Genomic DNA, 127,164 nt, shown 5'->3' with positions numbered 1-127,164 from the left:
TTCACTTAGTCCCTTCAAATTCAATGGCTCGAGTGCAAATAATATGAATAAATAGGTTCTGATGTAGTATTTTTTTAAATTGCAATAAAAGAGTAAATAAATATTGGGTTGAGAATATGAAAAAAAAAAAGTTGTACATGTGAAAGTATTCACAACTATTAAATATAAAATTATTTATATATTTTCATTCAATAGTTTGAATTCTTGAAATAGTTGATTTATTTTCTTGTATGAAAATCTCTATAATTATTGATTATGAATCCTTGCATGGTAATGACCATTCCCAATCATTTTCGTCCCCTTACGATAGAAGCACATCCTTTTTCCAAAGCGAGAGAAAATGAAAATTTTAATTCAGTTCACGTGATTATATTTTCTACTTTATTTGGCTATTTTTTCAACTATACAATATAAATAACCAATCAATTATAACTGAAAATTTTTCATATCTCAAATTTAACACTTTAAATAAAATAAATTACCTAGTACTTTTTTTTTTTGGATTACCTAATATTTTTTTTAGCATATTTAAGGGAGTCAGCCTCTACCAATTATAGCAGATTTTGTTAGTATCTTTCATTTTTTTTATTAGAACGGACAGACCCAGATCATATATAAGATAATGATATAATTAAAATGGAAATTTTCTTATTTTTCTAATAGTTTTTTAACAGGGTTGTTAAGCAGTTTTGTCAGTTATTGTGATTTATGATGTCATAATTGTGTATAAAAACACATGTAAATTAAATTCAGTGCATAGGTATTCAAGAAATAAGAAAAGTTTCTCTTTCTCCTTCGACCGTGTTATCTTTCTCTCGATAGGGTTCGCGTTCCTATCATTTGGTGCTTTCGTCAAATGTGCAAGATAGCAGATGAATTCTCTTCTTTTCAACATGTTGAACAAAACATGTAAATTCAGTGTATGAGTATTCAAGAAATAAGAAAAATTTCTCTTTCTCCTTTGATCTTGTTCTCTTTCTCTCCATAGGATTCGTGTTCCTACCAATAATACAAGCACAGTCAACATAGTATAACTCCAAGTCCATAATGTCAGTCATGTTTTGTTTTGCAATTTCTCTTACGCTCAAGTAATTAAAACATTTTCTACAGCGACGGAGTCAGGATTTAATTTTTAGCCGGGGCCAAAAAATTTGACATATCAAATTATCAAAACATTTATCGTAATTACACAAATCTATTAAAAAAAATTTGACATATCTCCAAGCTAACCTTTTAATTTTTTTAAAAATATAATACATTTATGATATATATTATTCATTTAAAGACATATTCTAACATCATGACTTATAACACTAATTTTCAAAGTAATTGGATTGATGTTATTTTAACAAATAATAAATATTTATTTAAATTTTAAAATATAAAATTAAATTAGTAAAGAAAGTGCAAATTATATGTATATATACATATATGAAATTTTAATGTGATTTTTGTGAATATTTTCATGTGATTTTTATGAACATTGTTTCATGTGATGTTAATAAAAATTTATTTCATGTGATCTTTGTGAATAAGAAATTTATCTTTTATATTTCACTTTGGTTTGGGCCTATAAACTTTAGTTTGCAACTTGGTAAGCCTTACAGACCGTATTAAATTTTTTAATTTTTTATAATAGGTCGTGTCAGACACATAAATCAAGCCTTTAATAAGCTAATAAGCCAGTATAGGCTCTAAATATTTTACATAGACTTAGGCTATCAAAGCCAAAGCCTAGCCTAACTAGCCCCCCTCATTTACATCCCTAGTCGTGACTTATGAAGAACATCAACGTAGAGGGATAAAGCAAACTTCATAATTAAAAAGAAACACGGAACAATCAACAACAAATGTCTAAACTCATTTAAAAGACATTAAATCCACATAAATCATTTAATCAGTGTTTAGATATTTTAAGAATACAAAAAAAAAATAAAGAAGTTGTTAATGGGCATGTACAAGAAATTTTCATACTCCATATATATATACATATATATATATATATATATATATATACATATAACTTCATTGATTTTTTTTCTTTAACAATTTCCACTGATTAATCGCCAAAATTTTCATTCATGTTGTGAAATCAAATACAAATAACACAAGAAACAATTCAATTCCATTACCAATAGCAACTGTAGCTCTATATTAAAATAATTTAAAAAAAAAAGGTAAACGTAAAACAACACTTCATTTTTCAAAAGAAATAAAATCAATAAATACAACCACACAAAAAAAAGTTGTAAATAAAAGAAAGGGGCATGAATTTCACTCATGTTTGAAACACCCAGTAAACAATTATGGTCAGCAAAGATCAAGGATTTTTCTTTTACAAAGTTCAAAAATGTAAATCGATATTTTCCCCAGCGTACAATACAATTACCAATGCATATTCCAAGAACATGTATCCGTTAAATTTTAAGAAAGGAACTAAACATTGTATCTTGTCGCAGAATGACTGGCTTCCGAGTGGTGAGTATGAATAAGAAAAAAAAAAAGTTAAAAGAAAACCCTAATTGGAAAAAGATGAAAGAAGAAGAAGAAGAAATTAAGAATAAAATAATCCGTTATCACACACAAAGCAGCTCCAAATCTTCATCTAATACTACTGTTACAATTTTAGCTAGGGCCCAATTATAATTACTTATATAAATCATATATAATAAATAAAATTTACTGAAATATAGCTGGGGCTCGGGCCCTACCTAAATAAAACAAGGCTATGCCATTGCTTTTCTCTTTCCTTCTTCTTTTTTCTTTTTCCGGGGTCTTTATATGCACATTCACCTATGATGCACCGACACTTCAAAAAAATTGTTATGTCGTGTCCGATACTTCCTGGCACTCTAAAACTCTCTAACATTCTAACACATATTGCAAAGGCTTAAAAAAAGGTTCAAAGGTTACGTTGTGTTTTTAGTTCCAACTATTAGATTCGTTGGATTACGATTACCATTTTATCGAGTTTAATATAAATATTTATGATATCTTATGTTTCTTTGTAAAATTGATAAGTTTAGTTTAATTTTTTGTTAAATTATTGAATATTAGATATAATACAGACTGAATAAATTAAAAATATTATTTAATATCCACACATATTCTAACGTGTCGAAATCTAACATTTTTTTTAGAAATAATGTGTCGGAGTATCGTGTCCGGGGTCGGTGTCCGGGCAACATTGGCATTCACTATCGTGTCTTGTGGATATGAGAAGTAAGAGGATTTAGATCCTCTTATGTGAAAAATAGTCATGTGAAACAACCATTCATTTAAAAATTATACATTTTTCTGTCTCTTATCTTATCATCAATGATTAAATAAAATGATCATGTTACCATTTTTCACATTGATCCAAATCCGAAGTGAGAACTTTTCCCTCCATGACGATGATGTTGGGAAACTTGATTTCAATACCCTTTTGCTTCAAGAGTTCAACAGATGCTTCAAAATCATATTTTTCAATCATTGATGGTAACCTATTTGCATAATGCTTCTCTTTCTCTCCTTGGCGTGGTGTGTTTCAGAGCACAGCTACTGCAAATAGGCGCAATGATACGAACCCAAGCATGGAGGGTTATGATCATTCAATGAATATAACTCAAGAACCAGAGGCAACACTTATAAGAAGACAAGGAGCAAGGATGAGGATGAGACCTGGGTGGCTGAGTGACTACGTGACTCGTGCAAGGAGAAACAAAAGTCTAAACATGTGGAACCTGAAGACCCACGTGGATTGCATACCCACTTACACCACTTGTTGGGCTTATTAGGAGGGCCAAATACCTTTATTATAGGACTGAACAAAATGAATGATAAATGAGAGGGAAGTGGCATTTTCTTTTTTTATCAAAATACTGGATAATTGATTTCAATTTTCTTTCTTTGTATTCTGGAGTTTACGGCATCCTTGAATTGCCGCCATTATAGTAATATTAAGTGTTTCTATATTCCAATTGCTATCATTTTGGTGCTTTCGCAACCCAAGCATGGAGGGTTATGATCATTCAGTGAATATAACTCAGGAACTAGAGGCAACATTTATAAGAAGACAGGTAGTAAGGATGAGGATAAGACCTGGGTGGTTGAGTGACTATGTGACTCATGCAAGGAGAAACTAAAGGCTAGACATGTGGTAAATGCTAATGGGGTTAGGCCTTATATGGGAGGATCAAGGCTATTCTTGAGTGGCAAAGGCCTACCACAGCTAAATAGTTATGCGGGTTTCTGGGGTAAGCAGGGTACTATCGCAAATTTGTGAGGGGTTTTTCTCAAATAGTTGTTCCTCTGACGACATTACTATAGAAAATGCCTTTAAATGGGGAGATGCAACAGAGCAAGCTATGTGCAAATTAAAGGTAGCTATTTCCAACCATTCAGTACTAGCTCTGCCCAACTTTGGGGAACCATTCGTGTTAACCACTGACGCATTAGGAGTGGGGATAGGAGTTGTGCTAAGCCGGGAGAATCATCCCATAGCCTTCTTTAGCCGTAAATTGTCCATCAAAATGCAACAAGCTTCGACCTATGTCCGAGAATTATTTGCGATCACTGAAAGAATGGCAAAGTTTAGACAATATTTACTGGGAAACAAATTCAACATCAGAATAGATCAAAAAGGTATTAAGGAGTTAATGGCACAGATCATACAAACCCCAGAACAACAACAATTCTTGGTAAAGTTGCTAGGCTATGATTATAATATTGAGTACCATCCAGGAGCAATAAATAAAGGTGGCTGATGCTCTTTCTAGAGTGCATGAAATAGGAGGCAATAAGGAGACTAATTCGGGTATGATAATGACTAAGTTGTCACTGGATGCTATAAAAGAAGAAGTTAAGAGTAGCCATGAGTTAACTGCATTGGTTAAAAAAATTGAAGATCGTTATTTCATTCGAGAAAGGCTAATATTTTTTCAAAATCGCATAGTCTTACCTCAAAATTCTAAAGTAAAAACAACCCTTATGCATGAGTTTCACTCCACAGTGGTAGGAGGCCATGGGGTACGCAAAACACTGCAGAGAATTGCTACACACTATTATTGGCCAACCATGAAATATGACATCCAAGAATTTGTTCATTTTTGTCCTATATGCCAGGCTACCAAATATCAGCCTCCATCACTAGCAGAATTATTGCAACCCTTAATCATTCTTAAGGTTGTTTGGGATGACTTAACCATGGATTTCATCATCGGGTTACCAAACTCAGAAGGCAAAACTGCTATCATGGTTATGGTGGATCGGTTTTCCAAATATGCTCATTTCTCTGCTTTACCAGGTAATTTCACAGCGACCAAAGTTGCTTCAGTCTTTGTATCTGATATCTACAAGCATCATGGAATACCCAAATCTATCGTGTCTGATCGTGATCGCATCTTCGTCAGCAAATTTTGAACTGAGTTATCTCGTTTGAGTGGCACCAAACTCCACTTCAGTACTGCATACCACCCTGAAAGCGATGGCCAAACAGAAGTAACTAATAGAGGATTAGAACAATATCTCTATTGTTATACGATGGAAAATCTACATACACTAGTTCAGTTCTTACCTTGGGCTGAGTTTTCATACAATTCTTTATTCCATTCATCTATTGGCACATCCCTTTTCAGATTTTGTACTCCCGGTGTTCACCCTTATGAGGGGACTTCTTCACCCATAGAAGTAGTGGATGTTTTGTTGATGCAAAGGGATTCGGTTCTTCGTCATCTTCGTGATACCCTGCATCGCACCAAACAACGTATGAAAAGTTAAGTTGATAAATATCGCAGAGACATTTAATTTGCTGTGGGAGATAAGGTGTTGGTAAAGTTGTAACCTTACCGGCAAACCTCTGTGCGAAATCAGCATTTTTCCAAACTCCGTCACCGATACTATAGACCCTTTACGGTGACTGACCAGATCAGAGTTATGGCTTACCGCTTGGATCTTCCTCCCGATTCTCGAATCCATTCGGTCTTCCATGTCTCTCTGCTCAAACCATTTCGTCATAACTTGACTTTTCACCCCACTCTGTTACCAGATGTGCTTTGGGATGGTCACCTTGTTGTGTCCCCACTAGCTATTTTGCGTTCACAATCCATTTTCGGTGGTAAAAATTATGACTTGCAGGTTTTGGTACAAGGGGAGGGGTTACCTATGGAGGATGCCTCGTGGATTTCAGCAGACAAACTTGTGCATGCGTATCCAAGCTTCGATCTTGAAGGCAAGATCGTTTATTTAAGGACGAAGGGAAATGATACGATCCCAAGCATGGAGGGTTGTGATCATTCAGAGAATATAACTTAAGAATCAGATGCAACACTTATAAGAAGACAAGAAGCAATGATGAGACCTGGGTGGCTGAGTGACTATGTGACTCATGCAAGGAAAAACTAAAGTCTAGATATGTGGAATCTGAAGTCTCACGTGAAACTTGAAGACCCACGTGGATTGCATACCATATTACAGCACTTGTTCGGCTTATTATGAGGGATCAATACCTTTATTATAGGACTTAACAGAATGAATGAATGATAAAAATGAAGGAAATGGCATTTTTTATATCAAAATAATGGACAATTGATTTTAATTCTCTCTTTGATTTCTGGAGTTTACGGCATCCTCGAATTGTCGACATTATAGTAGTATTCAGTGTTTTTATATTCCAATAGCTATCATGCGAGTGCTTGGGGTTTAACAAGTCAGCAAATTTCAGAAAAAAAAACATTGTTGTGAGCTAAAGGGTTCAAGCTGAATTGCTTAGATGATAAAGAGATGGATCTGGGCACATCATCGTTGGAGGATGATACTGCAGGTTGTTCAAGTGACATGTGCTATGTTTCCTGGGCTGACACCAGATATATAAAGTTTATTTTCTGTGTGTAAATACTAATTCTTTCTCTTTGTAGAAGAGGAGGTAAATGAGCCTAGTTTTTCAACAATGATGATGAACTTTGAGGATAACTTTGAATTTATTCCTTTGAATATAACTCTGGAACCAGAGGCAATACATATAAGAAGACAAGGAGCAAGGATGGGGATGCGACCTGGGTGGCTGAGTGACTATGTGAATCATGCAAGGAGAAACTAAAGTCTAGAAATGTGGAACCTGAAGACCCACGTGGATTGCATACCCACTTAAAGTTACAGCACTTGTTGGGGTTATTATGAGAGCCTAATACCTTTATTATAGGACTGAATAGAATGAATGATAAAAAGGATGGAAGTGGCATTTTTTTTATCAAAATATTGGATAATTCATTTTAATTCTCTCTCATTGTTTTCTGGAATTTACGGCATCCTCGAATTGTCGCCATTATAGTAAGTGTTTCTATATTCCAATTGCTATCATGGGAGTGCTTGGGGTTTAACAAGTCAGCAAATTTCAGAAAAAAAACACTGTTGTGTGCTAAAGGGTTCCAGCTGAATTGCTTAGATGATAAAGAGATGGATCTGGGAACATCATCGTTGAAGGATGATACTGCAGGTTGTTCACGTGGCATGTGCTATATTTCCTGGGCTGACACCAGATCTATAAGGTTTATTTTCTGTGTGTAAATACTAATTCTTTCTCTTTGTAGAAAAGGAGGTAAAAGAGCCTAGTTTTTCAATAATGGTGATGAATTTTGAGGATAACTTTGAATTTATTCCTTTGATATAACTCAGGAACCAGAGGCAACACTTATAAGAAGACAATGAGAAGGATGAGTATGAGACCTGGGTGGCTGAGTGACTATGTGACTCATGCAAGGAGAAACTAAATTCTAGACATGTGGAACCTGAAGACCCACATGGATTGCATACCCACTTACAACACTTGTTGGACTTATTATGAGGGCCCAAAACCTTTATTATAGGACTGAATAGAATGAATGATAAAAAGGAGGGAAGTGGCATTTTTTTATATCAAAACACTGGATAATTGATTTTAATTCTCTCTCTTTGTATTCTGGAGTTTACGGCATCCTCGAATTGTCCTCACTACTGTAATATTCAGTGTTTCTATATTCCAATTGCTATCATGCGAGTGCTTGGGGTTTAACAAGTCAGCAAATCTCAAGAAAAAACATTGTTGCGTGCTAAAGGGTTCAAGCTGAATTGCTTAGATGATAAAGAGATGGATCTGGGCACATCATCGTTGGAGGATGATACTGCAGGTTGTTCAAGTGGCATGTGTTATGTTTCCTGGGCTGACACCAGATATATAAGGTTTATTTTCTGTGTGTAAATACTAATTCTTTCTCTTTGTAGAAGAGCAGGTAAAAGAGCCTAGTTTTTCAACCATGGTGATGAATTTTGAGGGTAACTTTGAATTTATTCCTTTGAATATAACTCAGGAACCAGAGGCAACACTTATAAGAAGACAAGGAGCAAGGATGAGGATGAGACCTGGGTGGCGGAGTGACTATGTGACTCATGCAAGGAGAAACTAAAGTCTAGACACGTGGAACCTCAAGACCCACGTGGATTGCATACCCACTTATAGCACTTGTTGGGCTTATTATGAGGGCCCAATACCTTTATTATAGGACTGAACAGAATGAATTATAAGAGGGAAGGAAATGGCATTTTTTTTATCAAAATACTGGATAATTCATTTTAATTCTCTCTCTTTGTATTCTGGAGTTTACGGCATCCTCGAATTGTCGCCATTATAGTAATATTAAGTGTTTCTATATTCCGATTGCTATCATGCGAGTGCTTGGGGTTTAACAAGTCAGCAAATTTCAAGAAAAAAACATTGTTGTGTGCTAAAGGGTTCAAGCTGAATTGATTAGATGATAAAGAGATGGATCTGAGCCCATCATCATTGGAGGATGATACTGCAGGTTGTTCACGTGGCATGTGCTATGTTTCCTGGGCTGACACCAGATCTATAAGGTTTATTTTCTATGTGTAAATACTAATTCTTTCTCTTAGTATAAGAGGAGGTAAAAGAACCTAGTTTTTCAACAATTGTGATAAATTTTGAGGATAACTTTGAATTTATTCCTTTAAATATAACTTAGGAACCAGAGGCAACAAGGAACAAGGATGAGGATGAGACCTGGGTGGCTGAGTGACTATGTGACTCATGCAAGGAGAAACTAAAGTCTAGAAATGTGGAACATGCAGACCCACGTGGATTGCATACCCACTAACAGCACTTGTTGGGCTTATTATGAGGCCCAATACCTTTATTGTAGTACTGAACAAAATGAATGATAAAAAGAAGGGAAGTGGCATTTTCTTTTTCTTTTTTTTTTATCAAAATACTGGATAATTGATTTTAATTCTCTCTCTTTGTATTCTGGAGTTTACAGCATCCTCGAATTGTCGCCATTATAGTAATATTCTGTGTTTCTACATTCCAATTGCTATCATGTGAGTGCTTGGGGTTTAACAAGTCAGCAAATTTCAGGAAAAAACAATGTTGTGTGCTAAAGGGTTCAAGCTGAATTGCTTAGATGATAAAGAGATGGATCTGGGCACATCATCGTTGGAGGATGATACTGCAGGTTGTTCAAGTGGCATGTACTATGTTTCCTGGGCTGACACCAGATATATAAGGTTTATTTTCTGTGCGTAAATACTAATTCTTTCTCTTTGTAGAAGAGGAGGTAAAATAGCCTAGTTTTTCAACCATGGTGATCAATTTAGAGGATAACTTTGAATTTATTCTTTTGAATATAGCTCAGGAACCAGATGCAATACTTATAAGAAGGCAAGGAGCAAGGATGAGGATGCGACCTGGGTGGCTGAGTGACTATGTGAATCATGCAAGGAGAAATTAAAGTCTAGAAATGTGGAACCTGAAGACCCACGTGGATTGCATACCCACTTACAGCACTTGTTGGGTTATTACGAGAGCCCAATACCTTTTATTATAGGACTGAACATAATGAATGATAAAAAAGATGGAAGTGGCATTTTTTTAATCAAAATATTGGATAATTCATTTTAATTCTCTCTCTTTGTATTCTGGAGTTTACGGCATCCTCGAATTGTCGCCATTATAGTAATATTAAGTGTTTCTATATTCCGATTGCTATCATGCGAGTGCTTGGGGTTTAACAAGTCAGCAAATTTCAAGAAAAAAACATTGTTGTGTGCTAAAGGGTTCAAGCTGAATTGATTAGATGATAAAGAGATGGATCTGAGCCCATCATCGTTGGAGGATGATACTGCAGGTTGTTCAGGTGAAATGTGCTATGTTTCCTAGGCTGACACCAGATATATAAGGTTTATTTTCTGTGTGTAAATACTAATTCTTTCTCTTTGTAGAAGAGGAGGTAAAAGAGCCTAGTTTTTCAACCAAGGTGATTAATTTTAAGGATAACTTTGAATTTATTCCTTTGAATATAACTCAGGAACCAGAGGCAATACTTATAAGAAGACAAGGAGCAAGGATGTGGATGCGACCTGGGTGGCTGAGTGACTATGTGAATCATGCAAGGAGAAAATAAAGTCTAGAAATGTGGAACCTGATTGCATACCCACTTACAGCACTTGTTGGGTTATTATGAGAGCCCAATACCTTTATTATAGGACTGAACAGAATGAATGTTAAAAAAAGATGGAAGTGGCATTTTTTTAATCAAAATATTGGATAATTCATTTTAATTCCCTCTCTTTGTTTTCTGGAGTTTACGGCATCCTTGAATTGTCGCCATTACAGTAATATTCAGTGTTTCTATATTCCAATAGCTATCATGCGAGTGCTTAGGGTTTAACAAGTCAGCAAATTTCATGAAAAAAAACACTGTTGTGTGCTAAAGGGTTCAAGCTGAATTGCTTAGATGATAAAGAGATGGATCTGGGCAAATCATCGTGTGAGGATGATACTGCAGCAGGTTGTTCAAGTGACATGTGCTATGTTTCCTGGGCTGACACCAGATATATAAGGTTTATTTTCTGTGTGTAAATACTAATTCTTTCTCTTTGTAGAAGAGGAGGTAAAGGAGCCTAGTTTTTCAACAATGGTGATGGATCTTGAGGATAATTTTGAATTTATTCCTTTGAATATAACTCAGGAACCAGAGACACTTATAAGAAGACAAGGAACAAGATGAGGATGAGACATGGGTGGCTGAGTGACTATGTTACTCATGCAAAGAGAAACTAAAGTCTAGAAATGTGGAACCTGAAGACCCACGTGGATTGCATACCCTCTTACAGCCCTTGTTGGGCTTGTTATGAGGGCCCAATACCTTTATTATAGGACTGAATAGAATGAATGATAAAAAGGAGGGAAGTGGCATTTTCTTTTTTTATCAAAATATTGATAATTGATTTTAATTCTCTCTCTTTGTATTCTGGAGTTTACGGCATCTTCAAATTGTCGCCATTATAATAATATTCAGTGTTTCTATATTCCAATTGCTATCATGCGAGTTCTTGGGGTTTAACAAGTCAGCAAATTTCAGGAAAAAAACACTATTGTGTGCTAAAGGGTTCAAGCTGAATTACTTTGATGATATAGAGATGTATATGGGCACATGATCGTTGGAGGATGATACTGCAGGTTGTTCAAGTGGCATGTGCTATGTTTCCTGGGCTGACACCAGATATATAAGGTTTATTTTCTGTGTGTAAATACTAATTCTTTCTCTTTGTAGAAGAGGAGGTAAAGGAGCCTAGTTTTTCAACAATGGTGATGAATCTTGAGGATAACTTTGAATTTATTCCTTTGAATATAAGTCAGGAACCAGAGACACTTATAAGAAGACAAGGAGCAAGATGAGGATGAGACCTGGGTGGCTGTGTGACTATGTGACTCATGCAAAGAGAAACTAAAGTCTAGAAATGTGGAACCTAAAGACCCATGTGGATTGCATACCCACTTACAGCCATTGTTGGGCTTATTATGAGGGCTCAATACCTTTATTATAGGACTGAATAGAATGAATGATAAAAAGGAGGGAAGTGGCTTTTTCTTTTTTTGTCAAAATATTGATTATTGATTTTAATTCTCTCTCTTTGTATTCTGGAGTTTACGACATCCTTGAATTGTCGCCATTATAGTAATATTCAGTGTTTCTATATTCCAATTGCTATCATGCGAGTGCTTGGGGTTTAACAAGTCAGCAAATTTCAGGAAAAAAACATTATTGCGTGCTAAAGGGTTCAAGCTGAATTGCTTAGATGATATAGAGATGGATCTGGGCACATGATCGTTGGAGGATGATACTGCAGGTTGTTCAAGTGGCACGTGCTATGTTTCATGGGCTGACACCAGATATATAAGGTTTATTTTCTGTGTGTAAATACTAATTCTTTCTCTTTGTAGAAGAGGAGGTAAAGGAGCCTAGTTTTTCAACAATGATGATGAATTTTGAGGATAACTTTGAATTTATTCCTTTGAATTACTGTGGATCTGTACTACCTACTCATTTCTTATCCCCTCCTGAATGTTTACGTCCTTTCATCATCCTGTTAAGGTTGGGAAAAGAATTGTATTTCTTACAAAATGCAGAGCAAGGTGGGCTATACTATCTGGTATCTGTACTAACTACTCATTTTTAGGCTTCATGGCTTGTTTGTCTATTCATGGCTTGGTTGTTATTTATTCACTGTGTTTTTCAGGAACTTGCCACGGGGAAGACGATTGGGGGTGCTAAAGAGCAAGGTGGGTTGTACTATCTGGTGCCACAATCTTCTACAAATAATGTTAAGGATCACATCTTGTTGTCTCATGGCCAGTCAACTGTTGATTCTCTTATTTGACTTCATCATAAACGCTTGGGACATCCTCCATTTAGTTTACTCAAGTCTTTATTTCCATCATTGTTTTTGTCTAAGTCTGTTGAATCTTTTCATTGTGATGTTTGTGAGTTTGCTAAACATCATCATGTATCTTTTTCTTCTAGTATTACTAAAAGTGTTGAACCTTTAGATCTTGTTCATTATGATGTTTGGGGTCCTTCTAAGGTCCCTCATTCTTCTGGTAATAAATTGATTGTTTCTTTTATTGATGATTGCACTCGTGTAACTTGGATTTACTTAATGCATGAAAAGTCCGAGGTACCATAACTATTCTTTCAATTTTATAAAATGATTGAGACCCAATTTGGTAAAAGAATCAAAAGACTAAGGACTAATAATAGTACTGAATATGTTAATCACTATTTTTCCCAATTTATATGAAGTCAATGTATGATTCATGAACTTACTTGTGTAGACACCCCTCAACAAAATGGGGTTGCTAAAAGAAAGAATCGTCACCTTCTTGAAGTTGCTTGTGCCTTACTGTTTCAGACACATGTACCCAAATGCTATTGGAGAGATTCCATTCTTACTGCAACGTTCTTGATCAACCGCTTATCCACTCGGGTTCTTAACAATGTAAGTCTCATTCACTCAATAACATTATTTTTCCCTTCTATTCCCACTATGCAGAGTCTTCCTCCACGAGTGTTTGGGTGTATTGTCTTTGTTCATGTTCATAAACGCCATCGTAGTAAGTTAGATTCTATGGCTCTTAAATGTGTTTTCCTTGATTATGCTCCTGATAAAAAAGGCTACAAGTGTTATCACACTGGCAGTCGAAAGTTTTTTGTTTCTATGGATGTTACATTTCAGGAATCTGAGTCCTTCTCCTCATCTTTAAGGGAAGAACAATTCTTTAGAAAACTCATCACCTTCCTTCTTTGAGTTTGAATCTTCAATGTCTACTCTTTCACCTCTTCCACTTGTTTCAGAACCTCCTGTGTCTGATCCTCTTAAGTCTAATCCATCAAATACACCAGAGATACGGAAGATTGTGATACAAGAGTTGGTATATCATAGAAGGAAACAACCCACACTGCTTCACCAGTAACCTTAATCGTCTGAGCCACTGGTAAGTCCTGAATCTCTGGTTTCTGATCATGATATTAATATTTCTGATGACTTACCCGTTGCTTCTAATGATTTACCGATTGCCCTAAGAAAAGGAAAAAGATCTTATTCTAAGAAATCTTGTTCCTCTTGTCCCTCTTGTACTCGATACCCTATCTCCCATTTTTTTCTTCTACTAATCTTTTTGTGCAGCACAAAAGCTTTGTTTCAGCACTAGAGTTTATTTCAATCCCAAAATCAGTACATGAAGCATTAAAAGATGAGAATTGGGCTCAAGCCATGCAAAAGGAGATGAATGCGTTAGAGAAAAATAAAATATGAGAGATTATTGATAAACCCAATGGAAAGAAAGCAGTAGGGTGTAAATGAGTTTATGCCCTGAAGTATAATTCTGATTGCACTCTTGAGAGATATAAGGCTCGGTTAGTTTCCAAGGGTTACACTCAGACCTATGGCGTTGATTATGAAGAAACCTTTGCTCCAGTTGCAAAGATGAATACAGTGAGAGTCTTGTTATCTCTTGGTGCCCATTACAATTGGGATATAAATCAATTTGATGTGAAGAATGATTTCCTTAATGGTGAGTTAGAAGAAGATGTCTACATGAAAATTTTGCCTGGTTTTGATTCTGTGGACGGAGAAAATAAGTTTGTAGATTAAGAAAAGCCTTGTATGGATCTAAGCAGTCACCTCGTGCCTGGTTTGAGAGGTTTACTAAGGTTATGATGACCTTAGGATATAAACAGAGTCAAGGAGATCACACTCTTTTTTTTAAACACTCCCAAGATGGGAAGCTCACTGCGCTCCTTGTGTATGTTGATGATATTATTATAACAGATGATGATATTGTGGAAAGACATATTTTGCAAACACGATTAGCCTCTGAGTTGGAAGTTAAAGACCTTGGAAAACTTAGATATTTTCTAGGGATAGAGGTAGCTCATTCAAAGGACGAAATTTTTATCAGCCAGAGTAAATATGTTCTTGATCTTCTAAAAAAAGAAGAAAAGCTTGGGTATAAACCCTCTAATACTCCTACTGAGCAGAATCACAATATGAGTTATGAAGAGGAGAGCCCTCCAGTTGATAAAGGACAATATCGACGGCTAGTTGAGAAACTGATATATCTGGCTCATACTAAACCAGACCTAGCTTATGCTGTTAGTATTGTCAGTCAGTTTATGCCCAATCCAAAAGAGAAACACATGCAGGCAGTAGAGAAAATTCTTTAGTGTCTTAAAGCCACTCCTGGTAGAGGACTGTTATTTCGGCGTGATGGCAATCTCTCTTTAGAAGTTTACACTGGTGCTGATTATGCTGGATCTATGACTGACCGTCATTCTACCACTGATTATTGTATGTTTCTTTGTGGTAACTTGGTGACGTGGAGAAGTAAGAAACAAGATGTAGTTTCCAGATCAAGTGCAAAGACTGAATTTCGAGCTATGACTCAAGGCATTTGTGAGTTATCGTGGTTGAAAATTATACTTGATGATCTCAAAATAAAATGTGAGGGGCCTATGAAGCTGCTATGTGATAATAAGTCCGCTATTTGTATAGCTCATAATCGGACTATACATATTAAGGTCAACTGTCATTTCATCAAAGAAAAACTTTATAGCGGGTTGATTGCCACTCCATACATTACCATTGGGCGTCAATTAGCCGATGTATTGACAAAGGAACTTATTTCAGAAAGATTTCAAAAATTTACTAGCAAGCTGAGAATGATAAATATCTATTCCTCAGTTTGAGGGAGAGTGTTGTAAATAAATAATTATTATTTATTTGTTGTATTTTAGAATCTTTCTTGGGCTTAGCCTATTAGGTCATGTAGTCTCTTTAAATAGAGAACCCTTTGTACAGTTTACATACAATTCAATAATATATTTCATTACTTTTTTTAAGTTTTAGAAGTTGCATAACTCTTTCGACAATCTTTCATATTGAAAGTCAAGCCTTATATATCCTTGCAGCATAATTATATGCTTGCATGGTGTTGTGATGGGACATGCATGAACTAATTGTCATTTTGATTGACTGTCCAATGTCTTACGTCCTCTTTGATCCCATATACTTTTTATTGATCTATTAAAATATCATAGCTTCTCTAATTCTGCCTAGTTTAAAATTGGATTTCTAAGCTGCCTTTATATTATAGATCTAAAGACGCACATTGTTAATCTTGTCTAGAAAGTTAAGTTGTTCTGGATACTGGATGTCAAATTACAATGGTCTCAAAATCTGATTTGTGAGAATTTGCGAATCGTCATGTCATTATCTTTTATATATGGTGATCATCTTTTTTAATTGTTAACTTTTGAATTAAAATCTTATCCAGGATAATGCGCAGAAGATTGTTGAGTTCCTTGCCTCGCATCCATGAGTGAAGAAAGTGAATTATGCTGGTTTGGCAGGTCATCCTGGACGTGATTTACACTATTCTCAGGTATGGTAGATAAATTCAAATTTAAGATTGTTGCTGCTATGCCCCATTATATTATTTGGGTTCATCGACCACTCACTCCAACTAATTTGGAATAAAAGTAATGTTAATGTTGCTGGTTGCAGGGTCTGTGCTTAGCTTTCTAATAGGTTCTTTGGCACTCTCAAAGCACATAATTGAAACTACAAGTACTTCAGCATAACCGTCAGTTTTAGTAATAATTCTTCTATCCAGTGATTAAATAAAATAATTTTTCACTGGTAATACTATGATTATATTTAATAGGTTCTAGATATCTGTTTGTTAATGACAATACAAATTGCATGAGATTCAACAATTCTCTAAATAAACCTTTTCCTTCAATTTAAACCACTTTAATATTTGAACAATTCGTTTTCTCTCCTCTCTCTTATAATTGCAAAATACCATGTCCTATGCATTTGTTGGTTATAATTAAAGTGTTGCACCAATTAATGGCAAAGCCAGGACTGTAAAAATGGAATGATAGAATTAAAATAGCAATTATATGAATTAAAACAAATATTGTTGTAACATAATATTAAGTTTACTTTATCCCTTGAAAAGCTTAATTATGTAACAATATATACTTTTGTGTATTGATTGATTGAAATCATATGAATTTGGTTAGAGAAATAGCCGAAAGATATTAAATATGAGAATGATATTCTTACTTGGTGATTTTCAATTTCCTGATATTGAAATTAATGAAAGAGGTAAATAATTTATTTTCTTTTAAAAATAAAATAAAGGAGAGGGGTAAAGGAGGTTGAAATACGGATCTGAATCCTCTTATATGAAAAAAAAACATAAAAAAAATATTGAAATAGATAATTACAAATCATAACCGTTGATTTATCTTTTTATAATTGTGATCTTTTCACATAACTATATCATGTTTTTTTTCACTTGAAATATATATGCCATGCCCACACGAGGTCCAAACATAATGTTAGATCAAAGGTACACCCACCTTCTCTATTCTAGGTTCTTGAATAATAAGCGCCAATATTTCTCGTGCAAGTGTGTAATATTTTGCTTCTTACACTCTTTCTTTGCAGAGGTTCAGGCTTCTTTTAAAACTAGTTTTCTAGAACATTTCCTTTACACACTTTTTGATATATTTTTCAATAACTTGTATAGAGAGGTTAACAATGCTGACCTTGTCCTTATTTTTGTTGTTTGCAGGGAGTGTGAATCCCCTAATCAGCTTGCCCTGCTTTATGTCCCATGCAAGCATACCCTCCCCAGTTCGTGAGGCTAGAGGTTTAACTAAAGATCTTGTGCATATATCTATGGGTATTGAGGATGTCAAGATCTCATTGCTGATCTAGACCATGCGCTTAGAATTTGACCTCTGTAATTTCTTCTAAATATCCAATCTTATGAAGCTGGATTACTTATGATTATACTTCTTTCTCGAATTGTATTGATTACTTTAATGACATAAGGGTATGATGAAATATTAGGATTAGCCATATTATGTTAGCAGTGTCATTGCTGTACGCATTTGTACTTGATCTAGATTGTTAGAACAAATAGGAGTATTAGGTTAATGTTTTGTATCATTTCACAACATCACAGTCTTGTATGTTAAAATGTACTGTCTCTTTTTTCCTTTTCGTCTTTTTGCTATGATTCAGGTGAAAGGATGTGTCCATGTAAAGAATATAAAAGAAACGGAAAAACAAGTTAATAAGTTCCACATCATTAGTTAATAATTGTAAAGAACTTTGAGATAAACCACTCCAAAAGTTAGCTCAAAGGGTGAGAGTGCCCAATGTCTTATAAAGGCCACATTAGTTGTCCACACAATCAATGTGGGACTATATATCTCAACACGCCTCCTCACGCAAGGGCTCTTTAGGCTAGAAGCGTGGAAATTGCGCAGGCCCAATTTTTGGTTTATCTTTTTGTGCTTTTTATTTTAATTCCACTTTAAAGTGGGAGACGGTGAAGCTCTGATACCATGTAAAGAACCTTGGGATACACCACTTCAAAAGCTAGCTCGCTCTAAGGGTGAGAGTGCCTAATGCCTTATAAAGGCCACATTAGTTACCCACACAATCAATGTGAGACTATATATCTCAACAATAACCATTAGTGTTAGCTTTCATTAAAGTAGTGAATAATTTTGTTAACGGACTTAGATGAGAATTGAATTTGACTTGCACAAGTGATAAACCAAGGGGGAAATGAAAACATTGTATGGAAAAGTGTGCGGACTGTGTAGCTACATATGATCTCATTCTGCCTCAACTGAATTAGAAGCATGAAGAGATGAAATTCGTGAAATCACAAAAGTGCATAAAAAAGTCTGTCAAAGGGTTTATAAGTGCCCAGAATTCATCATCAAGTTGTAGGCATAGATAGCACAACTTTCACCACCTCCGGCTAAAGCACCATTTTAAAGTTTTTGGACAAAAGAATTGCCCGGTTAAAGCTGATTGCATAAGTTTTTCCAAAGTAATGCAGTCAAACATGTCACCTATGCTGACGAGACTAGTCTCGTCACTGATACTGACGGGACTCGTGCCACGTCAGCGCCACGTAAGCAGTCCAATTACCGTAAATCTTCGGAAGACCATAACTTGTGACTCGGGTATCCAAATCAGATGATTTTTTTTTTTGATTTCACATAACTTTTCAAGATCTACGCAAACGACGAAAATTTCGTCACAAAATTATTTTTTCGTCAGAATACTTTTTGTTTAAAAAGCGAGGAAATTTTTTCTAAAATGAAAGTTTTTACAAAAATAAATTTTCTATCAAAATTTAGTTTTCGTTACAAGTTTTGACGAAAATGATTTTCTCCATCAAATATTTTAAATGAAAAAAGAATTCCGTCAAAAATTTTGACAGAATGTTTTTCATTCAAAATTTCGATGGGAATGTGTTCTGACAAAAATTTAGACGGAAATTGTTTTGAGGGAAATGTTTCATTTGAAACTTTCGACGAAATTTAGATTCTCTAAAGAATTTTGACAGAATATTTTGTGTCAAAAAATGCGTTCTATTGAAAATTTTGATGAAAATGTGTTTCGCTAAAAATTTCGATAATTTTTTTTTTGTCAAAAAATTTAACGACAATGTTTTCGTCGAAAACTTTTGCCGAAATTTAAATTCTGTAAAAAAATTTGATGAAATTTTTTTCTGTGAAAATAATTCGATGAAAATGTGTTTCGTCGAAATTTTTGATGAATATGTTTTTTTGTGAAATATTTTGACGAAATTTAGATTCTGTAAAAAAATTTGACAAAAAATTTTTCCGTCAAATTTTTTTACAGAAATGTTTTTAGACACAAATTTTGATGAAAATATTTTCCGTAAAAAAATTTGGCATAATTGTTTCACATTAAAACTTTTCTTTTAATATAATTGTGATTTTTTTTTCACATAATGTATGTGGGTTAAGTTTTGGGTCAATAGATTATTATTAAAACAAGTCAGATCTAAAACTGACTCAAATAAAAGTGGATCAGTATTTAAACCCAGTTCAAAAAAATTCAGGTCAATATTAAATAAAGAGCAGGACAAGTGAATCAATTTTTTTGCCATATAGTTACTCCCTCTACCCAAAACCTGAAACCATCGTGTGAGAGAAGTAAAAACTTCAACCTTGTGATTTTAAAAACTCAAAGATACCTCATTTATTTGTTATTGCCAAATCTTGCAGGCATGTTTGTAAAATCCTAAGAGGGCGTTTAGTATAAGGATTTTGGCTGAATTTTCGAAAAATTAAATTTTTCTAAATTTTAAATTTTTGAATATTATCATAAACTGAATATAAAAATTATATTTTTAAAAATCGAGATTTTCGGACAAAAAAAAAAATTCTCCTCTACCAAACGCCCCCTGAGATCAATCCTGATAGATAGTGTCACTGCACCAGTTTAATTGGAAAATATCAATGTTAGATCCAAATGGTTAATGGAAAATTTATATTGAATGCATACTTTTTTTTTAATACACAAATATATAATTTCTAAAAGAAAATTTTGAAAAAAAAATTGTTAATCGAAAATTTCACTTTTTTAATCTTTTTAAGTTTATGGGCAAAGGATTTTTCCGGCTAGAGATAAATTATTTACAGTGAGTACAAAATGACGTTATTTTGAGACAAAAATCAAAATATTTTTGTAATTTTAGTTTAGAATTATATTAGTCTTTATTATTATAATTTTTTAATCTTACGACCAAAGACAACGGAGATAACTTCATATCTAGTTACCGAAAAAATACTCTGATTTCTTTTTCCAATTTCATCAACATCAGAGACGAAAATTTGCACCGTTTATAGCGCTGTCAACTAGTTTTGCACCGTGAAGCCAAAATTTGATAGCTGAATTCATCCCTTTGGAAAAATTTAATATCCTCCATCCATCCAATAAATTGGGTGGTACTTTTCACAATATTAATTTTTCTTTTTTACTTTTAATTTTTTATAGATTTATTTTTTCTGCAGTTAATATAGATAAATTATTTGCATTGAGTCCAAAACGATGTCGTTTTGAAGCAAAAATCAAGATGTTTTTGTAATTTTAATTTATTTCAGAGTTATAATAATCTATATAATTATAATTTTTTAATATTTCAACACCAAAACAACATTATTTTGAGAGTAAATACAAATAACTTATCTGCGGTAGTAACTGCATAAACATTTTTTTATTTTCTCTCTTTTCTATTTTTACTCTCTCATTCGCAGTAAGGTATCTGCAAAATTGAAAACGCTCTCCATTCCTCTTAATAACCCACGAATCACACCGTTAATTCAAAACTGATTAGAAACAAAGGCAACAGGTGGCAAATCAAATAAAAAACTACAACTAGTTTGATTGATTATCTACGTTGCACTGATACGATATGAGACATGATATGATGTTTTATTAAATTGATATAATAATTATAATATGTAATAAAATTTCAAATATTATAAGAGAATGATTATACTTACAACTTTTTTTTATAACCTCATACAACTATATCTTAACGCCATTGATTTTTCCCAATCAACGGTTATCATTTTTTGTGAATTAATAATTAATTAATGAGTTTAATTTACGAAAATCATAACCGTTGATTGACGTAAATCAACGGTATTAAAATATGGTTGTAAAAAATTGTAAAAAAAAAGTTGTAAGTATAACCTTCCTCGTATTATAAATAGGAGAAAGATATACTTACCACCAAAATAGTTTACAACCTTTACAACCAATTTCATCATAGTTAATTTTCGTTAATCTAACTATTATCATTTAATAGAAATTATTGGGTCGTATTTATTAATTAATTATTAATTCTAAGAAATGATAGCCGTTAGATTGACGAAAATCAGCGATAATTAAATTGATTATAAATGTGATAAATTTTTTTGATTGTAAATATATCCTGCGCCAAATAAATATCGTAACATATCAAAAGATTGAAGATATCGGATATAATATTTCAAATGTTTTAAAATATCAGTGCTACATAAATTACAAGTATGCAATGATAAATCCCGATTATATTTCAACTATAAAATATAAATAACCAATCAAATATAACTGAAAATTTTTCATATCTCAAATTTCACACTTTAAATAAAATAAATTGCCTAGTACTTTAGTTAATGGAAGTAGGTAACCTAAAACAAAAAAATATATATATAAATGATTGAACTACCCCCCTCGCTGCATTGCTGTTGAACAATTCAACAAAACAGCACAGCACAAGTTCAGTCAACATAGTATAACTCCAAGCCCATGATCTGAATCATGTTTTGTTCTGCAATTTCTCCTAGGCACTTCCTTCGTTCAGTAGTTCTTGATCCTTACGCTCAGGTAAAACCTTTTCTCTTTCCTTCTTTTTTTTTTTTTTTTTTTTTTTTTGTGGGGTCTTTATATGCTGCGCTTCGCAAAAGTGAAAAAAAAAAAAAAAAGTCTTGTGGATATGAGAAGTGAGAACTTTTCCCTCCATGATGTTGGGAAACTTGATTTCAATGCCCCTTTTGCTTCAAGAGTTCAGTAGATGCTTCAAAATCATATTTTTCATTCATTGATGATAACCCATTTGCATAATGCTTCTCATTCTCTCCTTTCTCCTTGGCGTGGTGTGTTTCAGAGCACAACTATTGCAGATAGGTGCGAGTGCTTGGGGTTTAACAAGTCAGCAAATTTCAGGACAAAGAGACTGTTGTGTGCTAAAGGGTTCAAGCTGAATTGTTTGGATGATAAAGGGATGGATCTGGGCACATCGTCCGAGGACGATACTGCAGGTTGTTATGTGCTATGTTTCCTGTGCTGACACAAGATATATAAGGTTTATTTTCTGTGTGTAAATACTAATTCTTTCTCTTTGTAGAAGAGGAGGTAAAGGAGCCTAGTTTTTCAACAATGGTGATGAATTTTGAGAGTAACTTTGATCCTTATGGAGCAGTTAGTCTCCCGCTTTACCAAACTGCTACTTTTAAGCAGGTGAATTTTATATATTCACTTGTCTGACTTTAGTATCTTGGATTAATTCATGATGAACTCATGAATTTTTGTGTATTTAGTATCTCTGTTGAATATTTTTCTTTCAATTTCTATATGTCTTATACAGTTAGACACTTCTTCATGCAGCCTTCTGCAGTAGAAAATGGTCCATATGACTATACCAGAAGCGGAAATCCTACCCGAGATGCTTTAGAAAGGTTTGTTGTGACCTGTTGGTTTGCGTTTTGGATTGCACCACAGATGTTTCGTATTATGATTATTTCTCCATCTTCTTTTAAATTTCATGTCTTGTGTTCTCAGTTTACTGGCAAAACTTGATAAAGCAGATAGAGCCCTATGCTTCACCAGCGGAATGGCTGCTTTGAGTGCTGTTGCTCATCTTGTTGGAACTGGTGCTTTTTCTTTCGTCATTGTGATGAAATCTGATCTTTCTTCGTTGTTATTTATGTGAATCTAGACTGAATTTGTTACTAAATACTTATGAGGTCTAAGATTATTTTTGTTAAATATTTGTGAGTTTATAATTTTACTCTCTATATATAAAACATGCTAGAGAAGCACCAAACTAAGAAATTTAGACAGTTATATTTATGCTTAGGAGTATTTGCACTGCACTGCACTCACAGATAGTGTTTGTGACCTAGTATGACATTATTTTTTGGCTATTGTGAGGCTTCTATCAGTGGGTTCTCATTACTCCGGCAATTTTCCGTTGGTTTTTCCTGTGTTGGATTCATAACAGAACTAGAAAAGAGAAAATTTACTCACTAATGCACTTGGGGCTGCAAGCAATGTATTCTGACAGGATAGCTTTCTTTTTGACAAAACATGATAGTTTCTTGCTGTTTACTCCTGATAATGTACATATAGGTGAGGAAATCGTTGCTGGAGATGATCTTTATGGTGGCACGGATAGGTTGCTTTCTCAAGTAATTCCAAATACTGGAGTTGTGGTGAAGTTAGTCTGATTCGTTAGTTGTACTTATTTATTTACTATATAATGAGTAATTAATTATACAAAGAAACCAGCCTAGTTTGTTGATTACATGAATCATAAGTCCATTAGCGATCATACTTTAATTCTTGCACGTGCAGACGGGTAAATACAAGTGATCTAAATGAGGTTGCATCTGCTATTGGACCCCGGACTAAGCTTGTGTGGCTTGAGAGTCCAACCAATCCTCGGCTACAAATTTGTGATATTCGAGTAAGATGTTGTATTTTTTAGTTATGACATATGAGGTGTTAATAATATAGATTAGGTTTTTGTGTGGTGGTTGCTGTTGTCCTTCTTCTTTTCCTCCTTCCGTGTTACTCCTGAGAAACTGAGAGGTAGTTTCTGTCATTGTTATTTGAATTTGAAATGTCAGGTGGAAGGGTATGCTTGTGTCTTTCAATAACACAGCATCCCACCACCCTGCTTCCCTCCTCCCATTTCAGAAAATAATATGAAAAGAAAATGATATATTGTTACCTTGATGTTTGAAGTGTTACAATTATGGATAATCACTAAATCACACCCTGACTTGAATTTCTATCAGGTTGTATATCTTGTCATGACACCCAGCAATAAGTATAATTCCATCATTTTTTTCCTACCTAGATAAGAGTGCACTGCAATTGTGAAACTTGCAGACTTTCCAATATTATTTTTCTTACTCTAAAGAGAGAGGCACCTGTATATTTTACTTATTAATTATAAATCAAGTTTTCTCTCTTGGTAATAACTCACAATTTCAGTTTAGATTAGACACTAGTTCTTCATGAATTTATAGGCATTTTCTTTCCTGAATTACTGTTACCTTCACTACTTTGTCATTGTATTGTCACTTATTGCCAGTTGTAAGTTTTTTGCGGATATCTAATATATAAAACAAACATATATCAAATCCTCATTTTATATTCTATGATATGAACTTTTAATATGAAATACTGTTAAATGGTTCTATTCTAATAATATAGCATTTCTTTTTCTTTCCCCCTTCTTAATTCATGTCCAGAAAATAGCAGAGATGGCTCATTCACATGGTGCTCTTGTGTTGGCAGACAATAGTATAATGTCACCTGTGTTGTCCCGGCCATTGGAAATTGGAGCAGGTATAAGCATTGTAAGCCAATGAAAATAAACAGATTTATTCACTTCTTAAAAACATGCTTGCTAACATGGACTACAAAATTTGGGAGGAAAAAAAATTGAGGGTGGAATTTGAGATGAATGAAATATTGAAAACCATTTTCAATCCCTCAGTTGCTACGAGTGATAAAAAAAAAAGTGAAGAAATATACTGCATTAGTGGTACTGATTGTGTGTATGTGTGTCTATTAGTAAAACATAAGGGTGGTGAAATCATATATCCATTTTGTTTAGTCACTTAGCACTATATTTTCACTCTACTTTTCACTCTTTTTATTTTTTGCTTTTTAATGTACAAAAGGAATTTATTAAGAAAACCCCAATATGCCAACTGATACACAAAGTTTACACAGTTGTGACTGGTACCTTTTTGCCACAGATATCGTCATGCATTCAGCTACCAAATTTATTGCTGGCCATAGTGACATTATGGCTGGTGTGCTAGCTGTGAAAGGTGAAAGGTAATTACTCTTTTTCTATACTTCATTATAGTAATGTTGTGATTTAAATTTCAATTGAACCGCTTTTTTTTTTAAATAAATATAATGGCATGCTTTTGTCTGTTGATCTATTAATTATTAAATGGTTCAGGAAATTTTGACAAGCTCTTCTACAAGATGGACTGACGCATATTTGAATTACTTTTTAGTAAATTTGTCATAAGATTTGTTGTGAAAGGTTCTATGAGCTTGTTTTAAATGAAAGGCTAGATTGTGATTTTGTTTTTTTGATAAAAAAGAAGCATTCCCTTCTTATTGCAAACCATAAGGGGAAGGAAGTGATCCCTTTTCTCTTTTAAATTCTATGTGCTTGAGCTCCTTCAAAATTGTTAAGTGGTACTCTTGTTGCTATTTCTTTCATTATCTGTTAGTCTTTTATGTGCCTCATTTAAGCTAAAATTGAGGTGTTAAGGATCTATTCTTTTATAAGCTACTTGTAATTGTACTTTTAGTAGAGTTTTCATTTTTAAATTTATTCTTTTGAATTATTGTGGATCAGTACTAACTACTCCTTTTTTATCCCCTCCTGAATGTTTACCTCCTTTCATCACCCCATTAAGGTTGGGAAAAGAATTGTATTTCTTACAAAATGCAGAGGGTTCAGGCTTAGCTCCATTTGATTCTTGGCTTTGTATGAGAGGAATCAAGACAATGGCCCTGCGAATTGAGAAGCAACAGGTGCTGGTTGAATCTTTTAGCTTGAATTGCTTCTGCTATTTATTTATGCCTTGTTTGTCTGTATTTTTTATACAATAAGGTTTTTTTAATGATGGTCTAGTGAACAACTGAATACAACTGGCTGAAAAATCTTATAACCATAAGTTCAATCTATTGTAGTTCATATAATAAGTTGGTAAGAATAGAATAGAGACTCACTTAAGAATAATAATAATAATGAAAAAAAAATGCGTTATGCAGAATGAGGATTATTTTAATTCGGCCTTCAATTTCGGAGTTAGAGTTTCAAATTTTGGATTTTTTATTTTGTCAATTAGGGATTTTATCCTTTGTTTGGGATGGGATATTCCTTTTGCACTTTATTACTTATCCTGTTATTACCATATTTTTAAGTAGGGGTGGCAATTCGGGTTGACACAATGTGACACGACACGAAATGAATTTAACACGAACACGAATACACTCAACACGAACACAACATGAATTTGAAAACGGGTCGATCAAAACATGAATTTCTCGTGTTGTGTTGAAAATTGTCACCCCTATTTTTTGGAATTATGTTTTATAGAGGGCTATGAATATCCCTCTTATCACAACTTGTGGGCCTCTTGCTTGAATATTGACTATAAACAATTTTCAGAATTACTTGTGTTCTTGGCTATTTGGCTTCTACATCAGACCATTCAAAATTTCAAACATTCCGATTCATGAATGCCTTTCCATAATCTCTTCTTTGATTGGCTTTATACTTCTTATTAGAAGCTGAATAACTCCTTCAACAATCTTTCATATTGAAAGTCAAGCCTTATATATCCTTGCAGCATAATATATGCTTGCACGGTGTTGTGATGCGACATGCATGAACTAATTGTCATTTTGATTGACTGTCCAATGTACTACGTCCTCTTTGATCCCCATATACTTCTCATTGATCTATTAAAATATAATAGTTTCTCTGATTCTGCTTAGTTTAAAATTGGATTTCTAAGCTGCCTTTATATTATAGATCTAAAGACGCACATTGTTAATCTTGTCTAGAAAGTTAAGTTGATCTGGATACTGGATGTCAAATTACAGTGGTCTCAAAATCTGATTTGTGCAGAATTTGTGAATCGTCATGTCATTATCTTTTTTAAGTGTTAACTTTTGAATTAAAATCTTGTGCAGGATAATGCGCAGAAGATTGCTGAGTTCCTTGCCTCTCATCCACGAGTTAAGAAAGTGAACTATGCTGGTCTGCCAGGTCATCCTGGACGTGATTTACACTATTCTCAGGTATAGTAGATAAATTGATGTTTAAGATTGTTGGTTGGTGCTATGCCCCATTATATTATTTGGGTTCATCGACACCAACCTCAACTAGTTTGGGATAAAAGTAGTGTTGATGTTGCTGTTATGCACATTTTTGATGATCACATATTCATATGGTCTCTTTGCAGGCAAAGGGTGCAGGATCTGTGCTTAGCTTTCTAACAGGTTCTTTGGCACTCTCAAAGCACATAGTTGAAACTACCAAGTACTTCAGCATAACCGTCAGTTTTGGTAATAATTCTTCCACCCAATGCTTAAATAAAATAATTTTCAACTGGTAATAATATGATCATATTTGATAGGTTCTAGATATCTGTTTGTTAATGACAATACTGACTGCATGAAGTTCAACAATTCTCTAAATAAACCTTTCCCTTCAATTTAAACCACTTTAATATTTGAACAATTCATTTTCTCTCCTCTCTCTTATAATTGCAAATACCATGTCCTATGCATTTGTTGGTTATAAAGTGTTGCACCAATGGCTAAGCCAGGACTGTAAAAATGGAATGATAAAATTAAAATAGCATTTATATGAATTAAAACAAATATTGTTGTAACATAATATTAAGTTTACTTTATTCAATGAAAAGCTTAATTATGTAACAGTATACTTTTGTGTGTATTGATTGATTGATTGAAATTATATGAATTTGGTTAGAGAAATAGCAAAAAGATATTAAATATGAGAATGATATTCTTACGTGGTGATTTTCAATTTCCTGATAATGAAATTAATAAAAGAGGTAAAAATTTATTTTCTTTTTTTAATAAAAAAAGAGAGTGAGGGAAAGGAGGTTGAAATATATATGCCATGCCCACATGAGGTCCAAACATAATGTTAGATCAAAGGGTACACCCACCTTCTCTATTCTAGGTTCTTGAATAATAAGCAATTAAGCACTAATATTTCTGTGCAAGTGTGTAATATTTTGCTTCTTACACTCTTTCTTTGCGGAGGTTCAGGCTTCTTTTAAAACTAGTTTTCTAGAACATTTCCTTTACACTCTTTTTGATGTATGCTCGTCAATAAATTGTATAGAGAGGTTCACAATGCTGACCTTGTCCTTATTTTTGTTGTTTGCAGGGAGTGTGAAGTCCCTAATCAGCTTGCCCTGCTTTATGTCCCATGCAAGCATACCTTCTGCAGTTCGTGAGGCCAGAGGTTTAACTGAAGATCTTGTGCGTATATCTGTGGGTATTGAGGATGTCAACGATCTCATTGCTGATCTAGACCATGCACTTAGAACCGGGCCTCTGTAATTTTTTCTAAATATCCAATCTTATGAAGTCTCATTACTAAGTGCATGGTCTAGATCAGCAATGAGATTGTTGACATTCTCAATACCCACAGATATATGCACAAGATCTTCGGTTAAACCTCTGGCTTCACGAACTGTAGAAGGTGTGCTTGCATTGTGAACCTCTCTATCCAATTTATTGACAAGCATGCATCAAAAAGTGTGTAAAGGAATTGTTCTAGAAAACTAGTTTTAAAAGAAGCCTGAATCTCTGCAAAGAAAGAGTGTAAGAAGCAAAATATTACACACTTGCAAGAGAAATATTAGTGCTTATTGTTCAAGAACCTGGAATAGAGAAGGTGGGTGTAGTCCCTAATCAGCTTTGCAGTTCGTGAGGGCAGAGGTTTAACCGAAGATCTTGTGCATATATCTGTGGGTATTGAGGATGTCAACGATCTCATTGCTGATCTAGACCATGCACTTAGAACTGGGTCTCTGTAATTTCTTTTAAATACCCAACCTTTTGAAGCTGGATTAACATTTTGTTTTAATTACGCATTTTTAGAATTTGGAAGCACTGTTATCCAATTTTGGAGCCTCAAGGCTGGAAAATTTGATGTGTTTCTTAGATCACGTAGATGTTACAAAATTCATATTTCCTTTAATTTGTTTTAGAAATTTCACTATTGAGATCAAAAGTAGACAATTTAAAAAGTAGAAGAACGAAATTGATGCAATTTAATTTAAAAGATGAAAATTTTGAAATTGTAAAAGTAGAACACAAAAGTGATATCAGGCCAGTTAAAAAATGAATAAAATTAACATTAGCTTACAAGCTGATTCGGACATCCATTCCATCAGAGTATCTTAAATATGAAGTAAAATGTTGCAACTACTCAACCCTTAAAGCCTACAAAAAAAATAAAAAAAAAAATGTGTGTGGATCCATCATAGAAGGTGGGCTTGCACAATTGGGCTGTACTTTTGGTTGAAATAAAAACAAAGGGGTGCTTGTCCAATAAGTTAATTAGACATGTCTTGCAACATAAAGGCATGTGGAAAGTTGAAAGCCCAAAATATGCCACCTGCCTGCCTATTTAACAATGTTAAATTCCGGTGTTACCCTTTGAACTTACGTGGCAACTCCCCCACCTCAAATGGACATGAACAACAGCCTTTTTGTGTTAAACTAAACTCAAGCAGAAACCGCCTCTTTCTTTGTTGTATTGCATAATAATAATAGTATGGATGTGCTTGCTTTAAAGAAGCAATTTCAGCAACTTATCATCTTTACGAGAGAGGTAAGGGACACTCACTCCCTTACTGTTTCCATTTACTACATTTCTACAAAGAAAACATGTTGACAAACTGGCTTGGCTTCCATGGGGGCGTGCAAGCAAAAGTACTTGCTACTACGTGCTAACCAAGGAGTCCTTTTGGAGGTAAAGTTATCAACACCATTCCTTTCTCAAAAATTCAACATTTTTCCTCTTTGGAGGGGGGAGGGGTCTGTTTTCTATGATGTTGAATAATGAGATAAAAAGTGCTTTTTTTTCTTTCATCTTTTTCCGGGGTCTGTTTTCTATTCTATTGAAGAATGACAAACTCATTGGAGGGGTGTCTGTTTTCTATGATATTGAAGAATGAGAAAAAAAATAAAATTGTTGGTCTTTATTATGACAAAAAAATTTGTAGTCTGTCAGACAACCGAGTGATCCACCCAACCAGATTACTCTAGCTGGGAACGATCATCTACAACCGAAGATGAATACCCCCCTAAGAGAGAGTCACCAGGCCATTAATCACGCTCAGATCACACGGTCCTGAGTCATCCACCAGACTTAGGTTCCTGTCTCCTTAGAACTCAAGGATACAGAGGTACGAGCCTATAGAACAGATCCTGTTCAAGTAAGGTCGTACCCATTCACTCAACGCTTCGTTATAAATATACTTTTGTTTTGTCCAGAACTCCCGATGTGGGCTTTCGAGATTTTCTAATGAAATTGGTGTGACTTACTTTTGAAAAGGCGGTTGACGGTCAATGGCTACATTTCCTGCCACGATGTTTTCCTACATTGCGGCATTGATCCCATATCTTTATCTTTCTTTCGAGAAAATAAGAAGTGGATATAGACACTTTGGAAGGCCCTTATTTTATGTTTGATTCCATCAAATCAACACAAGTCTATAAAATACCCTTTAGGTGGTCTGCCAGCAGGGATTATGTTTGGCGAATTAATGCGAATCATACGCAGCTTTGTGAATCATGGATCTCCTCTCGTGGCGCTACGCTACCCATTTCTACATAGATAGGTAGTAGCTAATCTTTAAATGACTCTTTTATTTCTCATATTTTCTTTTTCTTTAATTTATGGATTATTTTATTAATTTTGTGGATTCATAACTATTAATGAATATACTTCTTTCTGAAATTGTATCGATTACTTTAAGGACCTAAGGTTATGATAAAATAGTAGGATTAGCCATAGTATGTTAGCAGTGTCATTGCTGGACACATTTGTATTCGATCCAGATTGTTAGAACAAATAGGAGTATTAGATTAATGTTTTGTATCGTATCACAACATCGCAGTCCTGTAAGTTAAAATGTACTCTCTCTCTCTTTTCCTTTTAGTCTTTTACCTATGATTCAGGTGAAAGGATGTGTCTATGTAAAGAATATAAAAGAAATGGAAAAACAAGTTAATAAGTTCCACATCATTAGTTAGTAAGCATTAGTGTTAGCTTTCCTTAAAGTAGTAAATAATTTTGTTAACGGACTTGAGTTAGACGAGAACAGAATTTGACTTGCACAAGTGATAAACCAAGGGTAAATCTCCACGGTCGGACAAGATTATAACTTTAACGGTGTTGAGAGGATAGAGAAATGTAGGTTAATTAAGAGTAGGCAGAATAACTCCTCCCATAAATTATATAATAACTGAAACATTTCATGCACCAAATATTTAAATTGAAGATTTAACCAATGCCCAGTCCAAAGATAACAAGGAATGTTGGCGAGGAGGATTAGCTCAAGATTGCTCATGTCATGCACCAGATATTTATGTTGACAGGTTGAAAATATAACCACCTTGTGCTTTATTTTAGCAAATTTGGTAGTTTAGTAGAAGATCAATCTTCTATTTTAGGAAGGAATAATTATGTTACTTATGTGGTGAAATTGCACCAAAAAAGGCACATAATGTTAAGTTATAGCCCATTTGGATGAGTTTGTAAAAAAGTGTTTTTTATACTTTACTTGTTTTAAAAATATTTTTTTTAAAAAAAAAAAGTTATTTTGATTTTTTAAAAAATATTTGGTTTTTGAAACAGACATTCAAACGAACTTATGAAACACTATTTTGAAATATACAAGCAAATTATTCATCTAATATGAGCACTCTTCAAGATATTTTCTCGTTTCATTCTATGGAAATCAATATCCTGACCTGAAAGCTACTATCACCTTATGGACTTATTTGTTATGCATTTCCCCCTCACTAGAGACAATAAAGCCGAAATACACAAGAAACTTTTTTGAGAGCATATAAAGATTGTAACATTTTCCCCTTTCTTTTGAAATTTGAAAAGGGTTATGAGTAAAGCAACAAAGTAGATGAGACAGATACTTTAGCAACTCAGCAGATCCATATAGGAACAATGGATTTGTAGCCTGTGGTCATGGTGTTACCAGCCCTGAGTTGGTTGTCTTGTGGTCCACTTCTTTGAAATGTCTGTTTCAATCTATTTTTGAGGGAAGAAATGATAGCTATTTCTTTCATAATCTTCTCTTTGTTTCGATCATTTACTTATCATGCTACATTGCAATGTGTATAATTGGCCTAAAAAATATGGGGCAATTCTTCTCTTACCCTTTAGCCCTGTCTATTTTATCATTTTATTCATTTAATTTTTTTTTTGCTTATCTTTATATGCAAAACTTTGTAGTGTCATTAGGTTAAAAATTAGTTGTTATCTGCCAGATTAACTTGTTAAGATTCCCATAATATGGCATGTGATTTCCCCAGCAGTATACTGATGTTGATAGATGTTACCGGTTGAAGATTATAACATTAATTTGACTTTAAACGACATGAGAATAACATCCTTCACAATTATTAGGATGGTAAGTGTAACTAACAATTAATCTTATTTGGATACACTTAATCTCATCTTGTATACATGAAATATGAGCGATTCTCTTAAGAACACTATTGTCAGAACTCAACAAAGTAAACCATTCTAATTGTAAATAATTGTATTGTATTTTTTGTACACCTGCACTTTGATTCTACTTTAACGTGAAGTGACGTGTATCTTACAACTAACTATGTATCAAGCATTATTTTACTCTTTTCTATACTCTCCTCTTTTGCTGCTGAAAAGCAACGTGTTTATTCTATCTCCCTTTCTCATTTACATGATGAGTTCCCCAATAACCATAGAGAGAGATAAAACAAGAAAAATATAATGTAAGTAGATTTTTTTTTTTTTTGGATGAATGTAAGTAGATTTTGAAATCCATAAATTATAAGTGGAATCATGTGTCTTCCTAAATGGGCCTACCTTTTGGTGCTTGTGTTGTGTGGGCTAGTGAAAATATATTGGCTTAAAAGGTGAAGTTGATAATTGCCAACACTATTGGCTTTATTTATTATTATGTTTTTCTCTTTATTATTATGCTAATGAATATGATAAACAGCTTGGGAACTAACAGACTAATGACAATATAATTTCTTTCACTTGAAATTAAATCGGTTTTGGCTTCAAATAAAGAAAAATGTAAAACTTCACGTGGGAGATGAGGACAGCTTTACTAATATTTAATTATTGACATAAAGAGAGTGTACGCTAAGAAAAATAACATTAAAGAGACATTTGTAGTTGTAGTGACTAACAACGAGGCAAAATAAAATTAAAATAGTGACTCTAGTTAAATTAGATGTAATTTTTATATGTCAACATTTTAGGGGAATTTAAATTTAAATGCATGGCAGGTTAACGATGGATATTATAAAAATTTTGCAAGTTAACAAAAATATTATGGGATTTAACATTTAAAAAGAAGTTTGGAACTAGAGAGATCCAATTTGTCCACGTTGTCTCTCCCAACGAGGAAAGTCAAATACATGGTGTTTTTACATGTTAAAATAGGTTACAAACTTACAATACTTAAAAGGAGGCTTAAGTATGTTCATATGAAGGTGTTTATTCTAAAAGAAAACACAAAGGAATCTTCCAATGCTCAGTCAGTGTCCCTTTTTTTGCCTGTTTATTGCTCTTCAAAAAGAAATGGTCCCTTCCTCATCAATATTTAGTAATTTTATAAAAAAAAGAACGGACCTAACTGCGATTTTTGTGCTCCCACTTACATACAGCATTGAAGTTCATCAACTTCCCCCTCCTACCCAACTGAAAGCTCCCTCCCACCACCCCTCTTTCTCTCTCAACACAATTTCTTCTTTTTGTCATCCTTTCCATCTAAGCCTCCAAAAGCTCTCTCATGTCATAATATCTTTAGAATCCATCTCCTCCTTTTCTCTCTCTTTCTTCTAAAGGACAATCATTATTTCACAAAGGTCTTCCAAAGAAAACATTCACACAACAAAACCAAAAAAGTTTGGAGGGAGAAGGCAAAAAAAAAAAAAAGTGTCTTTTTTTGGAGAGAGTAAGCATTAAGCAAAGGCAAGGTACACCCATTTTTTAGTTTAGTTTCAATTTTGCAATCATGGGTTGCTCAGCCTCAAGAACCATCACCATAGTGGCCAACAAAAGTCCAAAAGAGGATCCCTCTCCTTCTGTTTCTCTTACTTCTTCTTCTTTCTCTTCTTCTTCTCCTGCTTCACACTGCTACAACTCTTCACCACCGGCTCCCAGAGCTCTATCACTCCCAATGCCTCTTGTGCATCACCCTCCAACCAGAAAGGGTGACACCCACCACCTTGTTTCCCTCACCTCCACCACCTATGGTTCTCTTCTCCTAATTGACCATTCAGACAAAAAAGGCTCCAGCTTTAGCAACAATGAGTCTCATGTTAAGTCCCAATCACCACCCCATCTCACCAAAACCTCTCAAAATCAAACAGAACCAGAGCAGTCACTGTCCCCAGACTCTGTCATCAACATGTGGGAACTCATGGATGGGTTGGATGAAGAAGATTCCCATGACACTGCCAAGCCTCAATCTTCCATTTTTGACAGCCCCGTGTGTGGTGGTATCTCAGACAAAACCAGTTCATGCAGGTACACAACGTTTGATGGGGCTGCAAGGAAGAATCTGCTTGATTCGTTTGAATCACTGAAAGCTTCAGAAAAAGTCATGGAAAATTCTTCTTCTTTTTCCTCATCATTGGCCAAGAAGCCTCTTTGGCAGCATTTATCTGAGGAAGCTTTGCTTGCTAAGTTAGACCCAAGTGTGGCTTGGAGTTACCGAAGAGCATTGTCATCAAGGCAACTAGGTAGAAACAACCTACGCAGAGGTGTGAGGTCAATGGGATCTAGCCCTTTGAAATCTTCTTCTTCTTCTTCTTCTTCTTCATTGCCTTGCACTGAAGACAGAATAGTGGTTTATTGTACGAGTTTGAGAGGGATCCGCAAGACCTATGAAGATTGCTGTTCAGTTAGGATGATATTGAGGGGCTTTAGAGTTGTGGTTGATGAGAGGGATATCTCCATGGACTCATCATATAGGAAGGAGTTGCAGAAAGCGCTTGGTGACAAAGCTGTTACCTTGCCACAGGTCTTTATCAGAGGAAAGTATGTTGGAAATGCAGAGGAAATGAAGAAGCTGAATGAATCTGGAGAATTGGCAAAACTGTTGAAAGGTTTTCCCACTCAAGAACCTGGGTTTGTGTGTGATTATTGTGGAGATGCCAGGTTTGTTCCCTGTTCAAATTGTAATGGTAGCAAGAAGGTGTTTGAGGAAGAAGAAGGAGAATTAAGAAGGTGCCCAGATTGTAATGAGAATGGCTTGATAAGATGCCCAGGCTGCTGCTCATGATTACTGCTGCTGGTGAATATTAGTCCTTGTTATCTTTATCTCTTTTTTCTTTTTCTTTTTTTGGGGGTTGAATTTGTTATGACAAATTTTGACAGCTGCTATGAATGCAGCAAATTTTAATTTCCTTCACTTTTTTCAGTCCTTTTTTATTTTTGTAGTCTTGTTTTCAGTCCTTTTAGTTGGCATTTGTTTGTGTCAGACTTTCGCTTTATTGTGGTTCATTACCTATCTGAACAGCACAAAATAAAAGGTATAATGTATGTGTTTAATTTACAGGGAAGAGTTATATTTATAAATATTTTATTTATAAATTATATTATATATTTTTGGATATTATATATTTTTGAGAATATATAGTATAATTTATAAAAATTTATTTAAAAAAATTTGTAAAGGATCCTTTCCTAATTTATAATCTAAAGTGTCTGAACTCTCATGATATCATGTTTCATTTTATGATTTTATAAGAGTTATGTTGTAGGAAAAATGATTGTGTAATATTATAGAGATTCGTTTTGTGTGCCTTAATTTTTTATTTATTTTTTGTTTTAAAAAATGTGAACTCCATAAAATATTGTGAGAGTAGAAAAATTTATTGTGTTATGTTAAAGGATAAAATAAAAACCATTCATTTTATGAAATAATGTGCAATAACAAGGTCACCATTAGAAAACAGTGAAACTCATACAAATTAGAAGCCCGCGCTTTTATATCATAATATTTAGCTGATACAAACAGGAGTTGCAATATGTGGAGTGGAGGTTAACTGGTATTGGTTTTGTGTCTCCACGTTTGTGCTTTGTCAGTTTCAGCCAAAATAGGCTATTTCGAGGGGGGCAATGTCGTAAGACTGACCCATCTTGCTGCACTTGTACAGTTTTCAGTTTTCACCTTCAACAAATTCTGTGTCATGCAGCTAGCTATGCACCAATACTTTAAAAAAAATTGATAGTTTTCAATACTTTTTAACACTTCAACATATTATGCGGAGACTTAAAAAAGTTTCAAAGATTGTGTTGTATTTTTAATTTTAACTATTAAATTTGTGATTATAATTATTATTTTATTGAGTTTAATATAAATATTTGTGATATCTTATATTTCTTTATATAATTGTTAGGTAATATAACTTTAGCTTCATTTTTTTTTGTAAAATTATTAAATATAATAATTATTGTATAAATTAAAAATATTATTTAATATCAAAACGTATCATAACGTGTCGAAATTTAACATTTTTTAAAATTAATATATCAGAGTGTCGTGTCATGTCATATTCTGTGTCCCATGTTGATGTCGATGTAGTATAATCGTTTTCAATGCATTTTCTTCTTCCCTTTATAATACTTTAAAAAAATTTGTGCTTAAGACAATCATTATTTTCAAAAATGTGATAGAATAGAAACTACTAAAGGCAAATTTTAACCATTGAATAATCGAATTATTCATAAAAAATTGTTCCACAGTCATATAAAATTCCCGGATTACTTCTAGGGACTGTTTGATTCAGGAGAAATTTTTTTTAACTAGATAAATGTAATTACTAAAAAAACGGTGGGAAAATAAATTTGGTAGGGAAGTTTAAAAAAGTTGTTTAGTTGATCAAAATATTACTGAAAAAATTAAGTTAAATTATACGAGTCTATGTTTGGTTGAAAGTAAAATATTGATGAGAAAATTGGTATTAATGGCGAGAATAACCTTAAATTTTGCTGTTGTTACAAAATGCTTTTCTGAGTGTCACATCGCACGGTAATACCACCTTTATTCAAATATTGATGGTTAGTTTTGTCACAAAATTGCACCACTTTTTGCCATTTGAGAGAAAATTATTTGAGATTTGAGAGCAAAACTTTATTCTTTGTATTTGAGAGATCTCTAGAGAGAGAGTTTGAGTGAAACATCTCTAGGGAGGTTTGATTATCACCATTGTTAGACAGGTTGAGTTAACCACTACATTGGTGATTCTGATTATTTGTAACCATTATTTTCATAGTAAATTTTTTGATCTGAACTAGGTCCCGTGGGTTTTTACTTCTTCGTTGGAGAAAGTTTTCCCACGTTAAAACTGTTTGTGTTCTCTCTTTCCTTCTCTCTCACTCTCCTGTTTTTCGTTTTTTTAATTTTTTTCGTTGTGCTGCCTGACGTGGTAAAGTTCAGGCCGATGTATTGCCGAGATCCGAGATCGATGATCTTGTTGATTGACTTCCGCAAAAAAACCCTTGAGCCGATCTGAGGGAATCGAGTTCTCAACACTAGTACCTCAACAAAGTCAATGCTCGAGCTATATAATTAAGGGAAAATGTTTCTATTTTGATGACAACAATTTTTTTTCTGCTACACTTATCTAAAACTAAGCGAGTTCCAATGTTCCACTAATCTTTTTTCATCCACTTATTTTTAAGTGAACGTGACAGATAATTTTTCAGAAACATTAATCTCATATAAATAACCTTAAATAAATCATTTTTTATATAAATAAAAATAGAATACATAATCTATCCAAATCTCTCGTCATTAGACCAAATCTAATGACTTAAAAAATAATCATTTTCCATGGATAGAAACCCGCATCACGTATTGTTCCAAGTTACGTTAAATTAGATTTATGTTGTCAACAAAAGTTTTAATGTTTGATCTCACCTCACCCAAAACCCCAACACAAAGAACCTAAATAATACAAAATCATGAGTATTTAATGGATTTGGGCCAACGAGCCCAGCGCAGAAGAAATCATGGTGTGGGGTCCCCAAAAGGCAGAGAGCAATTTAAAGCGAGCCTCTTACGAGGCTCAAAATCTCGATGCGATCCAATTTAATGTCACATGTTGTCGGTATTCGGTAACTGAGTTACTTCAAAGCTCATTTTACTATGCTCCCTCGTCTTTCTCTTAGATTTAACTCACCCACCCAATCACTTACCACCAACCAAGTAGTAAAAGCCGGTAACTCATAATAAATTTTTTTAGTGTTACTGTTATACTAAGATTTAGTGCATCTCACTCGTGAGAGAAAAAAAATTTGACAGAGAAAAGAAAACTTTTTTTTTTAGAGGTTACAAGGAATTGAACACAACACCCTACACTACACACACTCTTAACACACACCCCACACCACTAGGCTAACCCTAGTGGTAGAAAAAAAAACTTTAACTGACATATAATATTTTTATTAGTGGGATGTACTACATCTTTGGTACACAGTAACACCAAAAATTTATTGGATAACTCAAGCCCCATCTCACCCTTCTCTCCTGAAACAGTTCCCAACTTTGACTTCAGTTACTTTATCATTCAACTTGCATATGCATTAATTGAAGAATATATAATATTATTTACTACTTAACAAAATCATTATTTTGATTTTTTTAATATATTAAATACCTTATTTTTATTTAACATTTCTGTTTTTACTTTCTTTCTTTTTTTATTAATGTTTAGCACTTTTGAAATCTTACGTTAAAAATATGTCCATATCTAAAAAGTATCTGTACTAAATCATGTCTATGTTAGTACATTTTTTTTGAAAACAAAATCTAATATTTTTTAATGTTTTATGGAAATAATATATTTTTCTTTAAGGAAAAAAGTTGAAGTCACCAATTCTAATAAATGAGTCATCGATATAAAATTTGAGAGAGTTTGGAGTTAGAGAGGAATAAGTGGAGGAGGAGAGAAATGGAAGAGAATGGTGAGCACGAGAGAGAAGAGGAAGTGGGAAGGTGTTTGAGTAGTTACGTGGATGAAGGAAGCAATGAGAGTAACAGATACTATTTATCTCGCAGAACAGTGCTTGAGATGCTTAAGGACAGAGGCTACACCATACCCTCTTCTGAAATCGACCTCTCTCTCTCTGAATTCCGTGCCATTCACGGCCAAGCTCCCGAAGTTGACCGTCTCCGATTCTCCGCCACTCACCACTCTAACCCTTCCAAAAGGGTCTCTCCCTAACTCTCTCTTTTTTTCTTTCTTTATTATATTCCTCATTTATTTATTTATTTATGTTTTCCTTTGGATTGCAGATTTTAGTGATTTTCTGTGGGCCAGGTATTGTCAAAGTTAATGTTATACGCAGCATTGCAGGACAGATTGTTAACAGGGACACTTTGACTGGCCTCATCTTGATTGTTCAAAACCGAATTACTAGCCAGGGCTTGAAAGCAGTTGATCTTTTCTCTTTCAAGGCTGAAATCTTTCAGGTTTGTATGCCAAACCGAATTGGTTTTGTTTCATTTGACATGCAATTGTTGATAAAGACAACATCTATTTTTTTCACAAATTGCGAGTTGTCGGGAAATTCAAGTGTGTGATGATTAATTATGTGCCAAATAGATTAAGAATGGACTAAATAAATATGATATAAGAGGAGGGACCTATTAAGGTTCTTTATTGAGATTGGGTGTCAAGCGCCTTGGGTTTTTTGCTTAGCCTGTGATAAGAACCTTGGGATGCACCATCCCAAAAGCTAGCTCAAATGGTGGGAGTGCTCAAGGTCTTATAAACCCCACATTAGTTGTCCATACAATCAATGTGGAACTCAAGTCCCATACCTTGCAAATGGGATCGTAACATTCCACGACGCTTTGCAGCCCCGACACCCACGCGGGCTGGCTTTGCGCTAGTTTTTTACTAGCTCCAGGCGAACACTGCAATGCCGGCATCACCATCCATGCCGCTCGATTGCAGCCGGGAGACATAGTGGAAGGCTCTGATACCAATTGATAAGAACCTTGGAATGGACCACCCCAAAAGCTAGTGTCCAAGGCCTTATAAAACCCACATTAGTTGTCCATACAACTACTCTGGGACTCAAGTCTCATACCTTGCAAATGGGATCGTAACAACCTGACTCTCCCTTGTTTGGGCTCCCCTCTTTCATAACATGAGTAACTGCGGCATCTCATTTTGAATGGCTTGAATTTATATCCAATTGTGCATCAGTGATGATCCACCAAGTACTTTTTTATCCCTACAACTTAACTATTCACTTTATGAGTTGATAATCCCTACAACATGAATTATGTGTCTCTGTAATTTTTGTTTTCTCCAATATGAAACAACTTGACTGATTTTCTCATGTGTGACAAAAATTATCAGTTTCATGCCCAACAATTCATGGAAACTTTTTCTCCCTACTGTTCAGATTACAGAGTTGCTCGTTAATATTACAAAGCATGTATTGAAGCCAAAGCATCAGGTGCTGACTGATCGGCAGAAACAAAATCTCCTGAAGAAGTACAATATAGAAGAAAAACAGGTCAGTTGATACAACTTGGGAAAAAATTATATGATGCAACTTGGGAAAAAAATTATCTCACGGATGAATGAAGTCTTTTGATTTGTTTATGGTTTGGGTTGAATTTCATTACTTGAACTTTCCTTGTTTGATAATTGACACGAAAATTGTCTATTATGTACTTCTTGGCTGTGGTTACTTATATAGCATAGAAGTATAATATGCTTAATCATGGTAGTTAACTAGTTTTCGTAAGCACGCCGTTCATAATTTAATATGATTTGGAAATCTGAAATGCTATCAAGTCAATAAGTATAAGTTTTACACATGAAAATACCTTAATTATAATTATGTGTTTTAGACCATCTCGGCGACGCTTTAGTTTATCTCTGATTGATTTCTGAATTAGATCTTATTGTAGCCATATGTGTTGTTTATAGTGTTATCCCATAATGACTGCTCCATAATTGCAAGCTGTCACATGGTTTCCTCTTAAGGAATAGCTCTCAACACTTATTCTCTCTATGGAATAAGTGTTTGAATTGTTTCCTTTTTCTGCTTTAATTGATTACCATTTCTAGTCTTTGGTCTACAATTAATTCTTCATTTTTATTGTTTTCCTTAATTTTAGGGATTGATGTTTCCTTAATTTTAGGACCTGTTAATCAGAAGATTGATTCTGTGTAAAATTTTCTATCTATATATCTTTGTACAATTGACATTACCAATGAAAAAAAGAATCATTCCTCACATATTCTAATTTTTTATATGGTATCAGAGCCCTCATCCGAGGGCCTGATTTAACCATGTCCCAATCTGCATTTTGATTTGGAACCATGCGAGCCTTTCAAACCTCCACCCTAGACACCACGTCCTCCACAACCCAACCAGAGATGCAGTCACACCAAACAGTGGATGCCAGGAACCTGCAACATGGCCTATTGCCAATGACAACCCTGTGCTAATAATTACATGGCATAGATTTGATGGAGGCAATTACCTTCGATGGTCTTGCAGCATAACGATGTTCATCTGTGGACATGGAAAAGAGGGCTTTCTCACAGGGACTGGGGATGCAATGCAACCTCCTGTCACAGACCCAAGATACAAATGATGGTTGACTGAGAATAATAACCAAGTCATGGCCTGGCTCGTGAATTCCATAATCCCTGAAATAGGGGAAACTTTTATGTTGTGTTCCATGACAAAAGAAACTTTGTATGGTGTTAGAGAGTCATTCTCTAAAGAAGATAATTCCGCAGCTTTGTTCCATATTAAAGGGATCTTGCGAGATTTCAAATAAGAAGACAAAGATTTGACTCGTTACTAATACCTGGCAAGATCTTGTGGGCAAATCACACTGATGTTTTGCTTTACAAGAAGATTGTGGAGAAGGATTGAATATATCAATTTCTTTTGGCGCTCAATCCTATCTTTGACTTAACAAGGAGCAGAATCATGGCCATAAAACCCTTATCAACAATACGTGGGGTATTCTCTAAACTAAAATGGGAAGAAAGGAAACAACTTTTAACCAATAACCTCAAAAAATTGCATACTGCCCTAGAAAATAGTGCTTTTGCTGCCGGGAAACCATCGTGATTGACAAGAAGCCTCAACGAAATGGGAGGCCTTGGCATGAGCATTGCAACAAGCCATGGCATACCAAAGAGTCAGAGACGTATGTTGGAAGATTCATGACAAACCTGGCAATGGAAACCACTCCAAGGAGAGAACGTGGACTTATGGCCACTGCAGAGGAGGATCATCCTGAAAGTTCAGGAGCTGGAATGTTTACCAAGGAGCAATTATAAGTCATCCAAAAGATGATTAATGCTAAGGACATAAATCTAGGACCAACAACCCATCCAATACCTATTTAACAGCTTTGCAAACCAACACTGGAAGTTCTGAAACATGGATAGTTGACTCTGGAGCAACTAATCACATGACGAGTAATGTCTTTCTTATCTCTAGTTATATCCCTCACCACACGAAACAAGTTATAAAACATCAAATTGGAGTGAAGCTACGGAAAAAGGAATTGGAACAATTAAATTATCAAACTCCCTAATTCTGAATGGAATTCCCAAATTTTACTTATAATTTGATCTCTATAACAAAGCTTGCAATAGACCTGAAGTGTTTAGCATTATTTGACTCTGATGGTTGTGTATTTTAGGATTTGCCATCGAGAAAGAGGATTGGCAATGCTAGGACATATGTAGGCTTATATTATCTTCTACCATCCGAGAACATTCGTGAAGAAAGAATCAGTCATATGACCACCTCCACCAACCTTGACAAAGTTATTTTGTGGCACTTTAGATTAGGGCATCACAATTTTCAATAAATGAAAAGAATGAACCCTGATTTGTTTTAAGGAAATTTCTGTTTTCCCTTGTGAAATTTACCAATTGTGCAAGCATGTGAGAGCCTCTTACCCTCCTCATGGACACAAACCCTCTAAATCATTCTCTAATTCGTAGTGATGTGTGGGGACCAACTAATACACAGAATATAAATGGTGTCAAATGGTTCATCACCTTTATTGATGATCATACAATAATGAATTGGGTCCGCCTCCTAAAAATTTGAAGTTACACAATCAAAAACTTTCATATGTTCATCCAAAATCAATTTCAAGCCCGAATTCAAGCTTAAAGATCTGATAATGCTAAGTAGTATTTCAATCTTGACCTTACCATTTACCTCCAAAGCAATGGCATAGTTCACCAAAGCTCTTGTGTCAATACACCACAACAAAATAGAGTAGCCGGAAGAAAAAATCGTCATCTTTTAGAAGCTATCTGATCCCTCATATTTGGTTCTAACTCACCTAAATACTATTGGGGGGAAGCTATTCTTACAGTCACTTACCTCATCAACAGGATGCCTTCAAGAGTTTTACAATTGTTATCACCCTACCAAAAACTGCTACAAAGCCTTCCACAAATGAACATCTACCAAATCTTCACCCAATATCTTTGGCTATAAAACTCTCATTCATACTACTCAAGGAGGTAAACTTGATCCAAGATCCATTAAATGCATGTTCCTCGGGTACTATTCCACTCAAAAAGGGTACAAGTGCTACAATCCCCATACTAGGTGCACACGCATGACTATGGATGTATCTTTTTTGAGGATCAGCCTTTCCATTCCCAATCCACCATTCTGGGGGAGGCACCTTTTACCACAACAAATTCAGAATGGTTAATTGCTGAATTCCATAAAGAATTCCATGAACATAAGATCCCAAACACAAACCTACCTAAAATCCCAAACACAACCCTTAAAAATCATGAATGTGTTGGTGATGACAGTCACCAAGACACACCCCAGAATGTAATTGTCTACTCCAGGAGATACCAAAAATCGACCAGCCAACACAACTCTTATTCTTGCAAGTGTTATATGTCCTGACATTGATCAGTCTACTTCCCTTGTCCCAAATTCTGAAAATGACTTGGACCTACCGATTGCTTTGCGTAAAGGGGTAAGAAGCTGCACCAAGCATGCAATAAGAAATTTTATTCGTTATGACACTTTGTCTAGTAAGATGCAGGCTTTTGTGCACAATGTGAGCACACACAACATTTCAACCTTTTTTACCGAGGCAATTAGTCAAGGGGAGTGGTAAGCAGCCATTAAAGAAGAACTAAAGGCTCTTGAAAGGAATTGCACTTTAGAAATTGTGGACTTGGCCCCTGGAAATTCTCCTGTTGGATGCAAATGGGTATTCATTATTATATAAACCAAGGATGGCACTATCAATCCCTACAAAGTAAGGTTGGTGGTCGAAGGTTTCACACAAACATAGGAAATTGACTAACAGGAAACATTTGCCCCAGTTGTTAAGTTTAACTCAATTAAGATACTATTGTCTATTGCTGCATGTCTTGATTGGCCTCTTTGATAGATGAATGTCAAAAATGTCTTTTTGAATGATGACCCATAAAGAGGTTTATATGGAGATTTCTCAAGGAGTAGAACAAACACACAGATCCAAGAAGGTATGCAGATTTCACAAAGCATTTTATGAACTTAAACGGTCTCCAAGAGCATGTTTCGACAAATTTACATCAGATGTTAAAACCCAGAGCTATAATCAATGCCAAACCAACCACACTTCATTCGTTAAGTTTGGTACAAGTCAGAAAATTGCCATTTTAATTGTCTATGTTGACGATATTGTAATCATAGGTAATTGGTATGATGAGATTAATAGATTGAAGGAAATCTTGGCTAAAAAATTCAAAGTCAACAACCTAGGCAAATTGAGGTATTTTCTTGGAATGGAGGTGGCAAGTTCTAACAAGGACATCTCAGTATCTCAAAGGAAATACACGCTTGACTTACTTAAGGACATAGGGATGTTAGGTTGTAAACCATTTGACACACTGACACACCCATGGAAGCCAACTACAATGTGGGTCTTAAGCAAGTTAGTTCACAAATTGATACTGGGAGACATCAACATCTTGTGGGCTATCTAACACATACTCGTCCTGATATAAGCTTTTCAGTTAGTGTGATAAGTCAGTTTATGAACAATCCAAATGAAGAGAATTTGGAAGCCTTCTATAGAATTTTGAGATACTTAAAAATGACCCCAAGCAAGGTTCTGTTTTTTAAGAAATCAACTCAACAAGACTTGATCATTTACATGGATGCTGATTGGGCCAGTTCTGATATTGACAGGAGATCCCCACTGGTTATTGCACCTTTGTTTGGGGAAACTTAGGGACTTGGAGAAGCAAAAAACAACTCGTGTTGCTAGAAGCAGTGCAGAAGCAAAGTATACAGCTCAAGCCTTGGGATTTTGTGAGGGCATGTGGATTCTCAGGCTCCTAAAGGAGCTAAATCTCTGTCATGGTGCCCTATGAAATCCTTCCAATTCATTATGGCAGAATTAAACATGTTGAGATTGATAGGAATTTTCTACAGGGGAAAATTGAAACCAAGATTATTGATCTAAACTACATATCCTCAGGATCACATATTGTTGATGTACTCACCAAATCTCTCTCAAGAATCAAGTTTGATGAGTTAATTAGCAAGCTGGGAGTGCTAAACATCTAGATTCCAATTTGAGGGAGTGTTGTTATCCCTTAATGACTGCTCCATAATTGCAAGTTGTCACACGGTTTCCTCTTAAGGAATAGTTGTCAACGCTGTTTCTCTTTAAGGAATAAATGTTTGAATTGTTTCCTTTTTCTGCTTTAATTAATTACCGCTTCCGGTCTTTGGTCAACTGAATTAATTCTCTGTTTTTTTTTTATTTTCCTTAATTTTAGGGATTGATATTTTCTTAATTATAAGCATGGTGGAGGGTTAGACTCGTTGTTATTCCTATGTTCCAGATGGTCCTTTTTTAGTCTTTTTCCCCTTCATTTCCCCCTCTTCTTCTTTTCCCTTTCTTTTTTGCTTTTCTTTTTATATATATATATTATTACTATTTTATTTATTTATTTATTTTTTTTCAACCTTTTTGTATCTCTCATTTGGGTTCATCTACCACCGACCCCAATTAATTTGGGATAAAGGTGTTGTTGATGTTGATGTTGATAGGACGTGTTACTTGGAAAATTGATTGTGTAAAAAAATCCTGTCTATATATCTTTTGTACAATTGACATTATCAATGAGAAAAAGAGCCATTCCTCACATTCTAATTTTCTATAATATGAAATGCTGAGATTTTGTATTTATTCTTGTATTACGTATATACAAATTATATTGTGACTTTCTTATATTCCATTAATCTTAAATTTCAGCATTGTTGTTCTTATTCCAACACTTGTATACTTATATCAAGTTTTGTTGTTTCTCAGCTTCCCCGTATGCTACATACAGATGCAATTGCACGATACTATGGATTTGAGAGGGGGCAAGTAGTTAAAGTTACCTATAGTGGTGAAATCACAGAGATGCATGTCACATATCGATGCGTTTGGTGATACTTTGTTGTTATCTCTTTTGTATTTTGTTGGCTGAATTCGTAGAACTCAAGCTGTTGTGTCATGTTTAAGAAGTTTGTGATCCCGGGTATCCTTATGTTTTGAACTATATAGCCATGTCTGGCATCCTACTGTGCTATGTATTTTGCATTTGTTGCATGACATTGACATATCAACTCAAAAATTCACATTAAGCATTTTTTTTATTAGAAGCACATTAAGCTTCTTTACAAGATATATCAAAATATCTATCTTCATGGAAAATAAATAGATGTACAACTTTATTTCATAGTTTCAAGGTAAATCACCCAGGATTTGAACCTACTGGGGTTTGATGAATTTGCAGACTTAAAAGATGTTATAGGGTGCTTAGTGCTTACCATAAAGAACGTGAATCAATTCGTATGGAATCATATTCCATACTGATCTGGGCAGGCAATTGTATTCATGATAAAGTTTTGCTGCTGTTGTATTCATGTCCGACTTTTAATGGATTAGTCGAGTAATTAATGAATTGATAGATAAATTTAAATATCAAATGGTGAGCTTGAGGCAATGGTAAAATTATTTCTCTATAATTAAAAAGTCACGAGTTCAAATATGAAAATTGTGTACAAGGATTGTTTTTATCTCACCCTCAGTTTAATGGGAAGTAATTCTTATTTTTTTTAGATAAATTTAGTAAGTTACTAGTTGTGATAAAACAGACAATTCCATAATAAAGCAATGAACAGTAAATTATTCACCCCGTATCAACCTCTTCTGATTTCGCGTTTTCACCATTTTATAAATAAGAAATCTCGGGGACATGTGAAAGTTCACTGATTGATGGATGAAGTATCATATTTTGCTCCAATGGACTATAGCAATAGATACGCCACATGCAACCATTAGAATCAAGAATGAAGATGCCATAACATCATGACACCATACTGTATTAATTCCCTTGAAAATGAACTACTAACACTTCGAAAGCAATAATATGCTGGTATTGTCGGGTATTGGCCATACCCACATCAAGTGCTTTGCAACAAGAAGGTACAGACAGACAGAAAACGAGATTCATGAGGATTATGTCTTCACCAATTATTCAAACCTGCATCAAAACATACTAACCCCAATTTGTATTTGTCTCAAGTCTTGACCATGGGTGCTTATGCCTCAAATCCAGGCTGCCCCTGCCCCTGCCGCAACAAAAGAAAGAAGGATTTGGCTTCCAAGTGACTTGTCCAACGAATTGTGCTTATTAGTTATCTTAAGACGTAAGCCATTCATAGAGATTTTCTCAATAAACACCAAAATCTATTGAACGATTTACACATCCGGCGGCTTAAAGTTATTGCCAAGTAAGGAATGTGTGACTCAGATTCCAAACAATCAAAAATTATTTGCAATGTACAGGGAATTTTGAAATCAGCTCTTCAGTGAAAATGCTCCTTCTAACAAATTAAAAAGGTTCAAAACTGTAGTTGTCAATATAGGTTTATTTCCCATTGACTTCAACATGTTTAGAAGAAAATAAAACAAACAAGAGGCCAAATATGCAAGCAAGTGTTTAAGATTCTCAATTCTTCCGAGCCAACGCTGCAGCAATGCCACCAACTATAAGTCCTACAGCTGTTGCAGTAATGCCAATTCCTATAACACCGTCTGCATTGATACACACGAAATTTGCAATTCCTTTAGTTAATGCTAAGATTACTTGATAAAGGCCCAAAAAACAAGTCAGTTACTACCTTTAGCAATTCTATCTTCGACTATTTTCTTGAGGGACAGTGCCTGCCTCCAATCAGGTGCAATCTACAAGAATGAAAGGGCCAAACAAAAGGAAGAGAGAGACAACTTGACTGAATCATTCATGTTAGACCATGGATGTAAACATAGTGTTTCAAATAGGCCATGGTGGCCAAATTTCAATATGATTATAATAGAGTTTAAATTTGACCCATTGTTCGTGTAAAAATCTCCAAAGCTATCAGTATTCAAGAAAGTGTAACAGCATTGTACTGATAAGATTTTTCACAAATAATATGATGTCCTTAATAGTTAACCATATAAAATGATGATTTGGCAATGGAAAGCAGGAAAATAGAGTTCCTACTAACTATCTATGAGATATAAGTGAGAAAGACAGACCTCCAAACATTGGTCGACAAGCTCTCGACTCCTACCATATTCATTACTCCGGTAATATCCAACAGCCAGAAGATAAAGCTTCTCTCTTTGATGCAAAGGACTTCTATCATTGCCCAAAGAAGCTGCAAATCATAATTAAGGACGTACAATGTTAACCATGCATATAATGTAATTCAATATCGAGGATGTCTGTGAAAGGTCTATATAACAAAGCCATAGAAAGAATTGAACTCAGCAGCGTGAGCTGTTCAGGCTAACCTTTTTCTAAAATAAAACTTAAAATGCTAAAATATGCACCCATATAATAGAAGAAATCTGTTCTGCACTGCTCAAGGCAGTGAAACCATGAAACAATATTTTCAGTGGTATTTATATGGAGTGAACAGAAATAGCTGTAGGGAATTTGAGATATTTTTAAGGCCCAGTTCAATATGTGCCTTGCAAATGCTAGTTTAGTAAATTCACCATCATAAATTAAAGTTTCCTAATAATCACAATAGACCCCATGGCAACTTTACCGGCCCAATCAATAGTTGCCTTGCATATGCTATTTTGGAATATTTCCAATTCTCCATTCAGACTGGCAGAATAATGAAACAACTCACAATGAACACATACATTACATTAGTTGTGCAATAATGGGCAGAACAATCCGAGGTAGCAGTCATATGTGAGAGAATGAAAATGATTAAGATTAATACATTATACCGTCGAGATGTCATGAAATCACAAGGATAGAGAAGATGGGCCGCATTTCAGATGAATAAACTCAATTAATGAAAAGCATAAAAGAAATAAAATGTCTTCTAAACCACAGTAGCTTTACAGATTCATCAGGATAGAAACTGAACATAAAACTGATTTTGAAACATTAGAGAAACAGAGAGTACGAGTGTGCGTCCGGCTTGTATTTTGTTTCCATTTTCTTTTGATATGTTTTCCCTAATAATTACAAAAACATTACACTGTGTTCACTTTGTCTCCTATTTTCAAGAATTTGCAAAGGAAATGGTGAAAACAAACCAAACGCACCCCAATTGTTTCTCAAGTGTTCATAAAAGGCCAGAGCCAAAATGCTGAACGATAAATATTAACTCTATATAAAGAAATAGTTTATTAAAAGCAGATCACAATGTTTCCTACTTTCAAGCATGGCTATCCCGCGCTGAATATCTTCTTTTAGCCTCGAATGAACAAGTGCCCACGACAACCTCATTATGCTCTCATTCTTCCGCTCCTCAGAGTCACCATTAGAAGCCTCAGCAACTTCCCTCTCACAGCCCTTCAAATATATAAAAATTATCAAGACTGAAGGAAGCAATGCAAATAGCATTAAAGACTACACCCAGTGCAAGCCAGTTCATTACAGCAAACAAAATAGCTAATCGATGGTAACAAGTCAAACAATGTCTCCAAAGCTCCCATTACTGCCACAATTGTTTACCCAGAGAATTACCAATAGAATTTTCTCCACTTTTTCCACTCAGTTTGCAATTTTATTTTCTTTTTCCTTTTCCAAATCTGGTTATGAAAGGTAGGGCACAAATAAAAGAAAAGGTTCCCTAAACGCATATAATCCGCCAAAAAAAAATAAAAAATTTTCAAGGAAATGTTTAGAACAAAATATCGATTTAACGAATCCCATGAAAGGTTAACGTAAAACAAATCAACCACAAATCGAATCAATTAGTTCATGTTTGGGTGATATCATGATTCAAAAGAAAACTAGGGTTTTCAAATACAGAAAAAAGAAAAACATGGATTTGAGATTGACGGAAGAAGGAAAATGGAAATGAAGGGAGATTACAGCGATGACGTCACGGTCACACCACGGGATCTGCTCGCCGCCGGAGAAGAAGTTTCCGATGGACTCGAAGAAGCTTCCGATCTTAGCGTCCATTTGCGATTGTAGTATTCGACGGTGACTCCACAGAGTTAATATTTATAGGTTTGGGGTTTTTGGAAATTCGCACCCTTTAAACAATTTTTTTTTTTCACTTTTTGGTAGGTTTAAGAAGAGTTACGTTGTAAGAAAATTGACTGTGTAATGTTATACAGATTCATTTTGGGTGCTATAGTTTTTTTTTTTTTTGCTTCAAAAAATGTGGACCCCACAAAATATTATATGTGTAAGAAACTTTTTTGTGTCAAGTTAAATGATGAATGCAAACCCCTTGATAATATGGGACCAATTATTCTTCTTTTCTTTTGTAAGTGTAAAATGAATAATAATTCTCTTGTTTCTGAAAAATAAATTGAGAAAAAAAAGTTTCTCATTTGGAAGGATAGTTATTTTAATTAAAATTAGTATTTTCGTTATTTAAAATTTAACTTAAAAAAAAATCACGGCATAATTTTTATTATGTATTTTTTTTCACTTAAAATGACATAATTCTATAGTTATTATAAATAGTGTCGTAAACGTCCCACATTGTATATATGTCTTTGTATCTCTCAATGTTGTCAAACTCGAGTTTCTACATAGAAACGGAAAGGGGTGATAGAAACGTAAAACGTAGAAACGACACGAAACGTAAAATTTCTAGTTTCTACTACTTAAGGTCAAGATACAAAACTATATATGCATGTAAAAAAAAATATAACATAATGACCATGTATATTGAGCCACTTATCTATCTAAAAAGAAAAATTATTTTTGATTACCAAGTATCAAAATATAAACAATGATAACTAACAAGCAATAGATAACCAATCTGCTCCAACTGCTTCATATACTGTACAGATTTTGGATCATCGCTCAGCAGGATATAATTCCACTTCTTTCAATGCACATAATGATCCAAAAACACAAAACGATTCTCATAGCATAACTTATAATAGAATTGCAGCTTTATAAGACATAATAATAAAAGATATATATCCAAACAAAAAAATATCAAGATACTGTGCATATGATTTGGAGAAAACGAAAATTGGTTTTTTTATTAATTTCTTTTTTAGTAAATCTTTTTTTAAAATTTTTTCCTTTTAAGTAAAAAGGGTCAAAACGATAAAAGTGGAAGTTTTTACTGTTTTTACACTACGTTTTTACAAGTTTTTATGAAGGACCATTTTTACTTGTTATTTAACATGCACCACTCTAGTTATCAACTTTGCAATTTCTCGTTTCAATATTATTCATATATTAATAATCAACATTAGAAAATTAAGTATGTTATTTAAAATAAAAAATTAAACATTTCAGGTTTTAAGTTTAGAAGTCGCTTGCATTGATTTACTCTCCTTACGTTTTAAATTTAAGTGATTGTTTTAATAATGGTGTATAACGCAAATTGTTGTTAGAAGGAACAACAAATATTTGATTTTTAACTCCCTACAGAAAAAAAAAAAAAAAAAAAAAAAAATCTGGATGCGCCCCTTATTAGAATCACGCACAAAGCTCAAAACAAACAATTGGTTTCCTTTTCCTTCTCCCTCATCTTACTTCATCTCCACCACTTCCTCAATCCAATAACACAGAAAATTACCATTCATCGTGCCAACAAGATGGACTCATTGAGCCACACCATGGTAATAATAACCTCATTAACATTCAACACACCAAATCTTTTTCAAAACCACTAAAAGACCCAGAAACCCCGTTATCACTTTTACCACCATGCTATTGGAATTTGTTAACACCAAACCCCCAAAGAATCTATGCTTATTACTTCATCCATCCTTAACAGTTTACCCAATTATTCAATTAGTACCAATGAAGCTAATTATTTATTCAACGGATAAAAGATGTTACTTGTCCTACCTCCCTCTAGGACAGACCAAAGAAGTAACCACTTGCATATTTTCAGGCATCCCCTACTCTTCCAATTCTCAGATAAACTTGGCACTTGGCAACCCTTTTGCCATCTTCACCCCAAGAAAGCTTGAGTTTTTCAACTACATCTTCCCCAAGAAGCTCCACTCCTTTCTCCTTTGCTACATGATATGCTGACCATGATTTGATGTAAGCCAAGAAACCATTCAAATCAATCTCTTTCTCTATCACAAACTCAAAGGGTCCTGTGTGATCATTTCCATCCACAGGCTCAAATGGAAAATCAATGCTTTTATAATTGTCATCAACCCATCTGCGAGCTGGATCAAAATAAGGGCTTCCATCAATGGAATATAATCGATCAAGGATAGCGTCTACTTCATCATTAATTCTTGGCAAAGAGTAACACCAAGCAGCGATGACTCCGTGAGGCTTCTTGAGAACCCACTTGACTTGTTCGTAGAAGATTGGTAGGTCAAAATAGTGCATGGCTTGAGCAATGGTCACAAGGTCTATGGTCCCCTGAGGTGCCACCTTTTGTTCAAGCTCGGCCATGGTCATGGTTGAAGAGGTATGTTGGTAACGCACATTAAGTAGCTTGGCTGCAAATTCAAGTTGCTTATCACTAGCATCCGTGGCTATGACATTCTTGTATATTGCAGCTAACTGTAATTACAAATTAATTTTCATCACAGCAAAAGCATTGAATACAAGTTCAAATAAGCTCAGCAAGATACAAATATAAATTTTAACTATAATTTTAAATTAATTATTAAATTCATCATTCTTACCGGGGAAAAGTGTTTATAATTTTAAATAACATAGACTTAGGTCATTTTAAGAGAGAGATAGACACAAAATAATATTTTTTTTTATTTAAAATTTAAATTCAAAAAACCATCCACTTTCTCTCTCCCATGATTTCTATTTTTGGTGTCTATCTCTCTTCTGAAATGACATAACTTATGTCATTTAAAATAACAAACATCAAACCTTTCTTATAATACATGTTTAAATGTAGGGTTCACTTTTTCTGTTTTTAATGTAAATAACATTTAGTCTAAAACAACATCGTTTTAGAATGAAAATTAGAGTATTTTTATAATTATAATTTATTTTAGAGTTATAATAGTCTTTCTCATTATAATTTTTTAATTCAAAACGACATCGTTTTAGAAGTCGTAAATAAGTTATCTACCAACATTAAAGCCTTAAATCTAAAAGAAGAAATTAAGTTGAATTTTTTGTATACTATCCATAGATTCGTGGATTACTCCACTAATCTGGTTCGAATCTGGTAAAAACACATGGATAATAGAACTCTCCATAACAAATTTTATATGTTATCCTAAACATTAGAAGTTGAGAGTACTGAAAAGCTGAAATTGTGATGAAAGAGAAGGTACAGATATAGCAGCTTGGCCGGTTCCGGTGCCGACGTCCCAAGCAAGTTGGTGAGAGGGTGTCTTTGAAGCAATGAATTGAAAGAGCTGCGGCGGATAACTTGGCCTTCCTTCTGCATATTGCTGTGCCAGATAACTTGGCCTTCCTTCAACGTAATGCTTTCCCTGCTTCGCAAATTGCTCTGCCATCTCTCTTTTTCCTTTTCTACTTTCCTTTTTCTTATAGAATCCAATTTCTAAATGCGTTATTTTATAAAACAAAAATGGAAATAATGACTGACATATACCATGACGTCATGAAAACTTTTGCTTTTGGGTGTCCAAAACCAATTTCGATTTCGATTATTCTATTTTAAGTAAAACTGTAAAAGGTCTTGGTGGTAACATTCTTCGGAACTCGTGTTCTTATAAATATGCAATATGGACGAGGAGTTTCAAATGAAATTTTGGAACAGTGGACAAAGTGTTACTTTGGAAAAAAAATACTTTAATAGTAAATTTTGTCAAAATATCATGTGGTATATTTCGCTACTCTGTGTAATAAAATATGTGTAAATAATTCGCTACACGGTGTAGCAAAATATGTCACGTCAGAACAATAAATGCCATGTGTCAGACAGGGAGAATTTCGCTACACCGTGTAGTGTAGCGAAATTCTCCCTGTCTGACACATGGCATTTTTGGTTCTGCGCATTCTGACGCGGCATATTTCGCTATACCGTATAGCGAATTATTTATACACATATTTTGCTATACAATATAACGAAATATGTCACGTGCCATTTTAAAAAAATTTATTATTTACATGACATTTTGATGTCTTTTTGTTTTTCAATAGTGTCACTTTGACCACTGTTCCTGAAATTTTCAACTTAAAGGGATAATTAACACACTTTTCAAGACATGCCCGATTAACACTCAGAGGGTCAATAAAAGTTTCTACACTTTACTCAATTCGTGTTGGACTGTTGGTCAATTCAAAATATAAGCTGAGTGGGTATAGAAAGTGTATTCCGATCAGCTTATTAAATGCGATTGGAGCATCCATTCGGTGGGAATATTAAGTTACCGGGTCAGTGGTTAGACGGATGGGTTATTGATCACATTGATTGACCGAATATATATAAAAATATAAAAATATATATAAATTTAAACATATAAATTTAATTACATTTTTCATATTTAAAATAAATTAAACAAGGTTTATTAAATAAGCTAAAAAACAAGAAGCATAAATAAATAAAAATACATATTATTATTTTGTCAATTTAAATTACAACTTAAAATTTTTATAAACATATCTCTCAATGATGTTGAACTTATATTTTTCAAATTCAACTACATTAAAAATGATATATGTTACATTCTCTTAATTTATTATTCCGAAAATTACTTCAGTATTGAAAGCTGAAATTTGAGGTAATTGTGTAAGAGCATACTAGCAAATAAAATTACAAAATATTTTTAAAATGAGTTCTACATTTTTTTTTTTTGACAAGATGAAACAATTTTGATTTTTTAATTTTTTTTTAAATGCATGACCTGACCGGGTCATCGATTTCGACCGGGTTGATGGATGACCGGTCCAATGCTTGACCCAAACCGGTCCGATGACCGGTTCGACGGGTTCCGGGTCAGGTGGGATTTTACAATTATGATTCGGATAAAGCATTCTTTTAAGGGATTTATAATTCGAGAATTGAAATCTTCCTACACACTCTTCGATTTTTGTGCTAACGTGGGTTCTATATATACTTTTTTTTAATATATAGGTCCCACATATTTTTTATCTCTACAACATAAGATTTCAATTCTCTTGTAATTTGAGAATTATAAAACCCTTCTTTTAATATTGGTGGGTAAAAGAATTCTTCATTAAATTTGATTAGATAAATTTTTTTAAACTAATGCAATCAAACATGTTATTGATATTGACGGAACTAGTCACATATCCGAACGACAGTAGAGGTGTTCGCGGTCTGGATTGGATCAGGTTTGCAAGCAAAAATCATCTGATCCAATACTTTCGGTTTGATCATGTAATCATCCTTTCGGTTTGGATTTTTTTTTCAAATCCAATCCAATTTCTTTTTGTTTGGAATGGATTGATTTTTGATTTTTTGAAAAGCCTAAAATTTGTTTGATGATTATTGTGCCAATAACATCTTTTGTGTGTATTGGTTTTGTAAAGTTTTTTTTTTTTAATACAAGAGCATCAGTTAACAATAATCTAACTTTTTTTTGGGCAATGAGATATGAAACTCTACACAGACGAAATTTTGCTAAAGGAGTGTGACTAGGTTTTTTCTTGAGTTCTTGAGTTTAATTGATGGGCTAATGGGTCTTGGGTTTAGAATATTTTTGGTTATGATTGAGGAAAGGCCCAAGTAGGTAAACAAGAATTAATATATTGGGCCGGTTTTCACCAGCCAAACAAAAAATCGTTCCAATCCAATTAAAATTTGTGGTTTTTTTTAATTTTCAATTTTCGATTATTCGTTTTTCGATTTGGTCACTGCGGTTTGGATCGGTTGATGAACACCCTTAGACGACACTGATATCATGTCAGCGCCACATAGACAATCTGTTACCATAAAACTTCGAAATGATATAATTTTTAACTTGGGTATCCAAGGCCACAATGAAGAATTTTCTTGGCTAGTGCATTAAATTCTAGCTTTCTCCAATCTCCATCAGTATATTCAGCAATGAGCTTGGGAATAATTTTTTGGTTTTCAACTTTCTTTATGCTCTGGAAGTCTCCGTTTTCAGCCACGTTCCAAACTTGGAAATTGTTAGCTTTGATGCAAATCTCCATCATGTTCTTCAAGTAATTACAGAACTTTCCTTCAAAAAGAGGGTCTTTGTGTGGAGAATCAATCCTTGATGATTTCCATCAAGTCCATGTTGGGATCTACTCTTCAGGAGTTACCTGCACAGATAAGAGAACACAACCCTAGTACTAATTTTTGGTCCCAGATAAACTCAAGAGGGGGTGAATTGAGTTTATTAAAAAATTTGCAATTTAAAAACACATGCTACTAAAGTAAAATAAAAAATAAAGGGAAAAGTGACACAATTATTTTAACGTGGAAAAAACTCCAACTAGAGGGGAAAAACCCACAACCCCAATTTGGATACCTCTATCCAATTGAGATACAAATCCACTATCGATCAATTTAAAGTACAAGAATAGACTATATTCTACCTTTATGCAAGAATTAACATGAAACCTTACTTGAGGTTTCCGGAATCCTATCCCTAGGATTATCACGAAGTTTAATCAAAGACTTTCTGAAGCCAAATGACTCCCGTCTTTATTCAGAACAAATAAAAACTGACTTATTTCTAAGCCACGATCTTTTTCTAGGTCAAGAAGAACATATTCTAATCAAAGACTCTCTGTAACACCCCAAATTCTGACAATTTATAATAGCATAAATAAATTCAATATTTTATAAATAACAGCGGAAGTTCAAAATAATCGAATTTGGGAAGTGTTACCGCCGCACCTGTACAGGGACAAGTGCAAGGCTAACTCTATACATTCAAATCAAAATCTAAGACTACAATTTTTTTTTATACATAATATTTATGACAGCTAGAAATCCTGAGTCGTATCCTCACTGCCTACTGCTAGCCCGATTCCTTGCCACCTGATTTATTGAAAATCTGCTCCCCCGCAGCCGCAGGATCATTGCAGTCAAACAATCACAAACAGTCAGCAAAGCTGGTAATCCCAATCAAAATACAAAAATTAATAAATAAATAAATAGAACTCATAATAATTAAATCAAGTAATATAACTCAAAAATTCAAATCAAGTATCAACTCGTTATTAATTATATTAATCTTTATTTAGTCCATTTATTGTATTTAGTAAGGGTAATTTATCAACTAACATATTCAGCACAACATTAATCATAATATTACATAAATGGTAATATTCACAACTCAATGACATTCATCATAATCAAATCAAATAACATTTCATTATTAATCATGTTTAAGTTCATTGTACTTAGTGGGAAGAGAACCATGGTAGACCCGGGAAACCCTGCCAGTCTACCCCGTGACCCGGGAAAAAACCACTGTTACCAGCCACGTATAATCAAAATTGGCCATAATCAATTCACATCTTCCTAGTGTGCACACCTCTTCCCAAAGTTGCTACTAGTATCCCGGGAAACCCTGCCAGACACCACTTTGGAAAGAACGGATATAATCTTTTTCACATCAGTTTCACATCGGAGGCATAAAGCCCAAAAGTTGTGTTCATCACCTTGGGAGGTACCATCCCAAAGCTATCCTCCCACCATTAATTTATTACAAACACACACAATCAGGAAAGATTCAATCATAATTATTTATTCTTTAAGTATTATCATCTCTAAATGAGTTACTCAAGGGCATTATAATTTTCCAAAGTATCATAATTGAAACAACTATTATCATAAATTCTCGAATTTATATAACAATTCAAATCTTCAACATCTATCATAGTAAAATCCAAATCTGATCATCATAATAACTTTCCAATTTATTCAAGGATATGATAATTCAAATCTTCAACAGTCATCACAGTAAAATCCAAATCGGATCATTATCATAACTTTCCAATTTATTCAAGGATATGATAATTCAAATCTTCAACATTCATCACAGTAAAATCCAAATCCGATCCTCATCATAACTTTCCAATTTATTCAAGGATATAATAATTCAAATCTTCAACATTCATCATAGAAAAATCTAAATCCAATCATCGTCATTCAAATAATCCCATCACATCAATTATCATAGTTATTAATAATATAAATATTTAAATTCAATCATTAAAACACATATTTGGAAATTTTTTCTTAAAGAGTAGTATAATTCCATAATTTTCATAATTATTCAATAAGATCCATATATTGCACATGAATTAAAAGTTTATATCATATATTGCACATAATCATAATTTCTGAAATAATAAAATTTTCCAAAAATATTCTAATTATCATATGTAGTAATTTAAATTTAAAAAAAACAAATACCTATATATATAGAAATGTTCATACCAAACTATTAAGAACATCTACGGATTACATATAAGGATTATGCCCAAATTTCATATAATAGAGATAACCTAAACACCTAAGGATTCAGATTACATCCAAGTTTTATATAAAAGAAATAACCTACGAATAGGATTACATATACCGAAATTCATATCAATATAATCTATGACTCTCTAGGGATAAGGATTACTATTAATAAACTTCAAACAAAATTATAACCTAAGGATTAGGATTACACATATCAAACATATAACTACCTAAAGATTAGGATTACACACAATAAAAATTTCATACACAACGAATCTACAACCACCTAGAGATTAGGATTACCTGGTCTCCGTTTTCGCTAACTTCTAGAAGAAAAGAGTAATTTGGGGCAGAGAACCGGTTGGTAACCAGAAGAGTATAAAATAAATTAAACTAAGTTTTTGAACTAAGAAGAGAGAATAGTAGAGGAGAAATGTTGAAGAGTGAATTGGTTTGGTTAGGCTAGACCTCTATTCATAGTTGAAGTTTAGGGCTTACACATTACTGACTCAATGCTGACTCATCATATCTAAACAATTTATGTTTGTTGACTCATCATATCTAAACAAATTACTAATCAAACATAAATACATAAATCATCAATCAATTAATAAATCAATTAATCATAATTTATCATCTAATATATATATATATATATATATATAATTATATATTATCACATAAATAAAATAATATTACTATTATTATCTTACCTCTTATTATTTTAACTATTAATAACTCATTAATTAAAAATATTAAATACCAATATTATTAATTACAAAAATACTAAATATCATTATTATCCAAAAATATTTATTATTATATTATTATTATTATTATTATTTTATTAAAAGAAAATATGGGTGTATTACACTCTCCGAAGACAAACGACTCTCGTCTCTATTTGCAATGAACAAAGACCGACTTATTTCTAAGCCACGATCTTTTCCAAGGTCAAGAAGAAAATCCAATTAAAATTGATTGTCTTACACGTTTCTAAATAATAAGCAAATAAGTACAAATAAAATCTAAGTGATGAGCTCAATAAATAGGTTCATGACTTTGGTTCCCAAATTGTTTTGAATGTGCCTTAAGAAGAAATACTCATAATATGTTCAATGCGCTCTTTCTCTCGAATACTCACAATTTTTTTCTCTCTTGAATGCTCAAAAAACTTTTTTTCTCTTGAAAGCTCAAAAAAAGAATTCTCTTGAAATTTTACAAATATTTTTCTTGACTGTTCACCCACTCTCGAGAAAAGCTCCAAGTATGGTATATATAGATTTTTTTTGAAAATAAAATCCTAAAGAAAAATATAAAGATTATCATGATTTTTAAGAAAACTTTCAAAAATATCTTTTTGAAAATAAAATCTAAATATTCAAATTAATTTTCCAAAAATATATAAAATCAAATCAAATATTTAAAAAAAATTAATCTAAAATTAATTTTTTCGTTTTCAAATCAAAAATAAAATCTTAAAAATCTATTTGGATTAAAAATAAATTTTCTTTTCATAGCTTCCAAAACTTTAAAGATTCTAACCTAAGGTACGATCAGGATTCACCTCATTCAACTATTACATGAAATATAAGATTTTATCTTACAACTTCGATCTTCACAATTTCATGACAAAATAAAATGTTAAATACTTTTGCTTCACTTATTTATTATCATCAAAACTAGATAAGGTGTGGAACTCAACACTATGTACTTATACATTTATCAAAAGTAAAATAAATGAAAATTGTGTGACATTAATCGTGACAGAGTGAGTAAAATAAATATCTTAGGGGGTGTTTGGTACAGGAGAAATTTTTTTTTATTAGAAACAAAAATTTGCTCAGAATATGTTGGGAAGCATTTTTTGCTGGGTAAGTTAAAAAATGTGTTTGGTAGGCCAAAATTTTTTCGAAAAAATTGGATGAATTTTACTGATGTTATGTCCATGATAAAATTTTACTCTTGGTTCATGTGTAAAAAAATTAAATGGGAAAAAAATTTGTCCAACCCCTTTTTAACTCTTCCTTCTACCAAACATGGCCATATATTTTTACCTACCCTTTTTTTCCAGTCAATTTATTTTTTACCTCCTACCAAGTGAATATTTTTTTCCAACCTCCACAATACACTCAAATATTTTTGTGTAATGTTGCGGATCTAGCAAGTGTACTAGTCGTACAAGTAATAAAATGATGAGTAAAGATCGTTCCCACGAGGATTTGTGTCAAGCACCGACTAACCATATGTATTTGAGTTGAATCAACCAAAAGATCATTGATTGCTTGATTTCTTGTCACCAGAAATAAAGTTGAATTGCATAAAATTAAGATTTGATAAAACAAATAAAATGTACTTATAATTTAAACAAGTAGTCAGATGTCATTTTCCCTCAAACATGAATTTATAGATGAACCAATTTCCATTATGAATTATCTACTATGTGATGTTGATCAACCTTTTTCTTATCATCTCAAGATGTAATCTCTTACTACCCTGATAGACACATTAATCAGAAACCCCAATCCCTTGGTGATTCATTTCTTAATACATGCATTAATTACTAAGGTCTTAAGAACACATCAGAATCCTAGCATCAATCCCTTGACTACTAGAACACTAATGATGAAGTTGTCAAAAATAGAGAAACAATGTAAACATGTATGTTCTACACTATTCCTCAACATGAAGAATTAATCAAGACAACTCCATACAATCACATAATAGATAAAGAAAACATCTAATTAACCATTCATAAATTCAAACTTGAGTTCCATTGAATCAGACTACAAAGGACTCTACTCAGACATAATACAAATAATAACAAGAGAAGAAGAAGAAAGATCAAACTCCATTGTCATGATAGTTGAGTCTTCAATCTTCAAGTACAATTACATGAAAGTATACTAACTATTACAATATTAAGTCCTAAGAATTTGGAAAGTCAGAGAAAATGAGGAGTCAGATCAGATCTATGAAAGATCTGACCTGATCTCCCTTCTCCTAGTGTGATGGGGAAAGTCAGAATATCAGAGAATGGATATGAGAGAGTTGCATCTCATTTTTTTCTTATGAAGGCCCCTTGTCCTTTTATAATTTACAAATTACAACTGAAAACTGACATGGGCGCTAAAACTCTCATTTCTGGATGTTTTAGCGCTCAACCTTGACGGATGCCCAACTGCTTTTAATTGTCTTGGGCGCTAAAACGATCAGTTTTGGGCGTTTTAATGTTCAGCACCAGCATCTTTTGTGTAGCAGGGCGCTAAAACGCCCAGTTTTGGGCGTTTTAGCGCCCAACACTTAGAATTTTCCCATTCTTCAGAATCTTCTTCCTTCTCTCTTTTGCTTCTTGAGCTTCATTTTCCTACAAAAACAATGTAAATTTTCAACATAAGCTTCAGAACTTGTATTTGAGAGATTTCCAGGACATTAACCTCTTTTTCATCCATTTAATCACACAATTTGATATTAATTCATGCTTAAAAACATGAACCAAGGGTTTATCATGTAACATCGTGGAAAAAAAAATAAACCTACAAAAAAGTTTATGTCCATCATGTAAGGGGTTGTATGATTGGGCTGTGTCCTTTTGGAGGAAATCTAATCAATTTGCTGCATGTCTATGTTAATGGGTCCTATCTTGCAACATAAAAGCGTGTGGAATGTTGAAAGCCCAAAATATGCCACCTGGCCTATTTCGCAATGTTGAAGTACGCTTGTAGACGTGGCAACTCCCCTACCTCAAATGGTCATGAACAACAGCCTTTTTCTGTTTGTTCAACTCAAGCACAAAGCACTGTCGTCTTGAACTTTCTTTGTTGTATTGCATCATAGTATGGAGTATGGATGTGCTTGCTTTAAAGAAGGAAATTCTGCAAGTTATCTTTAAGAGAGGGAAGGTACACACTCCCTTACTGTTTCCACTTCCTACATTTCTACTAAAAATAAAACATGTTCAGCATGAACCACAAACTGGCTTTCATGGGCCGTGTAAGCAAAAGTATACTACATGCTAACCGAGATTCAGTCCTTTCGGAGGTAAGGTAATCAACGCCATTCCTTTCTCAAAAAATCATTTTTTTTTGTTTTTGTTTTTGGAGGGATCTGTTTACTATGAAATTTTCTTTGTTGAATTTTTTTGTGGGATCTGTCTGTTTTTTAATATAATGTTGAATGAAAAAAAAATTCATAGTCTGTCAGACAACCGAGTGATCCACCCAACCAGATTACACTAGCTGGGAACGATCCTCTACAACCGAGGATGATTCCCCCCGAAGTGGGAATCACACGGTCATTAATCACGCTCAAATCACACGGTCCTGAGTCATCCACCAGACTTAGGTTCCTGTCTCCTTAGAACTCAAGGATACAGAGGTACGAGCCTATAGAACAGATCCTGTTCAAGTAAGGTCGTACCCTCTCACCCAACGCTTCCTTATAAATATGTCTCAGTTTTGTCCAGAACTCCCGATGTGGTTTTCGTTTATGATTGATATAAAAAAGTTGTTTCCGACTGTTGTGGGCTTTCGAGATTTTCTAATGAAATTGGTGTGACTTACTTTTGAAAAGGCGGTTGACGGTCAATGGATACATTTCCTGCTACGATGTTTTCCTACATTGCAGCATTGATCCCAAATCTTTATCTTTCTTTCGAGAAAAGAAGAAGTGCATAGACACTTTGGAAGGCCCTTATTTTGTTTGATTCCATCAACAGAAGTCTATAGAATATCCTTCAGGTGGCCTGCCAGCAGGGATTATGTTTGGCGAATTAAACCGAACCATACGCAGCTGTGAATCATGGATGTGCTCTAGTGGTGCTACCCATTTCAAGCAAGGTGCATAGAAAGGTAGTAGCTAAGCTGTAAATGAAACTTTTATGTTCTCATACTTTCTTTTGCTTAACAACTATTAATTTTTGTGCAAGTAGCTTTTCCTTAGCCTTACATATTTTTATGGAAATGGTTGTTTCATAAAATGTAGGAATGGGCCGGGCACAACATATTTATAAGGGTAATGCCTAATACTCCTGCTGGTGTTGGTGAGGCAGCATCAGGTATTACCTTTCTTTAAAGAGCATATTGTGTTTTGTTCTTCAGTTAGAGTTGAGAACGTTTGCTGTGTGACTTTTTTGTATAACTTCGTAGTTGCATAATTGACTTTCTGAATTCTAAACTGTCAATTATACTTAATACTATCGCTTTTTGCTCAAGAGCTTTGGTTCAAAAGTTAATTTTGATGCCATTAGTCTATCACTTGCTTGTTGAAAACTTCTTTATATTTCTAACTACAAAATCTTACGAAAACAAATGTGATAAAATTATTATAGTCTGCTATATATTGGTTTTGTTCTTCACTTTTATGAAGAGTGGGCTTGAAAGTTGGATGCTCGAATTGCGTGGGTAAATAATCTCAATTATGAAGAGGGCTCCTTTCGTAAATTACCAGAGCAAGAATGCCTTCTCTTGCACATTATGGTAATTCTGTATCTTGTGTATTATTCGTCAAAACAATGGATATTCCTTGTTGCATTTCTTTCTTAATCAATTCACATTGTTGGCAGTTGGAGAGTTTCTTGAATAGATTAACTTAAGTTAAACTATGACAGTTATCAGCTTGGGGGGAGCTGCAACAGAAGAAGATGGAAACCTTATAGCCAAATTATTTGGGTCAATTGGCAAAATATGGAAAGCTAATGAAATTTTTTTTTAAGCAATAACTGGCCTGAGGTATGTAGATCTCATTTTCTAAAATGATGTAATAATATTTGGATATTATCTAAGAAATACACAAGAAATTTTCATTTTATCTTATAAATAAGGGCAAACCCCATTGCGCCTTGCGAAGGTAGTGGTTAGAGTTGATTGTACATGGTTTTACCCTTGTATTTTTCTAAACAAATTGTTTTTCAGACTCAAAACACATGACCTTTCATTTTGTCTTTGATAGATGGAAATTTTGTTTGAGTTAAGAGATGATGTCGTACAAAGGACAAAGGATAAGGTGTTTAAATCTAGGTCTGCTATGCTCATCCAATTGCATTAGGGACTAACGATACGGATGCAACATCTTTTGGAGAAGAAAATAGAGATTTTAGTTTTGACGACTTTTCATGTTATCCTAATGATGATGCCTTCATTGCCCCAACTGACTAAGAACCACTCTCCTATCCTCCATTACCCCCACCAAGGTAGTCCACCTTCTCATTCCCCTTTGCGATTCAAGGGTTCGCATCGAAAAACCAAGTTAGATTCGAATATAAAAAGAATTCTACCTCAATTGGTATCAGCAATCAAGCTAAAGTTCTATAAAATATTTCTATTGGCATTGTGATTATTGCTAGCAATTTTGAAAGAATATTTGACCTAATGGAGAGAAGAGAGAGATAGAAAAAAAGAGATTCCAAATTTGGATGAAGTTGATTTACTTAATACAAAAGCAAAGAAGGATTTGTTCTTGAAGATGTCAATAGATGAACGCTTGTCTTGGATAAATTTCAAGTTATGATGATTAATATGGTGATCATATAACATATTGGGCTTTGTGGAACTATATTTTTTCTATGCTTTAGTTGAAATTTGATGATTAAAGTATTTGGGTTAGTTCATACTGTCGTTTCTAATCTTAAAACCATCATATTGTCCATTTGTTCTTTTTTTATTAAAATCCTTTAAATCCAATCTTTGTCAAATCTTCATTGTAAAAAGGATCTCTTAAAAAAGTCATATAAGTTCATATTGTTCTTACAAATTTTTAAAATCCATAGGATTTTTATCCTAAAAATTTCTTTTAAAATCTTAATCCAATACATCTTTAAATCTTTTTCAAAACCACTAAAAGACCCGAAAACTCCATTATCACTTTTACCACCATGCTATTGGAATTTGTTAATACAAAATTACCAACATAAACAAAACAAAAGAAGAAGAGCTCAACTCTTTTCAGATACATTAGGACAGGTTTTCCCTCTTTGGAATTTATGCTTATTACTTCATCCATCCTTAACAGTTAACCAAATGACTCAAATAGTATAAATGAAGCTAAATTATTTAATCAATGGATAAAAGATGTTACTTGTCCTACCTCCCTCTAGGACAGACCATGGAATTAACCATTTGCATATTTTCAGACATCCCCCGATACTCTTCCAATTCTCAGATAAACTGGGTACTTAGCAATTTTTTTGGCATCTTCACCCCAAGCAAGCTTGAGTTTTTCAATTACATCTTCCCGAAGAATTTCCACTCCTTTCTCCTTTGCTGTCTGATATGCTGACCATGATGTTAAGTAAGTCAAGAAACCATCCAAATCAATCTCTCTCTCTATCACAAACTCAAAGGGTCCTGTGTGATCAGCTCCATCCACAGGCTCAAATGGAAAATCAATGTTTTTATAATTGTCATCAACCCATCTGCGTGCTGGATCCCAATAAGGCCCTGAATCAAGATAAAGTCGATCAAGGATAGCGTCTACTTCATCACTAATTCTTGGCAAATTGTAACACCAAGCAGCGATGACTCCTTGAGGCTTCTTGAGAACCCACTTGACTTGTTCATAGAAGGTTGGGAGGTCAAACCAGTGGATGGCTTGGGCAATTGTCACAACATCTACGGTCCCCTGAGGTGACACCTTTTGTTCAAGCTCGGCCATGGTCATGGTTGAAGAGGTATGTTGGTAACGCACATTAGGGAGCTTGGCTGCAAATTCAAGTTGCTTATCACTTGCATCTGTGGCTATGACATTCTTGTATATTGCAGCTAACTGTAATTACAAATTAATTTTCATCACAGCAAAAGCATTGAATACAAGTTCAAATAAACGCATCAAGATACAAATATAAATTTTAACTATAGTTTTAAATAATTATTAAATTTATCATTCTTATAAATACATGTTTAACTATCCATAGATTTGTAGATTACTCAATTAATCTGATTCGATTGGGTAAAAACATACCCAATAGATTTTAATGCGTCATAGGGATTGAAACATGAGAGTATTGAATAACTAAAATATCGCTTTACCAGTCAATTCACTCGATAAATTAAGTTGGATTTGAGGTTGTTATGGACTAGATTCATATCCTAACAATTCTATCAGTAGCAAGATTGGATAGGAATATCACAACTATATAATCTAATATCACAACTATATAATCTAGAGAGGATAAAGGGACAAGATCCCTATCCCATCAACCGGAAGATCTCAAAGTCTCAGGCCTATGAAGGATTATAGGTAATCCATATAGATAAGAGGCTAAAAATTTCAAATACACACTTTTGACCTTTTTATTATTAGTACCAACACTGCATTTGGCCGAAAGACTATTGATACTGTGCATTTGGCCATAAGACTATTATTGTGTGCAGTGATTGGAGTATTGGCTACAAGGATGTCTATCTCTAAGATATCTCTCAGCTGCATACGGTATAGATATAGTGTTCAACAGGACCGAACAGAGGTATAAATTTGTTAGATCTTGATTAAAAAAATTAATTTTAAATCTCCGTGACCCTAACTTGGTGGAAGCAATGCAAATTGTGAAGATAAGATTAAGCAGATAAACGATAACGTACAGATATTGCAGCTTGGCCGGTTCCGGTGCCGACGTCCCAAGCAAGGTGGTGTGACGGTGTCTTTGAAGCGATGAATTGAAAGAGCTGTGACGGATAACTTGGCCTTCCTTCTGCATATTGCTTTGCCTGCTTCACAAATAGCTTTGCCATCTCTCTCTCTCTGTTTGTTTTTTTTTCTTAGAGAATCCAATTTCTGAATGTATTATTTATAAATCAGAAATGGAAACAATGACTGACATATACCTAATACCATGACGTCATGGCATCTTTTGCTTTTGGGTGTACGAGACCTATTTCGATTTTTATACGGGAATGTTTGGTTGAGGAGAAATTTTTTGAATACTAAATAAATGTAATTAATAGAGAAATAGTTAGAAAGTAAGTTAGGTAGAAAAATGTAAAAAAAGTTGTTTGGTTTGAACAAATTTTACCGGGCAAATTAGGTAAGATTTATAAAATCTATGTTTGATTTTGGAATTTTTTGCAAATATAATTTTTAAGTGAGGCCCATTAGTTTAAGAAGAAGAAAAAAAATAAAAAGTGTGACACGTCTTTCAATGAGTCAGTAGGATAGAGTTTTATCTTTCATGCAACATAATAATTGTATTTTTCTTTTTTAATCAATTAATTTGCAAAGTAAAGAAAGTGATTTTTATTTATTAAGGGGGGATATTTTTATTAACAAAAAAATTCACTACCAACCCACTACTTCCATAATCACCATTGGATCAAAGAGAAAATGCTGAAAAGTTTTGAAGAGAGAGAAAATACTGATCCAATAATAATTATGGAGCTAATGGGTTGGTATTGAATTTTTTTGGTAATAAGAATATTCTCCTCTTATTTTATTTAAAATATTGTTGTTATTGTAATTTATTAACATTTTATAATAATTAAAATAATAAAATTTGTTTCATTCCATGTTTTAGTTTTTTAATTTCTACGAATCTTAGATAGCTATGTTTTGTTTGAATGTATATTAGATCTGAAAAATAAAGAAACAAACATGTAAATTCAACATGATCAAACATAAATAAAATGTCTTTTTGATTCCTAAGATAAAAAAATTGTGAGATATGTGTTAACCATACATTCATTTTGGGTTATTCTGTTTCAATAAAGAATTTAATAAATCTTTTTTATTCTGAGCTACATTGAGACGTGCAAAAGATTAATGATTTCAAAAAAATGTCTGAAGAGAAGACGTTTGGAGAGAATATCAAAGCTTTGGCGAGACAACCCTCGACGGAGCAGGAAAATGCCCTAGCTCAAAGTGTGAAAAAACTGAAAGGGCCTGGTGAGCTGAACGATTAGACAATGGATGATGAGATGCTGGATAATGAGCCAGGTGAGGGTCAAGATATGGAGGAAGATACCAACCAACTTCCAGCTTCGAGAGGGAGTCCAAATGCCTAGTATCCTACATGGATAAAGCCCTTTGTCTAAATGGAGATGAAAATGTATCTAAGAGTGATAATGAAGATTGGTTAACTAGATAAAGAAAATGAGGAGGATGAATAAGAGATGTCAGATGAAGTGTATCTAGGAGGGATTAAAGACCCTTTATGTCCACCATATGGCTTTTCGAGAAAGCAACACAAGGAAGATTGTAAAAAATGGAGGAATGCATTAATTATAAAACTGATGGTGAAGAGGATTGCCACCCGGTTCTTGGTGGCTAGACTACGAAAACTATGGAACTTAATGGGGGAGTACAAACTGGTAGAGTTGGATAATGGCTACTCATTAATCAAATTAATGACGATAGGGATTATTTCCACATTCTTCATGAAGGCGCATGGATTGTTGTAGACCATTATACCATTGTCCAAAGGTGCAGACCATTTTTTTATCCTTATGATGAGAAGGTTAAAAAACTAGTAATCTGGCTAAGTATTCCTGGCCTCCCTACCAAATTTTACACCATCCAACATCTTTGGAGGAAAGGGAATATCTTTGGAAAAACTCTAAAAGTTGATAAGGCTTCTTTCAGGAGAGAAAATGAAGGAGATTGCGACACGAATAAAGCCAAGTTTGCAAGAATATGTGTGGAAGTAGATTTGCGCAAGAGTTTTGTATCCAGATTGAAAATCTGAGATTACATACACAACGAGGAAGTCATTCCTAATGTTGGCTATGAAGGGTTACATCTCATATGCTTCTCGTGTGGGAGATATGGTCATAAAAAGAAGGCCTCCGATGGAGGTTCAGATTATAAGAAGGATAACTAGGGAGTCTCGCCTAGTGCAAGCATGTCTGGGGGCAATGTTGACACCAGGGCTGGAATCAACAAACCAGAAGCTACTGCTAATGAAGATGCAGGGATGAGAGACAAGGAAAAATTCGAGAAAAATGCATTTGGAGCTTGGATGGTTGTGAAGAGAAATGCTAAAGGCCGAAGAGCTAGACCAGTGTCGAAATGCATGGCAGAAGGAAGGAAAAAATCGGCGTTGACTCTCTCATCCCAAGGAAAAAGTTAACCAGCACCAGCCAACTACGAAGCTAGGGGGCAGGGTAGGTGAGCAATGAGACAAAGGGAAGGTAGCGGATACAAGGCTGTGTCCCAAAGAGAAAATGGAAACATGCAGCACAAGAAAAATTCATTGGAGAAAACTCTTCACGGGAAAGGAAGTTTATCATTGGCAAAAGCAAAAGTGACCAGTGAAAGTCTTAATAGTCAACAAAAGCTGGAGAGAAAAAGCAAAGGGGATTAACCTAAAATCAACTAATGAGTGGGACCTTCGAACAACACCACAATAGTTGAAAGAGAAGTGGAAATGAAGGAGGCATATTTCAGTCCCACGAAAAAGCCACCTGACGTCGTTGAATTTCTCCACAGATTCTCCTAAGAGAACCCTAACTTAGTCAGAGAAGCTGATGAGAAGATGTTGCATGGGGCTTGCATGCCCCGCAGCACACAATGAGGATCCTTTCCTCTTTTGTTCCCTTTTTCTTTTTGACAATACCCATGAATACATGTATATGGAATTGTCGTGGAGCAAATAAAAAGGGTTTTGTCTCACTTATTAGAGATATGATATTAAGGTGTTATTTTTTACAGAAGTTAGAATTAGTAGGACCTCTGCTGTTAGAAAAGTTAAGCAGCTTGGGTTAATGGCTACTATATTAATGATACTATAGGGTTCTCAGGAGGAATATGGGTCATCTGGGACAAATCTTCGGTTGGTATCTCCATTTTGGACGTTAACCGTCAATATACTCATGTCTCTCTGAGGTGGATGCATTCTAGTATAGTGGAGTGTGTCACCTTTGTGTATGGAAGCCCTAGACGTAAGGAAAGAAGATCCCCATGGGACAATCTCATTTCTCTGAATGATTCGGTGGATAGGGCTTGGACTATTGTGGGCGGTTTCCATCTTAAATGATAACGAAAAAATAGGAGGGGTGATGTGTGTTTCGACAGTATTAATGAGTTCCGTGATTGCATCAATGATTGTAGCTTAATTGATATTGGCTTCAAATGGCCTCAATTTACTTGGAAAAGGAATAAGCTTAGAGAAAGGTTGGATCACACCCTAGTTAAAGAAACTTGGGTCATTTTTTCCCTGAAAGATTTGTGTTCCACCTTCCTTTCTTCTCTTTGGATCACATACCCATACTTGTGTGGAAGGTAAAAGATTGGCTTCTGATTCTAGCAACAAACCTTTTCGCTTCTTGGGTTCTTGGCTCACTTGCGATGGCTTTGAGGATGTGGTTCCATGTTACTGAAACGATAACACATCTTGGAGAATAGCTAGTGAAGACTTTCAACAGAAAGCCAAGGTGTGGCACATTACCTGCAACAAAGCCCACCTCTATAGGAAGTTTCGACTTTTGGGAGGTGTGATTCTGAATCTTCCCGTTGGGTTTGATGGATCATGCGTTTTATTTTACTTTTTTGAGTTTTGCTCATCAATTCCTTCGAATTTTCGTAATGAATTGATGGATCGAGCGTTTCCATGCAAATGAAATATTAAAAAAATATTTAAAAAAATATTAACATTTGAAAGTATTTAGAAGATGGATGCAAATTTTCAACAATGCACTCTGTTAATGGCCCCTATCTTGTAACATAAAAGCATGTGGAAAGTTGAAAGCCCAAGATATGCCACATGGCTTATTTCGGAGTGTTAAAGTACACTATTACCCTTTAAACGTGGCAACTAGGTGTGTTAATGGGCCGAGTCGAGCCGAGCTTTGGTCTTAAAAGATTAAGTATGTGTTTAAATGTGTCATTACCTATTATAAATATAATTTATAATTAAACAAGAAATAAGCTTTTATACAAGTTCAAGCCTATGCGGAGCCAAATGCCAATGGTGTGGCAACCCCCTACTTCAAATGGTCATGAACAATAGTCAATAGTCTTTTTCTGTTCAACTCAAGCACAAAGTATATAGGAAATTTGCCCAACCAACCGTGTGATCCACCTAAAAGTAAGACATTTCTACGAAAAAAAAATAGTTTAGTCTGTCAGACAACCGTGTGATCCACCCAACCAGGATATACCAGTTGAGAACGATCCTCTACAACCGAGGATGAATACCTCCTACGAGGGAATCACAAGGCCGTCAATCACGCTCAGATCTCACGGTCCTGGGTCATCCACCAGACTTAGGTTCCTGTCTCCTTAGAACTCAAGGATACAGAGGTACGAGCCTATAGAACAGATCCTGTTCAAGTAAGGTCGTGCTCTTCTAACCCAGCTCTTAGATATAAAAACATTTGTGTTTTACTCTTCATACTTGATGTGGGACTATCTTATCAGTTTGAGATTGACAAGAAAATGTTGTGTTCTAATTGTTGTGGGCTTTCGAGATTTTCTAACGAAATTGGTCTGACTTACTTTGAAAAGGCATGTGACGGTCAATCGCTACATTTCCTGAAACGATGTTTCTACATTGCAGCATTGGTCCCAAATCTTGATCTTTCTTTCGAGAAAAGAAGAACTGGCTAGACTAGACACTTTGGAAGGCCCTTATTAAGTTTGGCGAATTAATGCGAACCATACACAGCTAGGTGAATCATGGTTGTGCTACCCATTTCAAGCAAGGGGCACCTGTGTGCATAGATAGGTAGTAGCTAAGCTGTAAATGACTCTTTTATTAAATTTTCTGGATTCAAAACAACTACTATGATTATACTTCTTGCTGGAATTGTATTGATTACTTAAAGGACCTAAGGGTGTGACGAAATATTAGAATCTTTGTTGTGTTTGGAGGCTAGGAGCCTTATTATGTTAGCAGCGTCATTAGGCTATGCTTCTTCCATAGATCTAGATTATTAGTTTAAATAGGAGTATCAGGTTAATGTTCTGTATCATATAACAACATCACAGTCCTGTCAGCTAAAATGTACTCTGTCTCTTCTGTCCTTTTAGTCTTTTCCCTATAATTCAGGTTAGCCTTACGTAATTGGATATGTTTAATTTTGTCAATGCCTGTGATGCTGCTGGTGATTCTAAACCATCAATTCAATATATCTCTTAAGATTTGTGTGTGCTAGTTCGAAATTCTGAAATAGACTCTTACACCCACGTTCATGGATTTCCGCAATTTGTCATAAAGACAAATATCAATATATCATAAGTTTTTTTTCTCTCAAACTGACCACTAGCGATTTCTTTGATAGTGTTAGTTTTAGCAATGTTCACATTTCTTTTCTCAGCTTTACGGGTGAGATTAGTCACAAGGAGAATGGCGACAACAAGTCACACAAGCAGTGTGGGGTTGTCTTCACCAGATCTCACCAACTTTGTTTCGTGACAAAACATTGCAGGCTATAACAATGTTATTGTTGAGCCATTTAACTTTAACGGGTAATTCGATTCTTATGTTACAGCAAAATAAAATAAACTTCCTCCAGAGACATTCTACAGATGGGGCTCATGGAAAAAAAAAATTCTCACCTCAATTTTTTTTTTCTCTCTTAAATTTTTGTCTCTGCTGGAAGATGTCTTCATTTCCTGTAATAGGACAATAACATTACCCTTTATCGTTAAATTATGGCACTATTGTAACTCCATATTCAATGTTAGAATTCATTGTATTGAAAAGAGAAGCTCAACAATTGCGTAGCTTGAAAACAAGTTGGAGGACAAATTAACGTAAGAATCCTATTTCAGTGTTAATGTATTTATTGCTAGGGATATGTTATACTTATATAGGGTTAAAATTAATAGCTCTACACATCAAAAAAAAATAAAAAAATTAATAGCTCTCACTTTATGTTACTTTGTGTTGATGTTACTTTGTGACCTATGTTTTGATTTTGATCCAAGATAATGAAGTTGGTAGTAATAAAAAATTATAATAAGATTGGTAGTTAAAATTTTGATTTATCACTATATTTTTAATGTTTTTATAATTTTTTTACGTTATGATTTTACGTTTTACAATTTTTTATCTCCATATATTTTTATGTAAAATCTTGTTTTTAACTGCCTTGATTGATAGTAAGAAATAGTAAAAAAAGATAATAAGTATAACTTTATCCATTTTTTTAAAATAATCTAACAAATTAAAATTACATTATATTTTATATTCAATTAAAGATTGATATAGTTTTACTTAATTGTTTTTTTTTTTTGGGGTGGGACTTAACCTAAAGAAGTATTTTTTAACAAACATGCATTACGTATATAGAGATATTATCTCCTATCTCCATTGATCTGTGGTAATGTTGAAGTTTTTTTAATTTTAATTCTACGGGACGATGAATTTCTATATTTACTAGCAAAAGTATGTCATGGAGATTTCATTTATGTCTTATTGTATTGATGAACTGAAAAGGAAACATGAAACACATTTTTGGGATATCAAAAGTATTTTCAGGATTACTGAATACTCAGTAAATCATTTATTAAATATGACAAAAAGTAATATTTTTATATTATCTTTGTCTTTATAATTATTTTCACTCTTATCTTTTATTTTTTCTATTTTAGCAAAGGAGCATGTGCTCCAGAAACATCGAAAATGAGCTCTCAGGTATCTTTCTACAGAAGAGTCTGGAAGGAAATAAAAAAAAAAAAAGAGTTAAATGATTTTAATTTTTTAATTGAGGTAACATAAATTATTTTCTTTCAAATAAACAGAAATAATTAAAAAATTACTCGATAATGTTATTTTATTTTATCTCGAAATCTCATGTCTATTATCACGTATGAAAAGAACTCAGTCATCTGCAATTTTTATTAATGATTAACATCGCATTAGCAGTTAAAGTGACAGTTCACTCTTTTTCATTTTACAAATATTTTAATCAATAAATTATAAATTTATCGTCGAGACTAATTTAGATTATAGACAGCTGTGAAGAGTTTATCCATGATTTGTTGTTAAAAATTATGGGATGTTAAAATGACCAAAATACTCTAAAGAAATCCTAGATTATGATTTCATTGTTCGTAAAATGAAAGTCAATTTTTTTAGCATATTAATTTCATAATTATCACAACTATTACTCTTGAGCAAATAATAAGGGTGCTAGCTACTTGGAGAATATATAAGGAAAAGATAAAAAATCAGATAGTCTCAAATCATAATAATAAACAACGACACTTCGAGAGTTGAGGTTGATTTCTCTGCCACTTAACAAGGAAAAACAAAAATGGAAATCGTTCAAATCCCCGGCGATACATACACTCTGGGCTTCATCGGCGCCGGAAAAATGGCCGAGAGTATTGCCGGAGGCGCCGTCCGATCGGGCGTCTTGCCTCCATCTCGCATTCGAACCTCTCACAATAACCCTGCTCGACGCGCCGCCTTTGACTCCCTCGGCGTCACACTCCTCTCTTCAAACGACGACGTATTCCCTCACTTTCCTTTTCCTCTTTTTCCTCTCACTCAAAACTCACTTCTGATTCCTCGCAGGTGGTTCGAGAAAGCAACGTCGTCGTTTTCTCTGTCAAACCTCAGTTAGGTACTTCCACGGTTTCAATCTCACTTAAACGATTCTTTTGAATCGTTGAATGGAAATTTTTATTTCGATGGTTTTTGTGTTGTGTTGTTGCAGTGAAGGACGTGGTTTTGAAATTGAATCCGCTACTCACAAAGAACAAGCTTTTGGTTTCGGTTGCTGCTGGAGTCAAGTTGAAAGATCTTCAGGTTCTGGAATGCAATATTTCTTTCTTTCTTTTTTCTTGCTTTTTGCTTTTTGTACTTGTGCTGTTGGAGTATAATTTCAATAGGAACATAACATATAGTTATTATTGGCTATAAAAAAAAAGAGTTGAGAAAAAACTTATAGCAATAGCTTCTTATTTATGGCTGAATGTGGGGATATTAAGAAAATTATAAAAAATATAAATAAATAAAAAATTCAAAGGGTTCTTGGTTTCATTAAAGCTAGATTATAGCCTACTTGTTTGTGATTGAGTAAGATACTTGAACAAACTTATACTTGCACGCTCTTCAATACTCCCTGCACAAGCCAACATTGGATAATTACATGTGCACATATTTCACATAGTTTGTGCAAGTAGCTTTTCCCTTTGTGATTATATTCCGCTTTTCTTTAGCATTACAGATTTAATTAGGTTGCTTATTTTTATGGAAATGGTTGTTTCATAAAATGTAGGAATGGGCTGGGAACGACAGATTTATAAGGGTAATGCCTAATACTCCTGCCGGTGTTGGCGAGGCAGCATCAGGTATTACCTTTTTTTAAAGAGCATATTGTGTTTTGTTCTTCAGTTACTTTCTTTATGCTGAGAGTTGAGAACATATGCTGTGTGACTTTTTTGTATAACTTAGTAGTTCCATAATTGACTTTCTGAATTCTAAACTGTCAATTATGCTTATTATTATTGCTTTTTGTTCATTAGTTTTGTTTTTAAATTTGATTCTGATGCCATTAGTCTATCACTTGCTTGTTTCTTTAAATTTCTAACTGCAAAAATCTTTTAACTTGTGAAAACAAATATGATAAAATTATTATAGTCTGCTTTAGCGGTTTTGTTCTTCACTTTTATAAAGAGTGGGGTTGAAAGGCTCTCACATGCAGTTAGCATTTGGTTCTTTTTTCTTTTTGTTTTTTTTCTGGATGCTTGAATTGCGTGGTAAATAGTCTCAATTATCAAGAGTACTCTTTTCATAAATTACAAGAGCAAGAATGCCTTCTCTTACACACTATGGTAATTCTGTGTCTTGTGTATTATTCTTGAAAACAATGGATATTCCTTATTGCGTTTCTTTCTTTATCAATTCACATTGATGACTGTTAAGAGAGTTGCTTGAACAGATTAACTCAAGTTAAACTATGGCAGTTATGAGCTTGGGGGGAGCTGCAACAGAAGAAGATGGAAACCTTATAGCCAAATTATTTGGGTCAATTGGCAAAATATGGAAAGCTGATGAAAAGTATTTTGATGCAATAACTGGCCTGAGGTATGTAGATCTCATTTTATAAAAATGATATAATAAAATTTGGATACTATCTAAGAAATCCACTAGAAATTTTCATTTTATCTTTGATGGACGGAAATTTTCTTAGAGTTAAGAGATGAAGCCATGCAATTTTAGGCTATATACATTTGAAAGAACAAAAGAAGAGTGTCTGAGATGAATATTCTGCTGGGTGATTATTATTCTTTTTTCCTTTTTGGTTGTGTGTACATGGGAATTGAATTCAGGCCTCTGCCTTAACTCCACGCGGACCACGCCTTTCTTATTCTCCTTCTTTATATAATGATTGTACTTTCAATCCCAGGGAGCCTTGTAAATTGATTTCACCTCACCTGTTCAAGTGATTTGTGAACTTTGCCCCTATTTTTTAAAATTTGTCTTGGTGTAGCTTCTGAGTTCTGATAATGGCTATACTCATTCCTGCAAGCCTTTTAGACAAGCATATATACTCTTTGCAGATTTGTCTATTTGGAAAACAATTTTAATGTATTTACGAAAAAAATTATTTTTCCTCAATTATTCAGTGGCAGCGGTCCTGCTTATATTTATTTAGCAATAGAGGCTTTGGCTGATGGAGGAGTAGCAGCTGGTCTACCTCGCGATCTTTCATTAAGTCTAGCTTCTCAGACTGTAAGTGAAGTGAAATACTATCCTTTGACCATTTAATACGGGAAGTTCATACTTTATTTCTCTTGATTTTTTATAATTCATGTGATGCTTTCTATCTCTTTTCTTATCCCATTATGTCAAAAAACCACATATAAAGAAAAGAATATGGGATGCATTAGATATATTGCAATTGGTCTTTTTTAACTTTTAGAAGAGTAAAATTGTTTCAAGTTTCTGTAGCATGGTATTTCCAGTTTGCCAGGATGGGAACTTTTTCTGGCTTTATAAGTAAGCTGAAGAATGGTTTAAGTTTCAGTGTAACATTTTCTGGATTAAATGCTTAGAATGTTATCATTAGCTGTACTGTGTATAAGTCCAGTAAACATAACTCATAGTCTATACTAGATAAAGGTCTCCAAAAATGAATCAGGAATTTGATTCACGTAATTTACCAAGTGTCAGCTATGTTGCTGTGTTTACTGGACAGGTTGAGCAAGTAACCAGTCAAATCAATCTAAACCATCTAGTTTATATCGGCCAACAGATCGCAGAAAGCCAAGTCTAATATTACACCAGTGCATCCAAATTGTGTAGAAGCAGCTTAGACTTGGCCGCAACTTTTTACTGGTTTTAATTAAACAACACGTATGCTTGCACACAGGCATAAACTAGCACTCCAAGGAAGACAAAAATTAAATAAATAAGGTTACAGTGAATGCAATTTCTGCTGCTTGAATTTGGAAGCAAGAATTGTACTGGACATAATGTTGTACGGGCAAATCTTCTGCATTTGTAAGCTTAGGGTACTTACATTTTTAAAAAGATTGTTCCTATGGTTGTTTTATTGACTCGTGTATATGTTTGTATGTGTTTTCCAGGTATTGGGAGCGGCGTCAATGGTCACTCGTGCTGGAAAGCACCCAGGACAGCTCAAGGATGACGTTACTTCTCCTGGTGGGACAACAATTGCGGGCATTCATGAGTTGGAAAAAGGTGGGTTCCGTGGAACACTGATGAATGCTGTTGTTGCTGCTGCTAAGCGCAGCCGAGAGCTTTCCTGAATCTGGAGATGAGGATTTTACCTTTTTAAGCTAAAATCTGATTTCAGTAGAATTTTCTGTTTACAATATGTAAACTTGTTCTTCTTTGAGATTAGCGAATCTTGCGGGAATGTTTGGCCACAGCAACTTTCTTGTCCTTTTCTTGATGCTACTGTTTCTGTTAGGGTTTGGCCAATAAGCATAGCATGACAGTTATTTACGCTTAGGATCATGGATACGCACGCATGTAAAGGGTTGATGTTTCTCTATTGAAATAAACACTTGGCCACTAAGAGTTGCGTCCGCGTGTGTTATGCTTGTCATTTCTAATATTTCCGAGCTTCTTTTATTTAACTGCCGCACTTGATATGTTTGAAAGTCATAAAGGTCCCACATTCAAGTTAGATGTTAAACAAAGTTAAATGTTTTCAAAGGAAAGAATGGTTCGGTATGATGCAATAACTTCCACGGCACCAAGTTCGTTCAATGTACCTGTATGCTTCAAGTTTTTCAAATTAATGTAAGTGGTGACCGCTGACCAGACCTTAAAAATGAAGTCCGGCGACTTATCTATTATAGCTTATGGAGACATATCTATTTAGACATACGAGAAAATTGCAATTCACAAGTCATGTTGCCGTTTCAATAATAAAGGGTGACTTAACAAGGTTTACATGTGATGGGCAAGGCAACTTGGTAGTGCTGAAGAGAAGTAACCACATCATACAGTTATTAATAGATTTGGCCCAAGCATTCTCTAAATGCAGCAAAAGAGTGAGATTCTTCAACAATATAAAGATAAACCGATAATGACAAACGAATTTTTATCTTATCCATAGCAAGAAAAGGTTTGCCAAATGCAAGTAGTGATAGGCTTAAAATAGAGAAAGTTTGAGTAATGCTATTTGTCCCAGAGGGAATTACCGAGAGCAAAGAATAATATGAATTAAACCAAGATATATAATATACTTTTCTGGAAATTTATAATATCAGTAGTAAACTGCAGGTGGAAGCGCAAAACATAAATAGCATACAACAGATTAGTAGGAAGTCATCTTATTCTGTATCTTGTATCAAGTTGTTGATCATGTTTACCAAAGGAAGAGTTCCCTTTGCCATAATCTCTATTCTAGATGTATTAGAAGCATAAGAAAATAGAGAGAGTCCAAAAAACAAGAGCTCAGGAAGAAACAGTCTTGATGATAAGAACCCATGCCAATAACGAGGTTCCAGATCAAAAAACGCATCAAAAAATCTCCTTGTGCCTGGCAAATCAAGCTTGAGTAAGATGTCCATACCAAAACAGAAGAACTCCCTTTGGCGCCTCCTTTGGATGGGCCATAAATCTTTCCACACTTGTGCAGACAATTCAACACCTGAAAGACTTCTATCAGAACCAAGGCACTGAACAATAGAGTTAGCAACAATAGGAGCTGCAGCTAGGGTCCTTGCTACCATATACCCAGTTGAAGGATGCACCATCCCAGCAGTACCACCAATTCCAACAACTCTCTGTGGAAGAACTGGGAGGGGGCCACCCATGGGAATGACACAGTGCTCATCTTCTTCAATGCTTTTCACTTTAATGCCCAAGTGTTTCAACCTAGCAACCATTCTTTCCTGTATATCCTCCATTCGTAACCCGGGGCGCGCAACAAGAGAAGTTTCTTCAAGAAATATCTTGGTGGATGAAAAGGGCATTGCATATAGAAAGGTAGGTGTTCTGCTATTCCTCTCCTTCAGCTCCATGTCACTGTTCAGATGTGAATCTCTCCAGTCCATAAAAAGCATTTTATCTACATCAAAAGGGTGTTCATCAACCTCAGCCAAAATACCATATGCAACTTGGTAACCTGGATTATATGGTTTATCATACTGAACAAGGCATCTAGAAAAGCCAGTTGCATCTAGAACCACAGTTGCCTGAACAGTGACACCATCATTACAAATCAGCAGAGATTTGGAATCCTCATGAATAACCTTGATAACTTTAGCTTGGTGAAACCTAACACCATTTGATATGCATTTTTGCAGCATCTTTGACTTCAGCTGCTTCCTATTGACCCTACCATAAGGTCTATCTAGATCCTTCTTGGTTTTATCATCAATGAAGACAACAGCACCAGACCAAGTGGTGTCAAGGCAATCAAGTAAATCCATGGCTTCAAATTCATCCACCCAAACACCATAATTATTGGGCCAAATTAATCTGGGGTTTGGGTCAATGGCACAAACTGAAAGTCCTGCCCCAGAAACCTGCTGTGCAACTGCTAGCCCTGCAGGTCCTCCTCCCACAACAGCAAGGTCTACCACAGCTCCCTTTGATGAATCATACAAAGGAAGCTCAAAATCCAGATTCTCCTTCTTAATTTCCGGAACAAGCTCCAGAAGGGCACTGCAACTGGCCCTCAAACCACCACGTTTACCCCATTTCACTAGTGGTTTCTTGGAACCAAATCTAAGCTCTTGGTTTTGCAACTTAGAGGAACATGAATTGCTCAATTTTTCTGAATAACCATGAAGTGGGTGCAAAAACTCAAGCTTGTTAGGTGTTTTGAGCAAAGTATCCATAGATATCTTAAAAATCTCTCAAAATCCTTAATAAATCTCTAAAATAGTACTCAAAACACCATCTGGGTCACACTAAATAACACACAAGAAGAAGAATGTTCCTGAAAGATGTTCAATTTATCACTTTGAACAGTTACACCAACTAGATGCAGCAACAATGAAGGCACAATAATAACAGCAACCGACAATTATTCAGGTTGACTGAATTTATCGGTGTGTTGTGTTAATGAGCTAAGTAGAGTTGATGGCTTACCGTGGAGCAGAGGAAGGGGAGAAAACGAAAAAACATTGGAAGAACTCATTTGCACAAGTTAAGGAACCAGAAAACCATAGACATAAGAAAGAACGTTGGTTTTGCTAATGGTAAAGCTCGTGTGGCTATCAGACACCAGTTGTCAACGACAAACCCAAGTGGACCATCTTTTTTTATTGTAAAAAACAGGAAAATGAAAATTGGGAAATTGTTGGTGTTGGATAACTTCCGGTGGTCACCGTACCGTAGTAACCCTACACATTTCTAATTAATGTCAATTGGTTCACCCATCAACATCGTCATTAATACGATGTATTTTATTTGTTTTACAATAACTAAAATTGATGAAAATGAGATTTGTCGAAATTTCTCTTTTGAATTTTTTTTTTTAAAATAAATAAATTTGATATATACAAATCTAAACCTACATTTATTCTAATATTGCGTTCAATAATCGACGAAATTAATTTATATGGTCTATCTTCCACTCATGATAATTATATAACTTGAGGTTTAAGTGTTGAATCTAACATCTTATAGGACTTTAAGATAAAGGTGTAAATGTGTCAGATGGTCTATTGGAATTTATGATCTAGCCTACATCAAGTCAAACTACTTATTATATATAGTAAAATTGAACATATTCAAGCTTTTAAAAACCTTATTTGAAAACAGGTTATAGTCTTCTTCTTTTTTTACAAGGTCCGACCTATAAATTTACAGGTTTACCTATGTTATAATATTTATTTTAAATTAAATTATTAGTTAAATAATTTTAAATAATAAAAAAATATTATTTTAAATATCTTTTCAATTCTTATGCTTAAAGAGGCATAAGCTAGACCTTCTATTTTAAAAATATAGGTCAAGCTATACTTATAATTTGATCTATATCAGGTTAACAGATCAGACTAGGCTGAAAATATTTTATACAAGTCTAGCCTATTTAAGTCAAAGTCTAACCCGGCTCAAGCCATTTAAACCCTTACTTTAAGAGATTTATTTTATCACAATAATAGTAATTAAAAATAAACCAAACACTAAAAGAAATAGGTCCTGAATATAAAATTTTGTATTAATTTGTAAGAAGGTTTATGTAAATAATATGTAAAATAGTATCTATATTAGTGTTTCTGCTCAATTACCTTCTAACTAATGTGTGTGTGTCGTGGGACCAAACTATCTACATCATACTCTACTTAGGCTGAGCATCAAAGTCGTGCTCTAATAACTCTGTCCATATCGGAGCGGTCATCAGTATATCCTTTTCGCAAATGCAGGACCTCAGCTCACCCTATATATAGCTGAGATTATGATAGAAGGCATTTACCATAACTTCTGAATAGGGACAGAGAATCTCAGCCAACACTATCAGATGTGACACCTCCAACAATGCCACTATGTCAAATCCCTCCGACATAAAGAATGTAAAATTCAATGATTTCAGCTGACAAATGGATCTGCTAGCAAGATCAGCCATGAATTGTGCATGCTGCGAGGTGTAACACCCCGTATATATCCGGCAATGTTATCATACTATCGTATTAAGCAGCGCTTAATAAAAATGCGGAATATCTTTTTCTTTTCAATTATGATGTCATTATCATTACCAACTTGCTTATTAATCAATTAATAAAACAACGCCTGTATGTAATTGCAATAAAACAGCTATCTGAATATACCTCATAACATAGATAATAAAAGTGTGGCTCTAGTCACGGAACTACAACAACGTAGACCAGACCATCTAACAGTTTATACAACTCCAATCTAAAGCACTAAATAAAGTGTCATGGACAATCCCTATGCTTACTCAAATAAGGCAACACGCCCAACATCAGTCTCAACAACAACGTAAACATAAATAATGGAAAACATAAACAGCATCCATAACCAGTCATGGCAGCAAACAACATAATATCATCAACTAAGCTCTGGCCTCCTGCCGCCAGAGGCATCAGTCACCAAACTACCGGAACCTGAAATAAGCATTCCCCAAACGTGGGGTGAGATCTCTAAACAAGAAATCTCAGTAAGACAAGGGGTCCTCAAGGATCTTCCACCCCAAGCTCACTTACATGTGCAATATAAGTTTAAAAGCAGATATCATCATCAGTTCTAAAATAGTGCAATGCAGCAGATAATCATGTCATGTGTGTCAATTCTATTCTATTGGCCAGAGAAATGCAAGATTTACATACGCCAAATACCCACACTAGTGCAAGACGCTACTTGCATTCACCCCGGATCACCGTATCGTATGACGCTACATACTCAGGCTTACCGTCAAGATGAAACAACACATGCATATTAAAAGTCGTTACACATAAAGCTCATCAGCATTTCAAATATTCAAAGCATGTAACACAACATGCATACAACCACACCCCCATGGGACATGGTGGAACCACAACATGGCTAAACCGAGGACACGAAAGCTTACCTTGCAAGCTAACACCCAAGGCCAAGAGTCCACAGCTCAAAGTCCAAACACAGCAGATTCACAATCTGTTATGGACCAATACTATATCAATAATAATGCGACACAAGCATATAAATTAAAGACAACACATTTCCTTACGTTTTACGTCTTAAGGCTCCATACCAAGCCATAAGTCCTTAATCACAGCGATTCTGACTTAGTTCATTAATTACAGAAGTTCCACTTCATCAATCTAGGGTCCACAAACCCCCAATAGCCTACTGTACACACAACATAGCTACTGTTCTTCGAAATCCCAGAATATCCGGATATTCCTCGGGACCATATCCGGATATCTCACTGGACATATCCGGATATGCAAATCTAGAATCCCATATCTGGATATCTGATATCCGGATACTCAAAACCCATATTCGGATATCACATATCCGGATATTCCTCGGGCACATATCCGGATATTTCACGATAGAATGCAGAAAATGCATTTCGTGAAGATATCCTTCCAAGGTTCCATTTTTAACACTTAATTACGTTAAAACATGTATCTTTATACTGATTAAGGTCCACACCCTAGTTGGTTACTTGACTAACCCTTTAAACATGAAAAGATCACACCTTTAACCCATTAAAACACAAGCTCAAGGTAGGTACAACTCACCAAAGCTCAAAACAGAGGATCAATGGCTCATGGAGCTCACCACACTGCCTCTACAGGTTCTGGAAATAAGGTGTACGAAAATGTAACACAAAGGTTGGTCCTTTCTTCACAAAGAAGCTTCTTGAAGCTTCACAAGCCAAGAACAAGACTCCAACCACCCAAACAACCCAAAACAACAGCTCCACCCACCAAGGTCAGCACCCTCAACTCAGAAAAATGCCACCAACACACTCCCAAAGACCACTCTCACTCACCACAAGTGTTTAGGAGAAGAATAAGTGAAGGAAATGGCCTCAAAGCTCAAGAAATGGTGAAGGCAAGTGAAGGAGACACCAAGTCAGCAAGGAGACCCACACTCAGCAGCCATTCACACACAAAAACTGAGGTCCTAGGGTTATGTGCCAATCATAAGGCTATTTATAGCGGTTTAACCATTAATCACCCAGTATTAACTTTAAATCTACGCTTAGCATTTTAATCCCAAACTCTGGATTCTTAACCTACTCAATTTTACAAGAATTATCATATTTTTCTTATAATTTTCTGAGCACCTTTCCAGTACGCGCTTTTCCAAGCTAGTACCGGTTTCTAGCACCAGTTCTCATTATTTGGACTTGAAACTCGTTTTACAAGTCCTATATATCATTCTAGTAATTATCATGCACTTATATTAATTTTTCGGGATACTTTTTCGGTACTCATTTATACTGGCTAACAGAATCGGTATCTGCACTTTTCTTCCAAAAAGCGACTTTTAGCATTATTACTCACTTACTATAATTATTAAAGCCTCATAATAATTATTAGGGTCAATTATGGAATCATTTCCTATTTTCTCATAATTTATTAATTAAATTCTTTAATTAACGGTGCGGGTTCTTACTCGAGGTATAATATCCCTCACTATAAGATTTAATTAATTGCATGTAATTAGGCTTAATATATGCAATTAATTTTATATTAATAAGTTGAATTAGGTAAAATATCTAATTAAATAAATTGGGGTCACTTTTAAGGTAAAAAGTGCAGTCAATGAAAATTATAGAGTAAAAATGTGTGTAGACAATGTAGATACAACTTATGTTTTAATGATTACAAAGTGACAACAACAAAAAGAGCATAGCATTAATCAAGAGCAAAAAGCATCAACCCTATGTGGATATTAAAGACGTATGATATAGCCACACAAGAAGAGTAATGACATATCAAAGTGGCAAGATGATTGGATCAAGAGCAACAAGAAATATTTAGAAGACCAACACTAAGATCAAAGACAACAAACCATTGACAACATCTAAGAGAAACTCAATATCATAACCATGGTGAAAAATGATCAAAACCAACAAAGTGTCAAGCATTGTCATATCCAACAAGTCAAAGCATCTAGCTCAAGTAAAGATCCAAGACACAAGACATGAAGCTAAGTCTAAAATCATATTTAGAATATATCTTTAGGACTTAGAATATATGTGAGGGTATATGATAGATTGTATTGCATGAGCTCAAAGTTTTTCTTAAAGTAAATGTGTTTTTCGAATTGCATAATCAAAACCTTTATATACTTGAAATAAATTTAAAAACCCATGAAAAAGGTCCTTGACATGTTTTATAACTTCAAAACATATCTATCAAGTCAAGATCTTTCATAAAAATTGGTTGGAAGCAAGTTAGAACACATTTGAACTTAGAATTTGCTGAATAATTTTGCTTCTGTCTTCAATATAATTTTTCGTATCCAAGATGATGGATTTAGATCTTGTGTTCGTCATAAAAGTTGTAGATATTTATTTTATCTTTCCAACGAGACCAAGATCACATCAATCCGACAAGAATAGCTCAAGTTATGCGCAAAATACGAAACAATGTTATTGCTATCGTATTTCCAACCTTTCCAATAGGTTGGGAATCGATTCCTTATGAGCAGGAATTGATTCCCACTCTCTGGAAAAGTTGGGAATCCATTCCCACTCATTGAGAATCGATTCCCCCCGCAACAGAAAGCCTATAACGGCTATAGACGACTAGTTTTGCTAAAAATTACTATAAATACATTCCTTATGACCCCTAAAACGTTATGATCAATATTCCTACACATCTTAAGGATGATTTGAGAGCTTCTACACTATCATTTGCATATTCTTTCATATCCTTCAAAGATCAAACATATTTGAGCTCATATCTTGAAAATCCATATACCCATAGTGCTTCGAGTTGTATATCCACACTTTGAGAGTGTATATTTATTTTCAAATATTTTCCTCCTTGTTTTCTTGAGTTGAAAGGGTTGTGAGATTCATTGTTTGAGAGGTAGCCAAATACCTAAGTAAATTTGGAGTGAATTGTAAGGTTGCCAAGTACCCGTAAACTTGGAGATTGTAAGGTATCTAAGAACCCGAAGTCTTGGAAGATTGTAAAGGTTTTTCAAGCACCCGTGAAGCTTGACCATTAGTGAAAGAGTTGATCGAGCAGCTTCAGTATGGACGTAGGTCACAAGTGGTGGTGACCGAACCAGGATATATTGTATTTACAATTCTCTAAACTCTAAACTCTTTATTTCTAGCACTTTAATTGCTTCTTTGATATCTTGTATGTGCTAGTATAAGTTCTATAATTATGAGATATTATATATTACGGATTATTTGAATGCATTGATTATCTTTTCATATATCAAAGTGTGCTTGAAATGATTATTTAGAAACAAGAAGGGGGCTTTTGTGAAAATCTTGTAATACTCAATTCACCCCCTCTTGAGTAAGGAAGCCACACTTCTAACAGACAAAAGTACCCAAAATATAAAAGTACGGTTAAAAATATTATTAGAAAAATATTATAGTTCATTGGACTAAGTTTGGTGGTGAATGGAGTTGAATAGATAGATGAGCTTATACCCAACTGAAATAACTAACCTATGTTAAGTGACAAAACAAAGACAAAACCCACCCATTTCATTCTTCTTCTTCGTTAGAAATTTGGGAGAGGAGAAGAGAAGCTATAGCCATTGAACTCCAAATCCTAACTTTCCCATTTCTCATCCAAATCAACTCATTCCAAAGACAAAATCACTTCAAATCTTTTTCTCTTTCTTAACCCTAACTTAGTTTTGAGTGGGAACCATTGTGGAGTGAGATATTCCTTGTGGAAGGGGGCAAAAATCTTGAAGTTGGAGGAGCTAAAGGTGAAGCCTTGATTCCTTGAGCTTGGTGCCTCTTCCTTACACCCTTGGAGTTGTATTTGTGGTAAGAACTCTAACTCTTGTTGTCATTTTGGAACATATGTGCATTAGGATTTTGTTTTAAGAAAATGCATGATTAATGAGGTATATTAGAGAGATATTGAAGTTAAATTCCTTTGCAAAAGTTGTTAGGAATGATAAATAAACTGTAGAAGTGGACTTAGATTATCATTTTGTTATTGTTCAATATATTGGAAAAATTCATGCTTGGGAGTTTCTTGCATTGTTGGGCCATGATTTGGTTGGATGGTTGATTGTGTCCCTTGAGGTGAGAGGATTGAGCCTTGTGGACCAACATTGAAGGACCAACCATTGAGCTTAACTAGCTCATTAGGATTGGTAAGTTCATGCCTTAGTTGTGGTGTGAATTTGATTGTTTGGTTGATGAATATTGATATATTATTGGATGCAATAGATTGATTGCATTACACCTTGTGTAGGTATTTGTTTGTGAGGTTGTTGGTATTGTTGTAAAGCTTGGTTAATTGCTTATTGGTGGTTGTAACGCCCAGCCACTTGCAAAAATTAATGATTGTCCCCACACACTAACACGAGACTTTTCAGTGTGCTTTGTCCTCACTCGCACACTTCCCGGGAAAACTTCCCAGGAGGTCACCCATCCCAGAATTGCTCCAAGTCAAGCACGCTTAACTGTGGAGTTCTTCCGATCCGGGCTTCCGAAAAGTAGATGCATCTTGTTAGTATAGGTAGTACCAATTAATTCTTATAAGCCATTCCTAACTGTACCGTCCCATACCAGCACAGCCTCTGGAATCCCTCTCTTTCGGGTGTTGATTCGATTCATTCATGAACCCCCAAGCTGCAAGATTTGGCATGAGCCGCTCATTGTCCGTGCCCTTTCGCACCGGCGATCACTCCCTGCCCTTGCCAGCTCTTGGGATGTTATAGTGGTGAACAAAGGTTGGACTTGAAGCAAATTGAGGTAAGCCTTCGGACTTTGGGTGTTGATCCCTTTATAGTTCCACCAAGCTCGGAATGGGTAGTGGTTGTTGATAGTGTATGTAAATGCAATAAAGTAGCTTAATGCTTTGTTATACGTATGTGTATGCACTGGGTGTGGCATAGGATGGTGGTTCCCTATGTTTTGTATGTTGCATGACAATGCGTAATTCATACTTGGTAGTTTAGCTGCCAGTAGGACTATTTGCATCTGAGTATCCTTAGGACAACGTGAGAGCTCGAGGGATGTCTCCTGAAGATGTTTTACACACTGCATGGATATGTATTTACTGTATTATTTACGGTTATTGCTATTATACTGCGAGTGAACTATGGGGTGGAGAATGCTCCAAGATTCTCATGTTTACTTAGATGTATTCGTATATCTCACCCCGTGTTGTGAGAATCCCCTTTCAGGTACAGATGTTGCAGGAGCCTCTGGTGGCAAGTAGCCATACTTGAACTAGATTGATACATGAGGATGTTGCATTATTTTGGTTATGCATGTCATTTAGTAGTTCCATGTATATGATTCACATTTGAAAGCCATTTGATAGGTGTGCATCATGTTTTATTTTGGTGGACTTAGCCTATGCTCACCTCTTTTGGTGTCTCTTTTGTTGATGGGAGCCAAGGATTTGATCATAGTGTTTTGTAGATAAGTCTCATGGTTATGTATTAAAGACACTTGGATATTGCGTAATATGGTACTTATTGTATATATGATGGAAGGGCGTGGATGCCTATTTTGATAAATGTGTGTCTTGAAATAGCTAGGAATCGTGTATTGAAGTAGTTGTATAATGTCTATTAGGTGAAAGAAAACCTTTGGGGTTGAGAATCAATGTAAATTTAAGAATATTATGTATTTTTGTCCATTTATCGTATCCTATATGATATATTTGGACCCTTGTGTCTTAATAGAAGTTGTAGATCTTTTTCTTAGCTTCCCAACGAGATCAAGATTGCGTCAATCGGATAAGTATAACTCAAGTTAGGGGTAAAATACTAATGTCAGGTGAAATCTCCAGACCGTGGCGCTATGAGCGCCAAAATTGGCGCTGTCAGTGCGGGATGACGCAAGGAAGTCAGTGTTCCCGCGCTACGAGCGTGGGTTTAGCGCTACCAGCGTGGGACCCCTGTGCAATTCAACACCTTTTTTTCAAAACTTCATAACTTGAGCTACGGTACTCTAAATTGAGCGCGGTTTGAACCCACGTGTAGCTAACGAAGTTTTTTAAAACCCCCTTTGCTAAATAATCAATTATTTAGAGCTTAGGGTTTGGTTATAATCAATTATAACTCCATCTGCTAAATAGAGATTTTTAAAAAATGTTTATTCGTTATTTAATCGATTAAAAAAATCGATTAAAAAACCATGTTTTAATCGATTAAATAATGGGGCCAACGATCAAAGCATTTTTTGATCGAGTATGCCCCGTGTGGTGATCTATTAAACATGAATAGATTGGTGGAATATTTTGGGTGAGAGACAAAATAATTATTCTTTAATTAATGAAGGGCAAAATCCTTCCAGTGATGTTAAGCAAATTTTGGTGAAACATGCATTCCACCAACCTCAATATATGGTAGCGAGTAACAGCCAAGGGGATCAACAAGCGAACTTCTTGATCCTTTACTTTTCGGTCCTTGAAATCTTTTGTTGTGTGTCTATAATTGTATAACTAATAAATTGATCCGCCAACATCTTACATGCTACAACCATATATCTCCTCTCTGCATCCTGGCAAATTTGCAAGTGCTTATCTGCGCTGCAGCCAAATATCTCCTCTTTACATCCTGTCGAATTTGCTAGTGTTTTTCGATCTGCAGCAGCGTAATTCTTAAAAATAATAAGCGTTAGGGTACATTTATAAGACATAAAGATAATTTCTTTGATAAAACAATAAATGAAACATTATCAGTAGTATTAGTAGATGACATCTACCCAAAAATTACGGGAAAAAAGAAAAAAACGCCCAATCATTATCATGCAACTATTCCCTTAGTCAATCAAAATGGTCAATATAATAAAAACAATAATACACCTTGCACCATGAAAAGGAAATTTACCTTCACTAGTAAATGTAGTTTACTTTCCTCTTCCATCCTCTCAATGATTCCTTGACTTCGTAACTCCTATACCTGGCATTAAGATTCCAAATTTGGTAATCCAGAGCCATTTAGACATCCAGATGCAGAAATAAATTTTTTTCAAGAAACAGTGAAATTCTTACTTATTTGCATCAGAATCTGGTAACTTTGGAGATGAGTTATCAGTGCCAGGGCTTTCTAGAGGATATCAAGCTGACATTACTTACATAAATTTTCAATTAGTGCATTTAAGTTTAAACTGTAACCAAAAAGTTTATACTATTATTTGTGCTGCTAATGTGTGATTCCAGCCTCGTTTCATGAAGATGAGTTCCAAAGTCAATCTAAATGTGAGCAAGGGAACATGGATAAACAGTTATTGAAATATTGAAAAAGACACTGATACCTAATTGGAAAATTTCATATTAAATAAATCAAATGGAAGGCATACAATTCGAAAGTACTGAGAGACAAACCTACCATCTTTGCATCCCTTGTCAGAATCTTTTCCTATTTGCTTGTCAAGTCTGTACTTTTGCAATGCAACAAAGAATAGTATGAATCAGAAAATTGTCATAAGTTTCTATTTCACAATATATTCTATAATTGAGTGTTGCAACAATGATATGCAAATGAACCTGAAGATCTCTCTTTGAGTGATAGAGTGTTAAACCCTTCACATTTATTGTCCTTATGCTCGCTCCTGGTGTGATTCTGTAAATAACAATTTTAATAAGATAATTGTAGAAGAAGCCCTAATTAGAACAATTGATCAGACAGAGGATAGTCTAATAGTTTGAGGTAGAGCTCGATATTATTCATTTTTATAAGAGTTTCCTAGGAAGTATTCACAAATTATAACATATCCCCACTACAAAGTGAGAAGAATAAATGCCACTAGATTTCTAATTTTTGGTTTTTCTACCTTTTTCGATGTTCTTTTAATGCCTTCGATCTGCTACAAATCAACATTGATGTGTATACCACCTTTAAAAGCATAAAATCACCATTTGAGTTAAAATACAATTTTAAACATAAAAGAATGAATCAAGAAAACTTAGAAGAGGACTTTATCCCCGTCATACACATGAAGAACTTTTCTCAAACAACGAACTTAAAAGGGTTGAGGTACAAATTACTGAAAGCTTTCTCCGTCCCTCATTCCTGGATAATGGCACTATGTTGAGTAAATGTTAATCAAAGTTCTTCAACCCATGACCAAGTCCTTTTTCTTTCCAAAAGAATATAACTTTACAAAAATCTCCATAACATAAGTTTGTGGAGAGAATACATATATTGTAATACATACATAAATAATATACTGACGAGCTATTAGAATGATGTTCCCCAAGCCTTATTGAACTTACCCAATCTCATTTGGGAATGGCCCATGCAAATTTCGAAACACCTTCCCTATCTTCAGTCTATGTAATCGTTGCAAGGTCAGCTGCCTCAGTTTTATGTGTTTGTTGTCTTTCAGCTGACATGTAGTGATTTATTTGTCTTACTTGAACTCTAACAAACTTCATCAACTTTAAAGGTATATCAAGCAATTTATTCTAGCTGCCAAAGCAGTCACACATCATCCTTATGCAGTGTCATTAAAACAATATGCAAATGATGACAACAAGTCCATGAACGATTTAATAAACTCAAAATAGGTACAGAAAGTCAAAGTAACATTCATTACAAAAGATTTCAAAGCAGTCACAAAGTGTGTCATGTAGAACCAAACTTCTATCAAAATACTAAGCGAATGATTACAACAAGTCATAGCAAGACTTCAAAACTAATTGTCAAAGCAGTTACAAATCATCGTTTTACAATGTCATGTGGAACCAAGTTTTTATCAAAACACTAAACAAATTTCATCATTCAATTTGCTGAACATTAGATAGGAAGGAAAACTCATTTTCTTTCATAAATAAAACACATAATGGGAAAGCACCCTCCACAATTTGTGACACTGCAAAAAAGAAATCTTTGAGTTTGAAGAAAGGCATAGGAAATCAATAGTGAGCACAATAGTAAAAGTAACAAAAATTTCAACTACTCACCGAACATTTTTTTTATCGATGGAAAAACTTTTTCCTTTCGTGACATTGTGAATTTTGAAATTGTTCAGTTATACCTAAATGATCCATTAAAAGCCATACATGTGTAAGCAACTCACCACCTTGGTTTAGTTGCTTAGCATAATGAAGCCCTCTACATTGGCTTGCTGCATGGCATAGAATCTCCACCCACACATGGCTGATCATTTCCCATTTTTGTTCTTTAGACCAGTTCTCCATCTCTACAGATTGTATTGATTTGGAAAGCCTGCATGCATCAAACAAGACACACTTGCTTCCGACTCCTTGAATCACAGATGGTGAAATTTCTGTATCCACTTGAAGTATTGTCTCACAAGCTTCATTTTTGTTTACTTCTAAAAGGCCACACACATCAGCACATGTTTCTTCAAATATAATCTGCCAAATCCCACTGGGCAATATAAAAAGACACACAACAAAGAGATATAACATATAATTTGACAACAATTTGCTTGTTATCCAACTTTGGGTTTCGACCCAACTTGGGTTGTCAGATGTGTCCGAATGATAGCAAAGATCTGTAGCAATATGCCAAAGCAAAATGCTTTCATCAAACTTTACCTTGACGCTCTAATCAACAACAGAACAGTTCAACTTGTCAAGGACTCGACCGCCCCGGTGGGCGCATAATAACTTACATGCTTCAACATCCAATGCTTCGTGAGATTTCAAGTTAAGCTAGTAAAAAATGAGTGTTTTCAATTCTGCAGGTACAACAGTTGTTGTTGGTAGTAAAATTCCTCAAAATACTTATAGATGCCAAGGAATTTTTGAATTTTGATGCATTTGATCGGCTCATCTTTCAAGGCAAAACTCATGAGATTGAATTGTGACATACGATTAGACCACCTCTTAGCATGTGAGAGTTTACAATTTCTCTGAAACTATGATATGAACTTGTAGAGAAAATTGACTCTCCAATTCTTTTGCTTGCTCAACCAAAACATTCCCCGACTTGAATAAAGTAAAATAATAACAGCACAAATCTCAAGCGAAATAGTAACATTGAAGAGCACAAAAGTATAAATATGGTAATTATTCATATGACCTTTATCTATCACAAAACAAAAGGTCAGAAGTGCAGAGAGTGTGCAAAAAAAGCTCACGGATTTGAGGAAAATGCCGAGGCGAGAGTAAGTCAGCATTGCCTTCGTGTATAGTAAATCATACATCAATTCAAGCTCAATCTCGATCACTTGAAAAACATAACCCCAAGATTTATTTTGAAAGAAAACTTGGCTGTTTTTGTGGTCTTCAAAACTGAGTATGAGATCAGCAAATAGACACTTGAAAATCTTAAAAAAATGGAATCCATTATGTAGAAAAGAAGCTTCTGGGATACAACTATTTGCTATTGCCCTTTGAGAATGATACAATATTGTGGGAGTAGTTTCAATCACTTCCCCTACGAAAATAAAATCCCCTTCAGTATCCCCTTCAGCTTGTCTTATACGGTAGTTATTCAAGAATTCAACATAATCAACATAATCAGATCCTAGGTCTGGGAGACTGGATTCTCTGAAATTTTTGCTGCTTGCCAACCTCAATGACCAAGCCCTCTCACCATATTTGATTATTCCTGCAACGAGAACTGGAATGGCAACGTAGTTAAGGTGGCTGCCATTCTATGACTTGAAAACCACGAAAACTATTGCTACTAGGTGATAGATTGACACAGGAAAATGTTGTAGCCATAATTCATTATCCTCAAGAGAGTAGGAAGTGATTGTATCAGGGCCACCAAGATGCAAAAGAAGGAAAGGTGCCCAGTTCGCCATAAATATGAAGTTGGGGTTTAGTGATGGATTTTTACTGTCCGAGAAAAGAGTGCCTAGCGCCAAAGTTGCAACACTAACTGCTGACAGATAGTTGAACCAGATAAAAAACTGTGTCAGTCTACCAGTTATATACCTCCTTCTGTTACCATTAAATAGAAGGACTATTTGCAATAAGAGACTTACGGACACCAAAATCTGAATTCCCAATACATTCCATGCTTTTGTTAGAACAGGGATAACACTAGCCGTCATGGTTTGTCTTAGAATATATCTCCTGAAATTTTGGGATGAAATGAGAAAAAGTAAAGTCTCTTGAATGTGTGTGACTAGATGAGGGGGTGTGAGTGCAGCAGAAAAATGAGATATCTTTTACGGGACGATGTTGAGTTAAAGGAAGAAGGTTTATGAGCCCTTAGCAGTGAGTGTGAGTGAGTGGATATATGGAATCGGAAATTTGGAAAGGTTGAGGTTGAGTGAGGGAACTCTATATACTGGAAATGGAGAAATGAGAAAAAGTAAAGTCTCGTGTGAAGAAGAAAGTGAATGTGTGTGATTAGATGAGGGGGTGTGGGTGCAACAGAGAAATGAGATATACCTTACGGGATGTTGTTGACAGAAAGTCAGGTTTGTGGGAACAGATAGCGTGTCCCTCGTCTCTTAGCAGTGAGTGTGAGTGAGTAGCTATATGGAATCAAAAATTTGGCGAGGTTGAAGTTGAGCTAGGGAACTCTGTATACTGGAAATGGAGAAATGTGCAAGGTTGATTTCTCTTTCAGTCAGTGAGATGAGCTTATGAGAGCGTGGAGAAATATGCGGTATCGTGTAAGAATAAAAGTTACACTACCTGTCCGGTTGTGAGGAATACTGATCACGTACCCCTTTTCTTTCTTCAGGATTTCATTATAGATCACTCAGGAATGCTTGGTCTCTGTGCAAAATGTGGAACACAACCCATTATATATGCAAACAAAGCACCCAGCAAACAACGGATGGCTATACAAATGATTTGATTTATATAATGTTTGTTAACCGGGGTGAAACATAAAGAAAAAATGTTTGAATTTTTAATGGGGGAAGTTATTTGATGTAATTACTATTGATTTAATTTAAAGCACATCTTGATATTAACATGTATGAATTAGTCACTCCATAAGTAACTAACATCAGCACTCATATACAAGTTTTAGCATTTCCATTTCTAAATAAAATCTGCTTGCTGGGAAGTCTTACCTTAGTATAACATAATCTTGTTGAAATTATAACAACACTTCAGCTAGTTTGCTTTCAATGAGTGATAGCAAGTATCTGATCTCAAGGTATTCCAGCCATGCTTACCCTGCTTTTGAAAAAAAATAAAAATAAATAAATAAAATCTAGGAAATAGGGCAAAGTGTGAACTGAATATTCCTTAAAATCAAAATAACAATAAATAAGAAGGAGAATGCTCGATCTCTGTTCAAAACGGGGAACCCAGCCAATTATATATGGAAACAAAGCACCCAAAAAACAATGAATGGCTACACAAAATGATTTGAATCATGTAAAGTCTGTAAACCAGCTAAGACATAAAGAAAAAGTTTGAATTTCTAATGGGAGAACTATTTTAAAGAAAACTTCTAATTTAATTTGAAGTATATCTTGATATAAAGCTATATGAATTAATCGCTCCATAAGTAACTAACAGTAGCATCTACTCAGATAGATACAAGTTTTAGCATTTCCATTTACAATTAAAATCTGTTTGCCAGGAAGTCTTACCTTTATATAACAGAGTTGTGTTGAAATTATAGCGGCACTTCAGCTAGTCTCAGGTTTGCTTACTCTGCTTGGAGCACTTCAACTAGTCAATCTCCTTGTATCGAGTGATTGCAAATATCTGATCTCAATTCTCAGGTATGCTTACTCTGCTTAATTCGCTGAAGAAGGGTTGTACTATGACTTGAAATGTTTTGCTTTTTCCTGCAATGTAATGTAATTCCAACGCATGTCGTTGCAGTGTTGTTGGAGCAGGGAGCAGTGGTACTAAATTTATGTTATTGGAGTGGGGAGCAGGGGTACGATGGATAAAATTCTGTTATTTTATGGTGCCTGCATTTTTTATTTTATGGTAAACCTTTTGTGCCTGTTTTCTTTTAAGTCTTGTTGCAGTGTGATAGCATGTTTTCTGATACCTGCATGGTTGCAGTGTTATAGCAAGGGTAGTGTATACGAAAATTAGATAAAAGAGTGTAACTGCATACAAGTGGACAGAGCAAGACACAACATCACCTCACTGTTTATGCCCGCTCGAATAAAAGTTTTAAATTCTTTTCTTTTTTAAAATCGTTGGATAATCAAACTTAATTAATTCAACACCAAAAAATAATTAAATAATTTATTGGGAGGAAGTTTGAAATTCTTTTTTTTTTTGGAGAATAAAAAAAAAAGAATTTAAAACTTTCTCCCAATAAATTATTTTGTTTTTTCAAACGTACAATAAATTATTTTGTTTTATTATCCTCCTTTGTTTGATCATCTATTATTATATTAACATTATTTCTCCAATCAACAGCTCAGAGTAAACCTCAAAATGACATGAGTTTTTATAAACTTTATAATATTGTACGTTTGTTGGGAGGAAGGCAAAATGTTTGTTTAGTGTGAGTCCGGGTAGTAACGAGTGTCAGTGACTGGGTTTATGGAACCAGAATTTTGATTTGAGGTTTCAGGAGGGAATTCTATCCGATTGGAATGACATTTGCATTTCATTTGCCAATTTTTTTTTCCACTCTCTCTCCTTCTTTATCTATCTCTTTCTCTCACTTTTTTTTGGTACATATATCTTTCTGTCACTTAAAATGACACAATTTCACATCTTTTAAAATAATACACACTTTTCCCAGAGATAAAATGTCCATTTTCTTGGATCAACTTTTGGTTATTTTTGCATTGTGTGCTTTAAACATTGTGTAATTTTGATTGTTAGTTGGAAGTAGGGGTGTAAATGGGCTAGGTCGGCCTACAGGGACCTACGGCCTAGCCTATATTAGGCCAGACTTAGCCTGTTACAAATAGTAAAATAGAACAGGCCTAGGCTTTTAAAAAAACCTATTTAGAAAATAGGTCAAGATTTTTTTGTACATCTCGGGCCTATAAGTCTATAGGTCAGCCTATATTATATTATTTATTTTAAATAAAATAAATAAAATTATTATTTTAATAAATTTGAATAATAAAGTAATATTATTTTAGTTATTCTTTTAATTGTTGAATATTTAATAAGCTTAAATAGGCTTAGGCCAAGGCTTTTATTTTTTAAATATAGATCATGCCAGACTTATAATTTGGGACCTACAAGACTAACAGGCCAGACCAAACCCAATTATTTTTACACAAACTTAGTCTATTTAAATCAAAATCCAATCTAACCTAATCTATCTGCACCTCATCAAAAAGCCTCAAAAAAATTAAGTTAAATCCTCGTAATTAATCTTGCAATGGGCCACGTCTTGGATACACAATAGAAGCCTAGAATATTAATTATTTTTAAAAACTAAGTATTAATTCATTTTTTTATGTGTGTAAGTATACTTTTTTATTTTTTCTATTTTAACTGACTGTTTTAAAATATTCAATTAATTTTTTTATAAAATAAAAATCGTGTTTGGAAAAGAAAAAAGGATCACGTTTGGTTGTTGCTGATTGGAGTGAACGACAGTTACGACACAGTAAGAGAGAGAGAGAGAGAGAGAGAGAGAGAGAGAGAGAGAGGCGGCGATGGGTGGGTCGTCGGAAGATTTCTCGGTGGTGGTGCTGGCGTCGGACCTGGCCGTGGATGCTCGACCCTTCTTGGCTCACGAAGAACGAGAAGAAGAAGAAGAAAGGTGGCACGAGTGTTCACAGCACCTTTCCCCCAACGAAGACTTCTCGGATCTGGATCTATTGCAATTCATTCGATTCCAAGGCTCCGACAAGAACTCCAATCGCATTCTCCGTGTCGTCGGCAAGTACTATCCCGGTAACTAACTGCGTACTATCCACTCTTTTCTTGTTCCTCCTAATCCCAATTATTATTATTTTGAATTTTGAATTTTAGGTTTCGTAACTTTATATTCAAAATCTTGGTGTATTTTACTGATTTGTTTGGCTGAATATTAGTTAAGATGATGCACTATGTACTCTTGTTTGCATCTTGAGTAGTTTCCTCTTAGAAATGCATTTGTCAACATCAATTTCTATTGCTTTTGGCAATTAAGTGAGGTATTTTTGCTTTCAAATGGTGTGCAGCAACGGTTGTGAGTGCAGAGCGGTTGAAAAGGTATGTTTTTCACAAAATTTGCAGTGAGTTGCCTGATGGGCCATTTTGCATAGTTTACATGCACAGCACCGTTCAGAAGGAGGATAATTCCCCTGGCTTAACTATCTTGAGGTGGATCTATGAAGAACTTCCTTCTGATTTCAAGGACAGGCTTCAAACTGTGTATTTCGTCCACCCTGGCCTTCGTTCCAGGCTAGTCATGGCTACTCTTGGCCGGTTTTTCTTAAGTGGAGGGTAAGTCATTTCTTGATTTCTTTGCTGAAATGGATATTGAAAATCACTTATTCTGTTGAGGAGTATCATTTACAATGTATGTTAAGGAATCTGATGAAATGATATGACTACAAAATACGTTTGTAATCGTCTTGCAGCAGCTATGATTTTCATCAATTGAAGTGGATGACAATCTTTTTTTTTTTTTTTTTTTTTTTTTGTGTATTGTTTCTGATTGTTGATTTTGTTCTTTGTTTAGATTATATTGGAAGATCAAGTATGTAAGCCGCCTTCAGTACCTTTGGGATGATATAAAGAAAGGAGAGATTGAGATACCAGAATTTGTGCAAAGTCATGATAATATTCTGGAGCATAGACCACTCACAGATTATGGCATTGAACCTGACCCCTTTAACTTGAGTGCAATGCCTTCAGCCTCGTACCCGTTTGGAAAGTACGAGGAGAGATGGGCAGCAAGGGATTATGTGTCTTAGTATGGTTGTCACGTAATCATCTGATAAAACTCAACTTTTGTACAGAGTAGCTCTGATATTGTACTTGTTTTTCATGTATACTCAGTCTACGAGTTTCTCTTTTTGTTGAGTAAAACTTGAGTAATGACTACATGTTCTACATATCAAGAGGAACTTGTTTCAGTATATTAATCTATGGAAGTTCAACATGTACGTTTTCATATGATGATACATTCTTGAACATTCCTTGGTGATGTTGATATACTGGTATTGTATGAATTGCTCCCCCTTTAGGTATTAGTTGTGTGCTGTGCATGATGTATGGTATTAATGCATTCGATTTGGCTGGACGCTTCTAATGTCTTCTTAAGGCTTGTTATATGTGACCCGAATATCTGTTTTTAGGTTATAGCTTTGATTGAATCATAGACTTACTATTCTTTTTCCTGAAAAACTCAGTCTTTAGATATGTTGCTAAAGCGCAGAAGATGCTCAAAATACAAAGGATAGGAAGGCAAGCCGAGTTCTAGGAATAGTTTTCGTCTTGAAATTAGGAAAGACAGCAATGATTGCTAGAATCAAATGAGCACAGCAATTTTAGAGAACAAGCTCCCTTTTTAAGGATAAAATATCAGTCTTAGTTTGCATTCCTTAACACTTACAAAGAGATGTCACAAGCCCCTTAAAGCTTTTTATCTTCACCGGAATGTATATTTTTGGGTTTTAGCTGTGATTAAATCATAACCTTAGGTTCGTTATCCTGAAAAACTCATTTAAGTATGTTGCTAAAGCCTAAAAGATGGTCAAAATACAAAGGCAACGATTACTAGAATCCAAAGAGCATAGCAATTGTAGAGAACAAGATGCCGTTTTTAAGGGCAAAATATCAGTCTTAATTAGCATCCTAAATACTTAAAAGATGACACAAGTTCCTTATTTTCATTTTTATATTTTAATTTATGATCTGTATGGTGTATTCACGTTCTTGTTTGTATTTTATTTTTTTAATTCTGGTTTGTTTCATCTTGAAAGGTATTGATCTGATGCCAAGAACAACATAAAAAAAATATAAAGCAGATAGGAAAAACAGAGGAAACTAGTTTTATGGTGAATACATAAGCAATAACTATATGAGGATAAAATTACAACAACGATATTACAGGTTAAGGTAGTAATACAATGTATGCGTGGTCAAAGCCACTAAAATCAAACCCTATCAACCCAAGAAAGAAAAAGAAGCAGTAACAGTCGTCGCTAATATGTTAATATCGCTCTCCTGCCATAATTGCAGCGTTCAGAAGCATTCTTCGCAAAGCCAGCAGCAACACAGAGCAAAGAGGCTGCATCATCAATAAGAGTTACAACAGTGAGAAAAATAAATAAATAAATAAATAAAGATAAGTGTTTATTGCTAATAAATATGTTTGTTGGCCTTTCCCTTCATGCAGGATAACATATGTATGTGTGTATTAATCATTAAGCAATAGATGCTCACCATCCTTCAATGAAGCCCCTCTCTCCTTTCTTCTTACTAGAGAATAACTTTCTTCCGGTAGGAGGATCCTCGGTTGGGTATCCTGAAATCACAGGACAATGAAAAGTGAGTCTTGTAAGATCTTCAAATTAAATTGGTCGTGTTTGTGCATATTTGTTTGAGAGAGACATAGTGAGAGAGAGATTGTCTGTGTATAAGGGAACCTGGTGGAGGCTGGTTTTCCTGGGTCTCTGGCTTCTGCATTTTGGAGAATGAGAAAGTGAGTTTGTATTAGATCTTCACCGAGCAGGTCAATGTATTGCACTTGTATCAAGCTGTGTGTCGGTATTGAATGATTACTCTAATGGGGATCGTCTAGTTAATATATAGACCTCGTGACATGACACTACATATATGTTAAAATATAAGCAAGAGAGGGTTTCCCTTTGTTTGGAATACTCATAGACCACCTTTTTTTTTTTTCATGAAGCTACCTTTATCTTTTAGATTACAGCATAAAAATAAATAAATAAAAGAATCTTTATCTGTTGGAGGTCGGTTGGCTAACGCTAATCCATTCACACGCCCTTTTGTGTACTTAATTTTTTTTATGCGATTCGTTTCTATTTATAAGTTTTTGAAATGCCACTTTCGACTTAAACTCCTCCCTTTGAAGCTTTTCTTGAAACTTTTCAGTTTTCACATCTTTCTGTTCCACACTTGGCCTATATATTAGATTGAAAGGCAACTTTGACACTTCACATGATTAGATGAGGAAGCAAAATAAGAGCAGCCCTTTTTATTCTTCTTTCTGATTGTTAATTTGGATCCTTTGCTTAACCCAGAGGACAACAAAAAGCAGTGATGCACTTGTTATAAAAGAATAAAGGCACAAATAAATGTGTAATAGACGTCATATTGGCAGAGTTTGTCAAACATTCTCAACAAACCCACTTAACTTTCATGGGCACACAACTTTTGTGACGAATATATTCCTCACCCGTATTGGTAAGAATTCTTTTACTTTATGAATGGATTTTCTGTGGGAGAGTAAGACATCAATTAAGCCATGATGTTTGAATTTAATTGGTGCAAGTGTTTTATGGTGGAGCCGACTGAGCTGGAAGGAATTTGGGATTAGCACGATGTAACATCATTTACGTAGCAGATTTAGTGCACACGTTTGCACATCCAAATCCTACAAATTTCGTGTTATACTTAACTTTGACATTGTTCACTAAGCGACTAAGTCTAAGATTCGACGTGGAAGGATACCAAACCTCTTAGAAACTGTTTGTTAGTGGTGGGCTTACGTTCATACATGTAGATGCGATTAAATGTCCCTTTGCAGTTGCCCGTAATTAACACAGAAATTGTTAATTTTCACATCTCCGTTTGGCCCATTTTTTATTTTTTTAGTAATACATATGCTTATGTTTTCTAATTATAGATTATATTAAGCGCAGCTTATTTCCTATCATAATTTCAGTCATATGCCAACAGAATATGAACCTCAAACTTTTAAACTACTTCATTATATTTAAAAAGGTTGTCCACTTCTTCTGGATGAAATTTTTTGCAACAAACACATTTACATTAGGATCTGTCATCGGATCCTGCCATTTAAAAAAAAAAATCAAGATCCGCCGGCTTAATCTTAATGTAAATAAATATTGCTGCAAAATTTCTAATTCAAAATTGTTGAAGTATCTATTTCGTGGAGACATGATGTTTGTTTATTGAGTCAATAAGAATATGCAACTGGTTTGCCAGAATTTATTGGATGCAACTTAATTTTTCTTAAAAAAAAAAAACTCATAGTCAATGATTACTTTTCAAACTATAATTATTATTTTTTTTGGAATACAACTATAATTAGTTTTAATTAGCAGCATGTAGTTTCGAGAAATAAAATATTTGGCTAATGGTTAGGACCTTCCTTTTCTGAACCATTTTCTTAAGTTTACGGCAAGAGTGATAATATTTCTGCCTTTTGTTTTATAAACTTCTCCGTCTTAATTTTAAATTCGTCTGATAATAATTGAGCTTACTTTTATTTAAAATAAGGCCATGAATATTTTTATAAACTTCTCATTTTTATATTTTTTAAAAGGTGGAGCACAATTCAGTGAGCCACATCTCGTGGTTACTTAATTTATTTTTTATTATTCAAAATACTTACGCCTCTTTCTTTTACTTTGTGATTGAAATGTCTCAACCCTTTCATTTACACTTCAAGTTTTTTTTTTCCCGTCTATGAAATACGTCTTGATTTTACCAGCGGGACGATGCCCACGGTGTCTTGAGCAAGTAGATGTTATGTTTCATCGTTACTTATACGAGACATGAGATACGATACAACATGTCAACATGTTAATTTTAAAAAATATCATATTTTAATATGTTAGGATATGCTTTGATATTAAATAATATTTTTAAAGGTTGTCATTTTAAATGACATAAGTTATATCATTTTAAGAGAGATAGACACAAGGAATTGAAATCGTGGAAGAGAAAGTGGTTGGTTTTTTTTTAATTTAAATTTTAAATAAAAATATTATTTTGTATTTAATCTCTCTCTTAAAATGACATAACTTTATGTCAAATACTTTTTACTATTATTAATATATATAATATAATTTATATTTAATACATATAACAGTCTATAATAAGTCATAGAACCAATCAAATACTTAAATTTCGTAACATAAATATAAAGCAAAAGTAATTTTTCATACCTTGTTAATTTTTTATGTCAAATTTCATAACAAAAAAATTAATTTATAAATGATTTTTTCATTTTCAATTAATAAAATAAAATTTAGACCTAAAAAAAGTGTGGGATGTGTGTCAAAAATATGTGTCAGAGCATTGATCACATGTTGAAACGTGTCGGTATCCGACACACAATTTTTTTTGAAAACACGTGTCGAAGCTTTCTAGAACACATATATATATTTTAGAAAAATTTTAAACGAGTATTTAACTCAATTTTTTATTATAATTTTTCTAAAACTCTTTTAATTTTGTTTATGTCACTAGAAAACTTTAGAAGTTACGTAAGTTTGAAAATAATTTAATCAAGAAATATTACTAAAACATTTAGAAAATTTTAAAGAGTTTGGAGCAGTGTTAATAAAACCAGACCGACTCGGCCGAGTCGATCTGGAACTGGTAAACCGGTCCGGTTGAAACAATGGACCGGCCATACATCAGAACCGGTGCGATCCGGTTGGTTTTCATGAAAATCGGTGACCCGGTCCGGTCCAAAAAAAAAAAATTCCAAAATTGTATTTTTTTCAAAAAAAAAAATCATAATGGACATATTTGAATATTTGTTTGCCTATTGGCTTACATAAGTTATGTACCTACAACACTAATATTGTCTCAATTATGCACTATACATAAAATTTTGATTTGATTTATAGTTGGAAATGTCATTTTCTGAACCTAAAGCCTCGTATCACGATCATTATATTTTTGTTTGATTCCTTATGGATAATAATATGTGATTTATTATTTTTTATATTAAAATATTTGAAATTTGCATCATTTTTTTTAGATATTTATGTATGTTTATAATATTTTAATATAAATTAGAAAATTGTATATAATTACCGAGTCATGCGATTGAACCAGTAACTCAATACCTCAACCGGATCAATGACCGAACCGATTTTAATAACATTCAATTTGGAGGATTAAGAAAAGAATTAGTATCGTAAGTAGAGATGTATTCTACGATTACGATGGAAATCGTCAAAACATACTAAACTTTCTACTACATATTTGTTTCACTCCATTACCAACTTCTTACAGAGAACAAACAATTGTGTAGTTTCAAATTAAAAAATTTCTTATTTAATGTAAGAAGTGTAAAACATCAATCCAATCCAAAAATTTAAACTATTAAGTGTTGGTTAATTAATGGTATTATATTATATTTATCTAATACGCCTCTTCATATAAAAATTTATCGGGCTTGAAGAATAGATAATGCATCAAGTTCCATCTATTTGTATTAAGAAACTCTATGATATTTAATTTTTTTAAATAAAATGGGAGGCAATAAGAATTAAACTTGTGACACTTGACCACGATCTAATACTACGTAAGGAACTAATTTAATCTAAAAACTTAAACTATTAAGGTTAAATTGACGCTTTACAAGAAATGGGATATCATAAGTATAGGTAAAAATCAAAAGCTCTGCCTCCCTCTCGATCTATTCTAATAATTACAAATCTGATTTGACTTCTGGCTCATTTTTTTAAAAGTCTAAATTTATTCTATTTTTGAAATAGACCAGGCCAAGTTAGACTTAAGGTAGACCAGATTGTATGTCCCTGATAGACCATTTAATATCTTTACACCCATAAATTCATTAGAAAAAAGTTTTTACAAAGAGATAGAGACGAGCTGAAGAAACGAAATTGAGGTTAGTATACAAGTAGGAATTAAGAGTCTTAAAAATGTAAGTCTGATTTTTATATCTAGAATTAATTATTATAACTATTAATCTGACTTTTAGAGATGTTTAACTTAATTATTTAATAAATAATATATTTAAAAAAAAAAGATAGGTAAAAAGAAGTGATACTAGATAATTAAGATTTTCCATATTATTTTTGTTATTTCTCACCTTTCATTTATTTCATATTGTGTCTCAGTGTGTGACTTGCATTTGTACCTTGCATTTTGGGCTGGGTAGAGTTTGGAAAGGAGCTTGAATGTGTTCCGGGCTCGGCATTATGATCAACAGTTTCTGGGGCACACTAATTACATGCAAATAATTTGTTTATTTTTTTTTTAATAAAATTCTTCAAATATAATAAAGATTGAATTAAAAGTATGATTACAATTGAATTAAAAATATTTTAAAAATGTAAAAATAAATATTAATGATATAAAAGTTATAAAAGTCCTAAAAAATTAATTTAACATGTCAAAATAATATTGTTATTTTTAAAAAATTAGATATATATAAATTTAAAAATATATTTAAATTTTATTATAACTATACAAAATAAAATTAAGTCATAAAAATCATCAAATTTAAACAATGAGTTTTCTTAGTATGCTAGCCATCTATTTGGTATGCAATATAAATCTTTTTATTGTGTTTTATAAAATTAAAAAACGTGTTTAAATTAATTTATTTTTTACCGGAAGTTTTTCAACCAAACATTTTTTTTAATATTTTGATTATATGCATTTTCTTAAAGTTAAAAAAAATAAACATTCAAAGATGTATTAAATAAAATATTTATAATCGTAAACATTAAATCAAACCATTCTTGAAACATGCATGTAAATAAGTACTACTATATGTAAATGTAACATTTTGCTCAATTATATGTAAGTACCATCAATAATTTATAATGAAATAATAAAAAATTATATAAATATAAAACAATATATGTGTAAATAATATTTATGTAGCATTATAAATTTTTTTTTTTGGATATTAACATTATAAATTTCGTACTCCTTATCTTTTCCTTTACTGAAGTTTTAGTAGATAGGCATAGGCAGCTAACCTCTGAGGCCATCAATATCCATAGCCTTTTGATTATGCTTTTAGACAGGCAGTACGGTTTTAGAGACATAGTTGGCCCTTCTATGCCCCCACATGGATCAATATCATGCACCTGATATGATGCTTCACCCGTTACCCAAAATCTCTAACTAATTGGAATTGCTGCATCTTATAATCCATCAATATTGACACGTAATACGAATAATACGAAATGTGACATGACACATTATTTTAACTCATTAATTTTAAAAAATATTAAATTTTGATATGTTAGGACATGTTTTAATATTATATAATATTTTTAATTTATATAGCATATATTATATTTAGTATTTAATAATTTAACAAAAAAATAAAGCTAAACTTATAACACCCATCAATTTTGCAAAGAAACATAATATATTCCAAATATTTATATTAAACTCAATAAAATCGTAATTCTAATCTATCAAATATAATAGTTGAAACTCAAAATGCAACGCAACGTAACATTTGTACATTTTTGAGTCTTTACAACGAGAATTGGAGTGTCGAAAAATGTCAAAGTGTCGGTGAGTGTCTAAAAGTGTCAGACACGACACGTCAGAATTTTTGAAGTGTCGATGCTTCATAAGTTATATCCATAAAAAGTTTTGCACATTCATGTTCCTAATTCAAGTGGACTTCTTTGTACCCCATGACGAGTAGATTTTTAGTACAACTGAATAGGTATTCCTTATCAAATATATATTAAAAAAATGATATATAAAAAATCATAAAAATAAAGATAATAAAAATATATTACTTTTTTTCATATTTGACAAAATATATACCGGGTGATCGGTATATTCATAGTATCAAAAATATTTCCCAATTAACATCCCCCATCTCCCTCCCCTTCCACTCTTGAAAATTTTTCAGAAAAAAACTTCTACAAATTGTTATTTATACAATAAATCCCCAAAAATCCAAGCATCATAACCTCATAACCTTCAAGACATAAATTAATAGCAAATGGGTAACTTATTCTTATATCAATATAAGAACAAGAAATTTTATATTTAATTTTTATTATTGAGAGTGTAAAACAGTTAAATATAAATAAAATTAATATATATTGAGAGTGTAACCTTTTTTTTTTTTTTTTTTGATAACAGAGAGTGTAACTTTTCATACTTACCTTATCTACATGTCTCCAGATCAGAATCTCAAGTAACTTCTACCCTTTCTCTCTCCTTTTGAGATTATGATCCAATAATGTTGGAGATCAATAGATAGAGTAGGCATGAAAAAAGATAGACATAATATCCTATGTCATTCATATACATTAAGCAGTGGTGTCATACTAATAAGATGCCATATGTCAAAAAAATTGGTTTAATATTGATAAGAGTTACCGCAACTTCAAAATTGAGGTCCTTTACTCATCTAAATTGAATTGTATAATTATTTATATTTTAATCTTTTTGTGGAATAATTTATTAATTTAATGCGAAAAGACTTGCATTTTAGTAGTGTGTATTCAAGTCATGTATTATCACTATGTGAAACTTGTGCAAAAAGCCAATGCATACCTACACACATTGTGTATGCAAGATGCACATGAGGGAGGACATAATTTTAATGTGCATGGAAGTGATGCGCATCTTGCAGAGCGCGACGTGTTGCAGAGATGCACTGATTTTTGCATGAATCACATATAAAGATAATGCGCAAGTTAAATATACATTATTAGAATGCACCTTTTCTCATTAAATTAATAAATTATTTATCAAAAAAATTGAACTAGTAAAATATTTCTAAATTTACTTTACATGGAAAAAAAATCTCAAAATTGCTCAAGTCACTGGTACAATTAAATTGTAAAACCTGTTTATATAAAAAAAAAAATTTGTAAGACCGCGTTAATCTTTACTTTTAAAATGTGTTACTTCATTTATTTATGACCTAAAACAAAAAGATCCTAGGGAGTCCAATCATGCTTGTCGAATGTTCAATCAGTGTTCACATTTTCGTATGTATTCATTTAGGGAGTGTTTGGTAGAGGATAATTTTTTTTTATCGGAAAAATGGTAAGAAAGTCAGTTTGATGGGAAAGTTTAAAAAAAGATGTTTGTTGACCAAAATATTACCAGGAAAATTTATTTAAATTTGTAAAATCTATGTTCGGGAAAAACTTCACACATGTTTTTTACTTCTCCAGTTATCTCAAAATATCACATCTCAAATGGTATTTTGTAACAGTGAATTTCATCGAAAAATCAACACAAAAGTCATTTCCTCATCCATCCTATTTGTCTAGTATTTTTTTCAAAAACCTGAACCAAACGTGATATTTTCCAATATCCACTTACACTTACCCATCAATCTCAAAATAAAACTTCTACCAAACACTACCTTAGGGTGAGTTTGGTACGAGTATTTGTTTATTTGGTATGGAATGATGGGAAAGTGGGGTAAGGAATATTTATTTATCATGTTTGGTATGAGTATTGTGAATAAGATACCAGTAATTTTTCCTCAGTAAACCACTTTTGAACTACACAAAGACAAAAAAATTTCCCACTCAACCTTTGGTATTTTTTTTTCCTTGATCTTGGATTCTGAAAATGTAACATTTGATTCATTTTTTCCTAAAAAAAACAACATTTGATGATGACTCACTTTTTATATTCAAAAAATTAAGGATATTTTGGTAATTTTTATTCTCATTCCCATCAATATTTTACTATCAACAAAACATAACATCAGTAAAATTAACTTAACTTTCTCGGCAAAATTTTGGTCAACCAAACACTTTTTTGTAACTTAATGGGGATAAAAAAATTCTTACCAAATCCCTAACAATCTTTTTTCCCCGATAAAAAAATATCTAACATACCAATCGCCCCCCCAAAATATCATGTATAGTATATGATAAGACATAATAGTATAAGATCTTATTAAATTTTAATATTATTCAGCATTTGGTATGGTATTATATAAAGTAATATATTATACAAGATAAGATTATTCAATATTTGGTAATATACTATATAATACTAAATAAGATAAAAATAAATATTTTTATCAAAAAATATTTAATAAAAAAAATATATAATTTTTTTAAATATGTCATATGATATTAAATTGTACAAAAATCTATTATTCAATATGTCCAGAAAAATATTAATTTTTATAAAAATAAAAATCTTCAATATTTTAAAAATTAATATATTGAAAAATTAATTTTTATTGTAATATAATTATTAAAATAATATATCTTAAAAATTGTACTGGTCAGTCATATTAATACATCAACAATTAATTAGGCTTAACTCCATTCTTTTAAATCTAATTAACTTATACATCATTTTGATGTATAAAATTATATAATAATCGCACCAAATAATTAAAAATATCATAATATATAATATAAATTTATACTATTAAATCTTGGGTTTTATAAGAGTTATGTTGTAGGAAAAATAATTGTGTAATATTATAGAGATTCATTTTGCGTGCCGTAATTTTTTTTCCTTTTTTCTTCAAAAAGTATAGACCCCACAAAATATTGTATGTAAAAAAAATTTGTTATGTTATGTTAAATAATAAATACAAACCTCTTAAATCTTATACATGACACCAAATCGCCTTTAACGTAGAAAGTAAGACAAGGGTACTATTGCGGAACAATCCTCGTATTTTATTTTACATTTTTAATTAGATGTATATTTTTTACATGATTTATCAACACTTCGTCTCGATATCCTTAAAAAAATTAGCTTTTTGGGGCTTTTCCCAAAAAGTTAGCTTTTTATTTTAAACCATAAAAGATAATAGTCACATCATATTAATTTGAATAATTTACAATTCATTTATGTGGAATAGCTACGGAGATCACACATACTACATACAGAACGAGGAAGAATTGAATAAATTCAGGGCATTACCAAATTTTAAATATTGGTCCTTAAATTATTTTCTTCCTTAAATTTAAAATAAAACATATTCATGCAATGAAGGCCCTTGAATTTCCCAAGTTATTTATGAGACGGTTTGTTGTAACATAATCAAAGTGTTTAATTACAATTTCAGCAGAACTTTTGTGGAAAAAGGTGTGTTATTTAAAAAGATACACCTTACATCCTTTCACTTTTACAAAGAGATGAAATTCACGTCTTTCAAACTTTTTCCCTCATTCTATCTCTCATAATTTATCTTTTTTTCTCACTTAAAATGACACAATTTTGTGTTCTTTAAAATGATACATATTTAACCCCCAAGGGTAGCTCAGTTGGCAGCTGAGCTCCCAAGGGATTGCTTGGTGCAGGGATCAAACCCTGCCTCAAGCAGTTTCTTGAAAAATCTTTGGGGGCCAGAGGATAAGCCAAAAAATCTTTGGTTGGGGGATTAGTCTCGTCATTTCTCCGGTTGCGAAGCTTAGTGCACCCACTGTTACAATGAAGGGCTAGCCCAAACGGGCCGTACCCCGAGGGCATGGTGCCCGGAGAAGGTTGAATGGAGATACCTCCTGGCAATGTACCAAAAATAAAATAAAAAATGATACACATTTTTTTCAACTTTTATATATGTTATACAAAGGTCCTAAAACCTGGTATAAGTAAAAATTAAATTTTTTATTGTAAAGTAAGTGATCCGGATAAAATATAGGCTCAATCAAAGCCCCATAAGGAAAGCCCAAGCCCTTCCGAAGCACAAGGAACAAGCATTGACGCGATGCCCACATCGCAGCGTTCCAGACGCGATATCCCCATCGCGATATACAGAACGTGATGGTCTCATCACGGCACACAAGACTCGATTCTCGTATCGCGCATGAAACCTTCTAAGAGAGGTAAACGTAAGGCTCAAGATAACTCCACCGCGCCTTAGCTCCAGTAAACAACGAACAGCTCTAGCGAACAGCTCTAGCTTGCCTCTAATCTACTACTAGACCCTTTGGAAGATAAGGCTATATAGGTCCCCTAAATAACTTGTAGCCCAAGGCTGGCCACTCAGAAGCCAAGCCGCCTTAACTAAGGCGGCATCCCAGTTACTATATAAACACACGATATACCACCAAGGTACGATCATCCTTTACTTTAACAAGATAACACACCTGCCTCTGATACTAACTTAAGCATCAGAGTGTCTTCGCAAGTACCCCCCATTTGGTGCAACGTGCCAACGTGAAGGACAAAAGCTCAAGATCAGTCCGACAGCAATACTTGGCCCAGGCCAACAACGACGTAAGGTGATTCAACCATGTGTGATTGGGCTCTATACCTATAGGCCAGTCCATACTGTATCTGGTCCGATCATTGGCGCCGTCTGTGGGAACTTTTACCCACCTTTCTCTAAAAGCATGGTTGACACTCGCAGCAAATCCCAGAATGGCTCCAAAGGAAAGCGGAAGGAGACCCCTACTTCCCGTGAAAAATCAGCTTCGTTGGTGGCACCAATTCCCATCCACCTGGATGACCCACCGACACCCCAACATCTGTTGGATCTCATCACACTACAGAATAAGAAAATCGCTCAGCAGAATCGAGATTTAGCTCGATTGAAAAAAGCTCAAAAGAACAAAGACAAAATCCAAGAAAAAGAAAAAGATCCGGAGAAAGAAAAAAATCTTGAAAATTCTGATGAAAGTGAACCACTCCATGCACACTCAGTTGATAACCCAGGACCTTCGGGTCACAAAAGTAAGAAAGGTGAAGAAATAAAAGATACTCATGAGAATGAAAATTCTCATGGAAATTCAAGAATATTCTCTCGAATCGTTCACCCTTTTGTTCCTTGTATAATGAACATCCCAATTCCTCGGGATATCAAGATCTCAATAGAAAAATATAATGGCAAGGGGATCCACAAGAGCATCTGGAACAGTTCCAGACAAACATGATGGCACAGGATGTGGCAGATCCAATAGCATGTCGACTGTTTCCGACAACCCTAAAGGAGACAGCACTTAGGTGGTACTCAGCGTTGCCACTTAATTCGGTGCAAAGTTGGGAGGACCTAACCAACCAATTCCTCATACGATTTGCAACGAGCAAGGCGCAATACAAATCTACGCACGCGTTAAAAACTGTGCGTCAAGGATCTAAAGAAACTTTGCGTGATTATCTAAACAGATTCTTCGATGAAGCACTTTTGGTCATAGATTTGGATCCACAAGTCTCACTACACATCATTACTGAAGGACTAGTTGAAGGCCCTTTCTCCATGTTGCTAGCCAAACAGCGACCACGCACCATAGAGGAACTACGCGCACGATCAGAAAAATTCATCAACCTCGAAGATTACAAGCGCTCACGAGAAATTTCTAACACCAGGGCCAACACGGACAACTTTGAAAGAGATATCCAGAAGAGTTTTCAACGAAAATTCCGTGAAAAAAGAAAGTGGGGAAAATATGACAATTACACCCCTTTAAACACCTCCCAAAGACGTATTCTGAAGGAAGTATTCCAAACAGGGTATGTACGGGTCAACAGACCACCCCCAATGCCGCAAGGAGTGCAACGTGATGAAACTAAATTTTGTGAATTTCACAATGACAAAGGTCATACAACTGATGAATGCTTTGCGCTTAAAAATACCATTGAGGCACTCATACGAGAAGGAAAACTCCACGAGTTCATTTCCAGTTGCAGGGAGTATAAGGCGCTGAGGAGGCGCGATAGAAGTCCAGACCACGACCCAAATTCCAATGAACAAAGGGCGTATCCCAGGAGAAACTATAACCCTGCTCGTAACAATGATCAAAGAAGAGCAACTCTGACTGACAGACGTCAGGGAACTCCACCGCGAAATAGACAGCGAACCACGCAGCAACAGCGCGATGGACTACCTAATAACGCGGCTGGAGTTTTAGCTACCATTGCAGGTGGATTAGCGGGAAGAGGTGCGACAAAATCTCAACGCAAAAAGCATCTGAAATCAATCATGACGGTGCGCGATCACGCTCTCCATTCCACTTCTCGTAGTCAAAGACAGGCCATAAGTTTTGACAACGACGACTATGGCGACATCATCCCAGACCATGATGACCCGCTGGTGATCTCAGCTTGCATGGTTAATCTCCAGGTAAAACGTATTATGGTTGATAATGGTAGTTCAGCTGATATTATTTTCTTGGATGCTTTTCGCGCGATGCACATCTCAGAGGAACATTTACTTCATGGATGTTCAGACCTAATTGGCTTCGCTGGAGAATGCGTACAACCTAAGGGCACCATTGAGATATAGGTAACCTTTGGAATCCTGCCTCAGACGCGTACTATCAAAGTACGGTTTTACGTTATTGAATACGCATTGGCATACAACATCATCCTAGGAAGACCAACCATTGTCGTACTCAAGGCAATCATCTCTATGCCCCACCTTTTGATGAAATTTCGCGATACATCTGGCGCAGTAGTCGCTATCAGGGGTGACCAGAAAGCAGCGCGCAGCTGCTATAATACTAGCCTACGAGCCAAAGTCCCTTTACCATCTGATGACAAAGTCAAAGCATCTGTCAATATGACAGATCTCGATATGCGCGAAGATTTGCGGGACACACGTTCTCAACCTGATGGAGAATTGGAAAACTTTCAGGTAGGGCCACTACCTGAAAACGTCACCAAAATTGGGCGACACCTCCCCGAAGCCGAGAAGAGCGTGTTGGTAACAGTGCTATTGAAACATAAAGATCTCTTTGCTTGGACAGCAGCTGACGTGCCAGGAGTAGACCCAGACATTATTTGTCACCATTAACGTTAGACCCCAAAGCTAAACCAATCGAGCAGAAAAATTGCAAAATTTCCCCAGAAAAATAGATGGTGGTAGAGACCGAAGTAGCAAAACTACTTGATGCATGAGTAATCAGAGAAATCACATACTCTACTTGGCTTTCCAATGTCGTACTAGTCAAAAAACCTAACGAAAAGTGGCGCATGTGTACAGATTACACAGATCTCAACAAATACTGCCCAAAGGACTTTTATCCACTTCCCACCATCGATAAATTGGTTGACAATTCTGCAGGATACCAGATCTTATCCTTCATGGACGCATATTCGGGCTACAACCATATTTCGATGTTCACACCAGATGAGGAAGCCACAACTTTTATCACTGAAAAAGCTACCTACTGCTATAATATGATGTCGTTTAGTCTAAAGAATGCCAGTGCAACTTACCAACGCATGATGAATAAAGTTTTCAGTCAGCAAATTGGTCAGATGCTTGAAGTATACATTGATGACATGATAGTCAAAACAATGACTATTGTACAACATCCTCAGGATTTGGAACAAGTGTTTCAGCAACTGCGCAAATACAAGTTACGACTTAATCCTGCCAAATGCGCGTTGGAGTACCAGCTGGAAAGTTCTTAGGATTCATGCTGACACATCGTGACATAGAGGCTAATCCTCATAAATGTAAGGCTATACTCAACATGACCAGCCCGCGAAACATAAAGGAACTACAGCAATTGACAGGAAGAATTACTAACCAGATTCCTTCCTGCATCAGCACAAAAGTCATTGCCAATGTTTAAACTATTGCGCAAACCGTCAAATTTCACATGGACTCCCGAGTGCGAGGAAGGGTTCATGGCGATTAAAGAACACTTGGCCAACCCACCAGTTTTGGTCAAGCCTTCGCCCAATGAACCTTTGGTCCTATATCTCTCAGTCAGCGTTGAAGCCATAAGCGCTGTCTTATTGCGCGAAGAGAACCAGGAACAACAGCCAATCTACTTCGTGAGCAAAGAACTCCAAGGACCAGAACTACGTTATCAGCAAATTTAAAAAGTTGCTTTCGCGCTCATCTTGACATCGCGACGCCTACGCCATTATTTCCAGGGACACACTATCAAAGTTCGCACAAGCCAACCCCTTCGACAAGTGCTGAGACAACCGGATTTGGCAGGCCACATGATCTCGTGGTCAATAGAATTGTCGAAATACGACGTCATCTACGAACCGCAACAAGCAATTAAAGCACAGGTATTAGCAGATTTCCTTGTCGAAATGACACACTTACGTGACGCTGAGATGAGTGAGGGTTGGGTTATTTATGTCGATGGATCTTCCAATGTTAAAGGGAGCGGTGCAGGAGTCATCGTAGAAAGCCCTCAAGGCGTTACTGTGGAGCACTCTATCCATTTTGGATTCAAAGCTTCAAACAATCAAGCCGAATACGAAGCGGTCCTCGCTGGGCTCGCCATGGCCAAAGACTTGGGGGCAAAAAACATAATTCTCAAGAGTGATTCACAATTAGTGATTGCTCAAGTCCAAGGAAGCTACCAGGCAAAAGAAGCATTAATGATAAAATATCTGGAAAAAGTAAGATTACTTCTGACAGAGTTTCAAAGCTTCACCATGGAGCACATCCCCAGAGAGCAAAACACCCGCGCTGACATTTTATCCAAGTTATCCAGCACAAAGGGACCAGGAAACAACAGATCAGTAATCCAACAAAGCGTCCCTAATCCTAGCATCATAATGGCAGTAACTAAGCGAAGAGCTCAACCATCTCAAAATGCACAATCCATGGTAGATGATGACAAAATACCATTAGACGGTACAGAGACTTAGATGACATCAATTTGGAATTATTTGGTCAGAGAAGAGGTACCACAAGAAAAAGGCGCAGCAAAAAAGCTATCGCACAAGGCTTCGTTCTACACTATCATCAACAACCAACTCTACAAGAAAGGATTTTCCTCTCCAATGCTTAAATGTTTAGATCCTCAGCAGGCTCAGTATGTAATATCTGAGGTACACGAGGGAATTGGCAGACATCACATGGGAGGGAAATCTTTATCTCGAAAACTGCTTCGCGCAGGCTATTTTTGGCCAACTATGGAAGAAGACTCCAAAAAACACGTGCGACAGTGTGTCAAATGTCAGGAACATGCAGACTTACATCATGCTTCTCCTGAGGAATTATCTTCAATGATGTCCCCATGGCCATTCTACCAATGGGGCATGGACATATTGGTCCCATTCCCAGTGGCTGTGGGAGGGGCCAAATGGTTGCTGGTAGCAATCAACTACTTCTCCAAGTGGGTCGAGGCAGAAGCTTTAGCTACGATATCTGCCAACAAGGTTCTCCGTTTCTTCTACCGACAAATCATAAGTCGTTTCGGCGTTCCTCACACCATCATAACTGATAATGGTACACAGTTTGTGGACAGAAAATTCAATCAAATTCTTCAGGATTTGCATATCAAACACCGATACACATCGATCGAACATCCACAAACAAACGGATTGGCAGAAGCTGCAAATCGAATCCTTAAACGCGGATTGGAAAGAAGACTAGAAGCAGCAAAATGAGAATGGCCTGAACAGCTAGACTTTGTGCTATGGGGTTATAGGACAACCAAACATTCAACTACAAGAGAAACCCCATTTCGCATGGTTTATGGTAGTGAAACCATGATCCTAGTAGAAATTGGAGAACCATCATGGCGAAAGATGTACACAAATGAAGACAGCAACTCACAGGCATTGCTTCATAACTTAGACGCGATAGAGGAAATGCGCGAAATCGCGCACGTTAAAGAAATAGCACTCAAACAGAGAATAACAGCGCACTATAATTTAAGGGTTGTCAGACGAGGCTTCAACGTGGGCGACTTAGTCCTACGCAGAGATGACATCGGCAATAAGAACACGCGACAAGGCAAATTGGCTGCAACCTGGGAAGGACCTTATCGCATCCATAGCAAAACGGATAAGGGGACATATGTCATTGAGACATTATCTGGTCTCGCTATCCCACGCACATGGAACACGGACAAGCTTAAGACATTCTATAGCTAAGTCTCTTACGACTCACAACATATTTATCTTTTCGCATTCTTAATCTTTTTGTATCAAGCTTAAGACATTCTTAATAAAAACATCGCCAATCTTCCTTTTGCTATTAATCATTTTGTATCAAGCTTAAGTACACAGGATCACAGATCAAGTATCAGGATTCTCTCACGAATCCTCTAATTAACAGGATACCTCTCATGGATCCTATCTAGTATCAGGATTCTCTCACGAATCCTCCAATTAACAGGATACCTCTCATGGTTCCTATCAAATATCGGGATTCTGTCACGAATCCTCCAATTAACAGGATACCTCTCGTGGTTCCTATCAAATATAGGGATTCTGTCACGAATCCTCCAATTAACAGGAAACCTCTCATGGTTCCTATCAAGTATCGGGATTCTTTCACAAGTTCTCCAATTAACAGGATACCTCTCATGGATCCTATCAAGTATCAGGATTCCCTCACGAATCCTCCAAGTAACAGGATACCTGTCATGGATCCTATCAAGTATCAGGATTCTCTCACGAATCCTCCAAGTAACAGGAAACCTCTCATGGATCCTATCAAGTATCAGGATTCTCTCACGAATCCTCCAAGTAACAGGAAACATCTCATGGATCCTACATGGATCCTATCAAATATCAGGAGTCTCCCACGAATCTTCCAATCAACAGACTCCTCCACAAGGATCTCCTCAACAGATCGGAACTATTCAAGTCACGATCCCCCAAGGCATATCGCGATGCTCAAACGCGATAGCGTTAGAAAATAAAGGTATGCAAAGTATTTGCAATATGACTTATAAACTGTATAATCATGTAGCATACAGACATAGAGGTCAAGTACTATATGGCGTACACACCATAGTTCCAGACACGTGACCTTCCATAGCAATCTACCAAGATGAATGATCGCGAAGAAAGAAACACACTAGCGCCATACAGATGGGAAACGCCTCGCTTGGGGCAAAATTCCATCCAAGGCGCGATACATCCAGACTTATCCCAAAGATCAGAGGTATGACAATTATACGCAGTTCGGCTAGTCATGAATACTCAGTACAGATATGACTGTCAAAAAACATGCAAAGAGCAGAAAGAAGAAGGAAGCGAAGGGTAATAACCCTTCACGGCATATACAAGTACAAACAAGAAACAGAAAAGCAAGCATTTATCTAGCAACACACACATCATATATATCCGACAAGTCAAAAATTCATTGTTTCAAGGCCGGGGGCAAAATCCCTTCAGCACATCATTGTTTTGGAACATATGGGGACACTCCCCTTACAAAAATATACAACCCAGAGTAACAAACTTCAAAAGAAAACATTAAACCGTCTGTGTTGACATATCCTGAGGGGCATCATTATCAGCAGCGCGATCATCATTGACAGTAGGAGGACCTTGAGAAGATGGCTCATCCAAGGATGGCGCGATAGGTTCAGTATCCATCGCACTGATCAACTCCACTGGAACTTCTTCATTCTGCTCCTTAAGTTTCACTAGCTGACCATCCTTGAAATAGTGATAATAATGCACGTTTTCCAGCTTGGTAGAAGGATTGAAGAAGCGCACCTGCTCCATAACATTTACGAAGGTTACTTCCTCTTCCTTCTCAAATAAATCCCGATACCTCTTCACCTCACCGGTCAAGAATGCCTTCTCTTCGGCTCAGGTATTAGCTTTTCCTTCCAGTTCCAAGATACGCTTGGACAGATCAATCTTTTCTGCTTCCAATCCCTTATTGGAGGTTGTCAAGGCCTTCAGGGCGCCATCCTTCTTCGCCATAGACGTTTTTAGTGTAGATACTTCCTCTTCAGATTTCTTCAATTTAGCTTCAAGGTTAGCGTGTTGTTGAGCATTTTCACCCTTCAGCGCCTCAATTCGCGCCTTCAGGAAATCCACTGAGCCTGTTACATATTAAAGAGCAGTAAGTATATATGCAATATTATATCATATAAACAACAAAATATCAAGGTAATTACCAGGTGCAGACATAAGGAATTGACTCGCTATGGTCAAGCTCTGGGACATCTGTAGCCATTGGGCTTGCGGCAGCGCTTCCAGACGAGCGCCAAACTCTCTGCCTTGAGTGCGAATATCTTGGTCCAACTTCCAGCCAAAGTTTGGCCAATCTGTAGTAGATCCCCCGGTTATTTCCTCCAGGGATCTTTTCTTACCCCTTGCGGTATTTTCCACCACTACCACATGAGGGATGACATCTAACGGGTGGTAGGAGGAGTTAAGGACTTCATTGGAGACTTCAACCGCGCTGCAGCATGCTCGCTTGTTTCTGCAACAGCAGAACCCGCAGACATAGACGATTGGGGAGATCTTGAAGCACCAGCTGCAATGCGGTTGGCAGCAATCATTTCCATTTTACTTAACGATGCCATCATCGAGCTATCAGCAAATCAGGACAAATAAATTCATGATTAAAGATATTTCAAACATAGCGCGTCATCGCGGTATACTCAGATACTTTGATTAAAACATTTACAAAGTGAGTAAGGGTCTAAGTTACCCAGATAAGCTCGAATTTCATCATTGGAATACTCATTCAAAATCGTGTACGTGCTCAGCGAGCCCGTATCAGAAGCTTCTCGAGCAATGTTACCTAAAGTGGTCACTGTCTTCTGTTCTACATCACTCAAATCAGTAAAATTATAGACCAGGACAACGCTTTCAGTTGAATATTCTGACCAATATAATGAAAAGATAGGAGTCCCATCATCGCCTATAAAAAAAGGTTTGGTACCTTCAGCGGGGTAAATCTTGAAGTATTCTGCGCTCCACTTGTTAATCTTTCGTGAATATGACTCGCAGAATTTCACATTGCTCCTAAATGATATCCAGCTATTGCGAGGTCCCATTACCCTAAATATATACAAGAATGATTGCACAGATTTGAAAAGACCGTAGGCATTGCAAACCATCTCGTACACTCTGATAAAACCCCAAGCATTGGGAGTCAGCTGTGAAGGCGCCACATTCAAGTGCGCCAAAAGTTTACAAACAAAAGATGAAAAGGGAAACCGAACACCTATGGACAGAAAAAAGAATGAGTACATCATCTTGTAATGCCTGGTTGATCCTTCGGCCCGCGATGAACAAACGGGCTCATTCTTCGGGACAACACCAACTTCCCATTGGTCATCAAAAGCTTTATTGGGGGTCAGGTGGAGAGTTGCTACTTCTTCAGCCAATTCTCTTGGGGAGCAAAACACAGACTCAGTATCCAACACTGTGTCTGCCACCCAACTAAGGGTATCTTCGTCCCGTAGATTCCGGCTAACTGGCTGCTCATCATCGGGGTCAAGGAGTAGGATTTTCTTCTTCGTGTCAGATTGCAATTTTTGTTTTTTCTTCTCATGGGCACCGCGTCCTGCCATTATCTCTCTGATCTGAGGGGACACAAAATCTGATTCAGAAGAGGAAGAAGAATCAGTGGAAGAAGACAAGTCAGAAGAAATAGGCGTATAGTTATCAAAATTCCTTTTCTTAAAAGGATACCCGGCAGGATAAACAACATTTAACGATAAAGGACTAGGGCTCTTTTGACCTAAAGATTCATGCGCGATAAAACAAGGAGAATCGCGCGACAAGCTTGCAGAGGACGATTTAGGGTTCTTTGATTCAACTAATTTGTAGCTATTTGCAGTGCTCGAAGAAAAATCACTCGATAGCACAATGGGCTTTAACATGTTCAAAGAAACTTGGGGAAACACAGACGAGCTATGTTCTGACAATGTCTTTACGCGATTAGTATGTCGCGAAGATAACCCTAACTCAAACGTACGGAGGGGACATGCCTAGCATAAGCTTTGGAGCAGGGGGCTAAAATTCTTACAGTAGGCCTCTTGTCACGGGTTCCCAAAGACCTTGATCTTGGCAACAATCTCGAAGGAGGACTGGACGAGCCAGACCGTTCCCAAAGTCTGATAAAATTCGCACATTTGCAATTATCAGACATGCTTCACAAAGAAAAAGAAGGAAAAATATTGAACCAGATGAAAAAAACACAGAAAAGATCATATGGAAGGAGGAACAACATACCTGAGCTTTATACTTCGGAACTTCACACTACAAACGAGACGTGTCACCACCGAAAATGCAGAAGAAAGCACTGAGAGATGAGAGATTTTTCACAAAATCACCGAAATAATTTTTCCCTCCAAGACTCAGCACAAATATAAAAGGTTTCTCACCAACGGATAGACCGAAAGCCACAAGACGTGTTAAACAAGACGGGTTCCAAGAGACACGTGGCAGGTAGGGGAAGAGTTTTACTTACAAAAACCACCCACGCCTGTACTTAAACTCCCACGTAATCACAACAGCATTTAATGCTCTTGATTGATTAGACGTTTAATCTGCCATTTTTTAAGCGGTAGAAAGTCATGATGACACTATTAGGCACAACTACCGTGACACACAGAAAAGGGACATATGAATGATATGCTATCGCGCCTCGAGCAAAAACATATAGCTCACGACCTTGTCAAATGAAAACACCGCAAGCTAGGGGGCAACTGATCCGTATAAAATATAGGCCCAATCAAAGCCCCATAAGGAAAGCCCAAGCCCTTCCGAAGCACAAGGAACAAGCATTGACGCGATGCCCACATCGCGGCGTTCCAGACGCGATATCCCCATCGCGACATACAGAACGCGATGGTCTCATCGCGGCACACAAGACTCGATTCTCGTATCGCGCATGAAACCTTCTAAGAAAGGTAAACGTAAGGCTCAAGTTAACTCCACCGCGCCTTAGCTCCAGTAAACAACAAACAGCTCCATCTTGCCTCTAATCTACTACTAGACCCTTTAGAAGATAAGGTTATATAGGTCCCCTAAATAACTTGCAGCCCAAGACTGACCACTCAGAAGCCAAGCCGCCTTAACTAAGGCGGCATCCCAGTTACTATATAAACACATGATATACCACCAAGGCACGATCATCCTTTACTTTAACAAGATAACACACCTGCCTCTGATACTAACTTAAGCATCGGAGTGTCTTCGCAGGTACCCCCCAATTTGGTGCAACGTGCCAACGTGAAGGACAAAAGCTCAAGATCTGTCCAACAGCAATACTTGGCCCAGGCCAGCAACGACGTAAGGTGATTCAACCGTGTATGATTGGACTCTATACTTATAGCCAATCCATATTGTATCTGGTGCGATCAGTAACTATAACAATTATTTGAACGACTGAAAAATAGTGTTTTGATACGTTATTTATAACATTCGCCAAATAAGCGACAATCTGTTGATGTTTAGTAAAAATTATGGCAACTTTTTTATTCTTCATATGAAAACAAAGTTAGTTATATTATCTAAAAAAATTATATTTTTACACTTACAAGTAATAAATTAAAGTTATATATACACATATACTTGCATGCATAAAAATAAAGAGGATTATTTTTCTTATATTGCATAAGCTAAAATAATCTTTCCACATACAAATTTTATGTGGAATCCACTTTAATTTTTTTTTTCTCTTTTTCTTATTTTCTCTTCTTTATCTTCTTTTTGCGAGTGTAGGAAAATTACTTTTATTTTATGCAATATAAGAAAAATAATTCCCAAAAAAAAAAAACAAGAATTATGTCAAAACGTTGTAAATTATTTTTAATTAACAAATATTGTTAATTACTTAGAAATACATTATTTTCTTAATTACGACGGTAGAAAACTCCACTAAATACCCAAAATTTCAGGATATCTTTGAGTGAAGGAAAAGAAAAAAATAAATAGAAAAAAGAATACAACTCAGATGGTTGTCTCATGTGACAACATGAGTCATATAAGTTAAGTTCATATATATTGTCACATTCTGAATAATCTTATGCAAAAAATAGTTGGGTTCAAATTCTGAATGACGAGCTAAATAATTGTCACATTATCACATCCCTCGACTCAAAACTAATTTCATATATATTATTTCATCAAAAAAAAAAATCATATATATATGCAAATCCATTTTTCCGCCCGAATTGTGAGGATACCATAAATCTTAACTCGTCTCCAAGGAAAAATTAAGTTCATATATGGAAAAAAAAAAAAAAAAGGAATGGCCACAACCAATTAAAGCCAAGCTAACACTACATGACAATATAGATTACCGACGATAATTATGCACCAAAACATCTGTTGCATTTATACATCAGCATTGATCAAACCCAACTGAAATTGCCAAATATTTTCTCCGTTGAATTATTGAAAGAGATATGTGGAAGTGGGAAAGCCGCATCTTTTGCTTTGCAGAGAATAAAAGGGCGTCCCACGACAAAGTTTATTGTATTAGTTTCGGGAAAAATTGGTTCATCACATATGAAAGGATAGAAAAGTTGGATATATTGTGTTACTACTTTGGGTGACCAGCCAGGACAAGGTGTTACTAAACCATAGATCTAGAAATGCCAATCCATGATAGGCATGTGTATTTTAGGTCATTGTCTGCTTCAGCTAACTAGCTACCTGTAGATGGAAACTATAATGATTTGTGTACGTGAAAACACCTATATTAAATACTTTTAGATAAATTACTTAAGGTGAAGATTTTTTACCGAAAGAAAAGAGATTAGAAGAGAGAAGAAGTTGACTACTACAATTGTAATCATTATAAGGATTATAGATGCTCCAATTGAAAAGCAACAAGCGAGTAAGGCATCATATCAATTAACGGGTAACCAAATGATAGTTCCCTAATTGGTCGCAGGGGAGCTAAGTAAGTAGAAAAGGAAGAGTTTTGGTTCGATCCTTACATGCTAATTTTTAGAAAATATTTAAATATCTCAATTCATAACCTGTCCCCTACTTTGAATTAGTCCTACAGCTGACTCAAAGAATTGAAGCTTATGGAGATACCGGAGGAAATTAACTCGCCTCAAAAAGATAATTAAGATTGAGTCAAAAAATATTAATTAACAGATACGAAAATAAACCTCAAACAATAGCAATATTAATTGACCAATGAACCCATTATTTATCTAGTATATCCTTAATCATATCACATGAAATTGTGCTTTGTTAATGTCGATAGAAAATAATAATGACTTTATTGAATTCGGGAAATGTAAATAAGGGTCAAGTTTCCAATCAAGTATGTGTCCAAGAACAAATGAACCGAAATATTGCTCAATATATATGAACAGTACAATGTACGTAAAAAAAATGAAAAGGACAGGCATTTTCTAAGGAAAACCAACATTAAAATACAATTACTACTTAATTAACCTGAGAGTTGGTGATCTAAGGCTTGACTTGCTCAATGAATAGTGACTTCAAATCTTGAGAGTCTCAATTTTTGAGAAAAATAAAAAGATATAAATCCAGAACTGAATTAGTTGGTTCATTAAAACTTCCGATACGACAAATAAAAGAACAATTACTCAAGGAAAGATGACAAAGGAGTTAATCTCTTTACCTTTTGGATATCAGCCTGCAAACACTTGGGCTTCTGGCAGGAGAATCACGACTAGCTAAAACTCTGATCTTAATGAGTAGTCACTTCCTAACTTTATATTTCAAAAAATAAGTTATTGCTTGGCAAGCCCATCTTATGTTGAAACATGTATTAAACCTTTGTTAATATGCAAGTTCTTCAACTTACCAAAGCATGAATTATAATTAATGTGCATATAAAATACTGTGTGTTTAATGGGCAAAGGGAACTAGAAACTAGTAGTTTTCGCAGAAATATCACTGCCTAATTGGTGGTAATAAGATACTGAGATATGCATTCTATATTCAAGACTAGCATGTTATTTGCATAAGAATCTCAATTTCACACCTCACATAAAGCCCCAAGACTTAGGTAATTTAGTTCCTTTCTTCTTTAATTCAGTATGGATTTAATTTATCATTAAAAAGAAGACAACTTATATAATTTGTGGGTGAATTTTTCAAATATTTCTGAAGTTTAGAACAGGAACAAGGATTGAAGGAACTTATAACTATATCCTTTGAAGAACAAGATTAAGATTTTCGGTGAGATTGACTTTGAGAAGACCAAGAACTAGTCCTAAATTGTGGCATGAGAGTACTTGATCTCTATATTGTTCATTTTCTTCCCATCATTTCTTTTGTTAGATGCGTTTATTGGAATTATTACTAGCGTTTCACGCTAAGTGCATAATAAAACTCGTACTTAAAAATCATGTTGTTGTCACAATTTATTATGAGCAAATATTAGTTATATATGATGTAGTCAATCTTTCTAATCTAATTTGGACCAGGCAATCAAGAAGAAGTATAGCATAAATATTATTGGATCATTATTAGAAGTGGAAATCTAAGCATACACAGCAAACTATTTCCAGTAAAAAAGATTATGTGATAATGCTGGTGAAAGATAGATAATTAAATATTTTTAGCATCTCAGTATAGACGGCAAACCATTTTTCACAACATACACACGACGCCAATAAGGAATAAGAAATAACATAATATCAAAATGGTGTTAGTTTGGTAGCTCAATAAGTGGAAAGAAAATGGCTCTGGTTTGATCCCCACATATATATTACTTTTGGAAAGAATTTAAATATCTCCATTCCTGACCCGTCACACATTTCGGATTAATCTCATAACTTGGAGTCGAAACTTGCGGAAATACCGAGGAGAGCCAACTCACTTCAAAAAAATAATTATGGTTGAATTAACTTCAAAAAGAACATAACTAAAACAAATTGCATGTATTGATTAAAATAAGGAGTTCTCTCTCTAATTTAATTTTAAATTTAAGATTGCATTCCTTAGGATTTGTTTTAATTTTAAACCTTTTTACTTGATACTATATATTTTTAGTTTGTACTTAAGACCGTGGATATATAAACATACGTTGAAGCAAGAAATTATAGAGTAATCTCCAAGAATCTTCCCTAACCAAGATCCGATGAATTTAGACAGAATAATAGTAATAATTAACGAAATGATTAGTAATATAAAAAGCTTTTATCATTAAGTTTTGATTTTTGTTTTTGTCCAAAGAGACCTAAAGAAGGCAAGGGGACAAGAAGAGGATTACATGGAAGATGATAGTGCCAATTTTTTAACTTGACATGTGTGGTCACACTCACTGCTGCAGTCATGCAAGACAACCAATCAATTTGTCCACAGAAACATGATTTTTATTAGAATAATAAAGCCCAAAACAAGTAGCCAATGAATTGCTCCAAAAGGTCTAAATAAATGTTAGAAGGAAGAAAACATAATATATGAGGTGGGAACAGAAGAGAAGGGACACCCCATATCATCTCTTTACTAACTAGAGTCTAGAACAATACATTTTAGGAAGGGATATTCAATAATTCAAACAAACCATTGAAAACCAGAAAAAAAGAAATAGAAAATAAGAAAGCTCTTCACAACCCGGGAAGAAGATTAAACATAATGTAAATAAATAATTGAGGGTTATGAGAAAGTGGGTGGGGCAAAGATCA

At 34.7% G+C, this 127,164-nt stretch overlaps 10 protein-coding genes, 3 non-coding genes and 1 pseudogene across 15 annotated transcripts; 6 read left to right on the top strand and 8 right to left on the bottom strand.

Moving 5' to 3' along the window:
- Positions 1–21,958: 21,958 nt before the first annotated feature.
- On the top strand, positions 21,959–29,237 carry LOC133310625 (cystathionine beta-lyase, chloroplastic). Its single transcript, XM_061511586.1, has 13 exons — positions 21,959–22,095; positions 22,376–22,529; positions 22,616–22,728; positions 22,876–22,946; positions 23,050–23,141; positions 23,620–23,707; positions 23,845–23,956; positions 24,750–24,846; positions 25,263–25,344; positions 25,944–26,061; positions 27,229–27,336; positions 27,501–27,603; positions 28,460–29,237. Exons 1-13 carry the CDS (start codon positions 22,030–22,032, stop codon positions 28,633–28,635), a joined length of 1,380 nt encoding a protein of 459 aa, XP_061367570.1. The 5' UTR covers positions 21,959–22,029; the 3' UTR covers positions 28,636–29,237.
- Positions 29,238–30,306: 1,069 nt separating this feature from the next.
- Positions 30,307–30,531, bottom strand: LOC133310645 (small nucleolar RNA U3). Its single transcript, XR_009751479.1, has one exon. It is a non-coding gene; the product is annotated as a small nucleolar RNA U3 (small nucleolar RNA).
- Positions 30,532–34,243: 3,712 nt separating this feature from the next.
- LOC133310639 (uncharacterized protein At3g28850-like) lies at positions 34,244–35,709 on the top strand. 2 transcript variants are annotated; one of them, XM_061511603.1, is made up of 2 exons: positions 34,244–34,821; positions 34,918–35,709. In XM_061511603.1, the coding sequence occupies exons 1-2, from the start codon at positions 34,341–34,343 to the stop codon at positions 35,610–35,612; spliced, it is 1,176 nt and encodes a 391-aa protein (XP_061367587.1). In that variant the 5' UTR covers positions 34,244–34,340; the 3' UTR covers positions 35,613–35,709. The 2 variants fall into 2 exon arrangements, with proteins under 2 accessions (XP_061367587.1, XP_061367586.1); XM_061511602.1 differs by having other exon boundaries at positions 34,244–35,709.
- A 3,547-nt stretch (positions 35,710–39,256) lies between these two features.
- Positions 39,257–46,947, top strand: LOC133310637 (DNA-directed RNA polymerase V subunit 5A). The gene is made up of 4 exons (XM_061511600.1): positions 39,257–39,549; positions 39,633–39,809; positions 40,754–40,867; positions 46,683–46,947. Exons 1-4 carry the CDS (start codon positions 39,289–39,291, stop codon positions 46,806–46,808), a joined length of 678 nt encoding a protein of 225 aa, XP_061367584.1. The 5' UTR covers positions 39,257–39,288; the 3' UTR covers positions 46,809–46,947.
- A 1,192-nt stretch (positions 46,948–48,139) lies between these two features.
- On the bottom strand, positions 48,140–50,881 carry LOC133310633 (mitochondrial fission 1 protein A). Its single transcript, XM_061511596.1, has 5 exons — positions 50,752–50,881; positions 50,088–50,226; positions 48,945–49,066; positions 48,545–48,608; positions 48,140–48,458 (listed from the first exon to the last, which is right to left on the bottom strand). The coding sequence occupies exons 1-5, from the start codon at positions 50,842–50,844 to the stop codon at positions 48,373–48,375; spliced, it is 504 nt and encodes a 167-aa protein (XP_061367580.1). The 5' UTR covers positions 50,845–50,881; the 3' UTR covers positions 48,140–48,372.
- Positions 50,882–52,316: 1,435 nt separating this feature from the next.
- Positions 52,317–54,328, bottom strand: LOC133310636 (uncharacterized). Its single transcript, XM_061511599.1, has 2 exons — positions 54,126–54,328; positions 52,317–53,385 (listed from the first exon to the last, which is right to left on the bottom strand). Exons 1-2 carry the CDS (start codon positions 54,309–54,311, stop codon positions 52,750–52,752), a joined length of 822 nt encoding a protein of 273 aa, XP_061367583.1. The 5' UTR covers positions 54,312–54,328; the 3' UTR covers positions 52,317–52,749.
- A 9,077-nt stretch (positions 54,329–63,405) lies between these two features.
- Positions 63,406–63,629, bottom strand: LOC133310643 (small nucleolar RNA U3). Its single transcript, XR_009751477.1, has one exon. It is a non-coding gene; the product is annotated as a small nucleolar RNA U3 (small nucleolar RNA).
- Positions 63,630–66,052: 2,423 nt separating this feature from the next.
- LOC133310631 (uncharacterized) lies at positions 66,053–67,976 on the bottom strand. The gene is made up of 2 exons (XM_061511592.1): positions 67,789–67,976; positions 66,053–66,973 (listed from the first exon to the last, which is right to left on the bottom strand). Exons 1-2 carry the CDS (start codon positions 67,936–67,938, stop codon positions 66,338–66,340), a joined length of 786 nt encoding a protein of 261 aa, XP_061367576.1. The 5' UTR covers positions 67,939–67,976; the 3' UTR covers positions 66,053–66,337.
- A 4,279-nt stretch (positions 67,977–72,255) lies between these two features.
- On the bottom strand, positions 72,256–72,479 carry LOC133310646 (small nucleolar RNA U3). Its single transcript, XR_009751480.1, has one exon. It is a non-coding gene; the product is annotated as a small nucleolar RNA U3 (small nucleolar RNA).
- Positions 72,480–75,315: 2,836 nt separating this feature from the next.
- LOC133310630 (pyrroline-5-carboxylate reductase) lies at positions 75,316–79,141 on the top strand. Its single transcript, XM_061511591.1, has 7 exons — positions 75,316–75,597; positions 75,663–75,711; positions 75,805–75,896; positions 76,369–76,441; positions 77,057–77,177; positions 77,720–77,825; positions 78,683–79,141. The coding sequence occupies exons 1-7, from the start codon at positions 75,400–75,402 to the stop codon at positions 78,863–78,865; spliced, it is 822 nt and encodes a 273-aa protein (XP_061367575.1). The 5' UTR covers positions 75,316–75,399; the 3' UTR covers positions 78,866–79,141.
- A 657-nt stretch (positions 79,142–79,798) lies between these two features.
- LOC133310627 (lycopene beta cyclase, chloroplastic) lies at positions 79,799–84,376 on the bottom strand. Of its 2 annotated transcripts, none has more exons than XM_061511589.1 (2): positions 84,359–84,376; positions 79,799–81,421 (listed from the first exon to the last, which is right to left on the bottom strand). In XM_061511589.1, exon 2 carries the CDS (start codon positions 81,413–81,415, stop codon positions 79,901–79,903), a length of 1,515 nt encoding a protein of 504 aa, XP_061367573.1. In that variant the 5' UTR covers positions 81,416–81,421; positions 84,359–84,376; the 3' UTR covers positions 79,799–79,900. The 2 variants fall into 2 exon arrangements, with proteins under 2 accessions (XP_061367573.1, XP_061367572.1); XM_061511588.1 differs by lacking the exon at positions 84,359–84,376 and adding an exon at positions 81,669–81,784 and having other exon boundaries at positions 79,799–81,516.
- Positions 84,377–90,503: 6,127 nt separating this feature from the next.
- On the bottom strand, positions 90,504–91,877 carry LOC133310621 (protein PHR1-LIKE 2-like; annotated as a pseudogene).
- A 6,723-nt stretch (positions 91,878–98,600) lies between these two features.
- On the top strand, positions 98,601–100,229 carry LOC133310634 (uncharacterized). The gene is made up of 3 exons (XM_061511597.1): positions 98,601–98,926; positions 99,196–99,460; positions 99,699–100,229. Exons 1-3 carry the CDS (start codon positions 98,686–98,688, stop codon positions 99,931–99,933), a joined length of 741 nt encoding a protein of 246 aa, XP_061367581.1. The 5' UTR covers positions 98,601–98,685; the 3' UTR covers positions 99,934–100,229.
- A 12,558-nt stretch (positions 100,230–112,787) lies between these two features.
- LOC133310620 (uncharacterized) lies at positions 112,788–114,140 on the top strand. The gene has a single exon (XM_061511583.1). It carries the CDS (start codon positions 112,788–112,790, stop codon positions 114,138–114,140), a length of 1,353 nt encoding a protein of 450 aa, XP_061367567.1.
- Positions 114,141–127,164: the final 13,024 nt, after the last annotated feature.

Source organism: Gastrolobium bilobum, unplaced genomic scaffold (assembly GCF_033153095.1).
Source record: "Gastrolobium bilobum isolate Gb01-03AN ecotype WA unplaced genomic scaffold, APGP_CSIRO_Gbil_v1 utg25398, whole genome shotgun sequence".
NCBI lineage: Eukaryota > Viridiplantae > Streptophyta > Magnoliopsida > Fabales > Fabaceae > Gastrolobium > Gastrolobium bilobum.
This window is presented reverse-complemented; position numbering and strand designations above follow the sequence as displayed.

Bases quoted from the DNA above. Each gene is read 5' to 3' on its own strand.
- LOC133310625 (XM_061511586.1), top strand. From the start codon at position 22,030: ATGTTTTGTTCTGCAATTTCTCCTAGGCACTTCCTTCGTTCAGTAGTT. The intron at 24,847-25,262 runs GTATAAGCATTG...TTTTTGCCACAG, and splicing joins GCCATTGGAAATTGGAGCAG to ATATCGTCATGCATTCAGCT. The intron at 26,062-27,228 runs GTGCTGGTTGAA...AATCTTGTGCAG, and splicing joins TGCGAATTGAGAAGCAACAG to GATAATGCGCAGAAGATTGC.
- LOC133310627 (XM_061511589.1), bottom strand. From the start codon at position 81,415: ATGGATACTTTGCTCAAAACACCTAACAAGCTTGAGTTTTTGCACCCA.
- LOC133310636 (XM_061511599.1), bottom strand. From the start codon at position 54,311: ATGGCAGAGCAATTTGCGAAGCAGGGAAAGCATTACGTTGAAGGAAGG. The intron at 53,386-54,125 runs GTACCTTCTCTT...TTGTAATTACAG, and splicing joins CCGGCCAAGCTGCTATATCT to TTAGCTGCAATATACAAGAA.
- LOC133310631 (XM_061511592.1), bottom strand. From the start codon at position 67,938: ATGGCAAAGCTATTTGTGAAGCAGGCAAAGCAATATGCAGAAGGAAGG. The intron at 66,974-67,788 runs GTACGTTATCGT...TTGTAATTACAG, and splicing joins CCGGCCAAGCTGCAATATCT to TTAGCTGCAATATACAAGAA.
- LOC133310639 (XM_061511602.1), top strand. From the start codon at position 34,341: ATGGGTTGCTCAGCCTCAAGAACCATCACCATAGTGGCCAACAAAAGT.
- LOC133310637 (XM_061511600.1), top strand. From the start codon at position 39,289: ATGGAAGAGAATGGTGAGCACGAGAGAGAAGAGGAAGTGGGAAGGTGT. The intron at 39,810-40,753 runs GTTTGTATGCCA...CCTACTGTTCAG, and splicing joins TCAAGGCTGAAATCTTTCAG to ATTACAGAGTTGCTCGTTAA. The intron at 40,868-46,682 runs GTCAGTTGATAC...GTTGTTTCTCAG, and splicing joins ACAATATAGAAGAAAAACAG to CTTCCCCGTATGCTACATAC.
- LOC133310630 (XM_061511591.1), top strand. From the start codon at position 75,400: ATGGAAATCGTTCAAATCCCCGGCGATACATACACTCTGGGCTTCATC. The intron at 75,712-75,804 runs GTACTTCCACGG...GTGTTGTTGCAG, and splicing joins CTCTGTCAAACCTCAGTTAG to TGAAGGACGTGGTTTTGAAA. The intron at 77,178-77,719 runs GTATGTAGATCT...TCAATTATTCAG, and splicing joins GATGCAATAACTGGCCTGAG to TGGCAGCGGTCCTGCTTATA.
- LOC133310634 (XM_061511597.1), top strand. From the start codon at position 98,686: ATGGGTGGGTCGTCGGAAGATTTCTCGGTGGTGGTGCTGGCGTCGGAC. The intron at 98,927-99,195 runs GTAACTAACTGC...AATGGTGTGCAG, and splicing joins CGTCGGCAAGTACTATCCCG to CAACGGTTGTGAGTGCAGAG. The intron at 99,461-99,698 runs GTAAGTCATTTC...TTCTTTGTTTAG, and splicing joins CGGTTTTTCTTAAGTGGAGG to ATTATATTGGAAGATCAAGT.
- LOC133310620 (XM_061511583.1), top strand. From the start codon at position 112,788: ATGATGGCACAGGATGTGGCAGATCCAATAGCATGTCGACTGTTTCCG.
- LOC133310633 (XM_061511596.1), bottom strand. From the start codon at position 50,844: ATGGACGCTAAGATCGGAAGCTTCTTCGAGTCCATCGGAAACTTCTTC. The intron at 49,067-50,087 runs GTAGGAAACATT...TATGATTTGCAG, and splicing joins CGGGATAGCCATGCTTGAAA to CTTCTTTGGGCAATGATAGA. The intron at 48,459-48,544 runs GTAGTAACTGAC...GTATCAATGCAG, and splicing joins CGAAGATAGAATTGCTAAAG to ACGGTGTTATAGGAATTGGC.